Here is a 144179-nt window from a genome sequence, read left to right as displayed (position 1 = left end):
ATGGTTGCATTTCAAGCGCTATGTGAAGGAACACTAAGTACTAGAAGTACTACATTAAGATCATGTAGAGGAACATTGTTAAGTAAGGTCGAGCCTACCTTATTTCGCTTATAGAAGATGTTTAAGGATTGCATTAAACTAGGAGGCAGACTCTAAGTTTGAGAAGCTCTAGAATATTGTCAAGGACATGTTCAAGATGTTAAGAAGAAAGTGGTGATTTTAGACCAAATATACCTTTTGCAGCCAAGGAATAAGAGTTGCCAAGTTCGGAAAAGTATTTCCGAGTGACTGAGAAGTAGTTATGTCGGGCCTGGCCAGTCCACATGGCCAAAATCTCAGTAGTCGTCATATATGGGTCTTTAAACCTATATATTTTAAACCTTCATCTGAAAAGCCAAACGGGTTCAGACTATTAGGTCATTTCGTTTCGACCTTTCAGTCAATTCATTTCTACCCTATGGTTATTCATTTTCAATTGTTTGGCAAATTATTGAAACACTTTGCCTAATTGCCATTTGTGATTTGAATCATTGCGATCTACTAGCTGTTGGTAGATTTTCTGTGACCCAAGGATAAACAGATACTCATCAGATTAAATCAGTCAAACACGTATGCTTCAACCCAAGGGTTAAGCACGTAATGCATACAGACAATCTCTTGTGCATTTAGTAGGACGTTATTTGTGTATTTCGAAAACGACGATCATTTCGATACTTTTGTATGCCCCTATGTTGGCTTAGTTATTTTGACTAGTATTAGTACGGAAACACTGGTTCTTAGGGCATTTCAGAACTGAGCCTCTCATGATGACCTTGCAAGATAGCCAGTTCATCATGTATAATGCTTGGATAGATTACCATATCTATATTCAAATGTTGATGAAATAGTCCTCATTAATACTAATTTCCCATGTCTATGTAGCGACCCTATCAGTCTTTTGCGGCAAGTCACTTCTGCTATGTTATTTATATACTTTCATGAGATAGAGTATGAGCGAGATTTGAGAATCAAGAAAATGATTTACAGAATCGACGATATGCATATGTGTATTACATTGGTGAACATATGTCGACTCATCGGAATGCCAACAAAGCAAAGGCGTCCGAGAGAAGGGGAACAGAACATAGAATAGAAGAACTATTCCTATGACAAAATCCACTTGTCTTCAGTGGGACAAGAGATCCGGCCAAGCTGAGACATATGTACGAAAGATGGAGCGCATTTTCAGCTTTTTCGCTGCACTGACCAAGAGCGCCTAACTTGCGTGCCCTTTTCAGTTGACTGGGTCAGCTGATTTCTAGTGGGAAGCAAGGATGAAAACGATGACAGCAGAGCAGTTAGAAAACCTGACTTGGGAATAATTTAAAGCCGGTATATATGACAAGTATATACTCAAGAGCTACCGCAATAATAAGGAAGCTGAATTTTACAATCTGAAGCAAGGGAAGATGTCGGTAACTCAATACGACAGGATGTTCTGCGATATGTCTAGATATGCGCCGGAACAAGTTGACACAGATGAGAAGATGGCTGAAAAGTTTTGTGCCGGTCTGAGGCACGAGATTAGGATGGCTTTGGCAAGCCACAGAGGATTGTCCTACATTGAGTCGCTCAGCCGAGCGTTGGACATTGAGGCAGCCATGCCAGGAGAAAGACCTGCAACTGTACCTACGCCAGCACCTCCACATGATCAAAATCATAATCAGAATTTCAAAGGAAAGAGGAGATGGGACAACAGTAACCCGAACCAAGGCAAGAAGAGCCCATGGCAGGGACAGGTCTTCCAGTCACAGGGCTATGGAAGCCAGGGCGCACCGAAACAGATGGGAAATAACCAACAGAGGGCCCCACATTGCCCCAAATGTAACAAAAGTCATGTGGGAATCTGTAAGGCCGGCAGTGATAGTTGCTATATCTGCAACCAGAAGGGGCACTATGCAAACCGGTGCCTGAATAAGCAACATGGAACGAGTTTAAGGCCGAATCCACCTATCCAGGCTCCACATCTGCGAGCAATCCAAGCTTTGCCCCAACCATACCCAAGGCAGCAATCACAGTATCAGCAGCCACATCAGCACCAACAGCTACAGTACCAACCACAACCTCAACAACCGTATCAGCAACAGGCCCGCCAACAACAGCAGCGACAACAGAAACAACATGAAAAGCCTCGTCATGCTAGAGCCTATGCTATGAGGCAGAAGCAGCCCGAGAACAACCAGGGAAACTTGGCAGGTATGGGCATGCTACTCAATACTCCTGTTGTAGTTCTATTTGATACGGGCGCATCACATACTTTCATTTCAAGTACATGTGTCGACACATTAAAACTTAAAATGGAAAGAGCTGAACATGAGTTGAGTATATCATCACCTATAGGAGGGATGACGACAGTAGATCATATGTGCTTGAACCTAGAACTGAATATAGGGTCACTCAAGATTGTAGTGAACAACTCGTATGTTATACCGATGGGAGATGTGGACATAATCCTAGGAATGGACTGGCTAGCCGAGAACTATGCCACCATTATTTGTAACGAAAGACGGATATCGTTTCGACCCCAGGAAGGGAGCCGTCACATTTCCACAGAATTAGTATGGGAAGAAGAAAAATGATCATCTCCGCCCTGCAAGCAACGAAAATGATGAAGAAGGGATACCCAGCTTACCTCGTATACTTGCACGGAGACTGAAAAGAGTATAGAAGATGTAGAAATTGTACGGGACTTTTCAGATGTATTTCCAGAGATTCTGCCAGGACCACCACCGGACAGACCAATTGAGTTTACCATTGATTTGGAGCCCGGGGCAGCTCCCATTTCGAAGGCACCATACCGAATGGCTCCTAAAGAGTTGGAAGAACTCAAGATACAACTGCAAGAACTTTTAGAACTTGGATTCATTAGGCCAAGTGTATCACCTTGGGGTGCACCCGTACTTTTTGTGAAGAAAAAGGATGGCACATTGCGAATGTGTATAGACTATAGAGAACTGAACAAAGTGACACTGAAGAACAAATATCCTTTACCAAGGATAGATGACCTCTTCGACCAGCTCAAGGGAGCAAGCGTGTTCTCGAAGATTGATTTGCGATCTGGTTATCACCAGCTGAAGATTCGACCAGAAGACGTACCTAAGACGGCATTTCGAACTAGGTATGGCCACTACGAATTTGTAGTTGTGCCATTCGGGCTAACCAATGCGCCAGCTGTGTTCATGGACCTCATGAATCGAGTGTTTCATCCGTACTTAGACAAATTTGTCTTGGTGTTTATAGATGACATCCTGATCTACTCGAAGAACGAGAAAGACCATGAGGAACATCTGAGAATTATCCTAGAAACGTTGAGGACGGAGCGCCTTTATGCCAAATTCAGCAAGTGTGAGTTTTGGCTCAGCGAAGTCACGTTTTTAGGACATATTGTATCATCAGAAGGGATTAAAGTGGACCCTGAAAAAGTGCAAGCGGTGCGTGAATGGAGATCGCCTACTAACCCTAATGAGATAAGAAGTTTCTTAGGATTGGCAGGTTACTATCGGAGGTTTATGGAAGGATTTTCCAAAATTGCAAGGCCAATGACGCAACTACTCAGGAAGGGAATAAAATTTTCTTGGACAGAGGAGTGCGAGAAGAGCTTCCAAGAACTCAAGGAAAAGTTGACTACGGCACCAGTGTTAGCCGTCCCAACAGCTGATAAGGAATACGTGATCTACACAGACGAGTCCAAAAATGGACTTGGTTGCGTGCTGATGCAAGAAGGAAGAGTGATAGCATATGCGTCACGATAGCTTAGGCCACATGAACTGAATTACCCGACTCATGATCTGGAGTTAGCTGCAGTGGTGCATGCGCTGAAGATTTGGAGACACCACCTATATGGAGTTAGGTGTGAAATATTCACAGACCACAAAAGTCTGAAATACTTTTTCGAGCAAAAGGACCTTAATATGAGACAAAGGAGATGGCTCGAACTAGTGAAAGATTATGACTGTGGTATTAACTACCACCCAGGCAAGGCCAACGTAGTGGCTGATGCATTGAGTCGTAAGACTCAATCTAAATTGGGAGCTCTCATCACTCGAGAGACGGTGCTCATAAGGAAATTTAGCAAAATGAGCATAGAAGTGGTTAAACCACCAGGGACGATAGCAAGCGTTGTGGCAACGGTACCTAACTTGAGGAAGACGATCGTAGAAGCACAAAGAAAAGACGGGAAGATGGAAAAACTACGGGAAACAGTAAGGAAAGGAGGCGTCAAGAATTATCAAGAAGCATCAGATAATGCTATCCTCTTTGAGGGAAGGATATGCATCCCCCACGATGATGAGCTTAAGGATAAAATCATGAGTGAGGCTCACGATACCCTTATACTGCCCACCCAGGGAGTACTAAGATGTATCAGGACCTAAAGAAACACTTTTAGTGGGAAGGCATGAAGAGAGACATAGCGTCATTTGTGGAGAAATGCCTGGCATGCCAACAGGTGAAGGCCTTACACCAAAGGCCATATGGAAAACTACAATCGTTGGAAATTCCAGAATGGAAGTGGGAGCACATCGCAATGGATTTTGTGACCAGTTTGCCCAAAACAAAGAGAGGAAACACTGCCATTTGGGTAATAGTGGATCGACTCACAAAATGTGCTCATTTTATACCAATACCGATCACACACGGGTCAGACAAGCTAGCTCAGTTGTATGTTCGAGAGATTGTACGCTTACACGGTGTACCCGTGTCAATCACATCAGATCGAGACTCGAAGTTCACATCTAGATTTTGGATGAGCTTACAGAAGGAGTTAGGCACGAGGCTAAATTTCAGCACCGCCTTCCACCCGCAGACAGATGGGCAGTCTGAAAGGACAATTCAGACCCTTGAAGATATGTTGAGAACAGTGGTGTTAGACAGAGGTGGAAGTTGGGAAGCAGTGCTGCCGTTGATTGAATTTGCCTATAATAACAGTTACCAGGCAACTATCGATATGGCACCATATGAGGCATTATATGGAAGAAAATGTAGATCACCGCTTTATTGGGATGAAGTGGGTGAGAGAAAAGTTTTAGGACCAGACATGGTCAATGAGATGGTTGAGATAGTCCGCCAGATCAGAGGGCGAATAAAAGAGGCACAAGATAGACAGAAATCTTACGCTGATGCACGTCGAACTGAGTTATGTTTTGAAATAGGAGACAAGGTCTTCCTAAAGGTATCTCCTACCAAGGGGATAACTAGGTTTGGTGTCAAGGGAAAACTTAGGCCCCGATTCGTAGGACCTTATGAGATTTTGGAGAGAATAGGCCCAGTAGCCTATAGGTTGGCGTTACCGCCAAGCTTTGGAAACGTTCACAATGTTTTCCACGTATCACAACTCAGGAAATACGTTTTTGATCCAAAGCACATAATCCACCAAGAAGAGATGATCCTTTGTCCAGACTTGAGCTATGAAGAAAGACCAGAGGCCATTCTAGATCGAAAAGTACAACAACTCAGGAATAAGGCAATCACATCAGTGAAAGTCTTATGGAGACACCACGGACAAGAGGAAGCCACGTGGGAGCTTGAAGACAAAATGAAGGAGAAATACCCCGAACTGTTTTAGAAGAAATATGCAAATTTCGGGACGAAATTTTTGTTAAGAGGGGTAGTATGTAGTGACCCGCTCTTTTATATATTTTAAATCTAGTAATGAGTGTTTATTTTTGTTCATCAGTGAATGAAAACGGTTTTTATCCTAATATGAATTCAGCTTATGATCCTGAATTTATATTGTTAAAGCAGTTAATGATATTATTTCAGAGTTATAACTGACTTAGCAAAGTCACGTTATTTATTTAAGCAAGATGAAATTAGATTTTATCTTTATTCAAGTCGTGATTTATTTCTGACTCGTGAGTTAATTAAATCTGCGGATTTAATTTAAATATTAGAACAACAAACGAATTAAATCTACGGATTTAATTTAGATTCATTTTATAATTTATCGATTTAAGCGAGAAATCACATGTCGAAATACGAGATTTATTTAAATAAACAGTATCAAGCATATACGAGCACACGATCCATCTTACAGTTACAGAATCACCGAGACAGAGAAAATACATCAATAATTCTCCTCTACATTTTTTTTTCCTTTCTTTTTCTTCTCTTTTTCTTTCCATTAATTTTGTTCCCCACTCCATTTTACCACTAAATCTACTTTTTGACTTTCACCACCATTTTCCCCACCACTTTCACCACCAACTCAATTATGCAACAACACATATTGTTTCAGCCATCAAGTCTTTTCTTCCCTCACCAAAACGTGTAGAAGAAGTTGAGAAAGGGAGAGAGAGTTTCCTCCAACTCCAAATTGTAACTTGAAGAGGTATATACTAAGCTTCTTTATTTTGAATTCAGTTGCATATCATCCAAACGGTTCCCAAAAATTCTCAAATTAATTGTGTATCATCTTTCATACATTTTCTATATTTTGGTAAAATTTCAGAATATTTAGAGCTCGCATGATTTATTTATGAATTTGTAAACATCACTGCCCATCTGGAATACATTTTTGGTAAACAATCTTTGGGAGATCATAAGTAAAGTTTCAATCGGTGAAAACCTTTGAAACTTGAATATGTCACTCTAGACTCCCGTATCTTTCTTTTGACATCGGCCTCACCATTTTTGAGTAAGGGAAACAACCGGTATAAATTCTTGAAATCTAGTTCTTATTCCATGTACCATCCAGTAGATTTTACAAACCTACGACTTTGAGGTGGAAAAGGCGACTTAAATATTTGATACTCAAGCCTATCTTTCTACTGAATATTCACTGACATGTTGGGAACTTACTTGTTCAGTTTTAGAATTTTTGGTGAAGCTTAAAGTGGTTTTTTCCGATTTATGTTCTGAATCTGCCAAACTTGAACTCTTTTTGTGCACTGAACTTTAGATAATCATATCTTCTAAACCATGAAGGTTCTTAGAGTAAATCCAACTGGAGAGTGTTATGATCTCTCCCTAGTTTCCAGATTGACCTTTGGGGTTCCCAGTGGAGTTTTGTAAAGGGAGATATGAATTTTTAAAGAAAGCCCACTGACTTGGTTGTAATCTGGAAATATGAAATTTACAGATTTTTGCTTGTTAAATACCCATCTTTGAGAGGGCATATCTTGCTCGTTTGAATTGTTTTTCATTCGATTCAAATTGGAGAATGATCCTTGAAATGTCTAGTTTCCAGAATGTCTTTTGGAGCCTCATTTGGAGATCCGAGGTAGATTTGGTGTCTGTTGTAAAACAACCCCTTAAGAGCTCAAGTTGTTGAATTATTTTCTATGTATCAAAGTTTATTTTAAAGGATGTTTCGTGAAAGATTTAGTATATGTGCGTAACAAGTTTGGGACTATTTATTTTAAATGAGGTCCGTTCTTTATTTAAATTAGGATGGACTTTTAATGAATATTTTTGGGATTAAACTATTATTTCTTGATTTATATAAATTATTTTTAAGGACTTATAAATATGAATTTCGTAGGCCTACTGACCTACTGTGATCGACGGTTTGTCGATGTCTAACAGCTTTGAAAATTTTATAGCAAGTCCCTACATGAGTCTTGAGTACCCTGGTAAAATTTCAAGCCATTCCAACTTCGTATGATACTTCTTTAAAATGCAAAACCTAAACTGCACATTACTACTGAGAATTTCAGAGAACAGAGAAAAGAGTCATTTATTTCAGTAGCTTCCTGGGTGATCTAGCTTTCCAAATTTTTATGGTATTAACCTTATTGTGTTATTTAGATATCCACCAAAGTTGAGCCCAGTTTGACAACGTTTACTATTTTTCAAAAATACAAGTTTTCGATTGTTCAAAACTGCCGAACATGGTAGATCGTGGTAAAAACGTCATATCTCTCAAACCACTTGGAGTTTTCGACTCTATTTTTTTTATATGAAACTAGACTCGAAGATCTTTCTTTCGGTATGAGTCTCGAGTCCAGGAGATGTCGGAGTCAGAACAGATTAAATTTTGAAGTTGAGTCAGTGTAAAAGCAGAGCATGTTTTGATGATGTTTGATTGTGATTCTTATGTGCCTTATGTTGAGCCTTTTTATTTTATTTTATTTTTTTTAATTTTATAACATTACTTGTTCTTATTTATTAAGCCCGATTAATTATGAGATTATAAAGCGAATAAGTTGAAGTATTTATTTTCTATTGACTACGAGGAACGGGGTTTATTTAATTGACGGATTAGAACACCCGATGAGAACGGATTGATTATGATAATCTATCCGACCTCATGTGACGAGCCTTATTTAAATTATTTTATTTCGACAATTAGGATTTATAATAGAATTTCCCAGATTATTATCTCAGAATAATAATTATCGGAATATGAGTCATGCATAGTTAAATTACGCATTCTCATTAATGGAGGATTTTATTCGAGCAGTATCTTATTTATATTCTCGTAATAAAGGTCAAACACGAGATTAATAATCAGTCAAGGAGCTACTGTACCACAGAAAATTTCTATCAGGTGGGCATTACTTTCATATATATCAAATGAGTTTAAATGTTACGTTCAAGCAAGTTATTTCATGACTAAATTAATTGAAGTTATTTCAAATATTGTCTTGCCATAAAATGTTTAAATTTCAGTATGATATCTATCTGATGTGACTTTAATCATGTAATCGAATTCGGGTCTTGAGCAGTTGATAGCTATCCTGCCAGGGCTAGTGTACACCAGTGACCGTGAGTCATCTAGCGGGTTGGCCGGTCAAGTGACCGTGAGAGGTGGCCACCTCTCCGGCACAAAGTTCCAGATATGATAGATTACAAGAGAACTTAGTCTGCAGACGAACTTTAAGAATCACAAATGAATTTAGTAAGCTTGGGCCTTTTAGCGAAAAACTCCCTTGCTGTACTGTTTATGATGGCATGACAATTTACAGTTTTGAAGCATGTATTTTTATAATTAGGCATACGTGTCCACTGAGTACTTTTGTACTCAAGCCCTGCATATATTTCTAAATGTGCAGGTTGAGCAGCTGCCGATGGTGATGAAGTGACGAGCGGGATTCTTTTGTCTTATTATGTATTAATGAACTCTAGGGTTACATGTCTTCATACATGTAATCAGAACCTTATTCCGCTGCGTACTCAGAAGTTTTATGTTATTTTGGATAAGTCGGAGTTATCCGAACTTGTTAGTTATTTGAGTCTATACGACAAAAACTCTGTTATATTATAGATATCCATGTTGTTAACAATGATGAAATACGATCCTTTCTTGTTTGATTATTCCCCTTTCTACCCCGCTTCTAATCTCCCTCCATTAGCCACGGTTTCCCGGCTTAATTATCCTTAATTAGGACCGGTCGTGACAAAGGTTGATCTAGAAGAGGTGAGGCATCTAAGTTTTATTTTAATTACTTTCTAAAACTTCGACAAGAAAAAAGCAACAACATCCGTGGGCCTTCTAAGTTTATCTTCTCATTAAATTGCGAGCATGAAAAAAGGATCGTGCGAATAACACCTCCAACTTTTTTTTTCTTCTGTCTTTTTGAAAATAAAAATTATATTTAATTGTAATAAGGCCTAATATAAGTGGCAAAGTTGAGGCAACCAAAAACTCTTTTCGAAATATGTAAAAATCAAATTTGTAAAAAAAAAAAAAAATCCTTATTTTTTTTGGCTTGGGGAGTGGGTGGGGTGGTGGGGGTGAGTCAGCGGTCAAAAAATCAGTTTTATGAAAAAATAATTTTTTTTGGCTTCGGGTGGTGGGGTGGGGGGAGGGGTAGCGGTAAAAAAAATTAGATTTGTGAAAAAATAAAAAATATCTTTTTTGCTTGGGGGGAGGGAGGGGGGAGGAGTGGGGGTTGGGGGTGGTGCAGGGTGGGGTGGCGAGAATACCAGATTTGTAAAAATGAAATTCATTTTTTTGTATAATTTAATGCATTTTTTTATGTGAAACTTTATGCATTTTTATATGATTTTATATGCATGTGAAACATGACTATTTTTTTGGAGGGTGGGGTGGGGTAGAGGGTGGTGGTGGGGAGGGTTGGGGGTGGTGTGGGGTGGGGTGGCGAAAATACCAAATTTGTAAAAATGAAATGCATTTTTTTGTTCAAAGTTATGCATTTTTTGTGTCAAACTTTATGCATTTTTATGTGATATTATATGCATGTAAAATATGTCTATATTAAGAAAATCATTTTTTTAAAAAATTTTAATTCCAAAAAATATATTCCGATTTTACCCCTTTGCAAATTTTGCCTTGAAATGCCTTATAAGCTCTTTGTCGCGTGTCACAATCTTGATGCGCCACATGTCTCAAATGTGTGGTCAAGATTGGGTCCTACGGTGCTACATTAAGAAGTGGTACTATATGCGCTCCAATGAGACTCCCAATTTTTAGTGAGATCTCAGACACGATCTCGTGCGTTTTTTTTATCAATCCTATGGCTGATATTGTACTTAAAGGGCGAATTTTTTTCTCAGTGTTCGAATCCTGGAGGGAGCGAAATATTTTAAATTTTGTTATTCATCAGTATATACTGCCTTGTTCATCAGTATATATGTCTTATTTATTACCAATTTTTTAAATTTCGTTATTCATCAGTATATATGTGTTATTCATTAAAAAATAAGGGTCTCATTGTCTCACGAAAAATAAGGATCTTATTGGAGCGCACCGCTATATATATATATATATATATATATATATATATATATATATATATATATATATATATATATATATAGGGTGGGGTTAAAATAGAAACCCCCCTTAAGATGAAAACTAGGAACCTAATCTAAACCAATCATCTAGAAAAAATAGATGATTGAGATTAAATTACAGATGCACAATTTAATTAATATTTTAAATGTAATTAAAATTGGAAGGGTAAAAATGTAACAGTAGATTTAACAATTACTCTCGAGTTCCTATTCCTAATTCAGTTTTATTTTTCACTTTTTATCTAGGGTTTCCGGCGCCTCCTATGCAACTCGAGTTCAGCGATCGAAACTTTTAGTCTACGGCGTTTCCGGCGGCGACGAGATTCTTGCTCGTCGGTCTGTAGCACGTAGCGTCTGAGAAGAGTCTGTGCAAGGCGACGGAACGCTGCAAGTTGAAGGCACGACAGCCGATCTGTGCAAGGCGCGACGGTCGTTCTGTCAAACGCACGACGACCGTTCTGTGCGAGGAGACGGCGTTTCCGGCGGCGACGAGATTATTACTCTTCGGTCTGTAGCAGGCGAATCTGTTGAAGGCGGCGGCGGAGGCAAGGTGATTCAAAACTGGTATTTGCTTGACCATTTCGAATTTCAGACGCATAGAGGTTGGATATTGTTTCTTAGAGGTTCGATTTATGGTAAATTTTGATAAATTGCATAGTTGGTGGTAATGGAGTAACCATCTCCCTATCAAATGCATAGATATTTTGATAAATTGCATAGTTGGTGGTAATGGAGTAACCATCTCCCTATCAAATGCATAGATGATAGGTGTTGGTGCATAGATGATAAGTGTTATTGCAAAGATGTCTACTTTCATAGAGTCTTGCTTGATGTTTCGGGTATCATATGCACATATGATTAGCTTTGTTGCATAGATGTTGGAAGTAGAATCATAGATGTGAAATTGTGTAGATGATTATGATTTCACATGGTTTAGAGATTAAATGTTGATTTGCTTATGCATTTGATTGCAAAGAGAATGAGTCGACCGTCGATTTCCTGAAGTAGTCCACCGTCGGCGGTGGCGATTCAGATCTTAAACCGGTAGTTCGCATCCGGCCATTTCACGAGTTTTCGATGAAATTTTAAAATCCGACAAAGGCGTTTTACTTATTTTCGGACCCGGTTTCAAGCTTCTCCGGCTATTGCACATTTACAGCCGACATTTTTCAATTCCGGCGCCGACGGGTTAACAATCGGCCCTATTTCTTATAATTTGTTAATAATATGGTAGTTTGTTGCACAGTAGAAATTCTAAGTGCATAGTAAAAATTGTAAATGCATAGATTACTTTAACGACTGGATTGTAAAATAATATGGTACTTTGCTGCACATTAGAAATTATGCTATAGTATGAATCAATAAAAAATGTTACAATTTGTTGCACAGTAAAATAATATGGTAGTTTCCTATAATTTGGAATGGTTGTCGAAATTATGTTGATAGATATCATAATTTTTTTGGATTATGATATAGTATGAATCTCGTTTATTTGATTTTTTTTTAATGTGAAATGTGTTAGTTGCATACTTACCTTAAGCAAAATGCATTTTTTGCATTGCATTTGATGTTATATCGTATATTTTTATATGATTGTTAAGGTTTTAGTTGCACACAATAACTATATTATCTCCATTATTTGTTTGATGCTTAAGATCTGATTTCTCCCATGGAATCGTTATCGAACTTATATTGATAGATATCATTCTTTTTTTGAAATATGGTATAGTATGAATCAATATGTTTGAATTGGTTAATTTTTTTTTAATGTGAAAGGTTGTAGTTGCACAATAGCTTTAAGCAAAATGCATTTTTGAATTACGTTTGATTTTGTTTCATATTTTTTTGTATGGTCGTTAATGTTTTAGTTGCGCACGATGACTATATTATCTACATATTTGTTTGGTGGTTGCATTTATTGCATGAGCAATTTGAATTGTAGAAAAAATCGGTATTCGAAACGACTTTGGAGTTGATTCCAGCCGACTGAGGCGGCGATTTAACGTGTCTGCGGCGGCCATTATAAACCCTATAATCAGTCAAAAATCATTCGGCAGCGTCAAGTTCACGGAATTGGCGATTTCAAGCGGTGGCGGCGATTGCACAGAACTTGATTCGAGGCGACGATTGTGGTTCTCCTCCGGCCAGATCTGAATGCCAACGGTTGTGCTTCTCATTTAATAGATAGTAATTTAGGATAGTACAAATTTCAACTTGAGTACTGTAATTGGTTTTTAAAATTTATAGTGTTCTTCATTGCACAGATTTGAACCTTTTTTTTGTTGTTTGCACAAATGATCAGGATTGCAGTAGGAGTTCTCCGGTTGTTTATCGTCTTTCCCGATTGGTGCATTGAAAAGTGCTACTTGCACAGTCGGAATTTGTTGTTGCACAAATTTAAATTTTGACTTGGTGCATTGTGAAGTAATACAAAAACATACATTATTTGTTGTTGCATAGATGTTAAGAATAGTTGCACAATTTGGTGGATAATACTATTGTGATGTTTTGTAATTGTCTCTTCTTCATTCGTTTTCATTGTTTAATCTAAGTTCATTTAAATTGTTAATTAATGCATAGTAAATAATATGTTGCACAAAAGATTGTTTAGTTGCAAAGCTAAAAAATATATAAATTATGAGATTTGCACAGTAAATAAGATGTGTTCTAAAAGATTTTAAATGTGTATTGGTGTATTGGAAAGTTCTACTTGCACAGACAATATTTGTTGTTGCATAGATGTTAAGAATAGTTGCGCAAATTCGTGGATAAGTCTATTGGATGTTCATTTGCTTTAATTGTTTAGCCTAAAGTGCATTTGAATTGTGAGTTAGTGCATAGTATATATATAATCCGTTGCACAAAAGAATTTGTAGTTGCATAGCTTAAAAATTATAAATTATTTTGAATTTGTTGTTGCATAGATGTTAAGAATAGTTGCACAAATTATAAAACTAGATGGAACGTGCAACAAAAATAAATAAGGTTCTTTAATTATAAAATAATATTCACTAAAACTTGTATCTATTATTGAGTCCATAATTAAAAAACAAGAAGGAAAAAAACGGAACTAACAACTTAATTCACAATTTTAGAGTATTTAATTAAATAAGAATATTATAAAAAGACTTAAATAACCTTCTAGTAATCAAAAACATAAAAAAACGGAAGAAGGGAACTAAACAAATAAAAAAAAGCGGATATTTAAATAGAATCTATCCTAACCATAAGATCTAAAATTTAAAAGGCGAAGATTAGTTCCTAGTTCTCATTTTAATAGAGGTTTTTATTAGAACCTCTCCCTATATATATATATATATATATATATATATATATATATATATATATATATATATATATATATAAAGGTTCTTCACATTTATAGGATTTTTTAGCTTATAAGGTGTCCACAATAAAACTTGGGCTTATTTGGTATGGGTGCTTAGGGTATATAATAGACATACGACATTCTAATATTTTGTTTGGTAAGAAGTAATACGAAATATACAGTAACCAGGGGGCTTAGCCCACTGGCCACCGGGTCCTCACTTAAGTGAAGTGACCCGGGTTCGATTCCTCTTGGGAGCGAATTGGAGATTGGAGATATAAGGTGGATTTTGGTGAATGGAGAGATAAAGTGGTTCTTGGAGTGGATGAGGAACTAATTACTAACATCTAACATTATTGCAAACTCATAGAATGATAGAATCTTATTTCCGAAGTAAATAAGCGCTTTACTAATTTGTGAATCATATCACACTTTTTTAAACTCATAGAATGATAGAATCTTATTTCCGATTTGTGAATCATATCACACTTTTTTAAACTCATAGAATGATAGAATCTTATTTCCGAAGTAAATAAGCGCTTTACTAATTTGTGAATTTAAACTCATAGAATGATAGAATCTTAATAGAGTAAAATTTTGAAATAGCCAAAATGAATCATAAAACACAAATTATGACCACTCATTGAAAAAACATAAATTTTGGCCATTTTTATAGCTTTGGGACGTTTTTGCCCTTAATTGGGCGGACTGGGTAGGGTTAGGAGCGCGGGTCGCGTGCCGGGTAGGATCAGACACGCGGGTCGGGTTAGGCACTTATGGCACTATTAGTGCCATAAGTGCCAAGCTTGGCACTTATGGCACTATAAGTGCCATAAGTGCCAACGAATTTTTTTTTTTTACTCCCCCTGCCCTGTCTACCCCCCAGACCCCCGACCCCACCCACCCCATCCACCCCCAAGCCAAAAAATTTTACTTTATTATTTTATTTTATGGCACTTATGGCACTAATAGTGCCATAAGTGCCAACGAAAATTTTTTTTTACTCCCCCTGCCCTGTGGACCCCCCAGACCCCCGACCCCACCCACCCCCAAGCCAAAAAATTTTACTTTATTATTTTATTTTATGGCACTTAGGGCACTAATAGTGCCATAAGTGCCAACGAAAATCCAAAATAAAATAAAGTAAAATGGTCTTTTTAGCACTTATGGCACTAATAGTGACATAAGTGCCAAACATGCAGAACAAATATAGAAACAACAACATCATCTAAACCCTAAATGAAACATTTAAACCCTAAATGGATAATCTAAACCCTAAATGGAACATCTAAACCCTAAATGGATAATCTAAACCCTAGGGGAAGTGTTTAAAAAAATTGGCTTGGGGGTGGGTGGTGGGGGGTGGGTGGGTGGGGTCGAGGGTCTGGGGGGGTAGACAAGGCAGGGGAAGTAAAAAAAAAATTTTTTTTTTGGCTTGAGGGTGGGTGGGGTCGGGGGTCTGGGGTCTTGGGGGTAGACAAGGCAGGAGAAGTAAAAAAAAAAATTTGGCTTGGGGGTGGGTGGTGGGGGGCGTGGGTGGGGTCGGGGGTCTGGGGGTAGACAAGCAGGGGAAGTAAAATTTTTTTTTTTTTTTTTTGGCTTGGGGTGGGTGGTAGGGGGGTGGGTGGGGTCGGGGGTCTGGGGGTAGACAAGGCATGGGTTAATCCCTAAATCTGGATCCGGGTCAAAGGAAGTTGTTGGATCTATTGGGTTAAAGGGTAAATTAGGTAGAGCACATAAAAAATGGCCAAATATTGATATTTTAAATTTTGTGGACAAAATTTAAGTTTCAATCACCAATAGGGCGATCCGGCCCTATTGTTTCATCTTAATAAGCGCTTTACTAATTTGTGAATCATATTAAGAGAGCTAATTAGAACTATATTCTAATTATAATGTCCATTTAAAAAAATATATATTCTAATGAGAATATCTTGCGAGCAACTCTCTTAGATGGAGTTGCAGTTAAGTTTTTTCCTCTTTTTTTCTTCTTTCTCCCCAACAAATATTATAATATTAATTATCTAATAATTAATGATAAATTCCCTCAACATTTTGTATTTAAGTTGGAATCTCGTGTCAGTCGCCATTGCTCAGCCTATATAAAACTTCGAATTGTTTAAAACTTGTATATTTAAAAACGATGGGTAAATCGGATATATATCGTGTCGCTGGAGCTAGGTTTGATTTATTTATTAAAAAATAAAAAATAAAACATTTTAATAAGTTATATCGTGATTTTCATTGCGATCTATAAACCCATGACTTGATTATATTTATTTTAAGAATTTTTAATTCAAAAATAAGTACTTTAACAAAAATATGTACTATTACTTATATTTTTTTTAGTTGGAGAGTTTTCGAAACGGACCTATATTATCTAAAGTGTAGTCGAATTAAGATATTTGCTTTTGTATGTGACAGAGAACAATGAAAGATATATATTGGAGAAAGAAAATGTTCTGTCTGTTATACAAGTACAAGGCTTCCCATGTATAAAAAGAACAAATTGAGTTTTGATATAATATAATTCATAAAATTAAAGATTTCAATAGGTCTAAACATGAGCGATGGTCATATAAAATATCAGAGACGGATCTACGTTCCCCGGCAAGGGGCACGTGTCCCCACTGCACAATGTTTTTAGTTAAATTTAATATATATTATATATACAGATACATATATATATATATATATATAATTGATTAAAATATATAACAAAGAAGTAAAGTTTTAAATTAATCTTCAATCTCCAATAAATATATACTTAGTTTCAAAGGGTATTTTCTGCAATGAATTTCATAAAGAATCGTCTACGCAGTCAGATAAGAGATAAATGGATAATTGATAGTGTGATTATATATATTGAGAAAAAAAAAATTGATTGTTGATCATGCAAATATTTAAGGCAATGAAACTCGTATTTTTAATTTTAATAGACTTTAATTATTATGTAGTATAATTTTTTAACGTATTTTATATTTACAATATGCTTATGTTTTGTGCCCCCATAATAAAAAAATTATGGATCCGTCCCTGTAAAATATCTAGCATATAATTTCTCATTATTTACCTACCTTATAAAATTTACCTAACACTACAAAAAATTAATTTTTTACCGACGAAAATTTTCGTCGATATATAGATAACTCACATCGATCGGTAAAACAAATTATTAAGAGATTACCGATTAAACGAGGTCGTCGTTAATTTCAATGTCGGTAAAAATATTACCGAGAAAAATTGCTCTCGTTAATTATACGTCGGGTATAGGTATCGGCTTATGTTTTAATTTTACCGAGGTAAAATGTCTAATTGCACCTTCCCTCAGTAATACCTGATTTTTTATGAATATCTATTTATATTTTTTACGTACCTAATTCCGACAACTTATTTATCAATAAATTCAACAACAACTACAATTTTTCATAACCCAAATATAATTTATCATTCATGAACATTGTTTAATATCCAACAATATGTCCATAATTATATATCATTATTAAAGATCTATACAAAATTCACAAATAAACTCTTCAACATAAGTAACTCATGATTTAGAGGAATTTTTCCATAATAAAATCATAACTTTCATAAGATATATGTAGTGTTTGGAGAGAAATCGCTTTTGAAATAGTTATTTTGAAGAAGGAAACACAATATTTGGCCACTAATTGAAAAAGTACAAAATCTGGTCATTTATTATGTGTAAAGACTGTTTTGCCCTTAATTAGGGCGGACTGAATTGGGGACAAATTTGGGTTTGCGCGAGGGTTAGACATATATGACACTATTAGTGCCATACGTGCTAATCGAAAAAAAAAGTCTAACTATATGACATTAGTATGGCCATAATACCATTCGTGCAGCACATTAAATGGAGAATTTAAACTTTAAATGTATAATCTAAACCCTAAATGGGGAATCTAAACCCTACGGGGAAGTGTTCAAAATGGTCATATAACTATATATACCCATCTAAATAATATCAGCACGCATGTATATGACACTAATATGACCATAAGTATCATTCGTATGACACTAATATGGTCATAGGTATCATTCATACAACATATATGGCACTAATAGTGTCATATATGTGTGCCTAACCCACGCGCAAACTCGAATCCGATCTGAATCTGGTCCGTCCTAATTAAGGGCAAAAGAGTTCTAAAATATAAAAAGTGGCTAGATTTTGTGTTTTTTCAATTAATGACCAAATATTATGTTTCCTCCTTTAAAATGATCATGCGAGTATATTATTTCGTTATTAAATTTTTTTAGGGTAGTTTATGAGAAAGTAAAGAAATGAAAGCGAAAAGAGAAGTAGGAGATGCTTTATTGTTGTAAAAGTCCAAAAAGAATATGTTAGAAAAGTTTTCTGGATAAAAAGCAAATAAAAGAACAGAAAATAGTCATTCTTTTAACTTGAAAATCAAATTCCGTCTCGTCACGAATATTCTTCTTTTGTTTTAATTTATTGTAAAAATTAGAATTATATATGCCACCCCTTCGGCCCTTCCCTCGTTAATTTCACATTTTCGAATTCTAATTTCTGATCTCATAATTAACTCCATTAATATCATACATATGCATATGTACGTATGTTAGTAACATTAAAAGTAAGCACATGATATGTATTAATGAATACTCCCTCCGTGATCATTATTTTTTTTTGGATTATCCACGTAACTTATCATTCTGATATGATAAAAGTTTTTCTCTTTATTCATCTTTTTATCTTTTCATGCTCATTATTTGTTGGCCACATTTCTTTTTTGGTCTATTCCATTATTATTGGCCACTTTCTTAAAATGGAAATATTTAATTTAATTATAGTCATTAATTAAGTTACTAATTAAACCCTAAATCATGTTTAAAATAAACACACACACACCATATTCACGCACAAACACATGCAACAGCCGTTTCTCCCTTCTCTCTTCTTTTCTGGCGGAATGCCACCACCGCCGCCGCCGCTTCTCGCCCCTCCGGCCGCTGCCGCCGCCTCTCGCATCTCCCTCTGTCTGCACTGAGACCCCATGGCCGTCGCTGCCTCTCTGGTCTGCGCCGCGACCCCATGGCCGCCTCTCTGGTCTGCAATCGAAGTTATCTCCCGCGGCAATTCCAGTCATGGCGGCGCCGCCTCCTTCGGTACAGAGATCCCTATTTCTTGCGCCGCTGAAGTTTGTAATCGTAATTAGGGTTTTGAATTGAGTGATTTGGTAATTTTTGAGGAGGATGATAGTGATTTGGGATATCCCTATTTCTTGCGCCGCCTCCAATGGTTATTTTCCTCTGCATCTTCTTGAATCGGTTGTCATACTTTGTGCAGATTTGGTTTGCAATTTGGGATCTGCGATTTGCGATTTGGGGTTTATTTTTCAGTTTTTGGGTGTGCGATTTTGGGGTATGTTTTTCAATTTTTGTGTGTGCGATTTTGGGCTCTGTTTTTCAATTTTTGGGTGTGCGATTTGGGTGTTTGGTTTGGAGGAGAAATAGAGGGGCGACGGAGAAATTCGGAGAGAGAGAGAGAGAGAGAGAGAGAAGCGATGGTTGCACCTTGTGGGTGTCTGGTTTTGGGGTCGTCGATGTCGCCGACGACGTCGCTGTTGCCAGAGAAGAAGGTGAAAAGAAGAAGTAGCGCAGAGAAGAAGAAGCAGCTCCGGATATCCACCTTTTTTTATTAATTAACTTATTATTTTTTATGGGCCACACTCAATTTCTTAATCTGCGTGTCGAAAAGAATGTGGCCAATAATATTGGGACGGAGGGAGTAATAAAAATAATAAAATCTTAAGCGAAGTATATAGAAGTACATGAATGAAAATAAACTCTGAATTTGGACTAACTAGTCCTAATTAAAGCTAAAATTAAAAATCTGAAGGAACAAATAAGAAAACATGAAAACGAAAAGAAAATTGAATAAAAACTAAAGAAAAAGGAGGCATCTTTTGCTACGTACACTTTGATTTTTATGGATGGAAAAATTAGGTGAAAAAGACAAATTTCCATCGCACGATCGTACTGCAGCGAGAGTACATTTTTATTTTATTATTTAACAAGAAAAAAATATTTAAAGATTGTTCAAAAGTGAATTTCAACTTGAATTTTTAATTTTAAATATTAATCTACGCTTGATCAATCTATGCACACTATATTTTATGCATTTTAGTGATATAATTGATATGTAATTATCAACATTAATCACTTTACTCTTGATCAACCTATGCACACTACATCTTATGCATTTTAGTGATATATTTGTCTGCATGATAATTACATATATAACTCACAATATTATCCATTTATATTACTTATTCATTCCTACTCGTCAGTCGTCACAACCTCTCAAAAGAGGAGTGCTATGCCAATCTCATATTGATAGATGTCCTTTTTGTTAATTGATTGTGAAACTGTGGAGCATTTGTTTTTTTCATATAAATTTGGGTTAAGTTTTATAGATGGTCCGGATTTAATTGCATGGTTATATTTGTCTAATTAATCACTTTGAAAACCATATGAAAGTTCCAAGGAAGAAAATAAATGCGGATATTTGAAAAGCTTTATAGTAGATTTATAAATCGTAGAAATGTGGTGTTGTTTAAGAACTTGTTGGTTAATGGTGGGGATTTAGTAGAGATAATCAAAATAAGGTTTTTGTTTTTTATTTCAAATTTATTTCCCAATGCTTCTTATTTTAATTTGAGAGATTGGATTTGTAATCTATCCCACTATTTTGATAGTGTTTTGTCTTGTAACTTTTTGAACTTCGTAGCTTATTATTGGGTTGCACCCCGTGTGTTTTTTGAATAAATTTTATATACATAAAAAATATTACTCCCTTCGTCCACGAAAGAACTTCCTATATTTCCTTTTTGGGACGTCCACAAAAGAATTTTCTACCTATTTTTGGACTATACCCCACCACTTATAATCCTCTTACTTTTCACTTTTCACAATTCTCTATAACACTTTTTCATCCCTCCCAATACACCCATTTACCTTTTATCCACTCTCAATACACTCAATAATATTTTTTCTTAAAACCCGTGTCACTCCCTCCTAGGAAGTTCTTTCATGGACGGAGGGAGTATTTAATAATCAATTTAGTTTTTCCTATAACTTTTTTAACTCAAATCAATAAAAATGTTTTGACAGTAAATTAGAAGTTTATAGTATATGACTACATTTATATAATTATTTAATGTTAATGTTTTCTTATTTGTATTAATTTCTTAAACTAGTTTATTCAATTGTATCAAAATAACTTTAAAAAAAGATATAGTTTCAAAAATAATATTTCCTCCGTCCTATAAGAGTTTGCACTTCTTTCAATTTTGAAACGTCTCGCATGAATGTGCATTTACCATTTTTTGACACTACCCCATACTAACTCGTTATTTTTTACTTTTACTTACTAAAGTGGATCACTTTCTCCACTTCCAATACCCTCATCTAATATTTTTAAAATCGGTGCCACCAAAAGTGATGCACACTCTTATGGGACGAATAGAGTAGCTTACTAGCCAACACCGCAGTACGTCTGACTCTGAAGCTATAGCTAATTATTACTCTCTCCCATACATCCATAAAAAAAATACTCCATGACACTCTTGATATGACACTTTTGATGAGCACATGTTTTAATAAAATAGTTGGTGATTTTTATACAATGGAGGGTATTTTTAAGGAAAAATAATAAGAAAAAGATGCAAAATTATCTTAAAAAGTAGTGTTATATTTTTGGTGGATAGTTGAAGTAATATTTAATAATGATTTGCACTATTATATAATACGGAGTAGTAATTTTATTTGTTCGAAATTTGTTTATGCATACAGTATTCTAATTTATATGAATTTGTCAGATAATGAATTAGCTCGTAAGACATTAAATTAATAGTTTTACCATTAACAACTTTTTTTTCTTCACATTTATACATACTAATATTGAAAATAAAATATAATTAAATTTATTTTTTATAACAAAGTTCACTCTTCTTAAAATACACACACACATATAGGTTATTTTTATAATTTATATTTATTAAGTTGGTTTAGAGTGAATTCTATTTAGAAGCTAAGAACAAATTATTGAATTAAGATTGAAGGAATAGCACGTAGCAACGAAACCTAAACACAAAAATCAAAAGTTCAGCTGCCCTGCAGTCTCGACTCTCGTGGATCTCAATTGAGGAAGGCTCTATCGTGGGCTTACATGGAGAAAGTCCATATGTAATAACCAATTTTAAAGCCCAACTATTCCATTTGAATACTGTACTTCATTCATCCCACGAATCTTGACATGTATTTCTTTTTTAGCCGTCCCACGAATCTTGACATATTTCCAAATAAGGTAATAATTATTACATTCTCTCTCATACTTTATCACTTTTATACTTTATTAATTACACATTTAAAACACTAATCTACAACTCCTTAATTCCTGTGCGGAAACCAAAGGTATCAAGATTCGTGGGATGAAGGGAGTAATATATATAAAGAGTAGTGATATTTGAACACCAGGTGTACGTTACACCTGGTAAAAAACCGGTTTTTTACCTGTTTAGAGTGTGGGCCGGTTTTATGGATTTAGTATATTTACTGATTTATCCTTGATTTATTCCATCCATTTTTCTTTCTTTTTTTCTGCCATTTTATGTACAGATTTTCGGCCAAATTCCCTTATTTTCGGTTAATTAGTTTGTTTGGTTAATTAGTTTGTTTCCTTATGTTTCTTTATTTTTATGTTTTTATTTTGGCCAAATTCCCTTATTTTTATGGTTAATTAGTTTTTCGGCCAAATTCCCCTTATTTTTTAAGCTTTTGTTTCTTTATTTTTATGTTTTTATTTTGGGAAATTTTATAATTTATATAATTCGATTTTTTTTTGTTCGGTTTTGTTTTTGATTTATTTGTTTTTAAATTTAATTATTGATTTGTTAACAATAATTTAGTGTTTCTTGTTATAATAATTCTAGGTTTGTTTCTAGCTATTTTTTTTTCTAAATTAATATTATTATTTTTTTCAAAAATTATTTCTCCTAAATTTTGTGTTTATTTGTTTTTTATTAATTTGTTTCAACTAATTTTGTGTTTCTCCTTAAAATAATACTAGATTTGTTTTTGGATATTATTTTTTAATTTTTTCGAAAATTAGATTTTTTTTATAAGATAAAAATAATATTATTTATTTTTATCTAATATAAAATTATGTTATAATTTCGGATATTTATATTGCTAAAATTTTATTATTTTTATTTGTTTGCACTAATTTGTTTCCTATTATTAATTAATTAATTAAATTTTAGGATTTGTTTTCATAACAAACCCTTGATACACAAGTAAATAACGATTATTAGGTGAAATGGTTCATATGAATATATTTCGCTCCCAAAACTATGTTTAACAAGTCGATTAAATTATTCATTATAAAATAAACATTTATTAATTAATTTAGGGAAAATTGCACCTAAATACACAAACTTTGCCAAAAATTCATATTTGACGCGAAGTTAGGATTTTACATTTTAATACACCAACTTTCGTTGTTGTCCAAATTTGACATGACTTAATTCTTAAAAATTCAAAAAACAACATCTTTTGTAAATAATTATACAAAGACCAACTTATGTTATAATTTGGGACATTTAAACCAAAACAAGATATTTCCTTATGATGTTTTCTTTTAAACCATTTTAGGCGCGGATCAAAGATTAAAAGAAAACATCATAAGGAAATATCTTGTTTTTGTTTAAATGTCCCAAATAATAACATAAGTGGGTCTTTGTATAATTATTTACAAAAATGGGTTGTTTTTTGAATTTTTAAGAATTAAGTCGTGTCAAATTTGGACAACAATGAAAGTTGGTGTATTAAAATGTAAAATCCTAACTTCGCGTCAAATATGGATTTTTGGCAAAGTTTGTGTATTTTCACGCAATTATCCCATTAATTTAAGTTAAATTAGTGAATTTGAGGATAAACGTAATAAAATGAGGTGAAATGGTTCATATGAATATATTTCGCTCCCAAAACTATGTTTAACAAGTCGATTCAATTATTCATTATAAAATAAACATTTATTAATTATTTTAAGTTAAATTAGTGATTTTGAGGAAAAATATAATAAAATGAGGTGAAATGGTTGATATGAATGTATTTCACTCGCAAGACTATGTATTACAAGTCGATTCGATTCAACTATTCGTTATAAAATAAACATTTATTAATTATTTTAAGTTAAATTAGTGATTTTGAGGAAAAATATAATAAAATGAGGTGAAATGGTTGATAGGAATGCATTTCACTCGCAAGACTATGTATTACAAGTCGATTCACTATTCGTTATAAAATAAATATTTATTAATTATTTTAAATTAAATTAGTGATTTTGAGGAAAATATAATAAAATGAGGTGAAATGGTTGATATGAATGTATTTCACTTGCAAGACTATGTATAGCAGGTCGATTCAACTATTCGTTATAAAACTGTATAACATATACTTGTAGACAATGTATTATAATATAGTATTGAAGTCGATTTGATAATAAAAAAAAATGAACTACTATAGTGTAAATAATGAAGTCGAAATAATTATACTCAATGAAATGAAGTTGAATTAAATTAGTGAAGTTTTAATAAAAAACGAATCATATGATGGGGTTTTTCTCGGAAAGCTATATAACATATACTTTATTAAAAGCGATATAATAGTAAGAAAATGAACTACTATAGTGTGAGTAATGGAAAAAAAAAATTAAATCAAGTGAATCATACAATGGGACTTTGCTCGAAAAACTATATAACATATACTTTATTTGAATATATTATAATGAAGTATTGTAATCGATATGATGATAACAAAATGAACCACTATTGTGTGAGTGACGAAGTCGAAATAGTTATACTCGATGAAATGAAGTTTAATTAATTAGTGAAGTTGTAATAAAAATAAAATTTATAAGATATATATAATGAAGGAAATTTTATTAAAGTATAATCGATCCTACGTAGAGATTTTGCTCGGAATCTATATAACATATACTTGAATACAATGAATTATAAAGTATTAAACGCGATATAATAATAAGAAATAATTATACTCAATGAAATAGAGATGAATTAATTTATTGAAATAAATTAGTAAATTTGAAAAAAAAAAATGAATCATACAATGGCATTTTGCTCGGAGAACCATATAACATGTAATATAATACAATACTTTATTATAATATATTACAATAAAGTATATGTAATATTGTTTTTCGAGCAAAATCTCATCGCGTGATTCAGTTGAAAATTTTCTGTTTTGTTACTCACACTATAGTAGTTCATTTTCTTATTATCATATCGCTTTTAATAAAGTATATGTTATATAATTTTCCGAGTAAAATCTCTACGTAGGATTGATTATATTGTATTTTTGCTTTCAACTTCACTAATTTTTTTCAATTATGTAATTAAACTTGATGAACGTTGAGTTTAATTATTTCGACTTCAATAAAATATTATAATACATTCTCTTAAAATATATGTTATATAGTTTTCCAACCAAAATTACATTGTATTCACAATTTTTTTTTTGAACTTCACTAATTTATTTTAATTAATTAATTAAAATTTATTTCCTATTGTTATATAGCATTTACTGGATTATTATAATACATTTAATCCAAGTATATGTTATTTATTTTTTCAATCGATGCCCCATCATATGATTAATTTTATTTTTCTTTCTAACGCTTCACTAATGCGGTTGCCACTACCGGACAAGGTGGCAAAGTATAACTCACATATTATTTTTCTTGTATTTCGTTTTTTCTTTAAATCATCTTCGAATTTTTTTATTAAATATTTGAAAAAAATATAAAAATGAAAACAAATCTAGGAATACTTTGAAAGGAATCTCTAAATTAGTAGAAATAAATAAAATTAACATATAATTCGCAAAATAAAAAATAAAAATCAAAAAATAAAATAAATTTCGAAATAAATCTATGATTATTTTATAAGAATCTCTAAATTAGTGGAATCAAATCAAAGAATATTTATTGGAGAATAAAAATCTCTAAATTAGTGGAAACAAATCAAGGATTATTTTAGGATAATATCTAAATTAGTGGAAACAAATCGAAGATTATTTTATGAGAATTTCTAAATTTGTGGAAACAAATCTTGGATTATTTTTAGGAGAATATTCAAATTAGTGGAAACAAATAAAAAAATATATAATTTTCGAAAAATACAAAAAATTCAGAAAAAAAAATTATCGAAACAATAAAAAATAATATGTGGAAACAAAAAAAAGATTTTTTTTTAAAGAGAATCATAAAATTAGTGGAAACAAAATAAAACACAATTTTAGAATATAAATAAATAATTTAATCATCAATAATATCTAAATTAGTGGAAACAAATCGAAGATTATTTTAGGAGAATTTCTAAATTTGTGGAAACAAATCTTGAATTATTTTTAGGAGAATATCCAAATTAGTGGAAACAAATTAAAAAATATATAATTTTTGAAAAATACAAAAAATTCAGAAAAAAAATATTATCGAAACAATAAAACAATAATATGTGGAAACAAAAAAAAAAGAATATATAATTTTCGAAAAATACAAAAAATTAAGAAAAAAAATATTTTTCGAAACAATAAAAAAATAATATGTGGAAACAAAAAAAAAAGAATTTTTTAAAAGAGAATCATAAAATTAGTGGAAACAAAATAAAACACAATTTTAGAATATAAATAAATAATTTAATCATCAATAAAAATAAATAATATTATTTTTTTTTAAAAAAAGTTGGAAAATATAAGGAAACAAAAAACCGAAAAATTAGGAAACAAAAAAAACCATAAATTTCAAAAATCATAACACAGAAAAAAAAATAATAAAACAATATATCTAATAAAGGATAAATTAGTAAATCTATAAATCACTAAAAACCGGCTCATTTGGACTAGTAGGAAAACCGGTGGTTTTTTGGAGGTGTATTGCACACCTAGTGTCCAAACATCATTATTGATATATAAAATACATGCAATTTTACATTGTATATAACTGAATCCAAAACTCGCGTCGCCTCCTGTTATAATCAATCCCGATTTAATTGCGGACTGGATATATAAATCTAGCATAATGTAGTATTATAAATATATTTAAAATTAATAAGAATTTAGTTGCAAAATTCAAGAATTGAATGAAACAAAACTTTTAATTACAGAAACGTGGGATGTTTAAGAGACTTATTTATGCATTGATTGAAGATTAAACGGCAAAGCCACTGTTTCTCATTTTTGTTGTTGCCGGTGCCAGTTAGGACACCAACTCTGTAGATTCCGCATAATTTGGACATATTCAACATTTCACCAAAACTGTTCTCTTCTTTAAGCAATTGGGCTCTTGTTTTTCCTTACGTTTCATTCGTCAATGCACAATTCTTAATTTCATAAGTCAGAACTGTTTACTTATTCAAACTTTCCTCTTCTCCTTTCCTATTCTTTTCGGAGAAAAAAGAACATTCACATAGAGAATGGTGGATCCGAACTGGGAGCTCAAGAATTGCTGTCAGCACGAACAAGTTGTGTTTCTTGTTGCAATTGGCGTCTTCACTCTTGTTATTCTTGCTGTAAGTTCGATTGCAGAGCTCACTTCATTTCATGTTACTTTTTTTCCCTTGTGGACTCGTGAATATCTTTGTTTCGATGGGATGAGGCCTCCTTTTCTCTTGAAATTCTTTAATTTCAAGAAGCGTATATTTCAAGCATTACTATGATGTCGCTTGCATTTTTTGCTGTTTGTGTAATTTTCCCCCTTTTCTGTTTGGTGGACTTTTCTTCCGCTTTAGTTTGTGTTGGTGTGTCAATAAAAGCTTGACTGATTAGCTTGGCTGCTTAGGGTAAATGGTAGATATTTGCAGCCGAAAACTGCACTGTTACAGCGAAGACATCATGATTGATCTACTCTACTCGTGAATATGATACTACTATAAACTAAACCCTTTATGTTGGATTAATATCAGGCTACTTATTGTGTATGAAGGCAGCTAGTTATAGAGCTCTGGTGTTGCTCATCTTGATATAACAGTAAAGCCGGAAAGTGCGTTAGGGACCTCTGATTAACTCAAGTGTCTTGTGCTTGCCTTAGATCATAACATGTTATGGTTATTAAGCCAGAGAGTGTGCAAGGACTTCCAATAAACTCAACAGTAGCTTGTGCTTGCCTCACTAGAGCTTTCCTTAGATATTATGATCCAACCATTATTAATTAAGTTGCCTGTGTTCTAATTTCCTGAAATTTCAAGCTTGATATAGCATGATTCATTTTGGTTTTTTTGTGGCATCACGATATGTGGAACATATTCCATTATTATATACTACTACTATTTTCCATATTATTTGTTCATTTGCCTGCCAACATATATGCTTAACATCACTCCTTGAATTTCTAATTTCATCCCATTTTACATATAATGATAATGACAGCTCTGGAGGACATTTCTTCTGACACCTTTTAAGCTCATCACTGTATTTCTTCATGAAGTGAGCCATGCAATTGCATGTAAGCTTACATGTGGTCAGGTAAAATTCACTTTTCTATATTGTTTGCTTTGCAAAATTGAAGCTTGCTTTCGATCTACTGAACTTCAAGTATTACTTATACGTCTAATTCTTGTGTACTCTTTTTTAGATATGTAATGATTTGTACTCCATATTTCCTATAAATGCATTTGAATGGTACTCAAAGTTCCTATAACTTTGGCTGATTATTTTTTAGGAAAACTGTTATTGTAGGATATGTGAAAATTCAAATTAGCAACAAATATGTTCACCAATAACAATCATTAGAGTGACAAGGATTTTAACATCATGCATTTATGCCTCAAAAGAATAAATCTTGACTAATACGGAAGTCAGTTAAGATATACTATGAAGAAAAGTCATTTAGAATTTGAACTTAAAAGTAATATGATATCTAGTTATCACTCTCTTTTAGAAATTGAAGCTCTTGAACTTTAATAAATGTTACTATAAAATTTGAAAAGTCTCACTTATTAAAGATTGTATAAATTTTTGTTTCATGCATAATAGGATCTAATAAAGTTTTATATTGATCTCCAATGTAATAATTCAGCATTAGGATTTCACATCTCTTTATACATGTAGGTAGAAGGTATCCAGGTTCACGCAAATGAAGGTGGCGTCACTCAAACACGCGGTGGTATATATTGGCTGATCTTGCCGGCTGGATGTAATACTTTGTTTCCCTTTTTGTCTTTTTTTCCCCTTTCAAATTTGCATGTTTCTTTTTTCATTTTTTTTTTTAATTTCTTCCCTATTTTAGACCTTGGTTCATCATTTTGGGGTATGGTTCTTGTACTTGCATCAACAAAGCTTCTCACTGCAAGGATTGCTGCTGGTTGTCTTATCCTCGCCCTTGTTATTGTCTTCTTCATTGCCAAAAACGTAAGAAATGGCAAATGTTGTTTGCATAATCAGCATTGATGTCTAATATGATTTCTTTGAAAGTTAGTATTATTTTCTTGAACCATGTGGTGTCTTTGTGTTCTTGAGTTTGTACATATCTTACTGACTGCTTTATAATCAAACAGTGGACACTGCGAGGGCTCTGTATTGGTATGTTACTTTGCTGATAAGTCTGTTTGGTCTGTAATAATTTACGAGGAACCAGTGATTCTAATCTTTGCACAATATGCCTGTCAGGATTTATCGTGTTTATTGCTATCATTTGGGTGCTGCAAGAAACAACTAAAGTTCGCATTCTTCGCTATGTTATTCTCTTCATTGGTATGGTATTATCTTTACTATACTTCCTAATCTCTATTTAATTTTTGATTCATTTCTTTATAGTTTTCCTCACTTATGGTTTTTCCTCCTCACTTATGGTTTTTCCTGTGTGTCAGGTGTTATGAATAGTTTGTTTTCTGTTTATGGTACAAACTCTAATTTCTCATTAAGTCAATAAATAAAAGTACAGTAGATTGGAGCTCAAATTTAATAACATATGCTACCATGCAGATATATATGATGATCTGATATCTAGAAGAGTCAATTCAAGTGATGCGGAGAAGTTTGCTGAACTTTGCCCCTGCCCTTGTAATGGAGCCGCATGGGGAGTTATTTGGTAAGCATTGTTAAGTTGAATGTAAAGGTGTTGATATGTCTCGAATTTCCCAACGGTATGCAGTTTTGGGTTTTATGCCCAATTTGGGTGTTTTATCCCAGTATTATATATATATGAGGTCTGTAATCTGTAACCCTATCCGCATAATAAAATATGTTCTCCTCTCTGCCCGTGGATGTAGCCAAATTGGTGAACCACGTAAATCTGTGTCTTCTTTACGTTTTCTGTTTGATTGTGCTCTTTAATCCTTTTCTGTCACAACAAAAGGTATTTAGTATTGACGTAGGGAAAGCATTTACTAATATTTGGTTCCGATATATGCCTGTAACTATGATTTCCTATTTACTTCCTGAAGATTTATATAGTTCTATGTAACAAGAAATATTCTTCAAAATCAGTGACCATTTCAAAACCTTCTACTATAAAAGAACAGCTGTTTTCTCAACTCATAGCAGTTACAAATAGGTCAAAGCGAACAAGCTCAGGGCTATGAATTCTGAATTTGTAGAAGCAAATCCCTTGTAAATGTTTGGATACTATACAATGAATATGTCATAATTCAGTCCTCACTTTGAGATTTTAATTTTTTAATCAATTTTCGACCCATGTGATATTTGAGCCATTTTAAATCCTTATGATCAACTTCATGCCAGTACAATGGTCAGATCTTTTTATTTTATTTTTATTTTTTAAGTTGAGTCGGGATATATACTGTATTTTGAAATTATTAATTGAACATTTCCTTGCATTTGATGGTCAAGACTTGTTTTGGATTCTTGACTAATCAATTTAATGTTGTCTGCAGGGGAATTATATCCTTCATATTTCTTTCTGGATCAATATATCTTGGACTTGTGATCTTGTCGTGAGGTACTTTTACATATTTACGGTATCTCTTTCATATGAATGGTGTTTGTTTATTACTGAGTAAATTTAATTTGATTAAGACTTTCTTTCATATTTTTTGCATAGCATTACTACCTTGAATCTAATCCACCACTTTATTGATAATGGGAAAACCTAATGAGCTACTTACTTGGTAACTCAGCTAGAAGAAACTTACTAGCTACCAATCACTTTGGAGGACCCTTGCTATAAGAAATTTTGAAGATCATATTTATATGTAAATCAACTAAAATAGGGGTAGTGAGATATACATAATCTGTGGAGATCTTGGAAAGTGTACTTGCAAGCAATGCAGCTGAAAGGGATTTGGCATATACAGACAGTATTGTTGAAGAAATAGCATATGCTCTTTTTCTCAAAAGAGTAGTATAAACAAAGAGTAAAGATGAAAAGAGAAGCACCAAGTTCTCTTGTGAAGTGCGATTGCAGTAAAGCCCCATTAAATAAGTCCAGTGACATTGAGCAGTCAAAATTGTTTATAATTTATTTCACTTAGCCCTTATTCTCATTGTGATAGATAGTTTTATAACTGAGGAAATAAACTTTGGTATGCCAGCAGGGTACTCTTCCTCTCTCTCTCTCTTTTTTTTTTGCAGCTATTTCATTAGTGAATTTGGTGTATGTGTATGGTAGTGATGTTATATTTGCTTGTCATCATCGTTCTTCATTCTGCAATTCATCTCGACCACCCTCACTTATTGCACATTTTGACATCAGGGTTCAGAAACTTGGTTCTTGATTATGCTTTTGCAGATTGTCCTATGACACCTCCGTGTACAGAGACATCGGATTCATTTTTGGCCGTGCACGCGGTCACATTCTTTTTCTGTTGGAATTGATTCTCATCCCAGCTTCTTTCATATTCTAATCTTGTTTCCTACCAGTATATGATGTAGATGTTTGGTGTGAAAAATGGCTAATACACTCTATTCTTTCGATTTATAATTACCTTCTACTTGGTTTTCAATGAATTGCAAACTTGTGTAGTGCTTCATCTTATTACTCATAAGCAAGTTAAAAGTTGAATCATGTATTGTGAGTTTCTCAATTGATTAACGATGAGAAAGTCTTTTATGTACTCAAATGGTAAAACAAGGAAATATTGTTTTCATATTCTTCGTTTGTATGTGAGAGTTAGGGGGATTTGGGATTCAACATTCTTGTATGAGGGAGAAATATCACTAACGTTATATGGCTCGCAAATTTCACTATATTTTTATTTGAAAAGATTGGTTTATTCTTGATAATCGAGATCGAAAATGAGACACATATATCGTTACAAATTTCGGTGGATGTCAAAATGTGGGGATTAGGCCATTAGATTTAGGGAGACAAGTTCATAAGATCATGTATAGTAGTGAATCTAGTGATCCGTCAAATAATATAGTCTATCCAATATCTTTTTTTGTAATTAATTTCTCTTATACCTACCTAACCTTCTTTATAATACAAGTCAAAAAAAAGTCAAAAAAAAAAACCTTCTTTCTAATAAAAAAAATCATTTCTCTCTCTTTCACATACACAACTATAATTTAATTTAATTTAATTATACAATTTTTATTTTTTATCAATAACCCAACTTCAACCCAAAATATATCTCCCTCTCTTTTACATACACATTCTATAATTCTAATAAAATTAATTGACGAATCCAATTACATGATAATAATAATAATAATAATAATAATAATAATAATAATAATGATGATGATGATGATCTACTGCTACTACTGGTTAAACTTACTAGTACTTTTTTTTTAGTAGTTAGTTCCTCATCCACTCCAAGAACCACCTTATCTCTCCATTCACCAAAATCCACCTTATATCTCCCCCCCAATCTCCAATTCGCTCCCAAGAGGGATCGAACCCGGGTCCGTGGCCAGTGGGCTAAGCCCCCTGGTTGGTTAAACTTACTACTAATAAACTGATCTATTCTAGTATGATCACAAATTACAATTTAACATTCCATAAAATTCCTTATAAATTAGATAATATCACCAATATATATGATCAACATTTAGAAGTAAAAAATCATTGTCGAAATCAAGTACGATTCGAACCATAAAGAACTGCTCTAGCAGATCCCAAGTGGTGATACTCTGATACATGTTTTCCTACAATCATTGTAAATATATTTTCTGTGACAAAAACTTTTTCACCTAAAATGCATGCGCGCACATATTCTAATAGAATATTCATAAGTAATCTATTATATATAATAAAATATTTTTAAATGTCCTATTAAAATCCGTATGGTACGTACGAGAGCCCTCTTCATCTTTTAATGTGTTATCATTCACGTACGATCATGTTCACCTAGACTTTCTGATAGATTTTATTGGAGGAACACAAAAAAAAAATAAAAAAATAGTTGTAGTAGTAGTAGATTTGAATTTGTTGAAGATATTGAGGATTCGTTTATTAAAAAAAACAAAGTATATATTATCGGGATCTTCAGCGGAAGATCCGTTTAGAACTCGCAAGAAGCACATGCCAAAATGAAGAAGATGTAATTGAAATGTGTAGGACCAAAATTATTTTTATCCACAATCATTTACTAAATAATAAATGTATGTCATTTTCAAGCACAAATCAGAAAGCCAAAAAAAAAAAAAACCCTCCAAATGTATAAATGAGATTGAAAATATTTATGTGTTGGTGTAATTGTATTTCTTTTCATATATCAAATAAATACAAAATTATAAATATTTTATTAAAAATATTTAAATAAAATTAAAGTTCTTATCGCGCTCTTTAATTTAAGATACACATTGAATATATTTTCATTAACAAATAGCATGATTTTGTGATTGAGCAAAATTATAGGAAAGAGAAAAAAAAGAAGAAAAGAAAAGTACTCCATCTCTTTTTTATTTTATCTAATCATAAAATAATTACGGATTTAATTTTATAATTGATTTGAAATTTATTTTTTATCAAATATTCATATTTTAATACTCTCTCCATCCTTATAAAAATTACTCCATCTCTTTTTAAATGGTACAAATTCTAATAAGTAGTTGAATGTGTTATAAATGGATTAAGGGTCTCATTTTATTATAAATAAAAATTTATAAAAAAAATAGTTTAAATATATTTTATGTGAACAGATAAAAGTGACAAATATGAAGGTGGAGGAAGTAATAGATGTAGGAGTCTATTATCAAAGAAAAAGACATCTGTAATAATAATGTGATAAAAGATGATAAGAGATGTATGTGTGCGTCTACATGTGGAGCCCAAATGATGATAAGTTGATAGGTAGATCCATTATTGTTGCATGTGGGATTATATAACGTTTTATCTCTTATTTTCTGAATCTATTCATTTGTGCTACGATGACGTCATATCGATGTTACAGGGCTAAGGAATAATGAGATAATAAGTCTGGTAATTGTATGTATAATGGACCTATCTTTCATTCATTTATAGAGGATATTGACTAAGTTTATTTTAGTTTAGAGAAGTTATAAACTATAATACTCCCTCCGTCCCGCTAATAATGGCACGTTTTCCTTTTTGGATTGTCCCGCTATTAATGGCACGTTTCCTATTTTGGAAAAAATAAGGGGTCACTTAAGACTTAATTAATTCCCTAATTGTCTGCCTAATTACTTTGTAGTAACACACTCTCTCTCTCTCTAAACTCACGCCCCTTCCATCTCTCTCTACCCCTCTTCTTCATCCCTCCACCACCATCTCCACCGCCTAGCGTCGGCCGCCTCCCTCACCTTCCACCTGCTCCGTGCCGCCGCATCCCTCACCTTCCTCCTGCTCCGCGCCATTGCATCCTCTGCGCCTGCTCCACGCCATACTCTTCTCCACCACCTCCTCTTGAAGAACAACCTCTTTGTAAAACCTAAAATCACCAGCGATTGCAATTCACAGAGGAGGCAGCTGCGATTTTCAGAGATGGCGGCGCTACGCCGGCTTCTCTACTGGACGCCTGAATTTTGTTCGCCGGAGTCCTTCCTTCCCGTTGCTAGTTCCGCCACTGCCTCTTAAAATCTGGGTTTGTAAGCTTTGATATTCAATTTCTTAAAATCTGGGTTTGTAATGTTGTGAGAATTTCTTAAAATGCTTCGAGGCGGAGATGGCTTGGTTGATGAAAATCGAGATGTGTTGCTGCGAGTGGGATGCGGAGAGGAGGTGGGATTTGAGAGAGGCAGTGGAGAAGTTCTGGAAACTCTTCGATCTATTGATTTTGGGTGGAAAATGCAGATGTGGGTTTGTAATTTTGTGATTGTTTTGATAATTTGCTGAGATAATTTTTGGAAATTCCTTCAAGTTTTTACTGAATTTCTGGAGATGCTTTAGAGCCTTAGTCTTTGGTGATTGGAGATGGGTTGATCCGGCCAGGAGCTGTTCTTGGCGGTGGCGACTCCGGCCACCGGCCTCCGGCAGCAGAATTTTTGAGGTTGGAGGAGAAAGGAAGGGATCTTGCTGCAATCTTTGCTGAAATTTTTAGAAACAATTAATAATTCCTTAATCACAAACACCACACTCCTTATTCACTTAACTTGCTTCTCCTTAATCTCCGTGCCGAAAAGAAACGTGCCATTATTAGCGGGACGGAGGGAGTAATTTATAAGACGTTTTATAGGTTAGAGAGTTTTTAATCAGAGAAACAAAATCCTAGTTAAAGAGAAAATTGAAATGATATAATATAGAAATAAAAAAACTGTAATAGGACTGTTTTTATAAAATAATTGTTATTTATAAAATTATAAAAAAATAAATTAAAGTTGAAAAACTTAGTTTTTTGAAAACTTACAGCTTATAAACTATTTTGAAGCTTATTTTGTCAAAACACTTTATAGCCAAACACCACACAAGAATCTCTAAAGCTTAAACCAAATCTCCTCTGTTTTGTACTTTTATTAACTTCATATCCATCATAAGAATTTTTTTAAGGAGGGTCCTATATGACCGTCTGTACCATAAAAAGAGAATTGTGATATTTTTTAGGGTTAAGGTACAAATTCACTTCTAAATTAAACACTCCTAGAATGTATATCCCTCCATTCTCATTTTTGGCTCGAATATATCCCCAGAGTCCATAAAAAAGATATTTTAAACCCAGCAAGTTTGCTGGGTTTAAAATGCACCCTTTTTATGGACTCCGGGGGTGTATTTGGGCTAAGGTCGAGAATGGGGGTATAAGTTAAATTAAATTCTCCTTTTTTTAATTTCTAAATGGCGTCGACGTGATTTCGATCCCAATCGGCGGCGGAGAGGGGATCTCCTCCCCTTACTACCTCGATCCCATTGCAATCGGTGCATATTGCGCTGTTTCGAGGGGGATTTTCGTCTCCTGCTCAGTTGGCAACGACAGCCCCAACGGGATGTCAGTTACCAACCTCGCGCCGTGCCTCACCACCGTCGGCGCCGACACAATCGACCGCGATTTTTCCGCCGACGTCATCCTCAGTGACGGCAAAAAATTCACCGGCGTGTCCCTCTACTTCGGTGCGCCCCTCAACGGCAAAATGCATAATTTAATTTATCTGGGAGACGGTGAAGATGACACAATAAAGGGGGGGAAGCTGTCGGTGTCGGCACTGGGGTGAGCTCATTGGCACTGGTGCCGGTGAAGCGGTCACGACGGGAGGTAAAGCTGGAAGAGTTGAGACTGGAGCTGCAGGCAAGAGTTTTTTTTTATGGCGGTGAAAGTCGGGGTTTCGGCGAAGGCTAGCCGGAAAAGTTTAAGGGGCGAAATCCAGAATTTAAATTAAAAAAAAGTTAACGGAGAGATAACGACGTTAACTCGTTGGGTTTAAATGCACCCTTTTTATGAACTCTGATGGTGTATTTGGGCCAAGGTCGAGAATGAGGAGTGATACACTCTAGGGGTGTCTAGTTTAGAGGTGCATTTGTACCTTAACCCTTTTTTTTATTCAAAATAAGAGTTGTGAAAAGTATTTGTTGTGACGGAATAGGATTATAGAGCACAATCAAAACAGATTACGTAAAGAAGATACAGATTTACGTAGTTCACCAATTTGGCTACATCCACAGGCAGAGAGGAGAACAGATTTTATTATGCGGCTAGGGTAGCAGATTACATATCTCAAGTATATATAGTATAGAGCTAAAACACCAAAAAATGGGCTAAAAGCCCAAAACTGCATACGGTTGGACTGGGGGCGTCTTTTCCCCGCCCCCCATACATTTGACTGAAGCGGAAAATTCAAGACATATCAACAATATTTTATTAGAATGTACAAATGATAGAGTAGGTAAATGATTTATACCGTATGAATGACTACATAAGTAAATTGTACATTTTTTCACTCTAAAGATAAGAGTAATGAAATTTGAACATTAAATACCTTTCTAATTATAAAGAAGGTGTCTTCATGGTTAGAATGTGATTGTAAGAATTATTAAAATATTATTTTGAACACCCCCATCAATATAAGAAATATTTTGGGGGCCACACTTATATTTGTAACAACTTTGGAATCCAATAATTTACCTAAAAAAACTTGGAATCCAATAATGTAATGCATAATTCATAATAAGATCCAAATGCAAAATAAACAAACTTTCAGTTTGATATTGAATTCCTGAAAAATTGAATAATGAAGTTCATAAATAAATGAGAATCTTTGACAATAAGATGCACGCTTTTGTATATATCTCGAATCCGTAACTACGCTTTTATCTTTTATTGATGGATTTGGATGCTAACCTTTGAACGTCGCAAACTCAAACAACTCACGTGCATGTTTTCTTTCAATTTAATTCTAACATCAGCTATCCTTTTGTCGACACTCATTTTATAATTAATTTACTATCAATTATTTAATCAGGTTCACATTATAGATCAATTAGCTTTATGACAAAATGGGTCGGGGGTCTATCGGTTAAATCGTGGAAAATAAAATTGAATTTTTTAAAACATCAACCAAATTTGATTTGCTACGTACAGTTCAATAAAGTCATGTAATTATGAGAGAAACATTATCAAAATAAAAGGATTATTTATATTTTATGACCCGATTTTTACTTCGGATACGACAAAGTTGGATATTACGTGGTTAGGAAGTGTGAAAGTAGAATTTTGAAAATTAATAGTGAAACGAATGTGTTTTGTGTGTGTGTGGTTTACATAATAGACAATTGGAAAGAAGGAAAAAGGAAATAAAAAAACAAAGATACCCCACGTTTTCTTTTTTCATATTTGGAATAAGTTTTTTCTTTTGTGAGGGATGTATTCTCTTTTTCTTTCATTTGTTGTGAAAGGAAACAAAACCCACAAGAAAGAGGGCCATTGCCCGCTGCTGCTTTGCTGCCTATTTTTTGGACTCTTCTCATTAACTTATTTTCATACAATGGTAAATTCATATATGCTTCTGAATTATAAATAAATTTTTATATCTCTCACCATAGTATATAATTTTTTTCATACTTAATCATTAAGGCTTGCAAATTCTATTCACTTTATCATCTGCAAGTTAATGACTATAAAATATATATCCGGCTAAAATTCCAAGATATTGTAATTTTAGATTTAAATATATGAAAATCTAACGTAAAGAATATTATATATTGGAAAGCACATAACTGATAGAGGGATTTATAAGGTACCGCCACTATGCTTTTGAGTTTTAATTTAAAGCTATGTATCAATTTTTTCTTAAAAAAATGAAGTAGATACCTAATGCAATATAAAATAATGAACAAAATGATAAGGATGATAATAAATACTCTAAGCTCTCTCTTTTTAATGAATTGTTTAGTGCACCGAAAATGAAGTTAATGTTGTTCGCAACATTGATGAAATCGAATCTTAATTAATTCACGAGAATAAAATAAGTTTTCTTAAAAAGTTTCAATTTGGTGTGTTTTGAAAGAAATTTAAAATAGATAGTATATCGTAGAATTAGAAAGGTATATTTTTGTAAATGAAATTGAGAAATAGAAGGAGAAGAAAGTTTGTAAGTTAAGAAAAGAGGTTTTGTGATAGGTTGAGGTGGTGAGAATGTGGATGAGACTTGTTTATCTTCATCTACGGCAACATGGCCTCGATGACGAGTAGTAACATGCTCTGTCTGACACCAATTATTTTCAACCAATAACTTTTTTTTCAAGCAACTTGATAAAATAAATTAAATATTTCATAATAATTCCAATTTTTCATCCATACTTACTATCACAATTCAGAACACTTGCAAGAGAAGAGAGAAATGGAATATGCTACCTGAATTCAAATATTATGAGACTATATATGTACCAATGTATAGCAATTTTCACTCAACGTTTGATTAATTACAAATTTATAAGAAATTCATAATTGATTGTGGCTTGCTGAAATTGCATTTGCATATAAACGTGGAAATAGACTCTTATTAATTGTATATATTTATTCTGAAAATAGAAAAAGAAGAGAATTGCCGCACCATCAAATCAAATCATGGCGAACAAATGAAGCATCATATTTCTGATATGACGGTTTTCGATCTCATCTACAATTTTGTTTCAAGTTTTAAAATGATATATGGTTTATTTGTAGGTCTTTTGATGGTGGAATCACTCACTAGTTGCTTTAGATATGTTAATTTTCAACACGATTTTGATGAAATGTTTACATCTGTGAAACTACCGCATGGAGTGATGGATTGGAGACGAACGTGCATGTCAAATATTGTTGGAAATCTCAATTCAATAATTTATTACTACTTCCGTCACTCCGTCTATAAAAAATAAACCCTAACAGCAACAACACGAATTTTAATAAAAATAGTTATTGGTTGGTATATTGTAAAAGGGTAATTGGCTCTAAATTTATACATTATAGTCAAATTTTGGTTTTTCCCATACATTATAAAATTGGTGCCAAAATACATATACTTTGAGATTGTTTGGAATTTCTCATAAATTTCAATTTTCTCCAAATCAAAGCTTACGTGGCAAAATTAAAATTGATGTGGCAAGCTTATCAATCAAAACGACATCGTTTTGATTATTATTTTTTTAAAAAAAATTGAAAAATAAAAAAATTCCATTTTGCCGCATTATCGTTGACACCTCCAGGTCGCTGCGCAACTTCCGGTTGTGGCACATTAAATTTCTTTTTATTTTTTAATTTAAAAGAAAATCAAAATAACGTTATTTTGATCGATAGCTTGCCACAACAATTTTAAATTTTCCACGTAAGCTTTAATTTGGGAGAAATTGAAATTTATGGGAAATTCCAAAAAGTCTCAAAGTGTATGTATTTTGGCACCAATTTCATAGTGTATGAGAAAAACCATAATTTGAGTATAATGTATGAATTTACAGCCAATTAACCCTATTGTAAATGGTGAAAGAGACCCACTTAAGAAATAATATTAATAATGATAATTAATTATAGTATGAGTATAAAAAAATGCCCACCGTGTGATAAAAAAATTTCAAAAATAAAAATAAACTAATTTTTATGGACGTTCCTAAATAATACTATTTTTTGTGAACGAATGAAATATCTTTTAATGTGATATTTTCTATTTCATTTGTCCCTCATTTGATTCGGTCATACCAAACATATTTTAAGGATTTATAATTTAAAATTTATTTAAAGCAGCCGGCACGAATGCTACATGCATATTGACTCGATTGAAGCGGCTTACAAATCATGTATCCTTTCGAATTGAAGCTCTATCGACATGACTGACTCGATTACGAGATCATCGATCTTTATGAATTATTAACTTAATTTTTATTTTTAAAATCTGAAAATGTAAAATAGAAACCTAGCTACCTTCGTAGTTGTTTTGATGTTGTATTTGAATGCTCTTGCTGATTTTTGTAAAAGTGGAAACAGAATGAGCATTTGTTTCATTTTTTATTATATGAATGACCAATAGTTTATGATATTTTAACATATTTCTTATTTTCCGATTGTATTCCACGGAAGAAAATGACTGATCAACCACTCTAGTCAATAGTCATGCAAAATTTAACAGGTCTTAATTTAACTAGATTAATTAATATTATTATTGAGATATATTTTTACAGTAGTATCTAAATAAATGACAAATATATAATTTGATACATTTAAGGTTAATTATTTTAATAAAAAATTAATTATAATTTATAACTAGAACTTTTAACAAATTTCAATTTTTTAACTTCAACTTATTTTTTATATGTTATAGACTTTGAAATTATTTAATTATGGCCAATTTAGAATTTTCGGATGTCATAAGTGAATTTTCATATCAAATACATTTTTTTGGATAAATGTTTGCGGCGAAGCACTGATTTCATGATGTTAAGTAGATTGTGGTGAAATATTGTCTAAAACGACAAACTATTTAGGCGGAAACTTCACTTCTGACGTTGAATTTATTTTAAATAAATATATATATTTTTTTAAAATTAGGATATGTAGAAAATAAATTTAAATTATGAATACAAATTGAAATTCGATTAAAGTTAAAGATATAAGTGTAATTAATCCAGAATTTAGGGGCAAAATTTGCTTGTAATGTGGACCCAAAAACTGTGAAAACTACTCCCTCACTCTAACTGCCATTTCACAACGACCCCCACCGACGCATAAAGGCCGCCCCCGCCATCGTCTCCCTCCCCAAATCCCCTCCGCCGTGGGTCGCGCCGCCGTAATTTCTAATTTTTTACAAACTTTTTTCCTTACAGAAAAAAGTACAGTAAAAATTAGAAAAAATCGAAATTTATTTCCCTCTCATCGTCGCCTTCAAAAAGCCAAACCCTCTGCCCAAATTTCCTCCATGGGCGTACTGATCTTCCTCTCATTCCCTCTTCTTCTGTTGCTATTCCCGCAGTCTCGCCATATTCCCGTTCCTCTCTCTCACTAATCCTCGGCATTGCATCATGGGTGCCGAATTTCCGGGAATTGTCAGGCTCAGATGCTCAGTGAAGAGGTACGAATGGGGCAAGGTTGGGGAAGAATCGGGTGTGGCGCGTCTATATGCCAATAATAGTGGGGAGGAGATCGACGGTGATGAGCCGTTCGCCGAATTCTGGATGGGGACCCACGAGTCGGGGCCCTCAACCGTTGTGGCCAACTGCCAAATGCGGAATGGTGGTGTGGAGAGGGAGGGCGGCCTCAAGCGGAATCACTATAATTTAGTGAGTTTGAAGGAGTGGATTGAGAAGAACCCTAGCGTGCTTGGGGATAAGGTGTTCCAAAAATGGGGTCCCAATCTCCCCTTTCTCTTCAAGGTAGTGATTGAATTTACGCGATGTGCTTGCTATTAAAACTGATTTTAAGTCTGTATGCCCCGTAGTGGAAATCGACTCGGTTGTTGGTAACCATGAGGAGATGGATGAAGATCTGTGTAATAGAAAAAGGCTTATTTTGCTCAATGCGAGTTCATTATCCTAGTTAATTTGTTGACTTGTTTGGTTCATTTGTGCGTTGCCATCTAGTATAATATAATGAATATTGCTTTTAGGTACTTTCAGTTGCAAAGGCTCTGTCGATACAAGCTCATCCAGATAAGAGTTTAGCTGCAATCCTACATAAGCAACAGCCAGAAGTGTATAAGGATGATAATCACAAGCCTGAGATGGCTTTGGCGCTCACTGAGTTCGAGGCTCTGTGTGGTTTCGTTGGTCTCGAGGTATCATGATTTCCATGTCTCATTTTGCATTATTGGTGAAGGATTTCTTGTTTGGATCTGGAAAATTAATTTGCCTTTGAATAGTTTTTGAAGAAACCTGCAAACAATACATATTATGTGTTGAGCACTTTCATATTCAATGACTTTTGCCTGCTTGATAGGTCTGGGATGTAGATAGGCTGGTAAACTTTGGCAATATCTGGTAATATATGGTATAGATTTATATCTGTTGGATTAATGGGAGTTGTTTTTTATTATTTATCAAGATTTGGTTTTATATATGTGCATATGACTACCATGTGCATGGAAGCTGTCAGTGCCTTTTCAAATAAAGTCAGGCATTAAAAAGCACTGATCTATTTAAGGTTTCCAAGGGATGGAAATCATATAATGGCAGAGTTTCTATGTTTAGACAATGTTAACAACTATGTGTGTTATGGTTGTGCTAGTTCTTTAGATTTGCGGATGGCTTCACACCCAGGAACCATGAGTATCCTGATGCATAATTTGGTCCTTGGTTCCTTGGAGGTGTGGATCCCCCAGTAACTCTGTGGGTGCGCGCGCGCACACGCGTGTACAAATACAATCAGAAAAAATGCTTTTGTTTTTTGGCAAAAAGCCCTTTCTCCTGATGGTAGGAAAACAGCTTCAGACTGAAACATCATCTTTTCGCCTACCACACACTTGAGATATACCACCTTGTGTATAACCAAAGTTTTTGTGGCCCAGCAAAGCTGGATATCAACAAAATTTCACTGATGTTGAAGAATGAATCTGAACCTTCAACATCAGGAGAGTTATTCCTTCTTAAACCCAGAGATTTCTGTATTTAATCATCACGTTTGTGGTGATGATTGAATTCAGCTAAAAATTCTCACCTTCAGGAGAGTAATAGGACTTCTAAACCCAAAGATTTGTGTTCTTAGATGTCATTTTGTGTAGATGATTGCTTCCAGCTAAAAGATCTCACCTTTTTGGTCTCCAAGCACTATTCATATCCTCTCTCTCTCAACCGTAACTTATCATCAGCTCACTACAAACTTGATATGAACCTCATTGTGTAAATACAATTTTTCCTCCTCAATTGGCTTTGCGAGTTGCAGGAAAAAAATGGACGATAACAGTTTGGGTGGAGTGCCATGTTGAGCTTAGAAATTAAACTCTAACAGGTCTTACTTGCCTAAAGTGAGATTTAACTGTTTTTCCTACCCTATCTTCCGTGGAGAGCAATCATCCCCTCATAAAACATAATGCGGCTAGATTTTTAGTATTTCTTGCTATTTTTAAGCTTACTTGATATTTTTCTCTTGCTTTTAGGAAATTAAAACTGTTCTCCAAAATGTACCTGAGATCTCTGAAGTGGTTGGAACTGCATCGGCAAATCAAGTATTACATTTAAGCAAAGAGGCCGGGGAAAAGAAACGAAAAGAGGTTCTGCAATCTCTATTTACTAAACTTATGTCTGCTAGCAAGGCCGTCATATCTGATGCAGTCTTCAAGTTGATAAGTCGACTGAACATAAAGAGCAAGGTATTTGAGTTATATCCTTATTGTTTCTGTCTTTCTGACTTGTGTTTGCATTTGTTTTAATGTGGTTTATTGTTCCTCTAAGATGATTCTAGTTTCGAGTTGACCAATTTCGTTTGAATCATCAAACCAGGGAGCTTGCTTCTCATTCACCAAATGCTGAGTGATTAGAATATATCATCACCAAAGTAGGAATGTCATTGATATTTAGAGATTAGTTAACAGAGAAGCACTGGCTTACCAATTAAATGTTTCCATGATGGGTTTTGGATTCGTATGTGAATATATTTTTGATCGCCTATGCTCTATGCTTAAAATGACATTTACTGACGAATTACAGTTTCTGATAGGTGAGGGGGCTGACTGAGAAGGAGGAACTAGTTTTGCGGCTTGAAAAGCAATACCCAGGGGATGTTGGTGTCATTGCATCTTTCTTGTTTAATTATGTCAAACTTAATTCTGGTGAAGCCCTATATTTGGGTGCAAATGAACCTCATGCATATCTCCATGGTGAATGCGTTGAGTGCATGGCGACGTCAGACAATGTTGTACGAGCTGGTCTTACCCCAAAGAAACTCGATGTTCAAACTCTATGTTCCATACTCACATACAAACAGGTGACAGCAGATTGACGTCTTGCTTTGTTACTTTGTTGGAAGGAAAACATAATCTTTTATCGTGTGCAGTTTATTTTGTATCATTGCACCTACCATCATGTTGTAGTTATCCTTAATTTATAGCAGCCTCTGCAGTTTAGTTTTCCTTTTGTTCATCAAATCAATTTTTCGGTGCAGGGTTTTCCAGAAATTCTTCATGGAGTTCCTTCAAATCCTTATACAGTAAAATATCTCCCGCCTTTTGATGAATTTGAGGTAGATCAGTGTATTCTTCCTCAAGGAGCATCGACTGTCTTTCCTGCCATTCCTGGTCCTTCTGTATTTCTGGTTGTGAAAGGGAGAGGAACAGTGCGGCAGGCATTTTCGGAAGAGTTAGTTGGCGAAGGAGATGTGCTGTTTACGCCTGCAAACGCGCAGATCAGTGTGAGAACTACTTCAGGCTTGAGTTTGTATAGAGCGGGAATTAGCAGCAGGTTTTTCAAGTAGCAAGTGTGTGACAATTTTTTCCCCCTTTTCCGAGTGTCCATGTATTGCTGCCGTCTTGTAATATTTATAGCGTATGATGTATATGTACCCATATTTGTACACAGATCCTACCACACAAATAAATTATTATCAATGAAACTCATAATCCATCTTCTCAGTATATGTTCGTGTATTGCCAATGCGGAAATTATCTGAAACTATAGAAGTCAGTGACGAGAGTAAATATAAGAGTTAGCAAGTGCCATGCTCAAAATAAACAATTTTCTAATTCCTATCATACTACTCTTGTCTATTGCCAAAAACAGAGACAGTCATTTTCTATCTGGTTTTCTGTCTTAGGAGGGACACGTGAAATGAAGGCGTAAACATTTTTCATAATCAAAGCTTCCCTTTCTTTGCCCCCAAAGAAGAAAGAAGAAATTTAAGAATGCATAAAATTGATTGTGCTTTTGCTAAAAATGTGATTGCTAAAGAATTCTTAAATAATGATACCGAAAATAAATGCAAATATTTGACAAGAGTTAGGACATCTGAGCTCATTAGATTCTTAGATTTGACACAATTTCAACTTCAGTCATATTTCAGTTCGATTCATTCATATTTCAGTTCGATGGTTGTAGTTTTTAGATTTTCATTTACTAGAGAGATTCTCAAATTTTCTTGTAGCAATTATTACCTCCGTCCACAAAAAGTGAAGCAATTTTATCGTTTTTGACGTCCACATAGGATATTTTCCCTTTTAGCACACGATCTCACATATTTTATACTCCCCCCATCCCACAAGAGTGCACATGATTGTCGTGCCGTGTGCATGATTATTAGTGGCACATAGTATTAATTTGTTAACTTACGGACATTCAAATATCAAGATGTTAATGATCGTTAAACGTTTTCAGGCGTCTAAAGAATTCAATAAATGCACGGCTAAAAACAAGCCCAAGACGAGAGAAATTTATCTTTTCATACGGTACATAATCATAATTTTCGCAAACACAAGACGAGAAATTAGAAGAAAAATAAATCATCAAACACTATCAATAATACTATTCATACTTCGGCGGTAACAACTCAGTGAAGCAAATGTCTTTACTTAATGCAAATAAGCGAACCTCCAAAAAGAGAAACTTCAATTAAAACAACACAGGTTTAACAAATTTTGGTGAAAAACAGGACCCCAATTCTCTTTCGTCAAAACTTCAAATACCCCCATACTAAATGTATATTTCTTGCAATAGCATAAAAGATGACAGCACAACTAGGATTGCAAGATTTTTAGGCGTCTGTCATGGGAAATTCAAAGACAACGTCTTTCCCCGATAGCTTCCTGTAGACTCCTGAGAACGTCTCGAGCTTGTTCTCTGTGTCATTCTTTGCCTTGGGATCCAAGAATACCTGCAAACGCATATAGCAAATTACAATATCAGTTACAGCCCTACCAGTAGATTACAAATTTAAGATGAATGAAGCAATCACCTTCATGATCTTTGACCCATCGAGTCTGTATCTGATACGCTTGCCAACAATCTCAGCTGGATAAACTACATCCTCAAGCATAGCTTCATGAACAGATGTGAGAGTACGGGATCGAGGCCTTTGAACAGCAGAACCCTTCTTTGGTGGACGCACAATCCTTCTAGTAGCAATGACAACAACTTCCTGCATTTTCAAGGCTAACCAATAAGAAAACAGAACAGTTGGTTTCAATTGGACCCTAAAGACTGCAGATATAGTATATAACTGCAACTCTCCCCATGACCATCAGAACATGTAAAAATACTAACAGAACCATGACAGTGTTAACAATAGGAAGAAAAAACCAGCAAAACAAAAGCATCCAACCATAAAGTAAAATTTAGAAAACCAAATTAGTGTTACCTTTCCGCTGAACTTTTTCTCAAGTTCTCTAACCAACCTAGAATGGATTTTGCGGAAGGCTTTCCTCAACCGGTAGGGTACATGGATCACAATTGCCTTCTTGCCTCCAGAAACATCAATTTGCCTAAAGAAAAATAACAAATTTAGTACAATGATCGAAGCCCGAAGGAAAGGCATACGTCCACACAATTCAAGACCTACAAGGCAGAGTTAATGTAAAGGTCCTTCAAGTCACTCTTAATGTCTCCATTTGTGTTCTCCAAATCAAACAAGGCCTATGTCAACAATAAAAAATAAAATTTGTGATAAGCACAAAGAAAACTTTAAATGTTGAAACATAACAAAAAGCTCAACAACATTAATCACACATTACCTGAGCTACATTCTCCTCAAACTCAGTGGGTTCGGCATCCTTTTCCTTGTGAATCTTTTGCAATGCAGTATACATCTTTGCGCCTTCACAAACAAATAGAATAATTGTTAAAAAGTTTGGTGAATTTACATAATGAGAGCAAAATCAGATTCTTCAACCAATTGCTACATTATTACATCAAGTCATACTATGGTTGGCATTAGGCTATTAGCCATTATTCATTCTTTTGTTGCGACTTATTAGCCACAAATGCGAATCATGCTGAACATTGATAAGGAGCAGCTTCTTAAGATTTACTATATAATATCAACATAAAAACCTATATGTAAACTTGATAATCCTCCTCCAGCTATGCCTCAAACACGCAAAAATCTCATTATGTGATACCATAAATATATAGGCCAATAACCATTACATCTAATCACCACTCACAACATGCCAAAGCAAGATTTCAAAGAGAAGTATTTTCAACAAAAATCAGATTTGAAGAAGCACTAACACAGGAAGTGCAATTAGCAAAGGCCACATTAATACATAATCAAAACAATCTCGTTCCTGAGAACAGATGAAACGAAGTAAACAAAACAAGGCAAAAGTGATCGCAGCTCAAACATCTGAAACACACATCAGAAATTTAACTTAAGTGGCTTGTATTTTAGAAATTTAGGAGAAGAATAAATAGAAGACAGATAAAAACAACGGAAACAATGAATCATGTAGACTAGATAGAGTACCTTTGCGATGGAGCCGGACGAAAAACCCTAGCCACGACGCCGGAGACACTCGCTAATATGCGCAGGGATTAAGTGTGGAATATAGTGGGCGGAAGAATGAGGGTTTTAAAGATTATTACTATGAAAACCCTAGCTACGACGGTTTGGATGTGACATTGAACTACTGAGCAAATCTTGACCATTCAATTTTACCGGATCCGATTCGATGGAGAATATGGTTCCGGGTTTTGGACTATAAGGAAAAACGCAATGTGTTTATTGGACTATTGTATTGGGCTCAAATTATGATATGATAACATTATCTCACGCACCCTGGTAATTGGAGAGTGTTTCACTTCATATATATATATATATTCATAAATAATATTTTCGTAAAAATTTGCTCCAAGGCGAACGACACGAATTTAAAAAAATCTTATAAAAAATTATTTGATGATAGAGTTATGTAAAAAAATAGTATTAAAAATTGTAATCGCAAAGTTAATGATGAGATCATATACAAAAAATAGAAAGTAGTAACAAAATTTATGGGGATATCCAAAAAGAAAATTGGGGCAAATTTTTTGGAGACATATTTAATAAATTCTAATGGATCGTTTCTATGGATCCGAACTCCTCAAAGACATTACTAGATTTATACTTAAACAATTAAATTCTTTCCCTAAAAAATAAATAAATAAATAAATCTTATGCAATGTGATATACTGTACTAATATTGTTACTGTTTCTTGCACAAAGATAATATTGCTCTTCTTTGATTTTAATTTACTGATATACCCTGAAGAATTTAGGGTGAGAGTTTATCTCGCAAATTTCTAATTGTTATATAGGATGTACGTGACAGTTACTATTTACTATGTGATATGAGGTGGGTAAATCTAGTGACAGCATATATGGGAATTGCTGACTTTCAATAGTCCAAATACTTGGGAATCCCGAAACAAGAAAATAGTGTATTGACATAATATCTTATAACTCAAGCTAAGATATGTCCTCAAAAATTACACATTTTGGGGGAAATGTCTTACCTACACCCTTCGCACTACACATCGCCGCTAGGATGCGGACACGTCGGCCCTTGAACAAACCATTCGGGTTGCCTTTATCTTCGACCAAACCGGTCCCGATTCTATTTCAATACCGCTTTGAGCTTAGGAATTGGTGTGTGGCTTGGATGAAGACATGTCAAACTATGGACTATATAGGTATGAAATAGCCAAATAGCTTTTTTAAAAACTTTTTCGTCTGAAGGATTATTTTGTACTAGTTTACTTAATTTGTTTCACATTTTTTATTTTTCTGAAGAATCCATATTGAATATTTGTGTCCTCATCTTTCTTCAGTGCGGGAACATCAACCTTGAACACATGGGCCTCTGTCGTCTCTTTCCAGTTGATGTGGGCGTCGGCCATCGGCTCACCGTGGTAGTCTCACGGGCGGTGGAGGGGAGGTTGGAGAGAAGAAATCCCTCGAAGGGATCCCATATATCGAGGCAGAATGGATTGCAGATGTTGTTGCGGCAGCAGCCGAAGAAGCTCAGAATCACTAGACATTTTTCGCTTTCTATTTTGGTTGTTAATGAATCTTCAGCCAAGACGATGAAGGATGAGCTGGGTGGGTGGAGGTTGAAGGGGGAAATACTGTACAGGCGACGGCGAGAGTAATCGGACGGCAGGGGACACGGGTCAGCGAAGTTACAGGATGAAGAAGAGAAAGAGAGAGAGATTTACAGAAGAGAGAGAAAGAAAGAGAGATTTACAGAATAGAGAGATTTAGAGAAGAGAGAGAGTTCACGTCTCTATAGTGGAGAGGAGAGGAGAGAGAGTATTTAAAATCTTTTTTTTAAATAAAATATTATTAATACTAAACTATAGGATTTATGTCAATTAATGGTAATGTATATATATGTACATACGAGTATATCTATAATAATTATTCTCTTGTATTTCTAATGATTTATACTTACATCAGATTTAGCATATATTTTAATTATTAATTAATCCTATTTATTATGAAATTTTATTATACGTATATAATATATACCTTGAATAACTAGTTTGTTTTTTAAGCAATTCATCAAAATTTAAATTTATGTAGTTATTTAGAAATTTCATCAATGCAATAAAATTTGAATGAAATGGTATGAATGAGTTCGAAGTTAATGGTACTCAATTAATTTAGACTATATATCTTAAGTTGCAATTAAATTATTTCAAACAGATAACAAGAAAACAAAAATTATTGATAAAAAAAAATAATAAAAATATATTCCCACAAAGCAGGAAAAATGCAATAATAACTTATTTATATTTCAAGCGTAGATAGATATGCATGTGATAGAAAAATCAAGTGTACGTAACATTAACATTGAGGATTTTCTCAATTTAAATTGGAAATTTCGTGTAAATAGAAATAGGGGAATTTCACCGATTCGACTTGAAATATAATTTCATCGAACTAGTATTTACACCTATATATATATATATATATATATATATATAATTGATATCAACTCATTATAATATTTATAAATATAATGAAAAAATAATTGTAACTGAATATATGGATACTAAAAATAAATTGAGGTAAATTGAGAATACCGATGAGTAAATTGAAATACTGTCGGGTAAATTGATAATACCGTCGGGTAAATTGAGAATACCGCCGGGTAATTGAAAATACCGCCGGATAAATTGAGAATACCTATGGCTAAATTGAGAATACCTATGGCTAAATTGAATTCTCAAATCCTCAATTGGATTTTCACTAATCTAACTTGAATTCTCAAGTTCCCGATTGGATTTTTACTAATCTAACTTGAATTCTCAAATCCCCGATTGAATTTTCACTAATCTAAATTGAATTCCCAAATCCCCGATTGGATTTTCACTAATCTAACTTGAATTCTCAACTCCCCAATTCGATTTTCAATAATCTAACTTGAATTCTCAAATCCCCAATTGGATTTTCACTAATCTAACATAAATTCTCAAGTTCTCGATTGGATTTTCATTAAACTAACTTGAATTCTCAAATCCCCGATTTAACTTTCACTAATCTAACTTGAATTCTCAAATTCCCAATTGCATTTTCACTAATCTAACTACAATTCTCAATTCCCCAATTAAATTTTCATTAGTCTAACTTGAATTCTCGATTCCCCAATTGGATTTTCATTAATCAAACTTGAATTCTCACGTTCTCGATTGGATTTTCACTAATCTAACTTGAATTCTCAAATCCCCAATTGGATTTTCACTAATCTAACTTGAATTCTCAAGTTCTCGATTGGATTTTCACTAATCTAACTTGAATTCTCAAATTCCTAATTGGATTTTCACTAATCTAACTACAATTCTCAATTCCCCAATTGAATTTTCATTAGTCTAACTTGAATTCTCAACTCTCCAATTGGATTTTCATTAATCAAACTTGAATTCTCAAGTTCTCGATTGGATTTTCACTAATCTAACTTGAATTCTTAAATCCCCAATTGGATTTTCACTAATATAACTTGAATTCTCAACTACCCAATTGGATTTTCACTAATCTAACTTGAATTCTCAAGTCCCCAATTGGATTTTCATTAATCAAACTTGAATTCTCAAATCCCCAATTGGATTTTCACTAATATAACTTGAATTCTCAACTACCCAATTGGATTTTCACTAATTTAACTTGAATTCTCAAATCCTCAATTCGGTTTTCACTAATCTAACTTGAATTCTCAAATCCCCAATTGCATTTTCACTAATCTAGCTTGAATTCTCAAATCCCCAATTGGATTTTCACTAATCTAACCGGAATTCTCAATTCCCCAATTGGATTTTCACTAATCTAACTTGAATTCTCAAGTTCTTGATTGGATTTTTACTAATCTAACTTGAATTCTCAATTCCCCAATTGGATGTTCATTAATCTAACCTGAATTCTCAAATCCCCAATTGATTTTCACTAATCTAAGTTGAATTCTCAAGTTCTTGATTGGATTTTTACTAATCTAACTTGAATTCTCAAATTCCAATTGGATTTTCACTAATTTAACTTGAATTCTCAAATCCTCAATTGCATTTTAACTAATCTAACTTGAATTCTCAAATCCTCAATTGGATTTTCACTAATCTAACTTGAATTTTCAAGTTTTTGATTGGATTTTTACTAATCTAACTTGAATTCTCAAATCCCCAATTGGATTTTCACTAATTTAACTTGAATTTTCAAATTCCCAATTGCATTTTCACTAATCTAACTTGAATTCTCAAATCCCCAATTGAATTTTCACTAATCTAACTTGAATTCTCAAGTTCTTGATTGGATTTTTACTAATCAGTACAATTGGATTTTCACTAATCTAACTTGAATTCTCAATTCCCCAATTGGATTTTCATTAATCTAACCTGAATTCTCAAATCCCCAATTGGATTTTCACTAATCTAACTTGAATTCTCAAGTTCTTGATTGGATTTTTACTAATCTAACTTGAATTCTCAATTCACCAATTGGATTTTCATTAATCTAACTTGAATTCTCAAATCCCTAATTGGATTTTCACTAATCTAACTCGAATTCTCACTTCCCCAATTGGATTTTCAATAAGCTAACTTGAATTCTCAAATCCCCAATTGGATTTTCCCTAATCTAACTAGAATTCTCAATTCCCCAATTGGATTTTTACTAATCTAACTTGAATTCACAAATTCTCAGTTCGATTTTCACTAATCTAACTAGAATTCTCAATTCCCCAATTGGATTTTCATTAATCTAACTTGAATTCTCAAATCCCCAATTAGATTTTCACTAATCTAACTGGAATTCTCAATTCCCCAATTGGATTTTCATTGATCTAACTTGAATTCTCAAATTCATGTATGATTTCATGAAAATAAATTGGGGATTCTCAAATTCAAGTATGATTTGATGAAATATTGATTAGGGGATTCTCAAATTCTTTATTAATTTATGGAAATGAATTGGAGATTCTCAAATTCAATGATGATTTGATGAAATTGATTGGGGATTCTCAAATTCAAGTATGATTTTATGAATTTGATTAGGGGATTCTCAAATTCATGTATGATTTCATGAAAATGAATTGGAGATTCTCAAATTCAAGTATGATTTCATGGAAATAAATCGGGGATTCTCAAATTCAATGATGATTTGATGAAATTGATTAGGTGATTCTCAAATTCAAGTATGATTTCAAGGAAATGAATTGGGGATTCTCAAATTCAATGATGATTTGATGAAATTGATAAGGGGATTCTCAAATTGAATGATGATTTGATGAAATTGACCTATGGATTCTCAAATTCAAGTATGATTTCATGAAAATGAATTGGGGATTCTCAAATTCAATGATGATTTGATGAAATTGATAAGGGGATTCTCAAATTAAAGTATGATTTGATGAAATTGATTAGGGGATTCTCAAATTCATTGATGATTTCATGGATATGAATTGGGGATTCTCAAATTAAAGTATGATTTGGTTGCATTTATTGCGTTTTTTTTTTTTTTTTTTGTTATTTACGGGAGTAGTGATGTGATTTAATTAGCATTTGTAAGTAGTAACCTCATTTGTAAGTCCAATTTGATATCAAAGTGGAAGATTGCGAATACCGTCAGGTAAATTGAAAATACCGTCGGATTAATTGAGAATACCGCCGGGTAAATTGCAAATACCGCCGGAAAAATTATAGAATACCGCCGGCCAGCATTCTGAACTATTCCGACGGTATAGTCAAACACCATGACTGTATTCTCATTTTTCGACAGTATTATCACACATATTTAAGTCTCATAACTTTTATGTGACGTTTCTATTAATTATTAGGGTATTTTGACAAAATACTCGTATGCTAAATAATTATACCTTGAGAAAATTTTAGAATACCACCGTGAAAATTGAGAATATCGTCGTGGTGTGTAATTATACCGTCGGAATAGCGGCTGGTGGTATTCTATATTTTTCCCGGCGGTATTCTCAATTTGTCCGACGGTATTATCAAATATTACGACGGTATTATAAAATAAACCAATGAGATACCGGTAAACCTTAAGAATATGTATCAACGCATTACAGTAAACACAATTAGAATGTAGAATTACAACAAACACGCATTCATCTTGCACTAAGTAAGGACAACTGGGCCGTGTATGCAATCTCGCTCCATACAAACTACATGAGTTTGATTAGTGAAAAATCGATTGGGGATTCTCAAATTCGTGTAACATTATTGGCAAATCGATTGAGAATTCTGAAATTCGAGTATGATTAGTGGCAAATCGATCAGGGATTCTCAAATTTGAGTATGATTAGTGGCAAATCGATTGGGGATTCTCAAATTTCGAGTTTGATTAGTCTAACTTCTAATATTGAATTTTAATATTGAATCAAAATACATTTCACAAACTTTTGGGAAAAAAAATATCCTATTATACTAACTAGTACGATCTCTCGTGCGATGCACGACGAGTATTGAAATTAAACGACATCAATTACTCAATAAAATCTTGAATTTGAAAACATAAATTTTCAACTTTATATAAAATGTAATGATAATTATAGATATTAAATAATTAAAGTATGATTCTCATATTATAATTCTAAATTATAAACTTAGAATTGAGATGAATTAGTTAAATTAGTTAATGGTTCACTAATAGTGATGGTCATTCTTATGTTAAAGTACGATTCCCATATTATAATTCTAAGTTATAAACTTAGAATTGAGATGACTTAGCTCAATTAGTTAATGTTTCACTAATGGTGATGATCATTCTTAATTTAAAATATGATTCTCAACTTATAACTCTAAGTTATAAACTTAGAATTGAGATAAATTAATTCAATTAGTTAATATATGATTTACTAATAGTAAGGGGCATTTTTATACTATAGTAGGATTCTCATATTATATTAATCTTTATATATAAAAAAAACAAAGTAAATGTCATTTAATTCAATTGCAAAGATATAATTGGAAATTGAGTAAAAAAATTATAAAACAACTTAACAAACTGACAACTACTACTTCCTACAAAACCATGCCTTTTTCCTTTTTTTAAGGTACAACTCATTGTTTTCATTTAATTGAAAATTTTGTTTTAAATGTAGTCAATTGTTCTTATATATATATATATATATATATATATATATATATATATATATATATATATATATATAGGGAGAAGTTCGATTGAAAAGCACAAATATCTTAAGAAGTGAGAAGCAATCCTAACCCTTTATTTAACAAAATCAAACGGCTATCATCTAATCTAATACCCTACGTCCATTCTATTAAAAATGACATTTTTGTAATCTCCAATTTTGATATAATCGTAGCTCCTATATATATGTATATATTGATTGAACTATTTTTGGTAGATTAAGATTTTATAATCCTATCTCAAGATTTATTCACGCAAATTTTCTTTTTGATTAAACTATCATTATTATTCTTAACCAAATCAAAATATTTTAGGAAAATTTTATTGAAAATATGTTTCTTATATTATTAACTTTACATTTCTTCTTCTCCTAAATTGAATTTTTCACAAAATTATATAATGAACGTTATTTGATTTATTGAACATGTATCACAAAGTAACGAACAACTCTATTGTTTGTTATATTTTTTAATATGTTCGTCAGAAATGTTATCTGATTTTTATTGAACCTGTATCACAAAGTAACGAACAACTCACTTTGTTCGTTATATTTTTTTAATACGTTCTTTAAAATTATATAATGAACATTATCTGATTTTTGTTGAACTATATCACACTATTTAACGAACTTTATTAATGAACATATTATATATTTACGTTGAACTTAATTTCACAATTTGATGAATCTACAACTTAGAATATTTAGAATGATACAACATAATAGATCTACCGATTTTCTTTTCATATTCATCACATTTGCTATTCTAGCTATCATACTACAACAAATACAAAAAAAAAAAAAACTGTGCAACATTCTTTTAGTATTTATTCATAAAAAAAAGTACAGTGTTCACTAAATTACATTAATAAGTGCAACACAAATTCTAAATAACAAATATGCACTTCACATTCATCTCTCTTAACACTCCCAATCTTCATATCACCTTGCACTATGCACCGGCTAACAAAGGACTTGTACTGCTGTGGCTCATCGAATCTCCTAACCAACAACCAAACCTAAAACAAAAGAATACAATTATTCATACTTGCTTCAATTTCGATATCAAATTATATTAGATGAACACAACAATCTCATTCTGTCTTTAACGGATTCAAATAACATTAGAAGAAGCCAAGAAAATCAAATCCTTAAATTTGAAAACAAAACAAACACCATATCTCTTTCTAAAGATTTGAGCTTTCCGCCTATAAATTATAATCAGATCTAGTTGACATGTATTTTACATTTTCAAACTAAAATCCCAACAAAAAAAACAAGAGGTCAAACATAATTTTTCAAATTTAATTCCCGTGCTCTGTTTTCGTAATTTGCTTTGATTTTAAGCTTTAATTCTCAACAATTAACCTCAATTCATACGCATGATTTCCATTTGTTTCAAGCAATTTCGTTAATTCAATTCGTAAATTGCCTGCTTTTGCACTAATGTTTCAAGAAGACAAATCTTCATCTATTACCTCATCTCCGCTGCAAATGTTTCCGACGATGTCGTCATCGTCTCCGCCTAGCTTGATATCACCTTAACCATGGCTCAAGGATCTCAAGCCTGAAGAGACAGGATTATACCTAATCCCACATCCCTGCGATCCATGGCGTAATAATTCATCGAAGAGCAGATGGTGAAACAAAAAAAATTGCAAGGAAATATGAGGAATGGTAAGATAGGAATTCGTTAAAATCTCAATCTGATGGCCATCTATAATGTTGGTGCAAAAAATCAGGGATTTGATGAAATTTACCATAATCTTAACGAACCCAATTTGACACATATGACCTTTTCGATTCAAAAATCAATTTACAGCACAATTTTAATATCTTAAATTTAATAAGCCATTAAATCTGAACGGTTGGATCTATTAGAATAAATGGACTAGATTACTTTTTACTTCTTACTCTAAGGGGGCTTTTCTATAGAAGCTAACCATATATATATATATATATATATATATATATATATATATATATATAGGGGGCCGCTCCAATGAGACCCCCTAATTTTAGTGAGATCTAGGGCACGATATGGTGCGTTTATTTTGTCAATCCTATGGCTGATATTGTATCTGGAGGGTGATTTTTTTTCGCAGGGTTCGAATCCTGGAGGGAGCAGAATATTTTAAATTTTGTTATTCATCAGTATATACTGTGTTGTTCATCAGTATATACGGCCCTGTTCATCAGTATATATGTCTTATTTATTACGAATTTTTTAAATTTTATTTTTCATCAGTATATACATCTTGTTCATTAGATATGTGTTTTGTTCATTAGTATTATATGTCTTATTCATTGTACTCATGTTACACGAAAAATACGGGGTCTCACTGGAGCGCGCCCCTATATATATATATATATATATATATATATATATATATATATATATAACAAAATTAATTATTATATATCTCTAAATAAACTCAAAAAATTTTAATTTTTTATTTTCTTATTTTTATTTATTTATTTATTTATGATACTTTGATTATTATATTATGCATTTAAAATTAATTTAATTTATAAAATATATGAATAAAACAAAATAACATTACTACAAAAAGACATCAAATTACAAATTATAGTCTATTTGTGCATGTCACATGTTGTGCATATTTTTATCAGATTAAATCAATAAGTATAAAATATTCGTATATATTACTCGAGTCTAAAATTGCATAAATAATTTACATAAAAAAATTCTAAAAATATGTTATCAGATCTTATTATTTTCTTAATTTTTATTTTTATTTTCAATATTTATTTCATCATCAAATAAATGAAAATTAAATTCAAGATTCAATAATCCAAATTTTATTGAATCAAAAGTTATAAGAGATAAAGAAAATCTTACATGTTTTAATTAATTTGTTCAAAATTAGTGTTGCTTTCTAAATATGACAACTATTTTTTTTTATTAATGTATCTATTTTTTTTATTTTTTTTAATCTTTGATAGGTATTAAATTAAGTTTGAATGTCTTTACGTGTTTATTAATATGTCAAAATTATGTGTTGAAATACGATAATGAAATCAAATTATGTGGGGATTCAGAAACTAGAGATAGATTACATGAAATCAAAGTGGGGACTATAAAATTGAATTTAAATAAAATCGAATTGGGGATAATGAAATTATAATTAGATTAATGAAATCGAATTGAGGACTATGAAATTAGAGTTACATTACCTGAAATCGAATTGGGGACTATGAAATTTGAGTTAGATTACATGTAATCGAAATGTGGACTATGAAATTTGAGTTAGATTACATTAATTCGAATTGAGGATTATGAAATTTGAGTTATATTACACAAAATCGAACTGAGAAACATGAAATTTGAGTTATATTACACGAAATCGAATTGGAGATTAAGAAATTAGAGTTAGATTGCACGAATTCAAATTGGGGATTGTGAAATTGGAGTTAGATTACATGAATTCGAATCGGAGATTATGAAATTGGAGTTAGATTACATGAAGTCGGATTGAGGACTATGAAATTGGAGTAAGATTAGATGAAGTCGAATCGGGGACTATGAAGTTAGAGTTAGAATACATAAAATCAAATTGAGGATTACGAAATTGTAAAACTCAACTAATTATAAATGATTTAATATGTGTATCAAATTAAAAGTCACAATAAGAGTTTTAATTCATTTATTTTATTTAAATATTTGATTTAAAATGTAAATATTTATTTATTCAAATATTTAATTTTTAAAAAAAAAACATCTCTCCACTCTCATCTTTTTTTTTTTTTGAATGAACCTATTCTACAATTCTTTTTTATTAGAAATATAAGAGAATGATTATTAAAGATATACTCGTATGTATATATATACATTACCACTATATATATTAATTTACATAGATATAGTTTAGTATTAATGGAGACCTGCATTCAAAATTCCATAAATATAGCTTAGTGGACACATAGGAAGAATTTACTCATGCACTAGTTCCAAGTCAAAACTCAAAACCATTCTCAGCAAATGATTCTATGAACCGGCGGTATTATAAAACCAAATAACGGTCTGGTTATCGAAAAGTTGAATTCCCATGGGTTTAAATGGTGCGACACGTGTTATAATCGCAACGGCGATGTGTAGTGCGTTGGGTGTAGGTTAGACTCTTCCCATTTTGGGATGTGGGAAGCTCCAACTAACTATTGAGGCTGCTCCGTGTCCAAAGCATGCAGCCATGATAGAATTACTTGTGCACCTTTCTCCCATGACTCATCCAACATCATGTCATGTGCAACCCCTTCTACACAAACAGCTGATGCTCCATAAAATCTGCCTGTTTCTCTAAGACCCTCTGCATCCTGCACAAACCACATTATATCTCATGATTTTGAAAGATATAGCAGATACTATATTTTTGGGCCAAGAATCATACCACTATAAAATCATCATTTGCTCCCAACACCAGAATCTTCATACAAGGATCTTTCACGGGAGGGACAGGAAGTGATGCGTTCAGCTTCCGCAGATCAAAAAGTGGCTTCCGTGAACTTTCTGTCATCAGCTTCTGATATCTGGTAAGATTTATTTATCAATGAAAAGGAAAGGTATAAGAGAAAAGGGGGTTTAAGCTAGCTGTGGATTGGATTCTCAGAGAAATCATTTTGTTTACTCCTTGAAACTTTTGATAGTGGAACTTTCTTATCCATTTACAATACTAAAAGATTTAAATATTTACATGTTGACAAAGGTCAATGCTCTTTAAGCAACAAATTTATTTCAATTGCCAGATGGATATGCAATGCCTCTTGTTGATTATTAGGAATTGATCACAAAATGCAGTGGTTGCATTAACTAAGAAGGTATTGTTGAAAATACTAATCAAGGTCAATAAACAACCACATCTAGAAGTATAGAAATATTTAGCAATAGTCAAAAGATATATTTTGTGTGACTTTAGTAGGATTTTGTATGACTTTGCTTCATGTTGTAGTCTATAAATAGATATCAATGTAATATGAAAATAAGTAAGAGAAATACAAGAAACAATCTTTACAATCTCTCAAATTCTCTTACAAAATGTCTATATATACCATATTTTAACATGGTATCAGAGCATGTTTAATCCTTGGAACTCAGAAAAATTTTCCTCATTGTTCCTTTTTTACCTCAACCCAAATCAAGGCAGCCAAGCCGTTTTTTTTCCTCCATTTTCCTTCCTGAAAAAAAATTAGATCACAATGTCAGAAGAAAGGCAGATCATAGAACCAAAATCAGATACAAACGAGCTAACCCAACAAATAGCCAATCTGATGCGAAACTCCGAAAACGTCGTGCTCGGATTCAAATTACATGGCAACAATTATCCCCTATGGGCACGCCTCATGAAGGTAGCCATAGGCAGCAGGGGCAGGTCCGGACACATCACCGGACAACCACCACCACCAAAACCTGCAGATCCGAATTACTACAAATGGGAAGAAACAGATCTGGCTGTTTTTTCTTGGTTACTACAGAATATGGAAGGGAAACTAGTGATGAACTTCGCCCAACATCAGACGGCTAAGGCCGTTTGGGACAGTCTAGCAGTAACATACGGTAGTGGAGCCACAGATCCGCTCCAAATCTACGACTTGGAGGTGAAAGCAAATAAGGTGAACCAAGGACAACTTACCCTAGAGGACTACTGGAATGAACTACAAGCCATATGGCTCAACATCGACAGACGGGAGCCGAATCCGCTAGGTTGCTGCGAAGAGGGCATCACCAAATACCAGAAGCTCATCGAGAGTCGGCGTCTGTATCAATTTCTATCCGGGTTGGACTCAAAATATGACCACGTTCGACGGGATATCCTCAAGGAAATCCCGGCTCCCTCAGCGGAATCGGCGTTCTCGAAAGTGAGAAGAGAGGCCGCCCGACTACAAATCTTGCAGCCGGCAACCAACCACGCCGACATCGACGCCTCATCATCGGGAGGAGTCGGAGCCGGACTCGCCGCCGTCCACCGCCCTACTCAACGGGCTGAAATCCGACCACCACACACCGCCACCATCAGGAACAACCCACCACGCTCAGGAAACTTCCAAAATCGGAAAAAGGAAGATAAATCCAAGCTCTACTGTACTCATTGTGGCATGAACAAACACACCAAAGAGATGTGCTTCCAAATTGTTGGTTACCCGGAATGGTGGGAAGACAACAACAAAATAGCGAAAGGAAAAATGGCAGACGGAAGTGGAGCAACACCGACCGGAACGGCGGTGGCCGAAAACCGGCCGGCGTGGGCCACGATGTCGGCGGCCATGGCTGTCGACCGACTGGCAGCTGGAACGTGGGGCGCGAGGGAGATGTCGGCGGCTGGAGATCAGTCGCCGCTGACCGTGAGGGCGGCGGCACCGGCCGTGATGCGACCAGCGGCGGCGGAGGCGGCTGAAGAACGTCCGGCTGTGCAAGGGGGTAGAAAAAATAGTGGAGGAGAAGGCGCCTATGAAGGAGGCGCAGGTATTGGAGGTGAAATTAAAGGGTTTGGAGGTGTTTTGCAACATAAACCCCTAACTTTCTCATATTACTATAAAAGACCCCATTTTTTGGGGTCAAGTCCCTCAAATTTTGCAAATTCGAAATTTCCACCCCTTAACTATTCTAAATTCCAGAAAGAACCCCATCTTATGAAAACTAACTCCCTAGTTTTTCATAAATTAAAAAACCACCCCAAACCTTTGTGTAATACGAAAAATACCAGCCTTTTATGTAGAAAATCCCTAAAATCTTCCGCTACATATCAAAACTCATCTGATAATAGGGATAGGGATAAAAGGTGGATTTTTGATTGTGGAGCCACTGATACGATGACTTTTGATAAAACTGATATCATGAAGGCATCAGCACCATACCGAACACATGTTCAAACTGCAAATGGTGACTTAACCCGTGTTGAAGGGGCTGGAACCATAGAAATCTCTCCTACTATGCACCTCTCAAACTGTCTATATGTCCCTTCTCTGTCTCATAAACTCCTGTCTATTAGCCATGTTACAAAAGAACTAAATTGTACTATGCTAATGAATCCTCAATTTTGTCTTCTTCAGGATATCAGGACGGGGGAGATTATTGGACGTGGCACTGAGAGAAATGGGTTATACTATGTGGATGAGATAGCTCAACAAGGCGAGGTGATGCTCGCTCACGGAACTGCTAACCGTGACGCTTGGCTTTGGCATCGTCGGTTAGGGCATCCTTCCACAAGTTATCTTAAGATATTATTTCCTGAATTAATAAAGGGGGGAACTCTGTCTTGTGAAACTTGTATTTTGGCTAAAAGCCACAGACACTCTTTTAAACCTAATAATACTGTGGTTAAATCTATTTTTTCTTTAATTCATTCTGATGTTTGGGGACCTTCACCTATTGCCGGAGGTCCGGGTTTTAAATATTTTTTGCTTTTCATTGATGATTGCACAAGGATGACATGGGTTTATTTCCTCAAACACAAATCTGAAGTTTTTGAAAAATTTACCCATTTTTCAACCATGATTCAAACTCAATTTGAGAAAAACATTCAGACTCTTAGAACCGATAATGGGGGGGAATTTGTCAATAGATCTATGCAGGAATTTTGTCAAAAAAGGGGGATAATCCATCAAACTACATGTCCCCATACCCCTGAACAAAATGGTGTGGCAGAAAGAAAAAATAGAATTCTCCTTGAAATGACTAGAGCTGTGATGATTGAATCTAAAGTACCCACACACTTCTGGCCTGAAGCTGTTGCTACCTCTGTCTATCTTATAAACCGTCTTCCCACTAGAACTCTCCAGTTACAGACTCCTTTAGAAAAACTCTCCACCTTGGCATCTGTCCCTCTTGCTCTTACTCTCCAACCTAGGGTTTTCGGGTGCTCTGTTTTTGTCCATATCCCCAAACATGAAAGAACTAAACTTTCCCCGTGTGCCATTAAATGTGTCTTTGTAGGTTATGGCATTAATCAGAAAGGGTATAGGTGTTACAATCCTAAAACCCGTCAAGTCTTAACCACCACGAATTGTGATTTTCAAGAAACTGAGTTCTTCTATGATAACCAACTTAACAGTCAGGGGGAGAGAGAGCAAGGAAATAAAATAGACTTGTTAAGCTGGTTACCAATGCCAAGTACGGAAGCAGGACCAACAGAAACAGTTAACCTTGCCACTGAGCAGGTCTCATCCACTACAGAGCCCATATCTCCTCGGTACCCTGATTCTATATCTCCTCCACCATTGATATCCGAGGTAAGGCATTCAGAACAAACTTTATCTTCTGAGGTACCTGATTATGTTCATCAAGTTGTTGATGAAGAACAGGAGAATATTGCAGAGAAAGATACCAGGGGATACGTGCTGCCTCCTAGGAGTACTCGAGGGATTCCTCCTAAAAGGTACACTCCGGAGAAGGTCGGGAAGAACTCTCGGTATTCTATTGGAAAGATCGCTAAAGGAAATCTATCCAGAACTGCTGTTGCTTATGAAGCAGCACTGTATGATGAAGATATCCCGACGACAGCTGAACAGGCTCTTGAATTTAAGCACTGGAGAGAGGCCATGAAGAAGGAGATCAGTGCGTTAAATCGGAATCATACTTGGGAGAAGTGCAGATTGCCAAAAGGGAAGAAAACTGTGGGATGCAAGTGGGTCTTCACCATCAAAAGAAAACCAGATGGGTCAATTGAGCGATACAAAGCTCGATTGGTCGCAAAAGGGTACACACAGATATATGGGATCGACTATGAGGAGACTTTCTCTCCTGTTGCAAAAATGAACACCGTCAGGGCTCTCCTCTCTATTGCTGCTAATAAAGATTGGGACCTCCACCAATTCGATGTTACAAATGCTTTCCTCCATGGAGAACTTGAAGAAGAAATGGAGGTTTACATGGAAGTTCCCCAGGGTTTCTCAGAAGAATTCGGAGTTGGTGAAGTATGCAAATTGAAGAAGACACTGTATGGGCTCAAACAATCCCCCAGAGCCTGGTTTGGGAGATTCACCACGGCCATGAAAAAGTTTGGGTACCAGCAAAGCAATGCCGATCACACCTTATTTTTGAAGAAGAGAGGTGACCTTATTTCCTGTTTAGTCATTTATGTTGATGATATGATCATAACAGGAAACGACTTGGAAGAAATCCAAAAGTTGAAAGATAGGCTGTTCAAGGAGTTTGAGATGAAGGACTTGGGAAGACTTAAGTACTTCCTTGGAATAGAAGTTCTCAGGTCAAACAGGGGGATCTTTATCAACCAAAAGAAGTATACTCTAGACCTTCTAGCAGAAACAGGGATGCTAGATTGCAAGCCAACAGAGACGCCTATTGCTATGAATCACGGGCTACAGATTGAGGAAGGAGCAGAACTGACTAATCGAGGAAAATATCAGCGCTTAGTGGGAAAACTCATCTATCTTTCTCATACGCGACCTGATATCTCTTATGCCGTTGGAGTGGTAAGCCAATTCATGCACCAACCACAAGCTAACCACATGGAAGCTGCGATCAGGATTGTAAAATATTTGAAAGGAACTTTTGATTATGGAGTGTTATTCAAGAAATCTGGACACCTTGAAATACAGGCATACACTGATGCTGACTGGGCTGGAAATCCCGTCGATCGAAAGTCAACAGCAGGATACTTCACCTTTATTGGAGGCAACCTTGTCTCATGGAGGAGTAAGAAACAGAAAGTGGTAGCACTCTCTAGTGCAGAAGCCGAGTTCAGGGGAATCAAGAGTGGACTAACCGAAGTCCTGTGGCTAAGAAGATTGTTGACTGAATTGGGTCTTCAACCGACAAAGACATGTCAAATGTTTTGTGACAATAAAGCAGCCATCAGCATATCAGAAAATCCTGTTCAACACGACAGAACAAAACATGTAGAAGTTGATAGACACTTTATCAAAGAAAAAATTGAATGAGGTATTGTGACGCTCCCATTCGTAAGGTCTGAAGACCAACTAGCAGACATCCTAACCAAAGCTGTGAACTCCAAGAATTTTTCAGAAGTTCTTGGCAAGTTGAATATCGGGAATCCCGTTACTCAACTTGAGGGGGAGTGTTGAAAATACTAATCAAGGTCAATAAACAACCACATCTAGAAGTATAGAAATATTTAGCAATAGTCAAAAGATATATTTTGTGTGACTTTAGTAGGATTTTGTATGACTTTGCTTCATGTTGTAGTCTATAAATAGATATCAATGTAATATGAAAATAAGTAAGAGAAATACAAGAAACAATCTTTACAATCTCTCAAATTCTCTTACAAAATGTCTATACCATATTTTAACAGGTATAGGGAAAGAAGTTTCCAGTACTAACCGAAGGACCAGATGATCCTCCATAGAAGCAGAGAAGAAAGTTTCCTTACAAAGTGGCAGAGAAGTTTGAAAAGCTTTTGCTGCCAGACTGCGCGTTACCTGTTTCATATTGTCACAAATTGGACGTACCGGGTAATTGGTTTCAGTATTCACAGTTTGGAGACAGTCTTGCTCTAAAGAGGTTATTCATTCTTTAAAAGATGAAGTACCTTAAATGCAGCAATAGGTTTGGAGAATAGATACCGCCAAACTAGGCCACTGGGAAAAAAAGGTAAAAATACATCAGTCAAGAGAATAAAGTTTACGTATAAAATAAGACAGTTTTGTTAAGAATATAACCTATTTCCTGAAGGAGGTACAGAGCATACAAGGACAGCTCCAGCTAGATTCGGGTGTGTGTTTTCCATTTCTGAAACTTACATTAGAGGGAAGAAATTGCAACTATAATCACTTATGAAAGCCATTAACAATAAAAAAGCTTATCATTTGTCTCTTCACAGATTTATGATGCTTCAGTTAAAAAAAGATGAAACAGAGATTCACTCAGTAGCTTAGGCCTCAAACATGAGAAAAAGCGTAAAGAACTAATCAATTCAAATGAGAAGTGCGATAAATTGTATATGTAGCAATAAGCCTCAAGAAAAGCCTTTCTAAATTAATTTTTCCCTTAGATGCTTAGACCTAACTAATATTATGATTTGGTCTGTGATGGAGAAACTAGTTTCATATGAGAATTTTATAGACAAAAAAGAATCTAGAGACATGTCAAAATATCAGTATAATTAACACCTATTGTGTCGCCTAAGAAGGCAAGGAAATTGGAAGCGGCAAATCCATGCCAAAGAGTCGTGGCCATTTAGAAACAGCAGTTAGAGTATGAAGTCGTCGTAGAAATATTTTCAAGCTTGGGAAGCAAAATGACTATCTTGTTTGAAGATTATCAATTTGTACCTCAATATCCCACTTTTCCATCCAAGAAATATACCACTAAGATCAAATGATGCTGACCTTGCAATTTCTCATTTCCTACATTTGCAATATAGTATTGAACGATAAGTCCGCCAAAAGAGTGACCCAACAAGATTGGTGGTAACTGGATTTCCTTGTGGATGAAGTCGGCCACATCAGCTGCATGACTCTACTGCAGATACAGAGTTCTCAGAGTAAGAAGGTCACAATAAGCAAAAGACAAGTCACAGAAGTAAACATGAATGTTCCTTAAAACATCTCCATCCAAGAAGCAACCATTTTCATTTGTGAAGAGCAAAGTATACCTGGAGTGAACCTGCAACTGCACCATCAGGTGAATCACTTTCTCCCTGAGGAGACAATAAGAACATCATACAGAAATAGCATATCTATGGATAAGAACACCTTCAAGAAAATGGGCATCTTAATATTTATAAACGGTCAAAATAAGGGGACACCGTGTGAACAAACATATTTAAATCACTGCTTCAAGTTAAAAGGATTATCTGCCAGTAAGCAAGTGATAGCTCAATTATAAGCAATGTAGATGTAGATAAGCCATCTAAAAACGTGATATGCCAATTGCTCTGCTGCAACACATTACGGGCTGCTACCATAAAATTTACAGATTCTACACGACAAGGATCATGAAGACAATTCGACTGAGAATTTTATGTTGGCTCTAAGGAGAAATCCACACACAACGAATTCCCTCATTTCTCTTTTTTGTTTTTCCCTAAAAATCAACCATTCATCAATGCCAGGAATGGGTGAGGAACTCAAAAGGACAGAAATCCAATGCCGACAAATCGGGAAATTAAACTTGAGAAAAGACTATAGAGCAGCAGAAAATGAAGAATACCTGGGCGAGCAAGCTGAGAGCATAACAATCAAATCCATGTCGAGAAAAGAAGGGCAACCAGTGTTCAGCCCAGCACCACGCAGCGTGAAAACTCCCGTGCACGAATACTAACGGCGGCTTCTCATCAATTTTGTGATGGCCTTTTTGGAAGATGATCTCCATGTTGGAACCGGAAGGGAGCTTGTGAAATTGGCGGAGAGAAAATGGAGTATAAATCTGAGAAACAGATCCAAAACGCAATCTTTATCTGATTCTGAAACTCGACGCCTATAATCTCGTCATATATTGTCGGCGCTGCACCAGCCTCATTCGCCACCAAGCGGTCCAAGCCTCATATTGGTTGCAGAGCGCATTTTATCCAGGGAGAAAAGCTCCTCAGCGACCTGAACACGTGGGGAATTGGGGGGCCCTGCAAATACTTTGCTCAAGTCTCGGATCAAAACCAGCTTGCTACAGCCATTAGGCAGTGCAATGAGCAGTCGATGAGATACATTGTGATTGGTAAAGGTTCCAACTGTCTATTTGATGACTTGGGATTTGATGGATGCGTTATTCAAAATAGCATCGCCTTCTTAGAGAGGATCGACTCTGGTTTGTACAGAGCTGGAAGCGGCTACCCCGTCAATCGTCTGGGCGTGCACACTGCGAATGAGGGATTTACGGGGCTTGAATTCGCCGGAGGGATTCCGGGTACCGTTGGTGACGCCGCTTACATGAATGCCGGAGCAAATGAACAGGTTAGAAACTGGTGTTTTTACATAAATATTGATCATTTCCATATATGTTGAAGGAAACGGGTGATGCTGTGGAAAGCGTTGAGATTATGACGAGTGAGGGAGAGTACAAGATTCTAAAGAGAGGCGACCTCAGTTTCGGATATCGATGGTCTTCGTTTCAAGAGATGAGCGACTTGGCAGTCATCACTGCTGTCACCTTCAAGCTCAAGGTCTTAGAAATAGCCAAGAAAAACCAGCAAGAATACTTGGAAAGGTAGCCAATTTGTGCTATACGGTATAAATAGTATTGGTACACTACTAAATTATGTTTATAGGAGGAGATGCAGGCAACCATTGGGGGAGAGAAGTGCTGGCTCAGTGTTCCGTAATCCGCAGGGGACGGAGTTGTCAGCAGCGCAGCTGATTGAGAGGGCCGGCTTGAAAGGATGCAGAGTCGGAGGGGCTGTCACGCCAACTTCTTTATCAACTGCGGTGGTGCAACTTGCCGCGACATGCTTGGACTCATTGAGTTGGCCAAGGAGGCTGTGTGGAGGCAGTTTGATGTGAAGCTTGAAGAAGAAATCTTGTATTTTCCTCCATGATGTCATAAATTAGAAATGCGAACTGATGAGAAACTAAACTAAGCTGCTCTATTGCTAGTATCTGTGTAACACATTATACATGTAAGATGAATCACTTGATGAAATCAGTAGAAATGGCATCTTCATCGGTTATCTTTTCCTTAGTAGGTGTGGTTAGAGCTTTAGTAATGGCGTGGACAAGAATTCCGACGGGGCAAAATAGGAGACACAGAGACACAGAATGCCGCGTCTCTATATTGTTCTGCAGTCCATCGCCATAAACTTGCCTGCAGATTGGAAATAGAATGGTAATTAGTAATGGCCACAAGCAGCATATGAATCGAGTGAGAAAGAGAGAGAGAGGACCTTGCAGCAAAAAGGTCTACAGTCAACAAATGTATCCAAGCAGAAGCCAATGTCATTTCACTGGAGAACATCTTAGCCATACCTGGCAGCTGAATGGATTGTATCTGAAAGAATTATTTGCATTCAAAAGTATAATGAATATTGAAGCAGAAGTATGTATGTATTTACCTCGGGTAACCAGTATTTACTTGCAAACATGACACGGATCGTATCAGGTGTCCACGATAGGTAAAGAAGATAAGCGTATAATGCTCCAAGAAGCACATAAGGTAAGCTGCTTGCCACTATTTTCTTGGTCTACCAAAACAGATACTCCAGTAAACAGATGAAGTATTGAGTTGTAGTTGTATCAGGGAATACAAGTAGTAATAAACACTTACAAACTCAGCTTGAGGCGCTACAACCATCAAGGTATAAAATGGAAGAACAGCTGCTGTTCCCAATGTAAAAGCACCACTTGCAATCTCAGAACATGGCACCACTGCAAACCACCACAAAAATTTGGTTTATCTTAAAATGGAGAGATCTACCAAACGTTGAAGAAATAATAAAGAGTTGGGCGAATTACATGAAGCATACACCGCTGACCGTTTTGTCCCAACATTCGATTTACTGATGCCTCTGCACCCACTTCTCCATGCTTGCCCAAACACTTCATTCTTCTTGCTTCTAAGAAGAGGACCAAATCTTTGGCTTCTGATATTGTTGCACGAGGTGTTACAGCCCAATCTTGGGCGCTCTACCTATAATTGATATGAAAACAAGTCACAAAATATCAAAAATCACTCTATTACAGAGTACAATTTTAAAACCTCTCACTAATGAAAATATTATGCACTTTTGTTTAATACAATAATTACCTTGCTGAAGAAAGTGTTGTACCTTCTGCGAGTTAAAACTAAAGCACACAAACCAAGCTCTTGCAGGTAACAAACAGCATGATGATAATCAACAAAATTTACATTGAAAACAAACATGTATGTCAATGAAATTTTACTACAAGGGAACCCTCACGCACTTCACTTTTTCAAAGAGAAACTCATCATCAGGATTTAAATCTTATAGTAGTAATAGTTTAGTGGCAGAGCATGTGTGCTTGTAGCTAAAGATCATGAATTCAACTCACACCAACACCTTTTAAGTCGTATATATGGTTGCATCCTATTGAATAGTAGCAGAGTTAACTAGAGCACACCATGACTAAAGGTTGGAAAACAACCAATTTAATGAAGCCAAAGTCCTTAACAAATCAATACAACACTCTCCATAATGATGATTAATGTAGAACAAGCAACACAGTAACTGGAATATCCATCACAACCAAAACAACTCATATAAGTGTCTAGAATTAATGCTCAAGTGAAGAGATCAAAACAGAGTACCAATAGCAGCTATCATAACAACCAGCAATTCAAGAATTATAAAGCTCTTGCACAAATAATAATACTAGTAATTAAAAAAATAAAAAAAATGAAGAATGATCAGAAGAAGAAACCAAACGGATAGCCTTTAATGCGAGCTAGAGAAACCTCACCTTGAAGGAGACACAGACTTGAGAGGTGAAAAAAGCAGAAGACAACGCCATGTCTGAATTCAAGACAAGAAAAGCAAACAAAAAATAAAAGGGTTGTGCAGGAGAGGAGGGGTCCATATAATATAAGAGGAGGTTGAGGTCAGCAGAGAGAGATGATGGAGCAAGAAAAAGGAAAAGAGAAGGTCTGGTTTGGAGACACGAATGCTTCCATGTGTATAATAAATAAAGGAGGGGTCGGCTTCATGGCTTACTGCAAATGCGCACTCCACATTGATTTTATTGCACAGTGAAAAGTTGGTTGTTTACCAAATCTAAAGAGACAACCTTATTGCATGGAAAGACTGCCCAACCTTCTTTTTTCGCTCACCAATGCTGATGGGACACGTTTTGGGGAGCCACGTGGCGCACATGCAAGGACGATGGCTTTGGTCAACGTCATTGTCTCCTTGCCTTTTTAGGTTTCCTTCTTATCTTAATGCTTTTCTTTTATCAACCTATGATTATAAATAAAAATGCAATTTGCAAGTGTGTCGAGTTTTCATCTTAAGAGTTAAGACGATACTTTCTATATTGGGAGACATCACAAAAATTAATTTGAAAGGAACTAAAATCAAATCTTTTCAAAGATGAACAGTGCTAAAATGAAGGAAAATAAAAAGAAAAGTAAGAAATATGAGTTCAAAAAAATATTGATTAAGAGTACTTCAACTGATAATATATTCAACATTTAAAAAAATTGTTATTACCCCTTCCCCCAAAAAAAATATTTACACTTTAATCCTCTAGGTGAGTCGAATAATTTTATTTATTGAAAAAAATGAATGTCTGATCGATTGAAAGAGTGTCTTAAAAACTGAGTATTAATAAGAATACTGATAAATATCTTATCAATAAATCGCGATTCATCGTCAGTAATACTCAACATTATTAAAATTTAAATTACAAATACAATGCATGCAAAAATAGCACGAATATAAAAGTGTTAGTTTTGGAGCCCCCGACCACTAAGGCCCAATGACTTCAAAGTTAAGTCTTTTTCAAAAAGATTGTATCACAAAAGAAAAAGAAAAAAAGAAAATTAAGCTTTCTCTTTATTATCTTTTTCTTACTACTTTCTTCGGTTCAACGTGTGGCATTTTATTAAATCTACACGCATTAACCAACAAATTAAAAAATATCTTGTCGTGATTTCCGATTCCATTATCTTTCAGTTATATTCTATTTGTTATTTTTGATATAAAATTAATTATTTATAAGTTATAATTCTTATTTTATACATCAATTTTAAAATTTATTTTAAAACTATTTAATCATTATTCTCTTTTTCATTTTATTATCTCATTCATTTTACAGCCAAACTTAATATCGAGGTGATCGTCTGAAATCCTACATGTCCAATCTATCGATTACTAAAATAACATCGAATAGCGCATGAGTGAGGTATGATTTCGCTAAAAATCATTTCAGATAACCATTTTAATTTTTAACACTAAATTTGGACGAAAAATAGACAAGATAGTAAAATAAGAAAATATATATAATTATTAAATAATTTTAAAATTAACATACAAAATAAGAATTATTTAAAAGTTTGATAATTGATATATAGTATTTTCTTGTTGGCGACGTTGTAGTCTCGTATTGATTCAATAGTGCATTTATCATTATCAAGAAAAAGAAAATATCGAAACACGATAGTGAAAAACACATATGTTTTGACCAGACACTAGAATTAGGGGAAAAGGTTGCGTGGAAAATGTCATGATTTAGACACTTGCATTTGTGCATAATAATCCAATTGCATATCATATCAAATCATTCATTTGTAAATTGTGTCACGTAAATATTACTATAACGAGTTATTGGCATCTGACAACGACACCTTACAAACGTGCTAATTGATCGACTAGAAGAGATTTATACATAACATAATGACAAATACCGAAATAAGCACTCGGCAACTTTTACAACACTCTACCTAATTTTTACTATCATTTTCTTTTCTGAAACACCTAACGTTTACATTTTATCTTTTTGAATAAATTAAATCGAATAACCTATATATATGTATGCAGTATCTTTTGTTACACAAACGGATTTTACATTATTGTGCAATATTTTTTTGAAAATATAAATTAAGTCGAATCATCTATTACTTTCTCGTTTCTCCATCAATAATAAATTGATCACATTGTGAATGACATCGATTTTAATAAAAATATGAGTGAAATTATTTGGACCCTACTATTATAAATAAAAATAATAAATTTTTGTATACGGAACGAGAAGAAAACTGTGACAAACTTTTTATGGACGAAGGTAGTAGATTTTGTGCCCCGAAAGGTAGTATATTTTACAAACTTTCGTCCATAAATTTTGTGCACAAATTCGTATACGGAACGAGAAGATTGTCACGAATGTAATAAATTTTTTGGGGCACAAATTGTGAAAAAACTTATTATTCTCTCTGTCTCATTTGACTAGTCACAAATTTTCGGGGCACAACTATTTACGAGAAGTCTCATTTAAAAAGATATGAGGCACAAAAAAAGTCTCATTTAAAAAGAAAATGAGACATTCCAAATAAAACGACTCGAACTGGAAAGTAAGAGATTTCAAATGGGACGAAAAGAGTAGAATTCCTGCATACGATGGTGGAATCCTCTGTTCGGACTTTATGTTTCATCACTCATCTCTCACTTCAATTTCACTATTTTAATAATTATTACTATAAAATAAAAATGACTATTATATTATAAATTTTAATTAACATTTATTACAAAAAAATTATATAGTATAATTTTGGAATAATCAACCTAAATAATCATTTCTAAAACATGAAAAATGTAGAGTAAATATAAAAATAATAATTATAAATAATTAAATGAGTGAACTAGGAAATACTTTAAAATTAAATTAAATAAAACTGGGATAGAGTAGGGATGTCAATCCAGCCCGAAATTCGTGGGCTACCTCCATTAGCCTACCGATTCAAAAGGGTTAGGGTTGAAAATTTTCAACACCATAAAAGTACAACCTGAATAGTCTGATACCTAATACCAGTTGGCCCAAAAGTAACCCGATAATAATATGTTCGTCTAATTATATGCAATTTTTCTTGTTATTTGATTTTCAACTTTATTACGTTGCTTCTGAAATTTAGTATAATAAGATAATTTTTTTTCATAATTTTGTGAAACATATTTTAATTCAATATTAGAAAGATATACTCCACCATTTCACTTATATACTTAACATAAAATATTTAAATATAACTATTTAACAAAACTGTTGCATCTTAATATCTCTAAGAATTGCATATTAATATAAGTCGAAGTTGAAATACCATTTATTTCTACATGTAATTGTTTATTACAAATATAATGTTTTCAAGAGAAATATATTAGTTAATTTTTTAAAAAAAAATTCAAGCCCGATTAACTCGATGGGCTAGCCCGAAACCCAAACATTTAGGGTTAGAGTTGAAAATTTATAATCCGAAAAATTTTCAATCTGATTAGCCCGCACCCGAATAACCAAATAGGCTAACCCGAAACCCGATGGATTCGCTCAGTTGACATCTCTATGATAGAGGATCTAAGTGTGAATTTCCATGAATACAGAGATGCAGCGATCAAATTCTACACAGTTCAACAAAAACAGAGTCTTATTCGAGATTCACATTTTCTGTACATAAAATATATGGCGAAAAATAAATAAATTGGCATCATATATATCTAGTTTCAAATTCATGCTAATGCAAGAACAATCAGGCATCATATTCATCTGTACCTATTTCTTTTCTCAACTGCAACTACCAAAAACTAAAAATTCATGTGACTTCCACATCAAACTTGTGAATAAAAACATGTGTGGTAGCATAATTCGCAGAGATAAATAAATTTGTTGTGCATGAAAGGTTAGCAGTTGCAATGTTGATCAAGCCAAGAAATAATGTCCCCAAATACTCCAAGTATCATCTCATCCGGCTCCCCTTCCAGAAGAGCGTGATAGGCACCATCGTATAGGTTAAGTTTCTTGTCTCGACTATTTGCCTTCTCATACAACGCCTTACTCACCGATGGATCAGTTACTTTGTCTTCCTTCCCGTGCAGGATCAATAATGGCAGTGACACCTGCACAGCACAACAGCGTTGAATGCAAACTCAAGCTTCAGCCAGTTATGTTTCTTCACCATGTACCCTCATGTTCGACACTACACACATTCTTCTTTGATCAAAGAGATTCACAATATTTGGCATTATGTTGTCCATCTTATCATCTACTTCCCTTAATCGTGAAGTCCTATTACAAATAACCGAGCTAGCAATTTCTAATACGCATTTTACTAATTGGAATACAGGGCAAAGAAGAAAAACGTGTGCAGTTAACCTGGTATTAACCTTCTCTTGAGTTTGCAACTACTTTTAGGGGGGTAGGGGGAATCCACCAAATTAAGGGCCAAGATCTAAAAATGGATCACATATAGTTGAAAAAATCAGGCACACAATTTTACTAGAAACCCTAGATTTAGACATCCATTTCCAGAAAGACGAACAAAAAGAAAAGGGAATGAAAGAAAAAAAGATACAGCCTAATGATTCTCTGGCAGCAGTATAACCTGTCTAAGTTTAGAAGCCAAAAACTAAATGCATGAATTGGCATTGCATGTTTCTCCAAAATATTTCTAACTTTATACAAGTATGCTTTAAAATTAAGTCTTCTAAAACTTGAAAAATTTCTAATTTTATACGAGTATGCTTCATGTAACTAGAGCTAGACTTAACCTATGAAACATCATGACAATGTCCATCGACAATAGTTTTTCCAATGCAATTATGAATTTCACAATATTAGCCTTTTTTAGAAGCTGAGATAAAAATGCGATGTTTGACATTAAGTGGAAATGCAACTATTGAGCTGACCTCTAGATCATAAACCAAAGAAAGAAACAAGATGTGTGCGTGTGTTGGCCAAGGGGTAAGGGGTTAATGCCTATGGCCAAAGGTCTTGGGTTCGAGTCCCCTGTGGCTCGGCCTTTAAATTTCTTTATTTAATATTGTTAATTTGTCCAAAAAAAAAAAAAAGAAACAAGATGACCCAAAAGTTTATCATAGAATCGAGTGATTAGCATACCTTTTCCAGTTTCTCCTCTATCTCTTTTGTGGTCCTCAGCAACTCCAAGGCTGTTCCTAGGCGTGGTTTATGCTTGTAAGAAACAATGTTATACACTGTCTGCACAGATCATGAACCATAAAAACTGCTCAATGCTCATCATATTCTTACCAAGTAAACTAAAAGAAAACCCGTCAAAAAATCTGTAAATCCATGATGATTTGATGAATTCTTAGCCTTCATCTACACAAAGTTTAGATGGGAAAAATAAAACTTACCTGTTTTCTCTTCCTCTCATCCCTGAATGCCAATTCAGCCAAATCCTTTTGAGGAACAAGCTTCAGTCTTGGAAGTAATTTCGCCATTCCAGTAAGAATTTGGGTCACTAACCAAGGCGGTACCATATCATCTGCAATCTAGATTGAAGGTACAATCATTCTAATGCGTAGGTATATCATGAGGGTTGAACTCCTCGAAAAGAATGGAAAAGTACCTTGCACATCGGCGCTACAAGAATGGCACCATTCCAAGCATCGGGTTGCTTCAGGTGCACCTTGAGTGCTACTGCTCCCCCCATAGATTGTCCGAACAGAAAACATGGTAACATGTGGAGATTTGGATCTTCTGCATTGATCATCACCCGACTATTACAGGAAAACCTTGAAAGGCTTGCATAGTACTCCTGATTTCAACTTTCACACACATACACACATAGAAGCAAGCATATAAAATTTACTTATTAACGTGTGTGCTCATGACCTGAATGTTGTTGGAAAGGAAAAAACTCAGGCTACCTCATACCCTACCTTTCACCTTCGAGTAATGCTCAATGACATCTTCGACCATTATATCAAAGTTCTGGATGTAGCCATGCAGACCTTCTGATAGACCAAATCCAGGGTAATCCATGGCAAAAACCCCGTAACCGGAAGATGCCAACTTTCTGGCAATTCCTACAGACACAACATCAAATCACTAAGTCTCAATGTACTCCAAAATCAATGTATACCCTATAACCAATCTTATAAGCCAGACGTGCCTTCAAAGAAAAATGTGCATGTATCTCCATAACCATGGCAGAAACAAATGACTGCTTTCGGGGAACCACTATCTGGAAGCCAACTTTTCGAGTAGATTTCTAACCCTCTGGAATTAACTTCATATGACTGAAAAGAGTCTACATAAGTATACTTAACTATCGATATCAGAAGTTTGGCAATTAATTGAGTGCAATAGCAATACATGCTACTAAAAATAGCAAGTTCTTTACCTTCACATGAAAAGATTGAAATGAAAATTTGAAACTAGGTCATGTTTGTTACAATAGTTTATATCTAGTGAATGGCCACGGTCTAAGGTCATGTTGCAATTATGGCAAACAGAAGATGGATTGTACATTGATTGCTAGTAAGGAAAATAAAACCAGTTCAAAACAATGAGATTTGGCATTGCATTTATGTTTTGATAAAAGACACGAACATGAAGATATCACAGTTAATTATTGTGGTTAAATATTATCATATTGGAAGAAAACTTATTTCAAAACATGTTCATGCAAGCCCTGATATTCCATAATCCATGACAATAGACCTAAATATGACATCGTGAAGACAATTTTCCAAAAGTACATGGAGTATTTTAAAAATAAAAAAGTAGTCATCCACTAAAGGATTGTAAAAATGGACAAAGGGGGTGGGTGTTTACTTTACATGATTGATAAGATGGATGATTGAGTATTTTTATCCTTAAGAGAAGGATTTCTCCAATCCCACCTTTTTGATGGGATAAGAATCAACAAAACTAGCTCAAATGATAAAAATAATCAAGGGAAGTTTCAATCCATCAAAGTAAACAAGTGATTAGCCTTACTATTTTTATCTATCAAGGCTAATCCTTCAAAGTTAACGCCCCCAAAGGGAAAATAGTTCGACTTAGTGGTCAGAGACCTCATTTAATGACATTTTAACTAAACAGCAGAAATATGAAATGTTTTACCTCTTTTATCTTCAATCCAGCATGTGGCATCTGCAAGAGATGTAAAGCAATAAATACAAAAGCAAGTCATAGGTATCAAAAAAGATTTGAAGCAACAGATGCTTTAATTCAAAAGAAACAAAAGATAAGAATAAAACTTGTCTTGGAAACTCTTTAGGACAATCGCACAGAACTCAGAAGAAGTTTCTGTATCAAAACCTAACGAGAATACGAATACATGGCAGGTTATCTACACCCAAAATAGAATGACTCCATCCATTTAAGGTACCTATTTGTAGTTTTTTCAGTCCTATTGACGACAAACCAATCAGTTCCTTGTTTATTCCGTCTACTTATACTTTTATACACGATCTTCCTTCAGTTTCACCATACCACGTTTCAGATATATTCACTTCTTGCGGATTTATCTGTTCTTGTCAGAATACACTTGATTTTAGCCAAAAGGCTAAAAAGAATATTTCTTATTAGAACATGGAACAAGCCTCATTGTTCCCAGAGATTTTCACACACATCTCTTCTTTCTTATCAAGTGTAAGTATCCAGTTTATAATGTAGCACACTAGAGGCCTAATTTTTTCCAATTAATATTCAACTACAGAAACTACCAGTTGAAGTATTCGATTGAAAATCTTAAATTCCTATGATTTCATCGACAAATGAAATCCACCACCAGTAACTATATAACCAGGGTCATGCAACCATAAGAACACCACAATATGCATATCCCTTTAGGGGGCATTTACTTTGAGTAATAAGATAGATAGATAAAACATAGGATGAAGTATTTGAAGGATAAGATGGTCAAACATGTTCAAAGTAAACGCCTCTAATGACATCAAACATCAATACAAATATAGATTTAAAATAAAGGGTCGATTTTGCTTTTGAAGCACCAAAACAAGATTCAAACAACAATAATATAGTTTTAGATGTTACAAAAAACTCAAATCAGACGATCAAGCACAACGCCAAGAACACCAGTTTCAAGATCAATTTCATTACCATAAACGGAGCTCCACCTCAATCGAGTCCACTCAAACAAGCAATCCCAAATATTTCATTCAAGCTTACACACACATAAAGCACAAGTTTTTTTTTTTGTTTCTCTTGAATAATCAAATACAGAGAGCAATTCCGAAATACCTTGAACAAGATGTGATCGATGGAGAGTTGAATGTCCTTGAAGGCCTCACGAGCTCGCCTCCTGGGCCCCACATGGTCCATTTCAGCATCCAGAATCTTCTGCAAATCCTCGCTTATACCCTCAAACTTCACAGGACTCCCCATCGCTTGACCTTTCAGTTCTAGTTCAAACAGACACCAGCCAACTAAGAATCAATAAATTTTCAGAAATGAGGGAAGAAAGGAAGACAGTTACGATGGATTGAGGGCAGTTTGGTTTTCGTATGCAATTGAAAGAGCGCTTCCCCAAGATTCAAAGCTTGCGTGCGGAATATTGGGATAACTGAATTTATGAGCAATTTCTATGGAGTATTATTATTTTGCTTTTATATTGTGTCATTTCTTTGCACTATGCAAAAAACTTATGGTATGTCCACGTAAAATGTTCTGTTGTTGTCCCGCCCCCACAAAAAATAAATAATAGCCCACTGGCCTCATTTTCACAGTCAAAACATTAATTAACGCCGTAATAAAAATGGACAAACAGAACCTTCCAAGTCCTGGTCTAATTATTTGAGCGCAACTATAATCTATTTATTATATGAAAACACAGTTTGTGGCAAAATTATAATTAAATAATCAATCAAATGGTATTTATAAAACTCAACAAATCTCATATATTTTCTCTCTCATCTCTCCTCTCTTTCATCGTACACATTCTTCAATTTTCTGTACTCTCTTTCTCTCTCTCTCATATTCTCTTTTTCATATTTTGATAATTTTAAAAAAAAATCAAAATAAAAAATATTCTATATACATCTTAAATTAAAGATAAATGCAAGATCTTTGATTTGGTATCAAATAATTATTCAACTCTTTTATTAGTATTCTAATAAATTCTAATAATATAATTTATTTTCCTACTTATCAATTGAAGCTTTTATAATAAGATGACATAGGTAATGAGCTAACTTAGAAAAAATAATTTTATGCATGATTAGCTCATGTTTTAAGAATATATATTGTGATGTGAAAACTCTTTTTTTTTATTATTTCTTCGTTTGTTTTAATTTGAATGATGTGTTTATTCTATAAGTTTAGGGAAGAAAATAAAGTTTTCCATCAAATAGATGGAAAATTAAAAATGATATTTTTCAAAATTATAAAATAAAATTAAGGATCTTTACTGAGTAATTGATGTAGATTATTTTATTTTTTAAGAATAAATAATTTACATTTACTTATATTCTAACTATATTTAATATTTATTTTTTATTTATTTGATACATCATTTAATTTATTTATTTTTGATAAATTAACATGATTAAATAAAGAAATTTAAAGGTTGCGCCACAGGGGGCTCGAACCCAAGACCTTCGGTTTTAGACATTAAGTTTTAACCCCTAATCGTTTAACCGATACACACTACATTGTTTAATTTTGATGTAAAACTATGTTTGTCGTGCATCGCACGGGCGAATGTACTAGTGAATGTAATAATCACTATTACCTCCTTTCATTTTTTAATGTTTTATCTTATATCGGTATGGCATATTAAGATTAAGTGTATTTTATTCAAGATTAGGTAACATACTTGGGCACCCCAAATTCGACGATGGAGGAAATATTGATTTGAAATTGGTGTTGGTTGCATCCAAAATTGGTATCCTCGTTCTGATAAAGTATACTTAACAGTAAATCTATATATTCTATAGTATATAAAGTAATCCCCCCCTTTATCGTAAGTGTGGCCGTGTTTTCGGCACGAAATTTAAAAAATTATTGTTTAATGAGTATATTTAATTATACGTGTAATTAAATATTTTTTAAAAATAGTTAAAAAATAATTTCAAAGATAAAGAATGAGTACAAATTAAAGTGATTAAAAAATAAAGGTGTAATTAATTTTATCACAAAATCTCCTGTACATTTGAGTGTACCATATATTCGGATTGACCCGCACTCAAATCATGATCCGCATACTAATCCAAACCCGCATATTGACTCAAATCGCGTAAATGACATTATTCAATTATATAAATAACTCTGTTTTTAATTGACATTATTCAATTATATCAATGACATTGTAACATTTTAAAATATTATAGTGTTATTTTCAATCTTATAGTGTTATTTAAAATATTATAGTATTTACAATCTTACAATGTCAATTACAAGAAGTGTCATTTATATTTATGAATAATATCAATTATACACAGTGTCATTTACAATATTATAGTGTCATTTATATGCACAATATCATTTGTATAACAGAATAGTGTCAATTACAGGCATTGTCATATGTATAATCGAATAGTATCATTTATACGATTTGAGTCGGAATGCATGTTTGAATCAGAATGCAGGTCAGGATCTGGATATCTAACCTAGGTGTACCAAAGACCACCTCTAATTTTATTAATAGAATCTTGAATTTCTTAGTTTTTACCCCAAAAAAAAAGACTCATTTTAGTTGGGACGATCCAAAAAAAAATAAGATTCATTTTCGGTGAGATAGAAGGAGTAATAATTATAAAATCTACTTAACGGTAAATCCCAATTATGCCCCTAAGCTTGGACATAATCCCCAAATTATCCCTCTGTATACAATTCCTCCAATTTTATCGCCTTCCTCCATCCTCGTAAAACCGGCCACTCGCCTTATTTCTCTCTCTCTCTCTCTCAGGAACAGAGGAGCATTATATTTCTTCGAATTTCACGAAATTCAGGTCTCTGCATAAAATTTCATCACATGTCACAAATTTGAAGAGAAATGGATTGTTACGAAAACCTAGTAGCCACGGGACGCGTTGTTTGTCCGAAGCCTCGTCGTGTCGGGCCGTCCAATTTTAGCAATTCCGTGATGCCCTTGAGATGTCACTTACGGTAAGGAATTTCCCTTCTCTTTTTCGGGAGCAGATTTTTTTTTTAATAAAGAAAATAGTTGAGTTGGTTCTACGTTTAGTTTCATTGATTTTTCACTTGTTTCTAATGGAGCAGTGATGGTGCAGAGGCGTTTGATTCGAGAGCCGGCGCTGAATTGCTTGATTTAACCCTTTGTAAGGTAGTTTTTGTTTTTCTTCTTTCCGTTATTTGTTGATAAAATATTTAATGTGATTTATGCGCATTATAATTGTCAATTTAAATAAGTGGTTCATCAAGTGTAGTTTTATGGTTATTTTCCGAATTAATTGATTCTTTTCTTGTGTATGTCCTTGCACAATGTCGATTATTTATTTTTAAAATTGTGATTCTGAATCTTCACTTTTTATTCTCACACCACGAACTCATTGTGTTACTTGGTGATGGCAAATTCCTAATGATCATTCTTCGGCTAAAATGCTTCTTTGTAGCTTACTTTTGCCCCTTTTTGGTCGAATTTTCATTCCAGCGGCCACTGGATTGGGTATATAATATCTGGTGTAGTTTGGATTTTGCCATTCAACTCTCTTCTTCAAGCTTCCGTCAATGTTTTTGAATTGGATACTGTTTTAGCCTTCAACAATTTATTTGCATTAAGCTTTCAGTCAATTATTTTCATACAATGATAGATTGTTTATTCATACTGCACGCAGCTTTGATATTTGATCTGTTGATTGATCGATGGTTCTGCGAAAGGCATGCATTTGAGTTGGCTTGCATGTAATCATTTGTAGAACATTAGAAGTAGGGACTAGTTTTCTTTGTCTCCCCCCCCCCCCCCCCCTCTGGCTATGTCCTTCTATAAGTTATGTGTTTTGTTGCTCATCACCTTTTATAAATCATTCTGCTTCGCTCCTAAAGTCTTGTATTAATAAGTGATTTTTCTGCACGGAGGCTTAATGGATGTAAAAAGAAAAAATTGGTTAACCTTGTTAACTGAATACAATCAAATCATCTCACGGGCCCTCCAGGTTTCTTATTACACATAATAATAATAATATTATTAATAATAATAATAATAATAATAATAATTTACTACTATTATTATTCTTTTTCTTGTTATCATCCCACTGGAGAGAATAATGTTACAAGCATTTAGTGTGACAAGTTTTGGCAAGAATCACTCAGAATGTCAGTTATGATCTTCCATGCAGTTTTGGCTTGCATTATTAGCATACAGTTGCAAATACTCAATGCTGATTTTTGGATGTTTCATTCTGGCTTCTAGCTTACTAGGTAGGAATCAATTTATTTCATGCAAAGTATCCTGAATTAAAGCTTCCGAACTACTTATGTCCAAATGGAGAAGTCAAGAGAATTTGGTTTTTGGTGCCAAAAGGCAATCAGTTATACATCTCATCTTGCAGTCATCGTTGGAAGTGAGAAAGTAGATCTCATATGATGTTGTCTTTTGTTAAATGTCATTCTATCATATCTTTTGGCTTTTGGCATCATAAACTGCAGGCGCTGCATGCTAAAGAACTATCGTGTGATTTGAACCCTTTTATCTTGTTCAACAGGAGGGGTTCCAAGGTGAAGGATGTGCAACTGTATCATCATCTCCCCCATTTTTCTTTGGCTCTCCTCCATGCAGAGTTCAAAATCCTCTAGCACAAGACGCCCATTTCAGGGTTCAAAAACACGGCCCCACAGCTTCCTCCCCTTCCGATTCAGCTTCTCTTCCATCATCCCATTCTAGAGTTAAGTTTGGAAACAAACAAGCAGCTGTAAGAGTCGAAGGTTTTGATTGTCAATCCCGTGTTACTGCTATGGCATAGCATACCATAAATTTTGCATGTAAAAATTTAGAGAGAGAGAGAGAGAGAACCACTTGAAACGGAGTGAAAATCTCAAAAACTTTGACTGTGATCTTCTAGATTAGGCTAGGTTAATAATAAAGTTAGGTGATCTTGAGGAGGAGTAACCCATGTTCAGCTGACCAAAGAGCAATAAGTCGGGAAAATTGAAGCCGGTGAAGTTGAATTTATACAGTTCTTTTTTTTTTCTTTTTTCTTTTTTGTGTTTATGGAGGAAGATTGGTAAGTTGATTGGGGGTTCCTTCTGATTATCCGGGAGATGCTTTGTAAAGAGTGCTTTTGTAACTATAGAAAATATCATGTCAAATAGTTCCTAATAATTTTGTTTTTGACAGCAGAAATGAGATGTGGAACTTTGTTGCCCTGTGTATATTTATGTGAGTTTGGAGTATACCGGCCAATCGCTTGTAATTATGCACGACGCCAAAAAATTATACAGCACTGTATTGCCAGAGTATTGTTTTTACTTAAATTCGACCCCAACAACAGGGAAGAGTCTCTCCATATTTTTTATCCAAATAATTTTAGATAATCATTCCTGCACGTCTGCGTATATTAGGTCTTTTTGTCCGTGGATAAATAAATTAATAAACAGAAAGAAAAAAAAATGTATAGTACAAGATATTACAGCATCTCGAGCCGAGCCGAACCGAATAGTATCTTGTTCAAGCTTGGCTCGTTTAGCTAATCGAGCTGTTTGATTAATTATCGATCGAGCTTTAATCGAGTCGAATACAGTGCCGAGCCTAATCGAGCTTTTTAAATTTAAATTTTTATTCAAAATTTTAGTTATTTTCCTAATACATAAGTTAATTTTCAAATATATAAGTTATTTTATTCACAAAAATATAATATATTTACTATTTTCTTGTAAATAAATGATGTTAATTAGATACTTAATCCAAATATTACTACATATACTATAAAATATAGTAAGACATTTAATGAATAATCTTATGTTTTTAAGATAAATCACTTCACGAGCTTGTTCACGAGCTAACGAGCCGAGCATCGTCATGCTCAAGCTTGGCTTGTTTAGCTAAACGAGCTGTTCATTAAATTATCGAACGAGCTTTTATCGAGTCGAACGTCGAATAGCTCACGAGTAGCTTGGCTCGTTTACAGCCCTAACCATAGATAGTAGCACCCTGATCAAGTCACAATTGTGGTTAATAAATTTGAATTATAATAATTCTAAGCGTGGATTGATGATTCCTAAACGCACCGTATACAAATCTATTTGGGATGGCAACGTATGTAGATATTGATGAATGTAATTAGGGGAAAAAATAAAGTGAAAAAGTTGATATGTAGATCTAGTTGGGGACGGGGGTAAACCATATCATCATATATTCGAATGTACACTAATTTTTATGGAGTCAATGTGAAAGGATATGATTCTAATTGGGAGAAAATAAGAGGCAAAAAGTTAATAGAGAGGTAGAAAAATAATATGATGCTGCCCAGGATCGAACTGGGGACCTTCAGTGTGTAAAACTGACGTGATAACCACTACACCACAGCACCAACTGTGCATTATTTGTTATTAAGTTTAATTATAATAAATTGAATATTTAAGGAATGTACGCTAGGCGTGGCTGCTTGGTATTAGTGACACCTGAAATTTTTGTTTATAACATTCTCTATATTTTAATTACCAATGAAAAATATAGCAGATGTTGATAAATATAAGGTGTATGATGAAGATATTGTTGACGGATGGCAGTTACATTCTTAGCTCATTAGCTAAAATGACACATTCAATTTCGGAGAGTGTAAATCTATTTATCTTGGACTCTGATTTTTTCGACCTTACAAATTCATATGAGGATGAATTAATAAAGAATATAAGTATAAGACGCTATTGTGAAAATAAATAAATCCCATGATCGAGAAACATGCGGGCTACCACAGAGCAATTGGGCTACCATTGAATCAATTTCTTATAGAAAATTATTAAAATTCACTTCAAAATTAAAAGGAAAAGAAGAAAAAATATTAATAGGAATATAGGGGGTACCGTTGCGGGTGGTAGAAAAATAAACAAATAAAAGGGGAAAAAATTGATAACCCTAAACTTTCGAAATGAACAATTAGAATTAGTACTAAATGAAGTCAAATTATACTCTAAAAAAAGGAAAAAAAGGTAGGAATGTATAGAAAAAGATGGGGAAAAATTGGAAAACGAATGTTGCACAAAAATTAGAAGTGAGATCTCACGTTTTAGAGCTCATAAATCAAAAGTGACATGCTTTGCTTCTTCGAGATAAGTTGTGTTATCTCAAGTATTAGATGAGATTATGCTCAAATGTCAAATATGGTCTTTTCATGACATGCCACTCTAATAATAGTATTTTCTATTTGAATTTTTGCTATCTACATTATCTTCACATGACATATGAGTATCAGTTGTAACAGTCCGGTTCCAAACTTGACGGCTATCCCCACAGACTAACAGAGTCTTTTCTAACTTGTTTTGTCTTCACTTGCACGTTCCCTGAGAAACTTCCCAGGAAGGTCACGCTTCCTGAATTGCTCCAAGCCAAGCACGCTTAACCTTGAAGTTTCTTTCACATGAGCACCAGAAAAGAAGATGCATCTTGTTGATATGAGTAGCACCTATCAAATCATTTAAGCTCTCCTCGAATATGCAGTTTCATACCTGCATATTCTCAGAATCCCTCTCGTTCGGGTGTGTTCTGGTTCATCCGTGCGCCCCTCCGCTTAGAAGTTTTAATCGGAGTCGCTCCTTGTCCGTGCCTCTTTGCATCGGCGATCACTCCGTACTTTGTCCCTGGGCTTCACATCAGTATCTCCATATCTAACTTCTGAGAATTCACATTTAATTTTTCAACCTCCAGACAAGATGATATCTAAAAGTTAGATGGTGGTTTGTCAAACTCAAGACGAGATAATGCTCGAAAGTAATAGTTGGTATATCAAGCTTCATATGAGATGATGCTTAAAAGTCAATTTTGGTCTTTCAAGCTTCAGACGAGATGATATTCAAAAGTCAATTTGATCTGACCAACTCTAATAAAATAATGCTTACAAATCAATTATTCTCTTTCAAACTCCAAATAAAATGATCTTTAGAGTTGATGCAATAGTAACTATTTTCATACAAAAAAGTTGATGTGATAGCTTTTAACCAATGCAACTATATTGATTTGGCAAAAAAAATTTCTTAAAATTAGAACCATACTTCTTTTTATGTCATCTCGTCTCTCTCCTCTTATTTTATTTTTTCAACATCCTCTATTTTTTATATTCTTTCTTTTTTACTTTGGTTGTTTCTATTTGAACTTTTCATTTTTTTTAATTCAATTATTTTTATAAAAGAAGTTACTCCATTTGTTCCTCAAACATATTCCTTTGTTTCTATTTTGGTCCGTCCCCAAAACATCTGGCTAATTTATTTTTGAAAATAATTTCACTGACTATTGCCTTATAATCTTCACTTTTTGTGGAACTCATTATCCACTCATCAGATACACAACTATTTAAAAAAAAAAAACTCGTGTCACATTCCCTTAGGAATAGCCCTATCGGGTTCCGGGTTAGTCGGGTGCGGGCTAATCGGGCTGGAGGTTTTTTCGGGTTGCGATTTTTCAACCCTAACCCTCTAATTTTGTCGGGTTATTCGGGTCGGCCCACGGGTTTCGGGCTGCATTGACATCCCTAGGAATAGAGTTGTCAACTGGGCTGGGCCAGCCCGGCCCGGCCCAGGCCCGGTTGAGCCCGTAAGGAGTTAGGCCCAGCCCAGCCCAAGCCCACATTTGAAATGGGCCGGTCCTGGGCCGGGCTTTTTATAAAATATCGAACCCAGCCCGATTCAGGACCACATGTCTAGTGGGCTTGGGCCTCAAATGGGCCGGGCCTCACATGGGCTTATGCTGGGTCGAGTATGATGGGCTTATATTGGGTTGTACTTCGAATGAGCTTCAGTTGGGTACGAATGAGTTTTTAATTTTAGATTGTTTTAAATTTGTAATTATTATCTTTAAATTATTTTGAGCTTATTTATATATTTGACAAATGGTCCTTGGGCTTTAAATAGGTTTAATATTTTATTGAGTTTAATATTTTAGTATTGCTAAATTGTGTAGGGAATTGAATATTGAATAAGAGGAATAAATATATAAATAATATTTAACCTAAATTATTGGGCTTGGACCGGTCCTGGGCTGGGCCTGGTCCTGGGCCGGGCTTGGGCTGGGCTTCTAACGATCCTGGTCCTGAGCCGGGCTTGGGTTTGATAAATAGCCCAAATGGAGCCCATTTCAAAGGGCTGGCCCGGCCCAACTAACCCATTCGATCAAGTGGGCTGGTCCTGGGCCGGCCCATACCGGGCTTGGGCCGGTTCGGGCTGGGCCGGCCCGGCCCAGTTGACAACTCTACTTAGGAAGATGCTTGAGGGGCAGGGGAGTATTTTTTATTGGTTGTTCTTATTTTAAAATATACAATATCTTGTACTCTTTTTGTCATAAAATGTATCCAATTTGTCATTTTCGTCCGTCCTCATAAAATGTATTCAGTCTATTTTTGGTAAGTTTTACACTCACAATAAAGTGAGCCCTTACTCCACTCACAATACATTCAACTACTTTATTAAAATATGTGTTAATTTAGAAATGAATACTTTTTATAAGGATTAAGGACGGATGGGGTACTATATAATATGAAAAATATAGAATGGTGTGTGCTTTATGATGGGATATCGATGCGTGCTAAAGTTACTTTTGTCGATTAAAAATAAAAAAAATGGTTGAGATGAATATCATAAGTTATATTATCATTTTAATTTGGTTAAATTAATTAAAAATAATATAATTAATATAAAAAAATTTCTATATAATATAATTACGTTTTTATATAAATTGTGATGTAAAGTGATTTCCGATTAATTTAGACGATGGTGGAGAAGTTAAAAGACTAGCAGACGAAGTCATTAGATTGCATTGCAATAGTATTCAACATTTCCACGCAAGGTCGAGTCATTTGTCCGCCAACTTGCCATTATTTGATCAAATTAGCAAGTGCTTGCCCAACTCACCAAAAATAATAAGCATCAAAATTAAATGGGATAATTATAATTATTCACCCAAATTTTGCAGTTACGTTGCCACTGGTATATATATATATATATATATATATATATATATATATATATATATATATTTTTGCCGTTTACCTTTTAATTAACATTGTCATTTTCTCCCCTAAAAAGAAATTTGACATTTTCTTCACAAACAGATCGCTGAAATTGACTTTTTCCAACCAATTTGCGCGCTTGTTTAGTGGTTGAATATCGCATATTTAAACATAATCTAATGGCAGAACAATAATTTGATATGTTTTGTTTTACCCCTTTTTTTCGTACAACATTGGTCTATTAAACAAACACATGATCGGAAAAATCAATTGTGACAAACTCCAATGGTAATTTGTGGAGTTTGATTGCACCAGGGGGAGAAGAGTGACATAGGAAAAAAAGTGGTGGAATTTTGTAATTATGCATTTTTTTTATAATTGACCTACATTTTATACATATCCATAAGTTAGAAGTATTTCCACGTACTATCAGAATATACTATACGTGAAATTATTAAATCTAAAATACACACCAGTCTTTAGATAAAAACCTACATGAATACCATCATAAAATGTAAATGAACTTGTACAAGCTGTGACCGGAACCTTCGTGCGCATTTCCCTTCTTTTTTTTCCAGGTTTAGACATTCAACATTCGTGGTTGTCTCATTTGCCAGGAGCATTATTACTTGATTATAATTATGTAGCAACCCAAATTACTAAATTGATCCCAAATTTTATGGAAATCACATAATTTCTCTCAAATTGTGGTTAAATTAAATATGAAGATAATCCCACAAACTTAGGTGATTTTACTGACCTTTTTCTTGAGTCTTGACCAACCAAATGTAATGAAATCTAGTGTTTTATTATAACTAGTACGTCCATCCGTGCGATGCACGATAAACATAAAATTAAAAATATAAATAAATATAAAACAAGTTTTAAAAATAAAATAAAATAATTCATATCAATTATTCAATAAAGTCTCAAATTTAAAAACATAATTTTAAACTCTGTATAAAGTGTAATAATAATTATACTTGTTAAATAATTTTAAATCATTTGATAATGAAAATTAACATTACACATTATTATTATAGAGCATTACACATTGTAATAAATAAATAATTTAATACACAGACATAAATAAAAAGTTATAAAATTTTAACGAAAATAGAAAAAATAAAATATTTTAAAATTTTCATAATTTATTCATTTTAAATTCTTTTTTGATGATTTTTATACCTTATTAAATATTTTTTCACAAACTTAAATTTAAGATGCATATTAAATATTACTTCATAAATAAAATTTGATGATATTTAGAAAAAAAATTAAATTACATAAAAAAATAGTGAAAAAAAGATTGTGGGAACAAAGAGAGGAAAAATGAAGGAAAAAAACTCTTATTTTATATATTATATAGATTTTGAATTTATCAACCTATTACTAGTTAAGAAAAATGAAACTAAATAATAAAACTAATTATATACTCTAATTAGATTAAATAAATTTTAGTTGATAATCATAAAATTAAACTAAAACTTATAAAATTAAAATTGAATAAAAATCTAATAAAATAAGTAAAATTAAAAGTGAGACGTCAAAATGTGAAACACTATATCTCAATCCTTAACGAAACTAGCAATAACACAGTAATTTTTTATTTTGAGAATTTAACTAGCAATAAATTAGTATCTCCATTCTAAATTATCACTTCATCTTAACATCTTTTTCCTATAATTCTCCTACGAAAAAGTCCTTCATTTTGTAAGGGTAATGTTGTTGTTTTTTTCAATATGGTTGTGGGGGATGAATCCAACAATCACGGAAGTGACGTCAGTCACGTCAGGATCGACGGGCACTAGCAACCTGAGACCACAAGTAACGTTAGAGCCCTCCGAAGAGCACCGGTGGGGGTGTCGATGGAAGGGCCTCCGACGCTCAAGTCAGTAAATAATAATAATAAAAATCGTATTGAAAGCAATTGAAAGTAAATGAAATAGTGAATCGGATCGATTTGGTTGACGGAGTTGAAAGCGATTGAGCTGTGAGTGAGGGCCGTTGGGTCGTCCCGGATGTGATGATCACCAGAAAACCTAAGGCTGGGAGCGTGGAGGCAGAATAGTGCTAGAGAATGTGTAGGAATGCGAAGGATCGCAAGTATCAGTAAGAATGTTAATGACGGCGTCCCCCTCATTGTGTTAATGAAGTAGTATATATAGGTTATGGGCCTGCAAGGAGACGACTAGGGTTAGGGTTTGTTGGAATGTTCTTTGAAACCCTAGCGGTTCCGATTTTTTAGGAAACGATCTTCCGCGACTTTCGTTTGACCTAGTCTCCCATGTTTGACTAGGTTTTCGTAAGCTTGTAATCCAGTTTGTATGCTTTCGTGTCGAGATGTTTACTATAGTGCTGCTGCCAGAGCAGAGGGATCGCTCATCCGCCTGAGCAGAGAAATCATGCCACTGCCAGAGCGGAGCGATCGCGCCTCTGCCGGAGCAGAGGGATCGCTGACTCCTCTGGCGAGGACTTCGCTGGTTCCTCTGGCAAGGACTTTTCTGATTCCTCTGGCAAGGACTTCGCTGATTCCTCTGGCGAGGCGCCAGAGGAATCGCGGCGAGCAGGGAAGTCGCCCCGAGCGGAGAATCGCGGCGAGCAGGGAAATCGCCCCGAGCAGAGGAATTGAGGCGAGCAGGGAATTCGCCCCGAGCAGAGGAATCGAGGCGAGCAGGGAAGTCGTCCCGAGTAGAGGAATCGAGGCGAGCAGGGAAGTCTCCCCGAGCAGAGAATTCGCTGATTCCTCTGGCGAGGATTTCGCTGACCTTTGGTCAGTCGGATTTTATCCACTACAATGGTTATTTAAAAAAAAGGGGGAAATAGCACCAAAATCGTTGTGGTTTCGCGAAATTCGCATATTTCCCTTGACCTTTAAAAGGTAGCGATAAAATCCTTAACCGTTGCTATGATTCTCGTTTTTCCCTTAAATGACGTTTTCCAACCATTAATTAGATGACGTGTCACCAACGTGGCACACTTATGTTGAGTAGATTAATTAAAAGCTAAAGGATGTCGTTTTGCGTCTAACATAATAGCGTCAAAATCCCTGAAGTTTGGCGCGATTCTTGTTTTTCCCTTGGCCTTCAAATGATATTTTCTTGCCGTTTTGCTGAGCTTCTTGTTGAGGGTACGTGTTTGGTTTGGTTGAGGGAACAAGGTGGTCGGCGATTGTGTGCCGTCGTCTGACTTAGGGGCAGAGTTAAGAGAGATGAGGGAGTTAAGAGAGATGAGGGAGGCTGGGGTCGGCGGCGGCGGTGTCGCTGCACTGCCCAGCCAAGGGCGGATGGGAGAGGACAGAGAGGGAGATTCAGAGGGTGTTTCAGTTTGAGGGAGAATAGACGAAGGACGAGGCCGACGCTCTTCGCCGGAGTTACATCGGTGGCCACCTCATGCTTGTTGTCCGTGGCGACCGAAGAAGAAGAGATGAGAGGGGATCTGTAAAGAGAGGATAGAGGGGTTAGCGGGAGAGAAGCGGCTTGGTCGCAGCGGCCGGATGAGAAGAGATGAAAGGGGATCTGTAAAGATAGGAGAGAGGGGTTAGCGGGAGAGAGGCGGCCTGGTCGCGGCAGCCGGAGGAGAAGAGAGAAGAGGGAATCTATAAAGAGAGGAGAGAGGGGTTAGTGGGAGAGAGGCGACCGGCTGCCTGGTCACGGCGGCCAGAGAAGAGGAGCAGATCATCTCTGAATAACCCTAATTTTATTTAAAACGACGACGTTTAATGTTCTCGCTTAAACACAGTCAGCGATTCGCCTGAAATTTAATCCTACGTGGATTTCCAACAGCTATGTCAGCATAAGTTTAGGAGCCAATCAATTTTATGGGAAAAATAAAAATCAGGATTAAGTTTAAGGATTTAATCACTACCTTTTGAAGGTCAAGAAAAATATGCAAATTTCGCGAAACCACAAGGATTTTGGTGCTATTTTCCCTTAAAAAAATCATCATCATCATCATCATCATCATTATTATTGATACTTGGAAACCTACTTAATTCTGAACCGCGTAGCAATTGATAAATTTAGTTGGGTACAAATATAACACATTGCATTGCAGATTTGGAGTGGGAACACAATGACGAAGCCACTCGGTTTTGAACATATTCTCGAGAAAATTGGTCATTTAATTTGTCCGTATTTGTTAAAAATAAAGTACTACTTAAATACAAAACAGAGTGCAACGACCAGTGGGCGAGCAAAACCCGTAACAAAAAAGTTGGGAAGATTGAGATTGGTAGTATTAATATTAATATTAATATAAAACGTGGATTAAGTAATGACAAGTTGTTGAAAATATTAAGTCCGAGCTTATGGGATAAGCACGAGCGAGTTGAGTTGAGTGACGTGACGACTCGGCTTCCGCCCACAGAGCTTATACCAGAAACCAGCCGCCTGTTTTTCGCACTCACCGGTTTTCCACAAAACCAGGAGGATGTGGACTCGGGCCCCACCTCCACGATATGTGGCGATTCGACCGCACTCTGACACCTCCCTTGTGACTCCCACGCGCCCCTTTTCCTCTTACCACCTGTCCCACTAATCATAGTCATAATATTAGCAAAAACAAACGCTCTCCCTAACCCACGTCTACAAATCTTCAATTCAAATTGGAATAACATAATTTGTAAGCGAATCTATGAGCATGAAAATCAGCAAGGACTATTCCATCATGGCTAACAATGTAATATTCATAATGTTACTTATATAACTATGAACATATGTTGATAGTCACATATGAATCACGAGAGTTTAGAAGTGATTAGTAAGGATGGATGAAAACATGATAGGAATTTAAGAAATTACTAGTATTTTAAGTATATTTGATAATAAATTAAATAAGTCATTAGATGTTTTCTTATTTATATATATTTTATATAAGGAATTAATCAACTCAATTGAAACGACTCAAAGAATAATATTGATCAAATTAGTTGGGATGGATGGAGTATATTTTATAATTAAGGCGTATAATGAAAAATAAATAGGATGTAGGAGGTCGGTGCAAATTATTCACTTATTTTAATAGAGTACTTATAAGTGTCTCATTAGAGTGTAATATGATATTTACAAGTGTTCTATTAGAATATATGAGTGTTCCATTGCATGAACAATCACATAAAATTATTTGCAAAATAAAATATTTATATATACTCACTCCATCCTTCAAACATCTTGCTCTCTATCTATTTTGGTTCGTCTCCGAGACATCCTCCTAACCGATTTTTGAAAATAACTCCACTAATTATTACACTTACAATTTCCACTTTATGTGAGACTCATTATCCCCTCATCAAATACACAACTAACTTTAATGAAAATTCGTATCATCCTCTCTTAAAAAGATGTTTGTGGGACAAATGAAGTACTATTATTTACCGACTAAAAAAAATTGTATGATCATATTTCTATCATGGTTAAATAAAATATGGCATCTAATAGTATCAAAAATATTATCCTCAAAATGTATAAACTTTATCTAGTAAATTCTAAAAATTATAAATTTCAATAATAAAGTAGTTAGTTTTTCATTTACTGTTTTGAATCTTGAGGTTGATATTATATGTAATTGTATTTTTATGAATGAATTTATAAATGATATGATATTGCAACGAAAAATACATAACAGTAGTTTCATAAAGGATAAATGAATTTACTATAACAATATTTAAATTTCGAATAACAACATTTAATGTTCGAAGAGCGAATTAAAGAAGACGTGCCTTTTATTTTGTCTTAGTGCTAAACGGATCATTAATTTTATCAATTTGATCCAATTAAATTCATTAGATTTAAAAAATAGAAGTAGATTGAAGCTCTTTGTTGGAGTTGACTCTGTTAGTAAAATGGTATTCCGATCATATCTCACTTTGAATGTTTATTTATACTTGATATAATATAGAAAATAAAGGGATGAAGGATGAATAAAAATTGGGGTGTGAAGAGCACGCGATGGTGGAAGGATGTAAGATGTTGAAACAATATAGTAGCACCAAGTTTAATAAAAATGAGCGTACAGCTCCCATTTCCATGAATGTGGCAACCCGGTTTTCACCGAATACCACTCTCTTTCCTTTCCTACTTGAAAGTTGAAACAACTTGAAGCGACCCTAGTTTGCCCTTTTCTTGTTTCCACTCCTCAACTTTAAATAAACACCCCAACAAACTCAACCCCCATCCCTCTCTCTCCCTCACCTTTCTTTTTCTGCAACCTCCCTCAAAATGCGACTCAGTTGTAACGGCTGTCGAGTGCTGCGGAAGGGCTGCAGCGAGAATTGCAGCATAAGGCCGTGTTTGGAGTGGATCAAGAGCCCCGACTCCCAAGCCAACGCCACCGTCTTCCTCGCCAAGTTCTACGGCCGCGCCGGCCTCATGAACCTCATCAATGCCGGCCCCCACCACCTCCGCCCTGGTCCGCCCCGCACCTCTTTCAAATTTAACCAAAGCAGCGTAAAATTCCATTTCTGACGCCTCAATTTCTGAATATATGCAGCTATATTTAGGTCTTTGTTGTACGAGGCGTGCGGGCGGATCGTCAACCCAATATACGGGTCGGTCGGGCTGATGTGGTCGGGCAGCTGGCAGCTCTGCCAGACCGCGGTGGAGGCGGTGCTCAAGGGGGCGCCCATCACCCAGATATCCACCGACGCCGCCGAGGCCAAAAACGGGCCGCCGCTCAAGGCCTTCGATATACGCCACGTCACCAAGGACGGTACCCTCTCCGGGTCGGGCGACTTGCACCGGGTCAGGACGCGCTGCCGCTTCAAGCGGTCCGCCTCAAAGGGCAGGCGGAGCCGGGTCTGGGTCGGGTCGCCCGACGAGAGCGGGAACGGGTCTCCGAGCCACGAGTCGGCTCTCAGCCATCAGTCTGCAACGGCTGAGCCTGTTCCGGAGAGGACGAGCCGCCGGAGCGAGGAGAGTTTGGGTTCGGCTGAGACCCCCGAGCCGGAAGCCCATGCGGATCGCAACTCGGAGTCGGAGGAGAGGCTAGACGACGCCGGAGATGTGATTGAGCTGGATCTTACCCTCGGCTTCGAGCCGATTAAACAGCCGAAAATGGGGAAGCTTGGTGAAGCTGTTGAGTCGGCTGAGCTTTGTAAAATGGAGCTGGGGCTTGATTTGTGAGGGGAAGGGACATTGATGATCATCAGTTTTGATAAATATATTCTTTATTTTCTCATCTTTTTCTTCCTTTTTAATTTCTCAGAATATACGAGTATATGTTTTTGGTGACTAAATCTCCTTAAGGGAGAAAGACATGTACACAAAGTCACAAATGTGATATGAATCATGCATGTGATAGAAATTAATATCGACAATAGAATTAAATATTTCTCATTATTTCTGTTGTTCCATTTCTTGCTTAACTTTATGAATATGTAAAATGTGACAATCCGCCTGTGTTAGACCAAATCATAAAGGGTTCATGCTTAATGTTAAAATTAAATTTGTGTTCGAGTCTTCTATGTAATTTCTTTTTTATCTAATATTATTAATTCATAAAGTATTAAGTGTCTGATGTAACATTTTAAGAATAAATAAATCAAATATATAAATTGTAATTTATTTTATTTTATTTTGAAGAAATTAGATAATATCAAGTTTAAAATAAAATTAAATTAAATACTATGAAATATTAGAAATTCATTATAGACTTATATGAGTCGATCAAGTTAATTTTCGTTAATTTTCATATCACTAATGCCAACCGTACGAGTAGGAATGTCAATTCAGCCTAATATTGGTAAACTATTTTTTGATTAGTCTGTCAATTCGAGGGATTAAAGCATTTCCGACCACGAGTAGGAATGTCAATTCAGCCCAATATTGGTAAACTATTTTTTGATTAGTCTGTCAATTCGAGGGATTAAAGCATTTCCGACCTTGAATCCCTCAAGGGGATCTTAAATGATCTCCACCATTTTGAGCCTATTTTTCACAATGAGACTACTCTATATCTGGGTTAATTATTTTTTAATGTATTTTTAAGTTAAATTAAACATTAAATATAACAAAATAAATTGCATTTTAAAATTCAAATTCAATCTTATATTAATTAAAAATTAAAATTACATTAAAAATTATATGAAAATTAAATTGCAATAATTTAAAAAGAAGTTACATTGAGTTGAATTTATATCGTATGCTTATTTTAAGAGTATGTTTCTCTACACTTAAATTGCATTTTAAATGTATGATTCTCTACAATATATAATGCACTATATAAAAATAAGTTACATTAAATTGAATTTATATCAAAACTCACGTTGAAAAGTGTAAGTTTTTATATAATGTGTATTACACTATAAATAGTAAAGCTATATTTAGTTAAAATTAAAATTAAAGTTGTAACAGCCCGACTCCAGACTTGACGGCTGTCCCCACAAACCAACACGAGTCTTTTCTAGCCGGTTTAGTCCTCGCTCACACGCTCCCCGAGAAATTTTCCAGAGAGTCACCCATCCTGAAATTGCTTCAAGCCAAGCACACTTAACCTTGAAATTTCTTCCACGTGGGCATCAGAAAAAAAAGATGCATCTTGTCGATATGAGTAGCCCAATTAAATCATTTAAGCTCTCCTTGAATATGTCGTCTCATTCCAACATATTCTCGGAATTCCTCTCGTTCAGGTGTGTTTCGATTCATCCCTGCGCTCCTCCGCTTGAAGTCTTAATTAGAGTCGCTCTTGTTCATGCCTCTTTTGCATCGGCGATCACTCCGTACTTTGTCCTCGAACGTCACAAAAGTCTTAAGTTTTAAACAATTTTTACATAAAAAATCGATTATATAAAATAATAATTTTTTTGGTACGTGTGATATGCGCTCTTTATCTCTCCTCTCGTACATCGTGCGCAAATGCGAGTCCGCCTCACACCATTTTTACTATCAATTTTCCTATACAATCTTGTCATTTTATATACTTTAGCCGTTCGTTTTCAAATAATTTTATAATAAAGTATTGGTGTGATGGTCCATGAAATTATATTATTTCAAATTTATATTTTTCACTTTTAATATCAATTTACCTAAAATCTTATCACCCAAGAGATACATTGTTATATACTTGATAGATGTACGTCGGGCCACGGGCTACATGCCACGAGTATTGGGGTGAGGCCACAGGTGACCCTTATAATCTTGTTATTTTATGCCGTGTATAATTATAAAATAATTGAACTATATAGAGAAGGTGTGATAATATTTACAAAATTATAATGCTAAATTGTATAATTAAATTTTTTGCCCCTACGAACATATGATTTTATGCATTATAATTATAGTGCTTAAAAGAATCAAGTAATTGATTTGCTTCCTAAAATATATTTAGAATAAGAAAAGAAATAACTTATTAGCAAATTTTATACATAATCGCCAATTTAGTTTAAGGTTAAATTGAGTGATGCTTAACAGCCACATTGTGGCCACCCACAAATTAGTTAAATGGAAAAAAAAGTTTATTTAACTTATTTTCTAAAATAAAAATAATATTTATTTATTTTATTGTATTCTCTACATTATAGTTATTTTTAATAACCTTTTTATGTTTATTAAAAAATAAAATAAAAATAAGAAATGTAATAAATAAATAAATAAAATAAGTACAATGTAGAGAATACAATAAAATAACTAAATCCTATTTTTGTTTAAAAAAATAAATTAAATAACTAAAAAATTCCTATTAAATTAATTTGTGGGTGACTGGGTGGCCACATAGATTTATTGTTATGTATATAAGGGAAAAGTTGTTTGGTCATATTATGGCAATTTTTTTTAAAATTTATGTATTTTATTTTTTATATTTAAAATAAAAATAATATTTAATTAATTTTATTTTTTTACACATTGTAATTTTTTTTATAATTTTTTTATTTTTTTACAAAATATAAAAACTAAAAGAATTGCATTTTTTTTTTACAATGTGTACTAAATAATAAAACTAACAATATTGTATTTTTAGTTTAAACAAAAATTTAAATATCTTGAATTTAAAATTATCATGAGCACCCATATCACGGCCAATTAGCACCACTCCATACATAATATATATGCATATAGTAGTTTTTAAGGGGACACTAAGCGGTGCGATTTTCTGTATATGAACAGTGAGGTCCCGAGTTCAAACCCGACTGCTTCCTCTCCCAACTTCTCCAAATCAAAATATATATATATATATATATATATATATATATATATATATATATATATATATATATATATATATCGGGTTAGGTTTTATTGAGAAGCTCAAATGTGTTGAGAAGTTGAGAAGCAATCTAATAGATGAACATGTCAATTAGTTTTTATGAACACGAGTTTGATCTGGGGTTCGATCCTTGGCTGTGACGTATTTTTTAACAAATTAAATAGATTCGTATGTTCGTCAGTTATATTTGGTATGTTCAAAGAATTTATTGATCTAGGGTCTAATTGTCATGTTCATCAAAATGTACTAACATGTTCATCTATTAAATTGATTCTCAACTTCTCAACACATTTGAGCTTCTCAATTGAACCACTCCCTATATCTATATATATATATATATATATATATATATATATATATATATATATATATGTGGCAATATACAAAACTACCCAAATTCTTAGAAGTGTCTACAACTTTTACCCACTTTTTCAAAATCCTCCACTCTATATCCATTTCAATTTTATATTAATATACTTTGGAAAGAGCAATCTTAAAAGTGTGGTGGGCATGTGTAGATGACAACATTTATTCTCACCTACTTAGCATTAAATTAAAAAAGCTACCAACTCATTTGTCTCTTTCACTCCACATTCGAAACATCTGCACATGATTAGGGTTTGAGCCTCTCTCAAAAAAATACCGCCGCTGCATACCGCCGCCTCGTCGTCTCCGCTTGCTTGTCGCCGTCTCTCGCCTTTCTCCATTTCCGTCATGGATGCACCGCAAGAGGTATTTACTGCCAACTCTCAGACGATAAAGATAATACCGCCGTGATTTTTGTATTACCGTCGTTGAAAATTGAAAATACCGTCGTGATTTTTGTCTATACAGACTACAGTCACAATATTTGAGAATATCGAGCGATGGTATTTTAAGTTTTTCAGGTGGTATTTTAAACTTTTCCGGCGGTATGTTAAGTTTGTCGATGGTATATTCAGTTTTTCCGACAGTATTTACTCCATTCGTTTGATATTAGTATTGTTTTATTTGTTTTTTTCGTTGAGAATACCTTGAGAATACATTGTAACGTGTTCATTAAATATTGTAACGTGTACCTTGAGAATTCCTTGAGAATATTACCTTGTTAGAATTGTTGTATATATGCTTAATAATTATTACAATAAATTATGTTTAATTGAATATCGACTATCGAGTTAATTGATGATATAAATTGTCTTAAACAACCTTATTGTATAAATAGTTATATGTTAAAAAAGAGGTCTAGGGGTTCGCTGTAAAAATAAACTAAATAATAATGTACTTACAAAAAAAGAAAAACAACAACTATGATTGGAGAAATTGGCATGTTGGTTTATTAAAAGCTTAACTGACTTGTTTATTAAAAAAAACAACTATGAGCCAATTGATAATCAAAACTTATGAGGGGGTGGGAGAGGGGGGGGGGGTTGGTAGGATTATTATAAATGGATTTTACATACTTTTTTACTCAATCAAGAACGATTGGAAAAATAGATTATATACATAAGAATGGAAAATGGTTGTATTTGCTAGCTCATAAAATGTTTTGCCTAGATTAGTTGGGTTTTGCCTTTTTATATCAATAAAGTTTGTGTTTTAATATTATTTTACAATTGTAAGTGTTACATTTAATATTATAATTTGTTTTTAATGATTTTTATTTTTAAATTGTAGGAGAATTCTAATTATTTGAGGCCGAGTACAATTAATGTGGCTTCAAATGTTGGGACATATTACAAGACAAAATACTTGAAAATGGTTAGGAAGGTATTGAATGCGAAAGGTGGTCAACCGTTGGTGGACAGATTTTTAAGTGGTTATTTCGGACACTTATTAGATTGGAATCCGGGGTCAAAGTGTGCTATGGCTGTTCACCATGTAGTTTCTCGCCAAATCCGATCAAATGATAATGGATTGTGGTTTTTTATTAACGGGAGTAGGTTAAACTTCTCGGAGAGGGATTATGCCCTTGTTACAGGGCTGAATTTTGGAGAAACTGACTTTGATACGAGGGCACACCACGATCTCCGGAATGTTGAAGTGTTCAGAAAATTTTGTTGTGGGCAGAGGACTGTTAAGGTGGAGACTATGGTTGACCTTTTCGAGAATTATGATATTGATGATCAGGATGGGAGTTTACTATTACGTGTATGGCATGCTACTAGGGTATGAGCCTGATAAGAACGTGGCTGACTGGGTGTGGGCTTTGGTGAATGATCTTGATGCATTTGCCCAATTTCCGTGGGCAGCTTATTCGTATCAGCTGCTATGTCAGTATGTGAATAACTCTAGTACACACGACAAATATAAACTGTACGGGCCGGTGTGGGCATTACATGTATGGTCCCTTGAGATCATACCCGAGTTGGGTATTGCAGTTGGTACACACTTGGATGGCGGTGCACACCCCAGATGTTTGAGGTGGAGGTTTCGAAGTAGGCCCACTGTGTCGGATTTACGCCTCCTATCCGCAACATGTGAAGATAGCCTGGTAGCAATCCATAAGATTCTTCGTGTCCGCCGTATATCATCTCCACCGCCATATTACGGGCTCGGATCGCCACACTATAACTGGTTTGAACACCGTACTCTCTCTGCAAATCAACAACAATGGACCTCGGCTTCACTATGTCCCCATCCTCGCGCATTTTCTTTGCTATATATGCTGCGATTACACGAGCCGGTACCTTCCTCACTCCAATATTTACGAGGTTGTCAGTGCATGTGTGGGCAGGTCCAAACTTTCGAACCATCCAAAAGTCACCATGCTGAGTAGCTCGCAACAGAAATGGGTACTGAGTCCGATATCTGCATTTGAACGTAATCTTATCCAAGTCCGATCGAGGAATGACAAATTCTGCACGACGTTCCAAATGCCACAACCCCACCGCTAATTTCAGCTCCTCTTTGCTTTCGAAGATAGAACCTTCGCTCAACTCATCGGGATCTGATATGTTGTCAAGTTTACCTGCAAATAAATTCACTGAAAAATCCTTCGGAACCACCGGAACTAGCCAATTGCTCATTTCTGCAGTTTGTTCGGGTCCCAACTCTTCTTCAAGCCTTTGCGGATTTGTCTGCATTATCATGGACATAAGCTGTCCGATTCCTCCCTCCCGACGAATCCAAGCAATATGCTCAGCAAATGTGCCATAATCAACTCGAGCAGACTCACGCTTCTCTGCTTCTTCATCATCCTCATCTTCTTCATCATCAGTGTCTGTTGATGGAACATACTCTTCATCTTCATTATTATCAGCAAACCATCAAAACCACTCATGTGGTTTGAGATGGGCTCCTCTGTCACACCCCAATTCTTGAAACAACAACTATAACTGGGGTACGACTAATCATCTAAATGAACAAGGAAAAATCCTTGTGAAATCCGAATAAAAGGGATAACAATCGGGCTTAGCCCCTTTGGATGAAGAAAGACAGGTATTCAAGTGATACGAATCAATCAACAAGCATAAACTTCAGGATCACAAGTTTAGTGTCATGCTTCAGATAACCAACATTTAGAATGAAATACTTGTGAATTAAAAGTCTCGGCTCAACAATATATATATTGTTTAGAGTCACAACATAAAGGTCTTAAGTTAAGGAAACAAAAGACATATACTGGCTAGTTCTACAACGGAAGTCAAAAATAAGGAGTTGAACTCTAGCCTCAGCTCCGCCCCGTCATCACCTGCCGTTAACCTGAAAACATTTGAAAGTAATTTTTGGGCTAAGTACTAATGTACTTAGTGGGCTGCAACTTTAAAACATTTCATAACCTGAAGAACAGTTTATCCAATCATACATGACATGACTTAGAAGGTTTTAAAGTGAAAGAACTTCTAAGCATGTTAAAACATTTCATATATATATATACTTAGTTTTGCGCGCAGATGTCACACTCAATTCTGTTACTCGCTATGATCCCGGACCTTTTAGCCACCGACGGATCCATTTCTCCCATTACTTGAACTGAGGGCGTAACCCAGACAAGTTTACTTTTGACCTCGGGATGCTACCCAGACAGGCCCTTACATTACATGCTTCGGAACACATCCAGCAAGCACCCTTATAACGCCTCTTAGTTAGTGCCCGAATGGAGATCAACCCACCGAGTCAGCTAACAGTGTACACAATTCTCAAATAACGTGTTAGGTCATAAGAGAACCTCAATTGATTCGTTGTGGCGAGCCTTAAACAGAGCAGAGTGCACATAAACATTTTATTGGATAAACAGTTTATATTTCACGAACATTTAAGCTTAATAGCTAAATCATACATTTGGAAAAATAAGCCCACCTGTTTAGGCAAAGCCTGTCGTTTAAACTTATCTCTAAATCGGAATAGCAGTGCTAATCCTCCTGACGTTCAAAGCCTACAAGAAATCTATTCTTAATAGGTCTCTTAAATCTAAACTTAAGTCACAGTAAAGTACTTAACATTCTATGATTCACTTAGCCGGGTTTTCAAAATTTATAAAATAAATAATTGAAAACATTTTTCTTGAGTTAAGAACACCAACAATATTCTTACTCATCCTTCTTTTGTAATTGGAATTATAAATAAAACCAATTAAAACATGATGCAATGCATGACTCATTTCATAATTAAGCATAAAAAGTTTTTACTAAAATATGCACAAGTTCTCTACTACGTTCTGTTCTACTATGTAAACCAGCTCTGGTCATCTCAGCTCTGCTCTCCGAGCTCTGGCTTCCAGCTCTGGCCTCCCAGCTCTGGCTTTCCAGCTCTGGCCTCCGAGCTCTGGTTTCCAGCTCTGGCCTCCCAGCTCTGGCTTCTAGCTCTGACCTCCCAGCTCTGGCTCCCAGCTCTGGCCTCCCAGCTCTGGCTTCCAGCTCTGACCTCCCAGCTCTGGCTTCCAGCTCTGACCTCCCAGCTCTGGCTTTCCAACTCTGGCTTTCCAGCTCTGGCCTCCCAGCTCTGGCTTTCCAGCTCTGGCGTTTCAGCTCTGACCTTCAGATCTGGTATTTCAGCTCTGGACTCCAGCTCTGGTATTTCAGCTCTGGACTCCAGCTCTAGCTTCCAGCTCTGCTCTGCCCTTTCCAGCTCTGGCCTTTCTAGCTCTGGTATTTCTAGCTCTGGCCTTTCCAGCTCTGGCCTTTCAGCTCTGCTCTGCCCTTTCCAGCTCTGGCCTTTCCAGCTCTGGCTTTCAGCTCTGCTCTGCCCCCGAGCTCTCTCTCTCGTCTACTCTGCTCTGCACTCATCTCCTTGCTCTTCTCTCCCAAATTCAGTACAGTTCACGACTCCTTCTTTCTCAACCCACCAAGTCAGTTCATGCCGATCACCTCCCTCTATTTCCGGCGACCGCAGCGAGCTACGGCCGCCACCCTCAACTCACATCCAAAACTCGACAGAACCACCCAAAACTCCACAAAACAACACACTCAAAGATCGATTTTCAGTAACTTACATCAAGACTCCACCTTTATCCTTATTCATTTAACAGTTATGATGCTAAAACATATAAACACACAAAAACATGAACAAAGGGCGATGGAGTTCAAAGATGAAACCTTGGTTTGAATTTGCTGGATGAATCGTTGGCTGCTGTTCTTGAAGTTCTCTTCGGTTGGAATGAGAGAGAAATGCGTGAATGAGAGAGAGAGTGCAGGGGAGGTGTATTTGAAGAGGGGGAAATAGTGAGGCGGTGGAGATGGAGAAAAAAAATATCTTGGAAACAAGATGGGTTGGGCTTTGTTTGGAAAGGTTTGGGCTCTCATTTTATTACCCATAATTAATTAAAACATAAGGCCCAAAAAAAATCCCAACTCATGGAATGCTTGAATGCTTAATCAAATAAATATGCAATGCATATAAATTTAATGACTAAATTTACAAATGCTTTTATAAATCATTTTTGTTGGAATTAAAATAAATTCTTTTTCTCAATCCGGCGTGAATCATCTAAATTCTAAGTTCAAAATTATTCTAAATTTAGCTCGAGGAAACGGGGTATTACATCCTCGAATGAAGTGGGCTGAGGAGGGTGCTCATAAGTAGATGCATACGGTATCTCGATCGAAGGTCGATAAACTTCTTGCTCCGATTGGGAAGTGCCACCATCATGTGTCACATAAACCTCTGGCTCGACCTCAAAGGCACAAAGTTGAGAAAGTTGCTCATCAGTACTTAAAAGAGATCGGATGATCCTGCCACTTCGAGATCTCGATAGATAGTATAAATTGTAGACGGTACTCAGTGAATTTGCCATCAAGTAGTAATTGATATTTTGCCTTAACTCCGAAATGCTTATGTTATTTGTCTGAACATAAGCAAATGTAGCACCTCCACCACAATATAAGACATCGTTCCAATACCCTCCATATCTCACAAGGACGTTTTTCCACTCCGTCATCTGTAAATTACGAATAAAATAAATTAAAATACAAATAATATATTCTCCTATAAATTAGCTTATACCACAAATCATTAATCGCTCTAAACCAAATTATTTACGAAGAACCCATCAATTAAATCTTTATTCATGAATATGCGAAAATATAAAACTATTACACGATGGTATTTAACAATTATGCGACGGTGTTTATCGACATTCCGAAGGTATTTAACTACAATTCGAAGGTATTTACAAATAATTGAAAGAATGCTTAATTACAACACAATTGCATGGACACTATCATGATAGAAATCGGGCGGTATTAAATGAACTTAAGCAATGGTATTTACCATTTCGACGAGGGTATGTACATATTCGAAGACGGTATTAATTTAATAATCGAAGGTATGTTCTCCACATGCAAAACTCACCTAATAATATCAACAATTTCTATATACACTACAATGATAAATATGCAACGACATTACACTATTAGGAGATGGTATTAATCAAGTAATCGACGATATTCATCAACATTACGAATGTATTTATCTCATATGCAAAGGTTGTTAGAATAGAATGAAAGAATACTTAATTAAAAATAAAATTGCATGGACATTAACATGATAGATATACGACGGTATTTACATTTTTTGACGATGGTATTTAAGATTTCGACGACGGTATGTACATATTATACGACGGTAATATGCTATTACTCGAAGATAAATTTTCCACAAGCAAAATATACCTAATATTAGCAACAATTTCTATGTACACTAGAATGATAAATATGCAACGGTATTAAACCATTACTCAACGGTATTTACGAAATATACTTCAGTATTTAAAATAAAAGTAAGAATTACCTTTAGTTGATAGATATGCGATGGAATTTCTTTTCTCCCAATTCTCCAATGAAATGGCAGCTGAGAACCCCAAAGCTTCCAAGAAGAAGAATTATAACTCAACAAATATGGAGGCCTTTGAGACAACTTGTTTTGAATGTTTGTGTCGTATTTACTTCATCCTTTCAACATATATGGAGGCCTTTGTGTTTAATTTATGTTTAATTTACTCACCCTCACCCGTGAATGTACTAGGAATCACTTTATATTGACATGAGTGTACTTGCAAGAACTTTATATTCACGTGAAAGTGAAATTAAAAGGAGCCAGACGTACTTAGAATACCGTTGGAAATAAATTTAATACCGTCGTCGAAAAAAGAAAATACCATCGTCAAAATCACTATACCGTCTGAATATTTGAGAATATCGACCGACGGTATTATCATTTGTTCCGATGGTATTTTAATTTTTTTAGACAGTATTTTCTATGGTGTAGAGAATCCTTTGCATCCTTTTAACCTGTAAATATTATTTTCGTATAATATTTACATATGTGCGGTATTTCAAACTCATTTCCTTGGTGGTATTTTAGGCACAAAAGGTGATGGGGGAATCATAAAATGACAAAATGATAGAGAATCATAGTACACTTCTTCAACTCATGCGTGAACAATTATTGAAGATTGCTGACAAGCATAAAAAAACGTGTACATGTGTGATGACAAAATATATTAAAAAATACAAATGGTTAAAAATTGTAGATGATAAAAAAAGTGATTAAAAATTGTAGATAATTTTGCAAAGTTGGGTACTTTTGCAAATCCCCCTATATATATATATATAGTACTCCCTCTATCCGCCAAAAATGATGAAGATCGTGTTTCCATGCCACATAACATATTTTTCCATGCCACTTAACTTACCTCCGCCCCCAATTAAATATGGGGCCGTTTCCAAATTCCCAAAATCAACGCCCACTGCATCTCTTAACTTCCCAAAACTATCACCAAAAAATATAATCGTGCGAAAAAATAAGAACTAAAAGCCCTAACTCTGTCGGGGCGCTCTCTTTCATACTGGCGATGGAGAAAATGCAAAATCTCTAACAAAACCCCGCTATCTTATTCTGAGACTGGTACGTCGTTTTGCTTCTATATTTTCTGGGGTTTTCCTCCCTCTTTCTTTCGAAAAAACCTAATTTGATCACCGTTCCCCAGAAATGTGATTAGGATTTCACAACTTATGTTCTTGGGTTTTCTTTTCTTGCTTTCGTTGGTTCCTGTTTTGATGAATTTCGAAGAGAGAATATGGCAATAGTATAGAATGTGTAACGGGATTCACATTGTCTTCTTCTTACCTGAGAATAAAATCTTATGCATTTCGTTTGCAGCTTTGAGCTAGGGCTCGAGCTTATGTGTGATACATGCCTCTCTTACTCATGTAGTGGAGTGGGGCGGATATTTTCGATAATGATGGCTATGAAGATTGGGGCCTTTTGCCGCTTTAAATTGTTTCCATTACCGGATTTGCAGTAGATTTTTGTGAGTGTGGTAGTCTGAATTGGATTTTCAGAGTGTCAAAGTTGGTGAGGTACTAGACGAGTCACTCTTTTATGTACTTTTTAAGATAATGCTATTGTGTGGAATTAATTTTTTGAAGTTCAAAATTATGTGATGGATGCTGTCTGATGTGGTGGTTGCGTTGAGCTTGAATAGATTTAGGTAGGGCTAGAACCAGCCAACCAGGGTTTCAATAAAACTTTGAAATTTGGGTTATTGTTATGTTCCTTACAACAAAATACATTGGTGGTTTATTTTGGCTATTAAAATTAATAACACAATAAATTGTTTGGTTTTGAGACGTTAGTTGGATGTCCATGTTATGCTAGTGAGAAACAATGAACTCATTAAATGCTATAAATTCTGAGTTCATACTGGACAGCCATTTATTTTAACTTGGGGGTGGGGGATGTTTGGCTAGAACACAAAGACTTTACTGCTTTTGTTATTCATGTTGGTTACTGAAAGGAAGCTGTCTGTGAAGGTCAGCCCAGAGCGTAAAGAAGGAACACACACAAAAGAAAACTTCTATGACTATTTGGCAACTTCTTGTTACTTTTTCCCCTGTCCTTGTTGGTAATTTAGTTATTGATGTTCATATGTGAACATAGAACCTCATATAAGTAGGCATATTAACAAATATATCATGCGGCAAAATTCAGTTTATAAATGCAAATGCAGAACAATTATTTGAGGATGAGTATGTATGGTTCGCACCTCACTTAGAAGATGCAGTTAGTAAACTGATGGTGCCAGATGTTGTATGTAGCTGATTCTATAAGAACGAAATTATCAAATTATTTATTTGCACCTAGTTCATATTGAAAAAGAAAAATTCAACTATTCAAATTTTACGAGAAAATTAGAGTCTAGCTGCAGTTTGATATCAATTATAGAAATTAATACATCTGAAAGTTGAATTCGGTAAACCACACTATATTTGTTTAAAATAAGGTCACATTCAGAGCTTTAGGACCTAGGGTTTTATTTTAACCTTTCTTTCCCTTTCCTCGCAGAGTAATATCAGCATTGATTCGTTCTTTTGAGGATGCAATTATAGGTTCAAATATCATTAAACTCGATTCCTTTAATTTTATAGCCTCTGTTGCTCTTCCATTTTCAGGTCTCATTAAATTCGATTCCTTTAATTAGAATAGCAATAACCAGGAGCAAATTTTATCAAGTCATGGAAGGAAACAGAAGAACCTTTCTTAATAAACATTCTAATCCACAGTTCAAGAAGACAGCAGGTCTCAGGAAAGGAAAGCAATATAATTCTATTCGTGAAGAATTTTCTGAGAACTTTCATTCATCAGATACTGTTTACCGAATTCTTTGCCAGTCTAAAAAGATTGGTAGTGTAATTGGAAAAGGTGGTAACATAGTGAAAGCCCTCAGGGAAGAGACTGAAGCAAAGATTACTGTTTCTGACTCTGTTATTGGCTCAGATGAGAGGGTAATACTTATTTGTAGTCCTTCTGACAAACAAGCAAAAAGACAGACTGCCTGTAATGACCGACAAGTTGAGAGAGACGTGGTGGAGCCACATTGTGCTGCCCAAGATGCACTCCTAAAAGTTCATGACAGGATTATCGAGGAAGATCTTGGTGGACCAGAAAAAAACAATAGGAGTGAAACTGTTGTAAGTGCTCGACTTTTGGTCTCAAACAATTTGGTTGGATGTCTTTTAGGAAGAAAAGGAGATGTAATCCAAAGATTACGTAGTGAGACTGGTGCAAACATACGTGTTCTTCCTGCAGATCACCTTCCTGCTTGTGCTACGAGCAACGATGAACTGGTCCAAGTAAAATCTTTAATCTTTCTTTTACAATCTATTATTGTATGTCTTTTAGGCTCAAGAATAGACATTGAGTAGAGTAGCAATATGCTTTCCTTGACCTGATTTAGGATGCCAATGACTAATTATCTACTATTTGGAGTAGCTTTTGTTCTACGTCTGGGTTCGCATAACATGGACAGGAACCCCTAATTTGAGCTTGGTGACTTCTTTTTGTTGGATAAATAAATTTTTACAGACCGCGTGATGCTTCTTGGTGACTTTATCTTGACTTTACATATACCATCTTGCCAGTTATCCTCTAAGATTGTAGACTGTAGTATTGTACGTGAAAACCTGCCACTGGATAATTGCAGTTATGGACTTCTAATATTTTCTAGAGCTTTGTGCATCTTGTTAATTGAGCCCTGGATTTGAAGTTGGATTCTATATTATTGCGAAGACTTGAATTCCCTTTTACCCACATATATTCTAGCAATTCATGTATATGTGGCTCAAAAGCTGTCAATGGTTCTTTATCCATATGTAATACTTGTAAGTTTTTCATTAAGGATGTGTTTGATATCCATGTTTGGAAATGGTGTGATTAATAAAACCAAGATAAGTCTCCCCCCCCCTCCCCCCAGGTTTTGTGCACCACCACCATGGCCCAAAATTCTTGCACCGTCCACCCCCCCTGCCCCAGAATTCTTGACGCCCACCACCCACCTCCAGAAACCCCCAAAAAAGTCCCCGCACCGCCACCCCTCCCCCTGGTCATGCCCACTAAAAAGAGAAATTTCTTGCACCGGCCCTTCCCAAACTCCCCCCTCCCCCCTCCCCCCCAACACCAACACCAATTCTTCCAGACATATGCGGGGGCTATTCTTGGAGAAACAAGAATTTCATGGGTTTACTGTGCACTTTTGATAAGGTATCCGAGGGTGGTGGGGGTATTAGTTTTCCCGTAGGAACAGTAAAAGTAGCATGGGCTTGGGCCTAATCTCGGCCCCCCCGACTAATAATCCAGGCTACCAAACGCCCAGATAGGGCAAGATTATTTAACTATCTTGCCTTATCTGGGGTACCAAACACTACCTAACTGTGAAGCAGTTCTGTATAGATTTTGTTGGTAAAACTTTGATGCAAAGTAATTCAAATATTTCCCCGTATAAGGTAATTGCTTCCAGAAGTGTAGTAGTAATTCTTAAGGCTGTTCTTTCAGTTAGCCTGTATTGTTTTATTATTTGTTTGTGGTATCTTGTGAGTTATTTTGCAGTACTTCCTTGTTACATCCATAGGTTTTTCCTTTTGCTCCTGATGTTCTGAACGTCTATAATGCTGATTTTTGTTGAGACGGTCAAGGAAGATGCTTTGAATATTTGTTTTGTGCCAAGATAAAATGATTGGATGATGTACATTCCTTGGCCTATGTTATCTGATATTGATATTTTGTCGCTCTAGATATCAGGTAAACCTGCTGTTGTGAAGAAAGCTTTGTATGAAATATCAACTCTCTTGCATCAGAATCCATGGAAGGACAAACCTTCTTTAAGTTATCCTACAAACTATGCTGGTCAAGAATTTCATCCTTCTGGTCCTCCCATGAGAGCTATGCTTCCTCCAGAAAATCCTCATTGGTTAGAACATACTATGGATGCCCACCGTATGCATCCTATGCCTTTCAAGGGAGGATATGGACTTCTACCTGAAGATCTTGATGGTGTTGCGCCACATGATCGTGAAGCCCCATGTGAGTTCACTATCAAAATACTCTGCTCTGCTGAAAGGATTGGTAGTGTGATTGGCAAGGGAGGCTCGAATGTCAAGCAGTTAGAGCAGGAAACAGGAGCTAGCATCCATGTTGAGAATGCATCTAAAGAATCAGATGAAAGAGTAATTCGTGTCTCTTCAATTGAGGTTTGCATTTCTTCCACTAAGACTAGTTTATAAAAGAACATTCTTAGCCTTTCTGAGCTTAGTAGCATTGCATCAGGCACTTTGGGATCAAAGATCACATACTATCGATGCCATTCTTCATCTTCAAAATAAAACTAGTGAATATTCTGACGATGGAACCATTACGACTAGACTTCTTGTCCCTTCAAGTAAGGTTGGCTGCATTCTTGGACAAGGCGGCCATGTTATTAGTGATATGAGGAGGAGAACACATGCAGATATACGTGTTTTTTCCAAGAAAGAAAAGCCAAAATGTGCATCAGAAGATGAAGAGCTAGTGCAGGTGATGCATCCGCTCTCATTTTTGCATTGCTACGAAAGGTGCCTAATGGTGCTTGGTGCTCACATATTTTACTTTAAGATAAACCAGTATGAATGTCTGCTTAAGCTCTTCATGATCAGATCTCTGGAAGTTTTGGGATAGCTAAAGATGCCTTGGTAGAGATTGCATCAAGACTTAGAACAAGATGTCTTCGTGACGTAAATGCTAGAGGGGAAACTGCTTCAGTTAGGCCACTACCAGGATTTGGCCCACCAGATAATTTTCGTGGTGCCGGCCTCCCTCTATCGAGCACTACCATAGCTGGGAGCTCAGGAAGATATGAACATATACAGGTATGAATTCTCTGTTCCAAGCCTATGTATCACAAGAGATTCTTTGTTTGCAATATAAATCATGTCAGCTGTATGTACTGGATCAAAGTAGCGGATTCAGTTTGGGGGGTTGGGTGAGGGGGTGAAAACAGATTTTGTATCTGTACAAGTTAGTCCTCCTTGGCATGTGAAGAAGTAATCCATTCTATATGCCAAATTACTTCTTTCTCTCTCTCTCTCACACACATTTATCCCCTTAACTTTTTCTTTTGTACTAATGTTTATCTCAGTAACTACTAAGGAGGTGTTTGTTTTGAGTGATAAGGCACGATTAATAAAACAATCCAACTTAATCAAATGTTTGGTTTGCATGATTCATCTCGTGATGGATAACTCGGCTCGCACTCAATCATCCAATCGGATGATTATTTTGGTTTGATTATTTAATCATCCTCCAATCCTATTCTATCCTATCAATCTTATCTATCTCATCCACCAAATCAAATGCCCCCTAAATATACTGTACCAATTCTTGTCCCTTTTAGTTTTGCTCATTTCTTTTCTGTTTGATGTGTTTTTCTTATTAAAATAGAAGAGGAGTTGCTGCTAATGAAAAATAACCTTGGTAGAGAACTGAACAGTGTTCTGTTTACTACTTTTATTGCATTTTTTTTTTCAAATTCTTGAGATTTGGTCTTACGCAAGCAAGCTTCTGCTAACTTGTAAAATCCTGATTGACCACAACTTCTCTGTTCATTCAATAATGAAAAGATTTTATTTATGAATTTGTTTTGGTCGTTCTGAATGTTACTTACCAGTTCTTTTGCTGTTTCTCAGGACAGTGTTCGTGAGTTTGATTCTCCAAGATTTCCGCTGCCTACACGAGCTACTGGGTAATGACCTTGGCGAAATTAAGGCTGAATTAGACTCTGTTCTTGATGTTTAACCAGTCAGAAATAAACCCAATTGAGTTGGTAAATTTCAATTTATGCATGCTTAGGGTATATGTAAGATAATCTAAATCATGAATGGGGTTTTTGTACATTCCGTACACAATAGGGTTTTCTTTAATAATCAAACTTTCTGGGGTAGTTTCTGTAATTTGCTTGGCAAGTAATACTTAGGTTTTATTCGGCAACCTTTACCCATGGGTATCATGAGAAGATATAACAATCGGTATTAAATAGAAGGCTTCAGTTCAAGTTTAGGTCTTGTTCCATGATTAATCTAGTAAATAAGTTGTTGGTTTTAACTTTTCTATGTTTTTACCAGGTATTAATTGAATGTAGCTTACGGACGAAATAACTTTTTAACCATGTCATTGAAAAGACTCTGATAAAGAAAAATGTAGATGGAATAACACCGTGACCCATGTATTTGCTTTCATCTTCCATGTACATATTTGTTTATAATGTTTGTGAAACATGGTTCCCTTTTCTGTATTTCAGTTACATGGATTTCAATGAGGCTAGGATTAGTTCTCTATCCGGATCAGCAGGGAGCCGCATCTCCGAGGTGAGATTTATTATACTTGTTTAGATGAACTTGAGTGTTTTAATCACCCTGAAGGAGATAACATCTTTTGGTAATTTAGTTGCCGATGCTGGACCACCTCCTTTTTCGCTACTTTTTTGCAAACCCTGCCTCTCTATCTCAAATACACACACACATGCGTGCACACACTTTTTTGAGTTGGCACACTTCTCAAGTTAAGCATGTGCAATCTCTTATTATGGGAGGTGGGATACTTGTTTGGTCGACTCTAGCTCTATTTGGATGGATAAATTTTCAGTCAGAATCAGGAGTCTAAATCCGTAAGAACAAATCTATTGAACTTGTTTGGATATTTCGTTTACAATCAATGTCAGGTCGTAAAATTTTAACTTTGACGAACTATTTAACATTCGGGGCATTTGAAATCCTTTCTTTCTGAAGCCTTCAATCTTAATGCACCTTTAATTTGTTGCATGACAAATAGTGTAAGTTGAAGCCATATGCACTCATTCGATATGTCAATTGCGAGAATAAGACTGTTTTGCAGTTGCACGAGTTTCTATTACTGACTTCTGATGCATTTATCCATACCTTTTTCCTCTAGAGATTAATTTATCAGCATTTACTTTCTTTCTTAGAACCACAATAATGTGAATGGAATTTAATAAAGCCCCGAGCAAACATCGCACCCATAAGGTAGATCATGTATCCACATCACTTGGTAGGAGAACCTTATGTCTGTCAAAGTTATTAACAGCATGGGACTTCACCTTTTTGACGAAAAACGAAGTAGCTTTCTATCTCTAACTAGAGTAGAACAAAGCTAGTTTGTCATTGAAACCATTTACTGCCTAAAGCATCCATACTTTAATTTCTCTGCACTACATACTTGAATTTAGTTTTGTACTATTTAACATTAAAATTGAGTACTGTACAATACTTCACATACAAGGTTTTTCCTTTAGTTGGCCTTGCATATAAGATTACAATGAAGGAGTTCTAAATTTTAATTTTGGATGTTTTAGTTTGCTGCCACAAGGGGGAGGCACCAGGATCCATATTCAACTGGTCCTGATTTTGGCGCTTCCGAGAACTACAGTTCCTCGCGATATATTTACCAGAGACCTTCCTCTTCGGCTGCACCTAATAACTATCCTCCACCGGGTGGTTACCAGGGCTATGAATCAGAGCATGGTATGTATCCAAATCATAATGTGTCTCCATCTCCCTACCGGAGCTCTGATCGCTGGACAGCTGCCCACCATAATAGCTATACACAACAAGATCCATATCAAAGCATAAGAGGACATGGTTCTTACTACTAGTGCCAATTCGGCTATTTTGTACCATACTTTACAACACAATCATAGAATTTTGAAGTTTAGTGGTTATTGACATGTATGCCTATCGCTGACGGTTGCATGGAAAATACTCCCTCCGTCCGCCAAAAGTATTCCACTTTGGCCGGGCATGGAGTTTAATAAAATGTGTGATGATGTTGATGTAGTGGAGAAAGGGTCCCACCACTTTATGAGATGTGTGGTTGAGATTGAATTTGGGGTGAGTTTTTTGTAAATAAAGAGTGTTTGTAAGGATAAAATATAAAGGTGGATGGTGGGACCATGGCTTAAAAAGGAAAGTGGAATATTTTTTGCGGACGCCAAATATAGTAATTGTGGAATACTTTTGGCGGACGGAGGGAGTAATCTGTAGTCCTAGTTTTTTCCTATGCTTTGTTCCTGATGGTGGGTTTTATCAACCACTAATGTGTTATTGAAGTCTCTTGCAGGTTGGGTTAGTGTTGAAATATTATTAGCTGTCTTTATCTTCTCTCTCTCTCTAGAGTTAGTGTTGAAATATTTTTAAGAATTGCATTTATCGTGAGAATATTGGATCAGACATATAAAATTATTGCTACTGCATTAAAAAAAGGTGAAATTTTCTCTCCCTCTAGGATTCAAACTTAGGTGCTATATTCATTTAATAAGATGATGTATCCATTGTAGATTTTCATGATAGAAGAATCAAATGATTTTTCGTTTTTACAATAATTAAGATTTTCAATTGAACCATTTCCTATATATATGTTAATGTGGTGTCTCTCATAGCTGCATATTGGAGCCTTTTGATTCTTTGCATGCACGTTAGCCTTCGTATATTAGTTCGGCTTTCTGCTTATAATGTGAATGATATTTCCTGCTCAACTATAATTAATACTCCCTCCGTCCCCAAAATAAGTTCCTCTTTGGGGACGGCACGAGTTTTAAGAAAAAATGGTAAAGTGTATTGATAATGGAGAAAAATATGTTATAATTAGTATTGAGAGTGATGAAAAGGTGAAAAAGTGTTATAATTAGTATTGAGAGTGGTGAAAAAGTGAAAAATAAGAATAAATTAAGTATTATTAGTGGTGGGGTAGTTGTTCAAAAATGGAAAGAAAGAAATATGAACTTATTTGGGGGACGTCTCAAAAAGGAAAAAGAGGAACTTATTTCAGGGACAGAGGGAGTAGTATATCTGTATTTTTGAAGTCAACATATGGTTTGGTCGAACCCATGAATTGAAACCATATATTTAAATTCTAATAGTAGGCATCTCAAATAATCAAGGAGAAAATGACATAAGTGTTCCATCTCATATATAGATCTAATTATGAATTGTGTGAAATAGTAATAAATTGAAAATGCAGGTAATTAGTGCAGCGGCGGCCCTTTATTTAGCATAATTAAGAGGCTGTAATTTAACGGCAACAAAGTTGGCGGTAGCATTTACTAGCCTTGCCCAACACTGTTGATTGGTCAATGCCTTGCATCAAATTACATTACATGTGTGGTTGTTGGATGCTCCAATCACTTGTCTCAATCTTCTACAACTGATTCACATGCACACTCTCTCTCTCTAGATTTTACGTGCCGGACATTATTTTATTTATTAGATTCGCCTCCCTGCCTATTCTATATATATACAGCTTGCAAAACCTCTAAAAACCCAGAATAAATGTCAAGGACATACATTTATTTGCCATTTACATGTCATGCTTTTCAGGCAGCACTAAATTTTTTTATGTTCTATCTCTTAAACTGATGGCAAAAATTCCCCAAATGATACAACATTTTCCCATGATTCACGATGGTATCTCAGTGTAATTTCCGGAAATTTTCAGAAGAAAAACTTACTGCATCTGACAGCAGTAAATAGGCCATGCAACCCTAGCTAGCAGTAAATGCATGCAGAGGAAACAAAAGTAGAGGTAATTAAAACAATAAGGCGATGATTATCATTAACAATTGATCGATGATGAGTGAAAGTGTTGGTTTTATCGATTACAAACACACATATATATATAGAGAGAGATGTTTATAGTCATATAATTAATGATCAGAGCTTGACTATTTCCGGGATGTGCACTGGATACCTATCGATGCAGTCGTGCCAGGGGCCGTCGGCCGGCGCCTTGATGGTCCGGTTGCATTTCCAGACGGCGCTGTTGCACTTGAATCCGCTGCCGAAGGCGATCTGCCACACTCTATCTCCCTTCTTCATCCTCCCCTTGGCCTCGATGTACCCCATTTCGTACCAGAGCGACGACGACGACGTGTTGCCGAAGCGGTGGAGCGTCATCCGCGACGCCTCCACGTGCTCCGCCGACAGCTGCAGGTTCTTCTGCAGCTCGTCGATCACCGCCCGCCCCCCCGCGTGGATGCAGAAGTGCTCGAACGCCTGCTTGAAGTCCGGGATGTAGGCCTTCCACTTAGGGTTGAAGATTTTCCGGCCGATTAGGGTGAAGAGGAAGAGCAGCTGCTCCGACGCCGGGAGGACCAAGGGCCCGATCGTCGTGATGTTGGATTTCAGCGCTTCGCCGGCGATCACCATCAGATCTTTGGACAGGTTTATGCCGACCTTCCCCTGCGGATCCTCCTGCTCGTACACGCACTTGTACGCCTTGTCGTCCGAGCCTTTGTGCGTGCGGACCACGTGGACCAGCTTGTACTTGGCGCGCCTCCGGTCCCGCCGCTTGTTCGACAGCAGGATGGCGGCGCCGCCCATGCGGAAGAGGCAGTTGGGGAGGAGCATCGCGCGCTCCGAGCCCTTGTAATAATTAGGGGTAATGATCTCAGTGCTAATCACAAGCGCGTTGGAATTAGGGTGAATCTGCAGCAAATCCCTAGCTAGGTCAATCGAGATGAGTCCGGCGCTGCAGCCCATGCCGGAGAGGTTGTAGCTCTTGATATTGCTCCGGAGCTTGTATTTGTTAACGATCATGGCGGAGAGAGATGGAGTGGGGGAGAAGAGGCTGCAGTTGACTATAAGAATGTCGATGTCCTTAGGCTTGAGGGCGGTGTTGTGCATGAGGGAGTCGATGGAGGAGAAGATGACGATCTGAGCCTCGCCGCGGGCGGCGTCCATGGTGGGGGTGGGGGGGATGTAGTGGATGGCAGGGGGGAGGCAGGTCTCCTCGCCGAGGCCGGAGCGCTCGAGGATGCGCATTTGGAAGTCGACGCTCTTAGGATTGTCTTTGAGGATGAGGCGGGAGTGCTCCATGAAGGTGGAGAAGGGGACGCGGCAGGTGACGGGGGGCTTGTAGCAGGCGTAGTCCACCAGGTAGATGGAGCGCGGCTTCGACATGAAGTAGACGGTGGCGATGAAGATGCCCAGGAAGGAGAAGCAGAGGAGGTGGAGGCTGTCTAAGTGGAGGGACTTCCACGTCGCCAGCATTTCCTCGGGGGGGCATCGGAGGATCGCCGCCGCCACTCCCGCCGCCGTCGGGATGAGGAGCAGCATCAGGATGTGGTTGACTAGGTATTGGTAGCCTAGCTTCAAGTACTTGTCTGCCATTGATATGAGGAGGTGGTGGTGCTGTGAGGGCGGGGTGGGGATTTAAAAGCTGGAAGTGTGGAGGGAGCAATCAATGTAGGCAGGTAGGAGGATTTAATGAACAACTTGATGACGCACAACGCTCTCTTAGCTGGACTTCTATATATATCGCACCTCCCTCTATATGCTACTCCTATTATTCACTAACTCTAAATCAAATTATCTGCTTTTACCAATTTATTAATGCTGTTTATATTGTTGCCTTATTCAAGAGAAGAGATTAGTATTTCAGTGTCCAAGATTGAATTAATTTGGAAAGTGTTTTACAAACCGATCCTTATATGCTTTGGGTACAAATAGTATACACGGTTTAGTTGATGGATTAAAAGTAAATTTTATGTAGTACATGATATTGATATATGAGATTTTTATTTTTATTTTGTTTTGTTACGTGCAAGTCGGTACGGTGTTCTTCGTCAATTAATGAGTTTGTGCCTTGTTATACATCAGATATTCTCATAATTAACAGATTTTCGTTTCTTTTGTTTGCACTTCCGTCTATGTCATGATGTGCTATAAGTTACGTTTCTTTTTCTTCTTCGAATGTGTAAGGATAAACCTAAAATGTAATTTCTATAACGTTTATCCTTATTTTATAAATTACTAGAATATATATATATATATATATATAGGAGCGAGATTCTGTAGTATCCACTCTCCTCATAATATATAGGTCCAAATCCGAACCACATAATAGGGCCACGTGGCGCACTAGGAACGCGCCACACGACAGCATCCTCCCAAGACCTTCAAAAGCCTTCCCAGGCAAAAGACACAGAGGGGTAAAATAGTCATTTCAAAAATTATATAAAAAATAAAAATTACTATTATTATTATTTTTTTAAACCGAAAACTCATTTTTTTCCTGCGACCATCGTCAAAATTATGCATATAATTGAACACCAATATGTATAAAGGTAAACACAAATATGCATGATGCTGAATATAACTATGCATGAGAAAGTATCAGCGTGCAAACCCTATGGTGTCTCTCGTTGTCGAATAATGCTATGCATATTTGTGTGTAACGTTATGCATACTTATATTCTTTATGCATATTCATGTTGGAGGTGGCCTTGGGTATATCCGAGTTGACTCGTATCCAGATCCTAGCCCGCATCCTGACTCAAATCGTGTAAATGACACTATTCGATTATACAAATGACACTGCTTGTAATTGACACTATTATGTTATAAAAATGACACTATAACATTATAAATGACACTGTGTATAATTGACACTATTCAGAAATATAAATGACACTTTCTGTAATTGATACTATAAGATTGTAAATGACACTATAATATTTTAAATAACACTATAAGATTGAACATGACACTATAACATTTTAAAATGTTACAGCGTAATTTATATAATTGAATAATGTCAATTATAAGCAGTGTCATTTGTATAACTAAATGGTGTCATTTACATGATTTGGGTCAGAATGCGGGTTTGGATTAGCATGCGGGTCATGATTTGGGTACGAGTCAATTTGGGTGTAAACGCCATTAATTAGAATTTCGTTATTCATCAGTATACTAGTGTGCTACGTGGCCCCATTGTGAGGCATACTGCTAGTTACTATATATATATATATATATATATATATATATATATATATATATATATATATATATATATATATATATAGGGGAGCGCTCCAATGAGACTCCCTATTTTTAGTGAGACCTGAGACACGATCTCGTGCGTTTATTTCATCTATCATATGACTGATATTGTATCTAGAGGGAGAATTTTTTTCTCAGGGTTAGAATTCTGGAGGGAGCAATATATTTTAAATTCCGTTATTCATCAGTATATACTACATTGTTCATACTAACTTGTTCATCAATTTATATGACTTATTCATTATCAATTTTTTAAATTTTGTTATTCATCAGTATATATTGTTTTGTGGCCCTTGTTCATCAGTATATATGTCTTATTCATTGTCCTCAGTGTCTCACGAAAAATAGAGGGTCTCACTGGTGCGCGCCCATATATATATATATATATATATATATATATATATATATATATATATATATATATTACATTTATCGTGAGAACACTACATTAGAAGTGCAAAATTATCGTTTTCGTAATGAAATTTATTGCATTCCAAAAGAAATAAGATTTGTTTCCTCTATGATTCAAACTCAGGTAATACATTCATCAAGATGTTGCATTCACCGTAAATCATCACGATCAAAGAATTGAGAATAATTATGGATCGAAGAATTGAGAATAATTATGCGCTTTCATTTTAAACAATAATTTTTATTTAAACCTCTGCCTATATATATTATATGCCTTCTATCCCACTTATTCAATTATCATTGACAGTCACAATTTTTTTTGTTAATGATATAACGAAATCACATGAGTTAATTACTTGATCGGATTGTACCGATTAGGCGATACAAAGATTTGCACTAAGAGAATTCACAGCCCTTGTGTCTTAGGTGATGGTCCTCACCTAAGACACAACTCTCTACAGCCATTGTGTCTTAGCTTGTGTCTTAAATCTTCATTTCCACAAAATCCTCAATTCTACACTTTTATTTTAAGATTTCAAATTTTCATTAAAATTAAAATTCAAACATTGCAATAATTAAAATAAAATATAAGATTTTAAAATTAGATAAAAAAACTAAAAGAATTAAAAAAATATAATTTAAAAAATAAAAAGAAAAATCAAAGAAAAATAAAAATCAAACATCAAAAAAGAAAGGGAAAAGGTGCAGATTAGTCCCCGAAGTAGTAGCCCCTATAGCGTAAAACCCCCCTTAGTCACTGTGTGTGCAACTAAACCCCTGAACTCCGAGAAAAGGGTGCAAATTCCCCCTTCTGACCTAACGTCGTTAACAGCCGTTAGTCAACTCTTTTTTTTTTTTTTTTTAAATTAACTCTCATCTCTCTCACTCAACCCTCTTTCTCTCTCGGCCACTGCACCGCCGCTAACGGCTGTTGAATCACCAAGTTGTTGGATCATCTTTTATCAGCAACACAAACAATTAATCCAATTCCAATTCCAATTCCAATCAAATCGACATTATATAGAAATAGCGAAAATAAGGAGGTTATGATCGTTACATTGTGAGAGGCGTCAAATTTGGCGACGGCGCCGACACCTTGCCAAACATCACAAACTCGCGAAGCTTTGAAGCGGCTGGCTTGCTTCTGCGGCGTGATTTGGGGGCAACCTTCACACTGTCTTTTGTTGAAGCAAAACACAGAGGACGACCGCAAGTTTGAGAGAGAGCAACCATTGGTGATGGGGAGCGTGCTTGGCACTCTTCATTCGAAATTCGAGCGGTGGAGGCAGGCTGGTGCTAAGGTTCAATCATTTGTCCTCTTCAGAGGAGAATCGAGCAGGAGGCGGCTCTCCGGCCAGGTGCGGATGCACTGGAGCCATAGATTGGCTGCTTGCCGGCCAGCGGTGGCGGCGATTTCGCCGTATTTGAGAGAAAGAGACGACTCCTCATCGAGAAAAGCTAGGGCTCACGATCTGTCACAGATTGAGAGAGAGAACATGCGATGGGTGTCGTTGGCGGTAGGCGGCCGATTTGCCGGATATCGCGGCGGCAATTTCGGACGGAAGGGGAGAATTAGGGTTCGCCCTTGACGCTGAGCGTGTGCAGTCGAGAGAGCTCCTTGGTTTAGGGCCCAGGAGATAAGGGAAGGGGCGGCGCCCTCGGCCAGCCTCGCCTGGCCTCGCCGGAGCTTGAATCAGCGGCGGCGACGATCAAATTTTGGAGGAGGAGAGCTCCCTGTTTTTTTGTGCGTGACTTTTTGAGAGAAAAGAAAGATGAGAGATAATTAAAAAAAAAGAGTTGACTAACGGCCGTTAATGGCGTTAGGTCAGAGGGGGGAATTTGCACCATTTTCTCGGAGTTAAGGGGTTTAGTTGCATACACAGTGAATAAGAGGGGTTATACGCTATAGGGGCTACTACTTCGGGGGCCAATCTGCACCTTTTCCCAAAAACAAAACCCAAACCTTGGCCCAACTCCCGGCCCATACACCCTCCACTCCCCTCCCCCCCAGCAAGCCTTCTTCTTCTTCCCCAACAAGCAGTGGCGGATTCAGGGGGGCTGAAGCCCCCTCCCAATTTGTGAGTTTTTTTAAAAAAAAATATAGATTTATATTTTATTTTATATATCTATATATGTGTATTTAAATAAGAAATAGAAGAAAAAAGATAATACATTATTTATTGTATATCCGACTATCCATATTAATTATTTGACATTGTACATTGATTTGTTACATTTATGTTATTTTTATACTATTTTTTTTCTTATTTAATTTATAATGTTGAATTTGAGTCCATTCTAAAGTTAAAAATAAAATTACTAATTATTAACAATGAAAGTTATTTTATTTGTTTAGAAAATGAAATATATTTTTTTTAAAAGAATGCATAAAAGTATGTTTTTGTATGCTTTCAATCTACTTGATGTTGAATTAATTGAATTGCAAATAATTATCTATTATATTAAGTGATTGTTAAAAAAATGTATGAAAATGAAGTGTACGGAATACTCAAAAAAATTACTTGATGTTTTTGTATTTTTTTTAAAAGAATGCATAAAATGAATTAAATGTTTTCAGGCGTCGTAGATCAATAAATTCAACCTCCCTAACCTCAAATTCTGGATCCGCGCGCCCCTGCCAGCAAGTATTTTCCATCTCTGCAAATTTATTCCCCAACTCATTTATTTATTTATTTAAACCTTGCGCGTGTAGCACACGAACACTCTATTTTTTTGTCATCGACCCGTTGCGCCGTAGAGATCCGGCATCGACTTCGCCCGTGTCTCCAGCGCAGACGAGGCACCAACGACGCGCATAGACCCGGGGCGAAGATCATGCGCTGGGATGCTCTAATAAACAATACAGATGGCCGATGAACGTTAATTGCATTTCTCGAAAGAAGTTAATTGATAATGTGATTACTCTACTTTAAAGTCAATGACTATAGACACTTTAGCAAATATTTTAGCACCAAAAAGTTAAATCGTTTGGCTGCTCGTATATAAAAGAAATTAAATGAGGTAAAAGAATTCCAAGGAGTTGTCACAATTTCCTTCATTCGATAAATACTGAATCAGTAAAATTTAATGCCACCATTGCCAAACCCATAACCACCAATCTTGTAGTTGCATAATAAGTAATTTGTTGTGATTTTTTTTATCATTTTTATTTGTTCATAATAAATATATATATATATATATTTTATTTTGAAATATTTATTTTTATGTACTATATTTTTACTATATTCACATAAAATATTTTACAAAAAACTCATTTCACTTATCATTTACTCCTTAATTAATTAATTAACAATTCAACTTTATTAAAATATATTTTCTACTTTATACACATATATCTCCCAATATTTTTATAAAATTCATACCCTTCTATCCACACCATATTTATTGTAGACGGAAATAATATTAAGTAGATAGCGAAAGGGTAATACATATGTTACATGTACTCGTTTTTAACACACCCAATAGAAACGAGTACTAGAATATATATTGTATAGTTCATTTTACATTCTTTATCAATTGATTTATTATCTATCATTATTAATTTTGTTTAACTCCATTAAAATAATGAAGGCGACTTCCAAAACCACCAGTTTGGTACAAATTATCACGTCCTGGATTTGCACATTTATAATTACGTGCCAGTTTAATATTTTGGAAGATGCATGTTATTTTTGGTGTGAATGGAGGAGTTTAGAAAGATATTGATGCCAAAATCATGATACAAAATCCACATTAAAGTGATGTAATGCATCAAAGGTGTTCTTAGGTCATGTTTGTCAATCAAGTGGCTGGGAGGCCCACATTTATCTCTCACAACAAGAAACCATATTTTTCAATTGTTTTTAATCTACAACCAATTGCTAGCTCATTATTTTGTAGTTAGATGCTCAAAACTATTGACTACAAGATAACTCCAACTAATACCCATAAATGAGAAGGACACATAATTAAATTGCCAACACTTGGAAACAATTTATGTCTTTTTTTTTTAATTTAATTTCCGTCGTTTAGTACAACTATTTTTTTTCTTTGCGGTTCAAATTGATTATGGTTTCTAGCATATCGAACCATCCATTTAAAATCACATTAAATATATTTTTCAATATATATATGTACCAAAAAATCAGTGGCAACATTAGTGTTCACACTATTGCAAATTAATGAGATGCAACAACTGGTCTTTTTAGCTCCGTATAGTCCTACATAATATAATGCAAATTGAAAACGCCATGTTCTTCGTTGCTATATTTTTCCAAATAATAATATATATAATTGTAAACTAATTAATTAAATTGATTACATGCATTAATCCGTCTGGCCTATAATTAATAATTAATTGATGTAAATAATTTCAAAATCATAGTAATTAGTAAGTTGCAACTATTTGGATGCAATTAGGTTTGGCAGTTCAGTTTAGCATGTAGAATCATAGTTCAACTTCAATTCCTTTTATCTTTACCTAATTTGCGTCATAAACTTTGACGTGCAGATAACCAAACCCTCTAATCATACGCAACCTTTTTTGGGGGAAGGGGTATATGTTCTAATTAAGATTTTAGAACGAATAATAAACAATGAAATGGATAAATAGTGTTTCCTCAGTGCAAGATAAGTGTATTGTGGATTGAAGGGTATAAATTTAAAAATTATTAAGGGGAGAATTAGCAAATAGCCCGCTATCATACAACTCCCCAACACGTTTCTATCTTTTGATTTTGGGCTGTTAGACCCTCAATATATCGTAAAGAGTTCAAAATGCCCCCTGCTTTTAATGAACATTTAACACCGTTAAGTATTTTTCATTTTTTTTTAATTTCTTACTAATATTTCTTACTATAAGCATATAATTTTTTTTTGAATTTAAATTTAAATGTTTGTAATATTTTTTTAAATAAAATCATTTTTGAATACACACACACACTTTCACTGCGTTCTTAATTAATACAAGGTTATCTTTGTCTATCGAATTATTTCTACTTCCATATATCGTGTATGCTTTTGGATTTTAATTAGGGAAAAGGTGCAGATTGGCCCCCGAAGTTATAGCCCCTATAGCGTATAACCCCTCTTACTCACTGTGTGTGCAACTAAACCCCCGAACTCAAAAAAATCGTGCAGATTGGCCCCTCTGACCTAACGGAGTTAACTACCGTTAGTCAACCTTTTTATTTTTTATTTTTTAATTAAATGTGGGGCCCATTTTCCCCAAGGCCATCGGCGAGCTCCACAGCCACTCCGGCATAGCCAGGCTGCTCATTTTCTACGCTTGCGGCCTCTTCAATCTCGTCGACCCCGCCACCGGCGAGATGTTCGCCCTCAGCTACGACGTCATCCAGAAGCCCTACCTAAAGTACTTCCATTTCCAACAAAATGGGGAAACATCCGACGACGTTGAAATCCCGTTGGTCGAGCCGACAATGATGCAACAAGACCTCGAGGTTCGGCATGCTGGACAAGTACGCCAAAGACGCGAGCGCGATGAAATGGGTGGATGTCCCCGACTGCTTCTGCTCCCATCTCTGGAATGCATGGGAGGAGCCTGAGAATGATGAGTTGGTTGTGATTGGCTCCTGTATGACCCCGCCGGACTCCATCTTCAACGAATGCGACCAAGGATTGAAGAGCGTTTTATCCGAAATCCGCCTCAATTTGAGGACCGGCAAGTCCACCAAGCACCCCATCATGTCTGAGGCCGATCAAGTCAACCTCGAGGCCGACATGGTCAACCGGAACAAGCTGGGGAGGAAAACTTGCAACGCCTATCTCGCCATCGCATAGCCATGGCCTAAGGTCTCCGGTTTCGCCAAGGTCGACTTATTCATGAGAGGAAACGGTGTTGAGATTCTTCACCGACGTCGCTGCGCCGGAGGGTATTGCGGCTATTGGTTCGGGAGATGTAGAGTGTTTTTGAACTTTTCGATTCTTGTCGGTGGTAGCCTGAAGATGGGTGAACAGCTACGTGTTGCCGGTTCGTGGCCTAGTGGCCGATCGGCGACGAAATAAACCTGTAAAGAGAGCCCACTTGAGCTCTTGTTTAAGTTTCAGGCGAGAGGGCAAGGGGCTTTTCTGGCATCTCCCTTGCGATTCCACGGCCTCCTTGGCTGGTTTTGCGAGGGTGGCGGCGTAGGAGAGTTGTGGCGGCGGCAGGGCGAGGTGGCGGCGCGGCCGAGTTCGCGCTCGGCGGCTGCTGCTGCTTCTGTTCGGCTGTTGTTGCTGCTGTTGTTCAGCTGCTACGGTTGCGTCATGGAGGAACCGCTGGTGGTGGAAGGTGGCGGCGGCGGTGGAGTGGTCGAGAGAGAGAGAGAGAGCTGAGCGAGAGAGATGAGAGTTGAGCAAGACTAATGGTGGGCCCCACATTTTAATTTAAAAAAGGTTGACTAACGGTAGTTAACGCCGTTAGGTCAGAGGGGCCAATCTGCACGGTTTTTTTGAGTTCGGGGGTTTAGTTGCACACACAGTGAGTAAGAGGGGTTATACGCTATAGGATCTACTACTTCGGGGGCCAATCTGCACCTTTTCCCTTTTAATTAATACAAGGTTATCTTTGTTATGTTTTATTTTTATATACTATATATTAATTGGTACGATATATATATATATATATATATATATATATATTTTTGTTTATAATATATATGTATATTAACTATCATCTAACTTTAATTGTTAGAAGAACGCAGTGAAAGTGTGTGTGTGTGTATTCAAAAATGATTTTATTTAAAAAAATATTACAAACATTTAAATTTAAATTAAAAAAAATTATATGCTTATAGTAAGAAATATTAATAAGAAATTAAAAAAAATGAAAAATACTTAACGGTGTTAAGTGTCTGTTAAGAGCAGGGGGCATTTTGCACTCCTTATGACATGTTGAGGGGCTAACAGCCCAAAATCAAAAGATATGGAGGTAAACGTGTTAGGGGATTACATGATAGAGGACTATTTGCTACTTTTCCCAATATTAAGAGATATGTGTAAAGTGAAAAAAGAGACCTACTAAAGTTGATTTGTTAGCTAGTGATTTAAGAGACTCGTACTATTTTAACATTATATAATAGAATAATGTCTAAAAATAGAAAAATATATATTTTTATTAAATGTACTAAAATGATAAAAATGCAGACACAAAGATTATTATTTTATGTATAATCATCAATCAAGATCTATTGATAAGATTGACTTCTAACTAACATAATCATGATGGTTTTTATTTGATTAATTTCTTATATATGCATATATAATATTTTTCAAAATAAAATATCAAATTAATAATTAGTAGTACTACGTGTGTGTTTATGTGGATACATCCAGAATACCCCTTTTATAGCTCTGTCCAAGACATTCACACGTGTTGACTAAATTTTACTTAGGGTTAATAGTTAATACTTTTAAATAACCACCAAAAATATACGCGAAGCCTTGAAAAAAATTGTAATTTTCATCTAAATTTTTAATTAAGTAAAAAATTATATGAATTTATTTTTTTGTTATAATTTTACTTGAATTTGACTTTCAACGAAATTAGAGCTTAGTTAACAGTCGAAAGTTCACCTGATATTGGTCTAACTTCTTATGATGAGGAGTATTAGAAGTTCGAATGTCTAAGAAGGCAAAAATTAATATATTTGACTTAATTTCGATTGTCAATTAAGCTCTAATTTCGTTGAAAGTCAAACTTAGGTGAAAATTGCAACAAAAATATAAATTCGTGATTTTTTTGGCTTAATCAAAAGTTCAAGTAAAAATTGTAATTTTTTTCAAAGTTCGTGTATTTTTTAGCCATATAACTATAAAAATAAAAATATATTAATTCTATCAATTTTTATGTAAATATACCACTTTACCCTTAATTTAATTATAATAAAAATAAAATTTAAAAAGTACATTATTGAAATTGAAAAAAACCCCCAAAAATAAAAAATAAAATTGTACCTGCCGGACCATTGCCCCTTTTGTAAACGAGCCGAGCCAAATACTAGCAGGCTCGAGCTTGCTCGTTTAAATATTTGGATGTCCGAGCTCGGCTCGAGCTCGAAGCTTTTATCGTGTTCGACTCATGTGATTCTTGATAATGTCGAATTCGAGCTTGAGTTCGAGCTCGGCTGTTTAGATGTTCATATACATGATGTTTGAGCTCGAATTCATTAAAAAATTAGGAAAACTTACTTAATTAATATGTTACTTGAGCTCGAGCTCGTCACGTTTAAGGCTCGTGTACTAACTCGATTGAAGGTTTGATTGAAGATTCATGAACAAGCTCGCAAACATGTTCGCGAACAATCGAATTCGAACATATTCGCGAGCTTAATGAGCCGAGTGCTGCCAGACTGAAGCTTGGCTCGATAAAATTATCGAGCTCGAAATAAGGTTCGAGTTCGGCTAAACTCCAAAACGAGCCAAATTTCGAATAACTTGCGAGTAACTCTGTTCATTTACAACCCTACCCTTCTCCCCCAGTAATTTTCCTTCAATCTCAGAATCCATCTTGGACCGCCGCCCATTTCCCCATCCCATCCCCTCCCCAAATTTCCTACCCGGCAGATCTCTCCCCCCATTTTTTTTCTTCCAAATTTTAGATTTGTAAATTAAAATTCAAATTTTCAGAATTTTAAAGTATTCGTAAATTTTAAATTAAAATAATAAAAAGATATTTTGAAGAATGTTTATAATTAATATATTATGTAATCAATTTTTATTTAAGCAAAATGATTATTTAATTATTTAGAAAATCTTCGCAAGTGTTGACTAAAATTGAATATAAAATGTTAGATACTCGAAGACCAAAATAATATTGTAGTAAACATATGTTCTATAATTACTTTCATTTTTCACTTTTGCAAAAAATTATAAAGTGTTTAAATAAATGAAATGGGTTTATTGTAGTATCGGTTGGCTTAACTGTGCGGTTGTGTAGTAAAGTAATAATCACATGGGCTGTCCAAACAATGAGTATTCGCCATGTGTCCGTATAATTATAATTATCATTAATACCTTAAATAAACTCATTTACAATTAATGATGACTCTTTTTAAGTCAAGAATTATTGGTTAATCAACTAAGTAGGAATAGGATAGCGACTTGATGACAATAATTTCCAAGTAAGTGGCAATACCGCCCTACAAAGTAGCCCTGCATCCGTGTAACCATATGGATCGGAGTAGTTGTTTTTATTTTATAGCCCTACTACATTTTTTCACTTCACATATAATATAATTATTCTTTTTTTAGGGGAAACCATGATTGAATTAATTATAATTAAAATTAAAATCAAAATCAAAATCGACGTATACGTCTTCCAGAAGTAAAGCAAGCTTAGTTCCTCAATGGAATATACACATTTAATTATCAAGAGAATATGTTATAATCCTTGCGAAGTCGTTTTACAGATTAAACGATGTAGTGGAAATTGTGAAAATGTGATAGTTGTAAAAAAATTAATAATAATATTTTAATTTTAATATTTAATAATGATTTTGAAAATTACAGATTTGAACGGACGATATACTATTCCCACACATAACCCGTATAAAATTAAATAGTGTGTCCCATTTGGGAATCTGTTTCCTTTATAGAGCATGAGATGCTTTATGAATTGAAGTCATAGTGTGAACCTTCTTTTCTACAATGCCGCCTAATTAATTCATGTATCCACGTGCCTGAGACTGTACCTCCAACATAAACTATTCTTCAACTTATTAATGTATCACACCCAAGCCTACATATAGGTGTATTATATTTAAAGAGTTAATAAATCAAAATAACCAATTTAATATTATAAACATAAAAATAAAATAGCTACAAATATTTTAATATATATATATAAATATCACGTCTTTTCTTAAAGTAACGTTTGGCATAATTCACGTGAATTAGCCTTAATTTACAATTAAAAAGCTTTGTGATTGTGAGTAGGAGCAAAATATGGTCAATCACGACTAAGAATCTTTGTGGTTGCGAATTTTAGACAAAATAAAGTAAATTCACGGTTAGGAAACATTTTGATCGTAAATTGTATACAAAATAGGATTAATACACAACAAAGGTTCGTGGTTGTGAATTGTAGGCCAATAGAATTAGTTTATGACTAAGAAGCATTATTATAGTAATAAAGGTAAAATACTAAAATCGTAAGAGCGACTATTGGAATCTGGAACCAATATGTTCAGTGCATAGTGCATGTTGAGTAAACTCATATTCTTATACAATAAATCATATAGGAAAAGTTAAATCATATTTGAAAAATCAGGTGTGACAAGTTCAGGCCATATAGCCCGAATTTTCAACTTTTTTAAGTTTATAACATCAATTTTGATTTATTTGTTGTATGTCCTGAATTTTGAGAAATCGTTTAATTATGATCTGTAAATTTGAGATCACAATGTGCAAGACACACAAGATCACAATGGAGAAACAACTCGAAACGCAACAACTCTAAACTAAGAACAAACAGAAAGTTAAAGAACAAAATTGAAGAAGTCACAAGGATTTACGTGGTTCAGCCGTAAGGCCTACATTCATGGGAAGTCAACCGATGAGAATCCACTATTATCAACGCAAAGAAAAGTACACATACAAGATCGAGCAAGAACGAGATGCTCAAGAACTGCGACTGTCGTTCTTTAACTCTCAATCTCTCATAATCTTTCCCCTTTGAATATAATTCGTGTAAAAGTTATTAGAACTACAAATATACAACTTATATAAATTACCAAGAGATATAATCTAGACCATTTATCACCAACGGCTCACTAAATCAGAAACATGAAGAAGAACCTTCTCTGCATTTGGTTATAACAAATCTTGAGATGTGTTTAGCCTATTTGCATGCATGGACTCCAAATTATGATATTTGCAGTTAACCCCATCAATATAAAAGTGTATTTATGTAGTCACCAAATTAAAAATCTCCACATTGACAACATGAAGATCACAAAATCAGTTACCTTCCAACTTATGACATTACAGGACTTCATTCACTCATTGCTTATTCAAAACATGAATGAGCTATAAGCAACACCTGAACTTAGCAGTAGGTAATGCCTTTGTCAACATGTCAGTGGCATTTTCTTTCGTAGCTACCTTTGACACTCTAATAACCTCTCCGTTCATTATATCTCTAACAAAGAGATGCCTCACATCAGTATACTTAGTTCTTTCATGGAACACCCGATTTTTTCACCAAGTGAATGGCTCTCTAGTTATCACAATTTACAACAACATGTTTCTGTCTCAGACCAAGCTCAGCTACCATTTCCTTCAACCAAATAGCCTCTTTCAAAGCTTCGGTCATAGCCGTATACTGAGCCACATCAACCACTGATTGTAGAACATATTTTCAGCTTATTGCTGCACTAAACAATGTGAAAACATACCCTGATTGTGACTTTCTTGAGTCCACATTCCCTACATAATTCTAAGTCTACATATCCCATCAAGAAATCTTTCTCTAAAGTCTCTGATCTTTCAAACAGAATCCCACAGTTTGCAGTATCTATGAGGTATCTCATAATCTACTTCAAACCTGCCCAATGCTCTTTGCCTGGATCAGCTTATAACATGTGCCAAATCCAGCCTAGTACATATCATGGTATACATTATGCTTCCAACAATGTTAGCATAAGGTATCTTAGCCATAACCCTAATTTCATCTTCATCTTTGGGCTTCTGCAACATTGAAAGTCTGGAGTGTGGTGCTAGTGGAACTTTAACCACCCTTTTAGAATTATCCATGTTAAACCTACTTTTTGAATATAGCTTCTTTGAGATAACCACAACTTCCCATTTTCCTATCCCTTTCAATGTCAATTTCTAGAATTTTTCTTGCATTCCTTAAATCTTTCATTTCAAACTCAGATTGCAAATAAGTTTTAACCTTTTTTATTTATTTCAGCTTTAATTATCTTTGCTTGCAACTAACATATCATCCACATACAACAAAAGATAAGCCATGATACATTAATCTCTCTGTCTCAACACACATTGTTTTTGTTTCGGTCATATCTCTCTCGTCTGAACTCCGATTTGCGATTCTTTTGCGCTTATGAACTCGTATCACGATGATCTACAACTTTCATTCAGATTATTCTTTCAAATTTAACTTTGAAATTTCTATAGATTTCACCAAAGTACGAGCAAGTATCACATTTCACAAGATAAAATAATTTAAGCACAAAACAACTATCAAACACTCAATTCCCTAAAAAAATGACATATTAAGAACATTAAAAACCATGAAAAAGTGAGTGTTATCACCTATGGACTTCTCAGTATCATACTTGGTAGTCACCATATCCAGTTCAAATATGATCCTCCTCGATTCCCATAGACAGCGCGAAATGTAAATTTGAGATCTCAATGTGCAAGACACACAAGATCAAAGCGGAGAAATAACTCGAAACACAACAAGTATGAACTAAGAACAAACAAAAACTTAAAGAACGAAATTGAAGAAGACACAAGGATTTACGTGGTTCAACCTTAAGGCCTACATCCATGGGAAGTCAACCAATGAGAATCTACTATCAACACAAAGAAAAGTACACATACAAGATCAAGCAAGAACGAGCTGCTCAAGAAGTGGCACGACTGATGTTCTTTAACTCTCGATCTCTCCTAATCTTTCCTCTCTGAATATGATTCAAGTAAAAGATATTAGAACTACAAAAATACAACTTATATTTATCACCAAGAGAGATAATCTGAACTATTAATCACCAACTAACCGCTCACGAAATCAGAAACATGAAGAAGAACCTTCTCCGCATTCGGTTATAAAAAATTTTGAGTTGTGTTTAGCCTATTTGCATGCATGGACTCCAAACTCTGATATTTGCAGTTAATCCCTTAAATATAAAAGTGTATTTATTATGTAGTCTCCAACCTAGCATGATCTGTTCAAAATTTTCCAACGCCAAAAATGTCATAATGTTAGAGTTGTGCTGTGCCAGTAATTAATTATTCTTTATCGAAATCATACATGAAATAGAAAGTGACTAGCATGTCAATCCTCACACACAAACGAAATTGAAGATTACTAATTTAGTTTTCCTAGCTCATTGCCTCAATGCAAAATATTGGGTACGTTACTGTCTATTTAATTTTTAATTTATATTTATGTATATTAAGTGACTCGAATCTCAGACATATTAATTAAAGGAAAAATGTATTATCATTGAGTTGCGCTTCAAACATGTTTAGGCCAATTATATATAATTAGTCTCCATTGTCCAAATAAGTTCCGTCTGTAAATTTGTAAAATGTAAATGATTTCTTAAATAATACTTCGTCCTTCCACGATATCATTTTCACTTTTGTCATTTTGATCTGTTCACAATATCATTTCCACTTCCATTTATAATAGTAGGGGTGGAAGTGGGACTCAAACTTCACTCATGGAAATATCCATTATTATCCACTATTATCCACCAATTTTTTAAAATCCGTATCGTCCATAAAGTGAAACGATATCGTCGACGGGGGAGTACTATTTACTGTTAGTTTATACTACTCCCTCCGTCCCAATATTCAAGTCCCGTATTCCTTTTTGAGCCGTCCCATGTAACAAGTCCCCTTTCCTTTTTTAGCTAAAATTAGGGATGAATTAGTAACTTAATTAGCTATACTATAAAACACAAAAATTAACCCTAAAACCTACCCACCCACCCGATCTGCCACTCTCTCTCTCCTCTCTTCTCTCTGACGCCTCCACCATCCTCACGCCTTCCTCCACCTTCCACCGCTTCCAACACCTTCCACCTCCTCGCACCTCCGCCGCCATCCTCTTGCACTGACGCCTCCACCATCCTCACGCCTCCGCCACCATCCTCCTGCGACGCCTCCACCTTCCTCCTGCTCCGCCGCCTCGCGCCTCCGCGGGCTCCAACGCCGCCTCTGCCGCAACAGCCGCCGCCCTCCGCCTTCTTCCACCGGCGCCTCGCGCCTTCGCCACCATCTTCCTGCGCCGCCTCCACCGCCATCCTCTTCCACCGCTTCCCACCTCTCCACCTTCACCGCCTCTACAACCATTTTCTTCGGCCGAACAAACAGAGCCACCACTGCGCCGGACTCCAACACCTCCGCGCCACCGTTCCTCTCACCCCTCCACCTTCCACCGCCTCCAACACCTCCTGCTCCGCCTCGCGTCTCCGCCGCCAATGCAACTCGCGCCGCCTCGCGCTTCCGTCTTCACGCGTCTCCAACGCCACCGCCGCTTCGCGCCTCCTCCTGCGCCGCCTTCCACCACGGGCAGATCTGCTCAAATAATTTAGGGATTTGCAGGTATTTAGGGAAAATTGTCTGGTTTTGGTTGTTGGGGTGTGGTTGCATATTTGCAATTGAATTTGGTTTCTGAATTGATAATGAAGCATATTTCAGTGTAAGGTGTTATAGAGCTGGTTTGGCCGATTTCGATTTTAATTTTGTGTGATTAGTTCAAAATAACGAGGATATGATCTGTGTTGGTTGTGATGTTGAGATAGCTCGAAGTTTAGATTCGTTTCGTGCTTAATTAGGGTTTTTGATGTGGAAAAAATGGTGCAATGTTGTGTTTTGCAGCCATGTTTGGAGGTGGTAACAGATTATTGAAGCATTCAAGAGGAACAAAGAAAATCCAGTCTCCAGTTTTCATTGCATTGCTGATTTTGGCTCACGGCTGCAGCGGTAGGGCGGCTAATTTCTGGGATAAGTCTCCACAGTGTCTGCATTGTCAATTGAATTCCAGTTTTTTAATTTTGCTATATTCCTTGTTGTACTTGTATTAGTCAATTGAGTTAGTAAATAAAATAACATTAAATAAAGCACTAATTATGTGGTCCCTACTATTTTTGCATTCACTTTAACTCTCCTAAATACCCGTGCCCAAAAGAAAGGGGACTTCATTAACGGGACGGATGAAGTATATTTTACCATTATTAGAAGGGGAGTGTGTAAAAGAAACCCAATGGCCAAGTAAATTTCTTAGTTCTAGTTAGAAAAGTAGTTATATTTTCTATACTTAAAATGATGTGATAGTTTTATAAATAATTAAATCAAAATCAAATCGGATGATAATTTGACAATTAGATGAATTCTTTATGCATTCCTCCTTTATATTTTCTCAATTTGGTTGTTGCTGCAAAAGAAATTGTATTAAAAAAACAATGCAACTTTCGCAATAGTATTTTCCACTTTTCCAGAACTAGCTAACTAATTACAGTGAATTCGGAAATAGAAAAAAACTCGTTTTTCTCCTCTCTTTTTTTTTTGTTACTTTTTTCTTTTATGATGTTCATCAGAATAAATAATATTCGAAGTAGAGTAACAAATAAACCAGAACAGTAGCGGTGGCCTTAAATTAATATTGTAACTTCTATGAATGTGATCATACTGCCATACATAATAAATATATACGCTTTTCTAATTTAATTAAATAAAGGATTATTGCTATAACACCTAGCATGATTTTCAAAGATTTTTAAAATTATGATCACATTTTCATTTTTTATTTTTTTAAATTTTAACACTTCCAACTTTTTCAACAAAATTTTCAGACGTGTAATTAAGATTAAGATTAAGATTAAATATGTTGTTTTACCGATGAAATGACCTATTGTCACCGCCGGAAAAATTGGGATGTCATCATTGCAAACGCTCAAGAGGTGACTTTGCATTTGAGTCGTACGTATCAGAAAGCATGTGAAATTTGCAAAATGGAGTAAATGTGTGTTATTGAATGCTTAACTTTAAATAAGGGTTATGTAGCAGATAAGTATTTAACATTTACACCAAAAAGTAAATAGATCTTTATTAATATATTTTGTGTAATTAAGTTTCTAATGTTCATAAATTGAGGTAAATAGATTTTTTTAACATTCATAAATTAAGACAAATACTCCCTCCGTCCCACCATTTTAGTCCCCTCCCATTTTTCACACATATTAAGAAAATGCATTTAATTTTTATATTTTTATCTTTTATACCCTTATTTATTATTTTCACACATCCTTTTCACATTTAAGTGAAGCATTAAATAAGGTTAATTAAGTAAAAATAATATTTTTATATAGTATTAATTAGAAAAGTGGACTATCTTTTTGGGACATCTCAAAATGGAATAAGAGACTAAAATGGTGGGACGGAGGGAGAGACTAAAATGGTGGGACTGAGTAATTTTTTTATGAATGTTAGAGACCTATTTGCCTTAATTTATGAATATTAGAGACTTGTTTAATTTTCAGTGTAAGCGTTAGAGTTACTTTTACTACTTAATCATTCTTTTCACTTTTTTTCTAAATTCTTGATTTATGCATTTTAATTTTATAGTATTATATTTATTTCTTTCTTTTTCTAAATTTTTAATGTATCTCTTCTTAATTTTATATTATATTTTTAATACTTTTGTAAATAAATTATTGCATTAAACGTAATGTGTGCATTTATTCAAGATAATGCATACTCCCTCCGTCCCATATGTATAGGCTTATTTATATAAAAAGTACTCCATCTATCCGCCAAGAGTATGTTACAATTACAATTTTAGGCGTCCGTAAAAAGTACGTCATTTTCTTTTTCACTACAAGAAAAATGCTTCGTCTGTCATCTATTAGCATATCGTCTATCATAAATGAAGGTGTAGTCTATTTAGGAGCACTGATAGACGATGGACGACCGCATGTCGTCTATTAGCTAATTAAGATATGGTCCACATCTTTTCTTTATCATTTATCCTTACCAATATCCATTATTTATATATATATATAAAATCACCTCTTATTCAATTTCAACCACTCATTTCAAATAATGGTGGGACCCTTTCTCCGATACATAAAAATCACCAACTATTTTATTAAATCTCGTGCCCAACCAAAGTGATATACTCTTGGCGGACGGAGGGAGTAATGTGTTTTCACTCATTTACTATTATATCCATATTTAATTATTTAATTTACTCCAACTTTAATTCATCATTAAATAATAAACTAGTATTTTCCCTCGTGCGATGCACGAAAATAATTTTGTATATATATATATATATAATAAGATATATATACTATATATATATATATTAAATATTAAATCAATTATAATAGTTATAAATATTTGAAAAATTACAAGTACAAATACTTTTTATAATTAAAATATTTGTAGTAGAATATATGATAAAATATGTAATTTTCACAACGCTAGTATTTTATATTTTGTAGAGTATTTTCATATAAATGTTAAACCAAACATTAAAAGAATAAAAATTAATTGTAAGCTAATAAACATACCACCTAGATTTTGCATACCGAAAAAGTTTATTTCCCCATCAACTATTATACAAAAATACATTTAATTGCATGTTATAAAAAAAAGAGCAATTAAAAAATAAATATCGTACTGATTTTGATATTTATGTCGAAGAACAAATTACTCTCCTACGACTCCTCCAATGTTGAATCAACATTTCGGTCGATATAATTTATTTCTTTAAAAATGAGTGGGCAAATTGTGCATCTAACATTACTATGTATAGTATATCCAACTAACCATCATTACATTTTTTTTTAATATAATATGTATGTCAGTTAATGCATCAGCTAGCATCTAAAACATGCAGATTAATTACTCATTTCCCATTAATTTTCAAGATTAGTGTTAAAAATGGATTAACAAATTCAAGTAAAAATATATAAAAAAAGAATTTTTGTAATGTTTATGCAATACCTTTGCTAGGCATTTCTTCAATATTTAAATCAATAAGTCCACCATCTTCGAACAATTCACCATTTGTGGAAGAAAAGTTTTTATCCACTAATTCGGCATTTGCTTGAATTAATATCAAATAATTGTGTTCATTTAATCTCACAGAGCAAATTATGATGATAATTGATAATGATTAATTAAAAAATATCATGGCCAACAAACTTATGAATAAAATTATCATCTCAGTTACAATATAATAAATTTTATATGAAACAAATCATATATAAAAATCAATAAATTAACATAAGAACTAAAGCAAATAAATTATTTCAAATTATTTGTGTAATCACCTGCCAACTAAGAATAGTGTCCATAATCATTTCTTTGATCTAATTTACCATTCCATTTAAATTTGTTTGATTTTTTTATTGGTAGAAAAATATTTCAAATTTCATATAATACACATTAAATTTATAATTATGGTAATAAAAAAAAATGAAATACATTTGAATTGTCTTTTATGCATAAACTTATGATGAATGAGGTTATTCCGAGAAAAATGAATGTTCTAAGTTATATCGTCAAATTCTAATATGAATTATGTGATAATTTTCACCATAAAAAATATTATATCTAAAGCATTTTCATTGAATATGCATTATATATATATATATATATATATATATATCAATATATACGTGAATTACGGTAATACAAGTGCCCATCTTTTTGATATACAGTAAAATACTTCTTCGAATATACAATCTAATTTTTCTACCTAATTATCTATAGCATGTGCATTATTTAGAGTATCAATTTGAATTTATAATTTGTGAATATGGATATACATATAAAATTAAATAAAAGACCATTCAAATATAGTTTTAGTAATTGATCGTTAGTTTTTATAATATATTAGTGGATTTATTTGAATTTTTTGAATGGGTTAATGTGTAAGTGAGATAGTGGGGTGAGTGGGATATAATTTATTTGTAACCTTCATGTTGAATATATTTTCAAAATTGCCATTCAAATCAATTTCAAATTGATTTGAAATCAATTTCTAATTGAAAACTGCTGTTTTAATTTCTTTGATCTAATTTACCATTCCATTTAAATTCGTTTGATTTTTTTCTTGGTAGAAAAATATTTCAAATTTCATATAATACACATTAAATTTATAATTATGGTAATAAAAAAAAAAATGAAATACATTTGAATTGTCTTTTATGCATAAACTTATGATGAATGAGGTTATTCCGAGAAAAATGAATGTTCTAAGTTATATCGTCAAATTCTAATATGAATTATGTGATAATTTTCACCATAAAAAATATTATATCTAAAGCATTTTCATTGAATATGCATTATATATATATATATATATATATATCAATATATACGTGAATTACGGTAATACAAGTGCCCATCTTTTTGATATACAGTAAAATACTTCTTCGAATATACAATCTAATTTTTCTACCTAATTATCTATAGCATGTGCATTATTTAGAGTATCAATTTGAATTTATAATTTGTGAATATGGATATACATATAAAATTAAATAAAAGACCATTCAAATATAGTTTTAGTAATTGATCGTTAGTTTTTATAATATATTAGTGGATTTATTTGAATTTTTTGAATGGGTTAATGTGTAAATGAGATAGTGGGGTGAGTGGGATATAATTTATTTGTAACCTTCATGTTGAATATATTTTCAAAATTGTCATTCAAATCAATTTCAAATTGATTTGAAATCAATTTCTAATTGAAAACTGCTGTTTTAATATAGTATAGATATGAAAATATTAGGAAGTTTACTTGTATATTTTCATTTCCAATAATATTTTTAATCTTTGTGTAAATTCCAATCAGCCTATATATATGGGACGGAGGGAGCATATAAGTTATTAAATTACTATATCACACACAACACACACACACACACACACACACACACATATATATATATATATATATTGTAGAATGGTAAAATATGGAGACATAGGAGAAGAAGAATAGTTTATTATGTTCAGTGTGTAAAATACAAGAGACCTCCCACATATATATAGGGGAAAACTAGGGCTACAACATATATAAGGAAAACTAAATACAAAATATTCTTCAACATTCCCCCTCAAGCTGGAGCATATATATCAATCATGTCCAGCTTGGTGCAAAGTTCAGAAAATCGTTTTCCTCCCAACGGTTTAGTGAAAATATCAGCAATCTGGTTGGACGAAGAAGTGAAAGGAGTAGCAATAGTCTTACTCAAGACACACTCACGAATGAAATGACAGTCAACCTCAATATGTTTAGTCCTTAACTCTGGATTGTTAGCTATGTAGATAGCTGCTTGGTTATCACAATGCATAGGTAAAGGTTCATTGAAAGTGAACCCCAATTCCTCAAGTAGATTCTTCACTCCAATCATCTCAGTAGCAGTATGAGCCATAGCTCTATACTCGGCCTCGACAGAAGATCTAGCAACAGTCTGTTGTTTCTTACTTCGCCAAGTTACCAAATTTCCTCCCAAATAGGTGCAGTATCCAGAAGTAGACTTCCTGTCAGTTTTAGAGCCAGCATAATCAGCATCAAAATATCCTTCAATCTTTAGACGACCATTCTTCTTGAATAAAAATCCTTTCCCCGGAGACTTCTTGACATATCTAAGAATCCGAATTAGCAGCATCCCAATGAACTTGCTTAGGCTTATCCAGGAAACGACTGACCAAGCCAACAACAAAAGAAATGTCAGGCCGTGTTACTGTCAAGTAGATAAGTTTCCCAACAAGTCGTCTATACTTAGCTTTGTCCTCGAAGAGGTCTCCACTGTCATCCCAAACACTCGGATCAACATCCATAGGAGTATCAACGGGCTTCGTTCCAAGCAATCCAGTTTCTCTAAGCAAATTTATAGCATACTTTTGCTGAGACAGAGAAACTCCAGACTTACTGTGAGCAATTTCAATCACTAAGAAATACTTAGGACGTCCCATATCCTTAATAACAAACTGTTGCTGCAAGTACTTATTTGTCTCATCAATCCTCTGTACATCACTATCAGATACAAGAATATCATCAACATATACAATGAGAATGACAATTCCAAATTTTTGATGGCGCACAAAGACAGAGTGATCCGACTTGTATTGCTTGAATCCGATATTTCCAAGAACACTGCTGAATTTATCAAACCAAGCTTTCAGACTTTGCTTAAGCCCATAAATTGCGTTTTTGAAACAACAGACCTTAGTAGCATCCTCCCCCTGAGCAACATACCCTGGAGGTTGCTCCATATAGACAGTCAGAGTCAAATCACCGTAGAGAAAGGCATTCTTCACATCTAACTGATACATTGGCCAAGAAAGTTTGACAGTTATGGAAAATAAGATCCGAATTGAATTCAGACGAGTAGTGGGGGAAAACGTCTTAAAGTAATCTACACCATAGGCTTGGGTAAACCCTTTGGCCACAAGACGAGCTTTGTACCGATCAATAGTACCATCAACAAGAAACTTTAGCGTGAACACCCAGCGACAAGCTACAATAATTGCTGATAGAGGGACAGACACTAGATCCCATGTACCTCTACTGAGTAAAGCACGCATCTCCTCATCCATAGAAGCCCGCCAAAGAGGGTGTTTAAGTGCCTCTTGGTAAGATGTTGGAATGACTGTAGAAGACAAAGAGCAAAGGCACGAAAATGAGGACTCAAACGAGCAAAAGAAATATGGTTAGACGTGGGATGTTTAGTGGTGCAAGTACATTTACCTTTGCGGAGAGCTATGGGTAGATCATCAGTGGTATGCGGAAGACCTTCAGAAGCTGCAGGCGAAATAACGCAAGTGATGGACATGAGGTTGGTTCTGGGACAGATTCTGAGACAGGTTCTAGCACTGGTGGTAGCCTAGGACGGCGTGTATACACCTGCAATGGTGGTGTAGGAGGACTAGGAGAGACACTAGCCGGAACAGGTAAAGGAGTAGGAACTAACAAATTAGGAGTTTGAGATAGAGTATGAGAGAAGTAAGACTGAGACTCAAATAAAGTAACGTCAGCACAAATATAGTGACGCTTGGACAGTGGGTCCAGGCAACGATATCTCTTTTTGTATCGAGAATAGCCTAGAAAAATACACTTAATAGAGCGAGAGGACAACTTATCTAACCCAGGAGTAAGATCATGAACAAAACAGACACACCAAAATATGCGAGGAGGAACAATATGTAGAGGTTTATCAGGATGAAGACACGAAAAAGGAATATCCCCACGCAACACACTAGAAGTCATCCTATTAATAAGGTAACAGGTAGTAAGAACAGCATCAGACCATAAATACTTAGGAACATGCATGTGAGACATAAGAGTACGAGCCACATCCAAAATATGACGATGTTTGCGTTCAGCTCCCCCATTTTGTTGAGATGTGTGAAAGCAAGATATTTGATGAATTATACCATGCGAGTCACAAAATGATGAAATGGACTTTTGTGTAAACTTAAGTGCGTTATCAGTGCGAAGAATACGCAAATCAACAAAATATTGAGTTTTTATTTCATGATAAAAAGATTTGAGTACAAGAGGAACCTCAGTTCTCTGCTTGAGTAAATACAACCATGTCATGCGAGAATAATCATCAACCAGAATAAGAAAATACTTGAAACCCCCTCTAGACTCTACTTGACTAGGACCCCAAACATCACAATGGACTAATTCAAAAGGAGAAGAACTACGATTATCAACACGAGGAGGAAAAGATGTGCGATGGTGCTTGCCCAACTCACAGGACCCACATTGAAAATCAATAGACGCAACAGGAACTAAACTTTGAAGACTGGCAGAAGACGAATGACCAAGACGACAATGCCACTGATATTGAGATACAGTGGCAGAAAGAGCACGAGAAGGTGCAGGGGAGACATAATCCAGGTAATATAAACTGTTACGCACATGTCCTCCACCAATCGTCTTCTTCGTCTACAGGTCCTGAAAGGTACAATAGGAAGGATAAAAGGTGACAGAACAATTGTGAGTTTTGGTTAGCTGACTAATAGATAACAAACTAACAGGAAACTTAGGAGCAAGCATAACATTATCAAGAGTTATAGTGGTGGTAGGCTTGATAACACCAATCCCCATTAATGGAGAATAAGTGCCATCGGCAAGACGGACAGATGGTAGAGATGATGAAGAAAAAGATTCTAAGAGTAACTTGGTACCGGTAATATGGGCAGAAGCACCGGAATCCAACATCCAAGACTTACCATGAGACACGGAAAACGCACCTGCAGTGGTAAAGGCAGCCATAGTAGAGGAATTGCTGGAAGAAGTCAGAAAAGACTCATAATCAGCACGAGGGATAGAGACCATGTCAGCAGTGGAAAACAATGTCTCTGCAGTAGAAACAATATGAGCAGTAAAAGCCTTGTTCTTGGTCGCCCATTCTGGTTTGCCAAACTTCGCCCAACACTTTTCAGACACGTGATTGGTGCGACCACAATGAGAGCAACTACGAGCATCTTTGTCAATATCAGTTCCACGAACACCACCACCACGGTCATAACCACGACCTCGACCATCACCACGACCCCGACCTCGAGCAAACATTGCAGAAGTATCGGAAGAAGTGGTCTCAGTACGGCCTGTGGTGACACGCAGAACACGAGAGAGAGCATTAGATAACGTGGGAATGTTATCACTTGCCAATAAATTGTCCCAAATCTGCCGAAGATTAGCATCCAAACCAGACAAGAATTTTGCAACCATAAATTCCTCCCATTGAGTTGCCCGTGTCACAGAGCATCACAAGATAAAGGATGATAGAT

The 144179-nt window shown here is 35.0% G+C and overlaps 11 protein-coding genes and 1 non-coding gene across 16 annotated transcripts; 6 read left to right on the top strand and 6 right to left on the bottom strand.

The window, feature by feature from the left end:
• The first annotated feature begins 27365 nt into the window (after nt 1–27365).
• Nucleotides 27366–32091, top strand: LOC131023950 (uncharacterized). Of its 3 annotated transcripts, none has more exons than XM_057953615.1 (10): nt 27366–27702; nt 28559–28654; nt 29240–29324; nt 29418–29539; nt 29686–29710; nt 29798–29881; nt 29998–30027; nt 30113–30218; nt 31024–31088; nt 31842–32091. In XM_057953615.1, exons 1-9 carry the CDS (start codon nt 27607–27609, stop codon nt 31085–31087), a joined length of 708 nt encoding a protein of 235 aa, XP_057809598.1. In that variant the 5' UTR covers nt 27366–27606; the 3' UTR covers nt 31088; nt 31842–32091. The 3 variants fall into 3 exon arrangements, with proteins under 3 accessions (XP_057809598.1, XP_057809600.1, XP_057809599.1); XM_057953617.1 differs by lacking the exon at nt 31842–32091 and adding an exon at nt 31267–31698 and having other exon boundaries at nt 27387–27702; XM_057953616.1 differs by having other exon boundaries at nt 27388–27702; nt 31878–32091.
• Nucleotides 32092–41645: 9554 nt separating this feature from the next.
• On the top strand, nt 41646–45508 carry LOC131023949 (mannose-6-phosphate isomerase 2-like). The gene is made up of 5 exons (XM_057953613.1): nt 41646–42317; nt 42551–42718; nt 44036–44248; nt 44596–44862; nt 45040–45508. Exons 1-5 carry the CDS (start codon nt 41967–41969, stop codon nt 45346–45348), a joined length of 1308 nt encoding a protein of 435 aa, XP_057809596.1. The 5' UTR covers nt 41646–41966; the 3' UTR covers nt 45349–45508.
• Nucleotides 45509–46353: 845 nt separating this feature from the next.
• Nucleotides 46354–48491, bottom strand: LOC131023948 (40S ribosomal protein S7). The gene is made up of 6 exons (XM_057953612.1): nt 48331–48491; nt 47597–47679; nt 47425–47498; nt 47224–47347; nt 46822–47004; nt 46354–46740 (listed from the first exon to the last, which is right to left on the bottom strand). The coding sequence occupies exons 2-6, from the start codon at nt 47669–47671 to the stop codon at nt 46621–46623; spliced, it is 576 nt and encodes a 191-aa protein (XP_057809595.1). The 5' UTR covers nt 47672–47679; nt 48331–48491; the 3' UTR covers nt 46354–46620.
• Nucleotides 48492–59389: 10898 nt separating this feature from the next.
• LOC131023947 (uncharacterized) lies at nt 59390–67840 on the bottom strand. Its single transcript, XM_057953611.1, has 8 exons — nt 67650–67840; nt 67093–67137; nt 66827–66956; nt 66158–66227; nt 66028–66076; nt 65820–65917; nt 59911–60049; nt 59390–59836 (listed from the first exon to the last, which is right to left on the bottom strand). The coding sequence occupies exons 1-8, from the start codon at nt 67809–67811 to the stop codon at nt 59678–59680; spliced, it is 852 nt and encodes a 283-aa protein (XP_057809594.1). The 5' UTR covers nt 67812–67840; the 3' UTR covers nt 59390–59677.
• A 139-nt stretch (nt 67841–67979) lies between these two features.
• LOC131023946 (uncharacterized) lies at nt 67980–68932 on the top strand. Its single transcript, XM_057953610.1, has 2 exons — nt 67980–68639; nt 68701–68932. Exons 1-2 carry the CDS (start codon nt 68431–68433, stop codon nt 68930–68932), a joined length of 441 nt encoding a protein of 146 aa, XP_057809593.1. The 5' UTR covers nt 67980–68430.
• LOC131023945 (protein ABA DEFICIENT 4, chloroplastic-like) lies at nt 68629–71090 on the bottom strand. Its single transcript, XM_057953609.1, has 6 exons — nt 70847–71090; nt 69881–70055; nt 69693–69793; nt 69481–69609; nt 69313–69401; nt 68629–69233 (listed from the first exon to the last, which is right to left on the bottom strand). The coding sequence occupies exons 1-6, from the start codon at nt 70961–70963 to the stop codon at nt 69059–69061; spliced, it is 786 nt and encodes a 261-aa protein (XP_057809592.1). The 5' UTR covers nt 70964–71090; the 3' UTR covers nt 68629–69058.
• A 3469-nt stretch (nt 71091–74559) lies between these two features.
• On the bottom strand, nt 74560–79487 carry LOC131023944 (caffeoylshikimate esterase-like). 2 transcript variants are annotated; one of them, XM_057953608.1, is made up of 9 exons: nt 79335–79487; nt 79100–79260; nt 77957–77986; nt 77001–77127; nt 76768–76914; nt 76455–76585; nt 76240–76377; nt 75983–76081; nt 74560–74982 (listed from the first exon to the last, which is right to left on the bottom strand). In XM_057953608.1, exons 2-9 carry the CDS (start codon nt 79241–79243, stop codon nt 74767–74769), a joined length of 1032 nt encoding a protein of 343 aa, XP_057809591.1. In that variant the 5' UTR covers nt 79244–79260; nt 79335–79487; the 3' UTR covers nt 74560–74766. The 2 variants fall into 2 exon arrangements, with proteins under 2 accessions (XP_057809591.1, XP_057809590.1); XM_057953607.1 differs by having other exon boundaries at nt 79100–79466.
• A 2204-nt stretch (nt 79488–81691) lies between these two features.
• LOC131023943 (uncharacterized) lies at nt 81692–84187 on the top strand. Its single transcript, XM_057953605.1, has 3 exons — nt 81692–81964; nt 82079–82142; nt 83521–84187. Exons 1-3 carry the CDS (start codon nt 81852–81854, stop codon nt 83776–83778), a joined length of 435 nt encoding a protein of 144 aa, XP_057809588.1. The 5' UTR covers nt 81692–81851; the 3' UTR covers nt 83779–84187.
• A 1084-nt stretch (nt 84188–85271) lies between these two features.
• Nucleotides 85272–85344, bottom strand: TRNAV-UAC (transfer RNA valine (anticodon UAC)). Its single transcript has one exon. It is a non-coding gene; the product is annotated as a tRNA-Val (tRNA).
• Nucleotides 85345–94877: 9533 nt separating this feature from the next.
• LOC131023942 (LOB domain-containing protein 41-like) lies at nt 94878–96147 on the top strand. The gene is made up of 2 exons (XM_057953604.1): nt 94878–95379; nt 95461–96147. The coding sequence occupies exons 1-2, from the start codon at nt 95190–95192 to the stop codon at nt 96090–96092; spliced, it is 822 nt and encodes a 273-aa protein (XP_057809587.1). The 5' UTR covers nt 94878–95189; the 3' UTR covers nt 96093–96147.
• Nucleotides 96148–107326: 11179 nt separating this feature from the next.
• Nucleotides 107327–115173, top strand: LOC131023940 (RNA-binding KH domain-containing protein RCF3-like). Of its 2 annotated transcripts, XM_057953602.1 has the most exons (9): nt 107327–107496; nt 107752–107951; nt 109044–109724; nt 111162–111617; nt 111694–111939; nt 112059–112271; nt 113088–113143; nt 113699–113765; nt 114770–115173. In XM_057953602.1, exons 3-9 carry the CDS (start codon nt 109107–109109, stop codon nt 115067–115069), a joined length of 1956 nt encoding a protein of 651 aa, XP_057809585.1. In that variant the 5' UTR covers nt 107327–107496; nt 107752–107951; nt 109044–109106; the 3' UTR covers nt 115070–115173. The 2 variants fall into 2 exon arrangements, with proteins under 2 accessions (XP_057809585.1, XP_057809586.1); XM_057953603.1 differs by lacking the exon at nt 107752–107951.
• Nucleotides 115174–116998: 1825 nt separating this feature from the next.
• LOC131023939 (3-ketoacyl-CoA synthase 5-like) lies at nt 116999–118702 on the bottom strand. The gene has a single exon (XM_057953601.1). The coding sequence runs from the start codon at nt 118578–118580 to the stop codon at nt 117123–117125; it is 1458 nt and encodes a 485-aa protein (XP_057809584.1). The 5' UTR covers nt 118581–118702; the 3' UTR covers nt 116999–117122.
• Nucleotides 118703–144179: the final 25477 nt, after the last annotated feature.

This window comes from Salvia miltiorrhiza, chromosome 4 (genome assembly GCF_028751815.1).
Source record: "Salvia miltiorrhiza cultivar Shanhuang (shh) chromosome 4, IMPLAD_Smil_shh, whole genome shotgun sequence".
Classification (NCBI taxonomy): domain Eukaryota; kingdom Viridiplantae; phylum Streptophyta; class Magnoliopsida; order Lamiales; family Lamiaceae; genus Salvia; species Salvia miltiorrhiza.
This window is presented reverse-complemented; position numbering and strand designations above follow the sequence as displayed.

Bases quoted from the DNA above. Each gene is read 5' to 3' on its own strand.
- LOC131023944 (XM_057953608.1), bottom strand. From the start codon at position 79,243: ATGGGGAGTCCTGTGAAGTTTGAGGGTATAAGCGAGGATTTGCAGAAG. The intron at 76,378-76,454 runs GTACTTTTCCAT...CCTTCAATCTAG, and splicing joins TTGTAGCGCCGATGTGCAAG to ATTGCAGATGATATGGTACC. The intron at 76,082-76,239 runs GTAAGTTTTATT...TGATCTGTGCAG, and splicing joins ATGAGAGGAAGAGAAAACAG to ACAGTGTATAACATTGTTTC.
- LOC131023945 (XM_057953609.1), bottom strand. From the start codon at position 70,963: ATGGACCCCTCCTCTCCTGCACAACCCTTTTATTTTTTGTTTGCTTTT. The intron at 70,056-70,846 runs GTGAGGTTTCTC...TATCAATTATAG, and splicing joins AAGTCTGTGTCTCCTTCAAG to GTAGAGCGCCCAAGATTGGG. The intron at 69,402-69,480 runs GTAAATACATAC...CAATCCATTCAG, and splicing joins GTAAATACTGGTTACCCGAG to CTGCCAGGTATGGCTAAGAT.
- LOC131023949 (XM_057953613.1), top strand. From the start codon at position 41,967: ATGGGTGCCGAATTTCCGGGAATTGTCAGGCTCAGATGCTCAGTGAAG. The intron at 42,719-44,035 runs GTATCATGATTT...TCTTGCTTTTAG, and splicing joins GTGGTTTCGTTGGTCTCGAG to GAAATTAAAACTGTTCTCCA. The intron at 44,863-45,039 runs GTGACAGCAGAT...TTTTCGGTGCAG, and splicing joins CCATACTCACATACAAACAG to GGTTTTCCAGAAATTCTTCA.
- LOC131023940 (XM_057953603.1), top strand. From the start codon at position 109,107: ATGGAAGGAAACAGAAGAACCTTTCTTAATAAACATTCTAATCCACAG. The intron at 109,725-111,161 runs GTAAAATCTTTA...TTGTCGCTCTAG, and splicing joins GCAACGATGAACTGGTCCAA to ATATCAGGTAAACCTGCTGT. The intron at 112,272-113,087 runs GTATGAATTCTC...GCTGTTTCTCAG, and splicing joins GAAGATATGAACATATACAG to GACAGTGTTCGTGAGTTTGA.
- LOC131023946 (XM_057953610.1), top strand. From the start codon at position 68,431: ATGTTGAAGGAAACGGGTGATGCTGTGGAAAGCGTTGAGATTATGACG. The intron at 68,640-68,700 runs GTAGCCAATTTG...TTATGTTTATAG, and splicing joins CAGCAAGAATACTTGGAAAG to GAGGAGATGCAGGCAACCAT.
- LOC131023947 (XM_057953611.1), bottom strand. From the start codon at position 67,811: ATGGAGATCATCTTCCAAAAAGGCCATCACAAAATTGATGAGAAGCCG. The intron at 65,918-66,027 runs GTACTTCATCTT...AATATGAAACAG, and splicing joins AACCTATTGCTGCATTTAAG to GTAACGCGCAGTCTGGCAGC. The intron at 60,050-65,819 runs GTTAGTACTGGA...AAATCTTACCAG, and splicing joins GAGGATCATCTGGTCCTTCG to ATATCAGAAGCTGATGACAG.
- LOC131023943 (XM_057953605.1), top strand. From the start codon at position 81,852: ATGGATTGTTACGAAAACCTAGTAGCCACGGGACGCGTTGTTTGTCCG. The intron at 81,965-82,078 runs GTAAGGAATTTC...CTAATGGAGCAG, and splicing joins CCCTTGAGATGTCACTTACG to TGATGGTGCAGAGGCGTTTG. The intron at 82,143-83,520 runs GTAGTTTTTGTT...CTTGTTCAACAG, and splicing joins TTGATTTAACCCTTTGTAAG to GAGGGGTTCCAAGGTGAAGG.
- LOC131023950 (XM_057953615.1), top strand. From the start codon at position 27,607: ATGGTGGATCCGAACTGGGAGCTCAAGAATTGCTGTCAGCACGAACAA. The intron at 28,655-29,239 runs GTAAAATTCACT...TTATACATGTAG, and splicing joins GTAAGCTTACATGTGGTCAG to GTAGAAGGTATCCAGGTTCA. The intron at 30,028-30,112 runs GTACAAACTCTA...GCTACCATGCAG, and splicing joins TAGTTTGTTTTCTGTTTATG to ATATATATGATGATCTGATA.
- LOC131023948 (XM_057953612.1), bottom strand. From the start codon at position 47,671: ATGTATACTGCATTGCAAAAGATTCACAAGGAAAAGGATGCCGAACCC. The intron at 47,348-47,424 runs GTAGGTCTTGAA...ATTTTTCTTTAG, and splicing joins CTTTACATTAACTCTGCCTT to GCAAATTGATGTTTCTGGAG. The intron at 46,741-46,821 runs GTGATTGCTTCA...ATGCGTTTGCAG, and splicing joins ATGGGTCAAAGATCATGAAG to GTATTCTTGGATCCCAAGGC.
- LOC131023939 (XM_057953601.1), bottom strand. From the start codon at position 118,580: ATGGCAGACAAGTACTTGAAGCTAGGCTACCAATACCTAGTCAACCAC.
- LOC131023942 (XM_057953604.1), top strand. From the start codon at position 95,190: ATGCGACTCAGTTGTAACGGCTGTCGAGTGCTGCGGAAGGGCTGCAGC. The intron at 95,380-95,460 runs GTCCGCCCCGCA...GAATATATGCAG, and splicing joins CCCCCACCACCTCCGCCCTG to CTATATTTAGGTCTTTGTTG.